Consider the following 124,816-nt stretch of genomic DNA (forward strand, 5'->3'; position numbering starts at 1 on the left):
CTTAATGTAAAAGGAGAAGAACTGGGAGCATGCAATGGATTTCTGTGTATATTTGAGTTTTCCCAGCCCTGTGGAGAGAGGCCTCTCACTGATCATAATTGGAATGAACTCATGAACAGCGTATGTGAGCAGAAAGCAAATCTGAAGCTGCAAGCAGTTAGCTCACCCTGCTGCATGGTTAGTAAGGAGATGTGTTGCATACTCAAGATATAGGACAGGGAAGGACAAGTTCATCCAACTGAACAGGCAGTGCATTCACTGGAAAATTCTTAAGGTTTTGGAGACCTCCATTTGCCCCAGATGGGTCTGTCTTTGAGGCAGGTGGAGGTATGTAGATGTCTATTGTTGGTCAGCAGGCAAATATTTACCATGAGAAACTGGTGGCAATCTAGGACAGGTGCCTGCATGTCAGTGATACGTGCACAGGGACAGCAGGGGAAAGCCATTGGTTCCCTCACTGGCTGTTTCTATCCTGCAACCTGAACCAAGAAGTATTTATTTCTCTTTTACTGGGAGAGGACCCCTTTTAGAAAAGCAGAGCCATGCACTGAGACAGATCATACATCCCATTTAGTCAGACCTCTGTAGCAAGCACCAAGAAGAAGTGCTGGGAGATGTCAAGCGAGGCTTGGGGTTTGTTACAAGGCATTCTGTGTTCAGAGACAGGCACTCAACAACAGCTTTCTTCCTGCTTAAAGAAAGAACTTAGAAACTAACAGGTGTGGAGAAAGGCCCCTTTCAAACACAGCACTGAAGAGAGAGGGGGATGGAGCCTTGGGGACACAGATCTCTGCCTGCACTCCTGCTTCCAGGAAGAAGTGTCAAAGACTTGTTACCTTGTCAGATCATTACTGCGAGTTACAGAAATGTTTTCCAATTGCAAAAAAGACTGCTAGATTATCTTGCTAGTATTGCTGTGATATTACTCTATATAATATTTTGAAATTAAATGCAGGGAGATTTTTTTAAGAGGACAAAGGTTTCACAAGATCTTAAGAAAGCATAACACTGTTAGCCAGTGACTGTTAGCTTCAGTTTCTTCTTTAAATCACAATCCACATCAGCACATCCCTCTCACACTCAAGCTCCTGGATCCCCTACACATGCATTTTATATTCTTCTCCTCACACTTGTCTTCATGAGTTTCTGGGTTCCAACCACTTACCTCTTAAAACTCCAAATCCCACCTTTGGGCACCGAAGTGCACATACAGACAAACATTCACAGGAAAAAAACTTCAGCTGAAATCACTGCAGCAACTTGCCTACAGCCTTCCATCCTTGCTCCTCATCCTGGAAGACTGAGCCAAGACTCATGGAGGAGTACCATCATATCTGCCTAATTCCCAGTTCATCCTTGGGGCTGTGTCCATGCCTGATGCCCCTGTGCTCTCAGCAGCTCATCATCTGCCTCTGAGCTCCTCACCCCCAGCTTCTGGGGAAGTTTGGCACAGCCAAAGTGGGCAATTGGCTGGGAAGGAAGGGAGCTAAGGCAGCAACACAAATTTTGCCCAGGATCTGAGCATGCGTTTCTCTCTGTGAAACATATGCTGGACATTGCAGACAATGGAGATCCCTTCCAGGATTTTGAACACTGCTGAACTTTGATGCACAGTCAGAAGTCAAACCAAAGACACCTGGGACCATCTGTCAAAATTTGTCAAGTCAAGTCAAAATTTGTCATGTCAAGTCAAAATTTGTGACATGTCAGCACAACGCACAAAAATACTCTGGGCAGGAAAAGTAAAGGAGGTGCAGTTTGGGTTTGTTTGTTTTATTTTCTTGTTTATCTTTTTTGCTTCAAGAGTGATTTTATATTCTGACAAGGGATCACTTCGTTTTTAGTGGGCTTAAAATAACTTCCTAGTAATAAAACCAAGTTGCTCTCTCAGCCTTCCATAACAAGAAGAATCCAAGTGAGTGTTTCCATGTTCAGAAGAGGCTCAGGAGTTTCTGCTGAATTCCTCGACCATGGTTCAAACCAGAGTGCAGCACAGCCACTGAGGGAGAAAAAGAAGAAGGAGTCAAACCATCTGGAAGGTTCACAGGATGCCACTGGGGCACTCTGCCACAGCTCAGGGAGAACAAGCTGGAAAAGGTTGGAGCTGACTTTTAATCTATTGTATGTGTAGGTTACATCTGCTCTGGAACTTCAGGGAAATTTATTGCCAGGTCCTGCCTCAGATATTGCAAGTGGGGTCTCTTCCAAAGGAAGACCAGTTATCCAGGGTAACCTGCGTGACTTTGAAAAATCCTAGGGTTGGAGTACACAATGTACAATTTCAGCTAGATTTAACTAACTGTGACTGAGGGTCACTGGGCTTCCCAGCCATCCTCCTCTCTTTAAGCCAGTCATCAGCTGAAAGGACTAATTGGATGGACCTCTTGGGGCCCCTTCCAGCTGTTTCCTGAGATATATTTGTATTCTGCAAAGGGAAGACTCAAGCTGATTTCTTTATTACAGCTTCAACAGGAAAAATTTGCATTAAAAACAATGTGGGTAAAAAAAAAAAAACATGGCATCTTAAAAGGTTTCTTCTAATTCTGGCAGGTTGATCAGTACATTCTCTGCCAGACAAGAACAATTCCCTGCTGCGTGTTTTCTAGTGAATTGACCACTGCTCTCTGAAAGCAGACAGTGTAACACACCATGTAAGCATCTTCTTGAGCAACCTTAGGAGTTTTGAACATACCTTTACATTTTTGCTTATATAAGGTAAACGTTTATTCTACTAATTCAGACAAGCCTTCCAAGCTGAAGAGCCTTTTCACATAAACAAACTTGCCCTTTGAATCACTATTGAGTTTACCACATATAATAACGATTTTAAATAAATGTATTTCAGTGCAGTCCATTGCTGTAGATTAACCAGTTGTTATTTCAGTGTGACCAGCCTCACCTCAGCCAGAGAGAGCTGGATTACTCCACTCTTGTCTTTGTTCAGGAGATTAAACACTTCTGAAAAGTAGAAGACATGGAAAAATATTGGATGTAAACCACAGAGTTTGACATGTAGAGAATTAGTCTGACAAAATGTAGAAGTCTGGCTTTTTGCCATGATCTGCTGGAAATCTGGATGGGTTCTGTAAGAGAATATTACAGCTGTTCTTCCCTTTTACAAGTCATTTCTAAGCCACTTGATGGGGCAGAATAGTCAGATCTACAGCAGCAAACTGAGATTTGGCAGCAGGACAACTATAAAATCTGATGCAGTAGCATCTGGTATGATCCAGGGACAAACCTGAAAATCAGGTCTGAGTAAGGACTGTAAATGATAACTGATATCATTTATAGGAGATGGGACAACTTGGGGACCAGAGCACTGACCATACAGTGTAGATGACTGTAAAGCAGTAGAGCATGGTAGGTTATGAAAACATGTCCCCCACACTCCATGGTCATGCAGTCAGAAAGGCTTTTGCTATTTCTCTGCTGCTTTCTCCAGGAGGCAGAATTTTGCTGGCACCCTCACATTTCCATGCAATTTGCTACATTCACAGTTAAAAGACACCAAATACTTAACAAAAACACAAAGTTTTCAGGAAGTCATCTTGGCTGATGAACAGAGGCACTTACTGAACAGGGTCTCCAGGCGGATCATACAGGCCACAAAGCCATCGAAATCAATGGTCAGCTTGCTGCAGGCATAGCGGAGGACAATGCTCTGCTGCACCTGGTCGTTGAGCGTGAAACCTGAAGGCATGGGAAGCACACAAACCACTGACACAGCAGGTTAATATGCTGTCTTTGACATGGCTTATCCATGTACTGCTGCAGCTGCAGGCAGACCTGGATGAAGGATTGAGAACTATTCCTCCAAGAAGGTCTGTTCTACCTCTGCTGTGTGTCCTTTCCAAAGTCCATTGTGCTGGGTGAAGAGAGGCATAAAGTTCTCCCACAGCATTTTGTCAGACTGCATATTTCACATTGTTTCACAGCATAACCAGTCCTATGTTCCCCAGATAAACCCCTAATTAGTGAGTCTTGGTGCTGCAGCTGAATAGCAGTGATTGTAGTTGAGCCAATCGCTCACATAACACATTGGGCTCTATTCAGGCCCATATGAGTGCTATTTCTGTCTCTGGATCATTCACATAAACTCCACCGAGCACAAGAGAGATGAAGAAAAAAAGTGCTTCCCTAGATGGCCCTGAGCTGGCAAGCACTGCTCCAAAAAGTGAATAGCACACATCAGAGAGGATATCGTTGGGGCATGCCTTGATCAGGCTTTTTCACCTTCTCTAGTGTAGAGAAAGGTGGGGTGAGGAAACAAAGGAAAAAGCAGATTTGGACATAGCTCTGAAAGAGGACAGTTAGATTAGGAAATAATGAGGTCAAAAATAGAGCAAGTGATAATCAGATGGATAAGCAATGGTCACAGCATGGACAAAAATATCAGTGGTTCAGAATGCAGAACAGAGGATGATTTTTGATGTCTGTAACAGCAAAAGGACGTAGCGGTATGTGACTGTCAGTGACGGAGAATGACACCAGCAGTGCTGTGATCTGGGAGACAGGAGGGAAGCGAAAACATTAAAGGCTCCACTCTTCTTCTGATGTTCGGTGGGGGGACTGCAGTGAACTGATGGTGTCCCTGAGCAGTGTACTCACCTGCCTCTTTGAGGGCATTTCGCATCTCATGGGAGTCAATGGTACCAGAGTAGTCGCTGTCCACTTTCTTATAGATAGCCTATGAATGTGAATGTGAAAATGGTTTTTCAACGCGTGCCCATGCAGCAATGTGATGGTGCAAGGACAGGCAGGCTTTGGCTTTCATGGCTGGATAACAACAGTAGTGAAGACATGGTAACACAAGGCTCGCCCAAATGAAACAGCCACAGATCCTCTCAGATTTAACCTGGGTTTTCTAGCCTACTCTGCAGCCCATGCCCTACCATCCTACCTGCTCCTGCAGCTAGATCAAAGCCAGGACATTCGTGCCCACCTCTGCTGCAGCCACACCATCGCTTTGCTGTGCAGACACAGCCTGGGGTTTCTGATGGCTGAGGCAGGGGCTGCCCCTACAAGCCTAAGCTCCTGCTCTTTGAAATGTCCATGAGCAAGGGAAATGTTTCAAGTAGCTACTGGCAAGCAAGGCAGATTGGGTAACACATTCCCATGGGCTGGCAGCCTGCCTGCCTTCATGTTATACAGCAGCCGACAGGCCATTGAGGAACATATCCTATCATTTGGCAAACACTGCAAGAGACTAAGTCCATTTTGCTTAATATGTGAGTTGAGACGACAGATGCTTCCTACTGCAAACAGGTTTATTTTCCAGAATTAGAAGCCACCCAGACCTGTGGCTCAGACTGGAACTGGCTCTCAGGGCTTGCTCTGCCAACACCAGCCTCAGGACAGAGCTGGTGCCTCTGGCTGAAGCAGAGCTGAACATCTTATGAACCTCCAGGACAGATGCTCCATGCTGACCAGCATCAAGCACGGTAGCAGCAGAATTTCTTGAAAGGGATATTGTCAAAAAAAGCAGGCCCAAGTTTGACCTTCCTTTAGACTGCTAGATTCTGAGTACACATCTTGGGATACTAAATCCTTTGTCAGAAAAATAATTCAGCACTTCCACAAGATTTAAAAAATACAAAGCTGGGGTTTTGTAGGTCCTAAAGCTATGTGCTTCTTGTGATTGCTGGTGCTCAGCTAGCAATGTAACATATCACAACAGCAGAGATATGTTCATATGAGCATTAATACAGCACGCAGCAGAGAGCTGTCTTTGCCAGCAATGAAAGAGGGTTAATCTGGCTTTCCATAAGGTATTGCAAATTATGGAGAGTGGTGGGACCAAGGTAAAAGAGGATCTGCTTGTGTCCTTTTAAATCCGTAAATAGTGTTTCTGAGCCTTGGAACAACCTCCAGCCGTGAGAAGGAAGGCTTCCAAGTATATCTGCCTGTGGTGACTTAACCCTATCTCAGTCCTGGATCTGTACTTCAGAGCTGAGAGGCAGGACAGTCAGAAATATTATGTTACCAAATAATTTTGAATCTTCATCCAAAGTGTCTTGAATTCTATCAGTCCCAAGGTGCTGGTCCCATTGGTCTGGGCATGTTAAGGCATGGTTCAAAAATCAAGATTTCTCTATCCTTAGCAAAGCTGGAGAGCTACCAGTTCTGATAAAAACAAATCACTCATCACAGTGTCATCTCAATGCCATATTCATTCTCATTGGTAACGCATCTCCACTTCACACAGACATGCACACAGCTTTACATTTGCTTAGCTAAAGGCACGCCAAGAATTTCTAGGCTATCTGTGCTCTCAGGGAATGATAGATGGGATTGCTAAATGTATATGCACAATTAGATCCACTCCCATTTTGTACAATTAACAGTATATTAACGCCCTTAGGGAAACAATGGACTGGCCTCCCAGTGGACAAGAGTTCAAAAGCAGAGACAGGAACTGCGAGTGAATGGAGAGAATCAATAGTAGGCTACACAGTCTTCCCCCACATCCTTCAGGGCCTTGAACGTCTCTTCCTACGGAAAACTATGCAGAAACAGGGAGCTGGCCCCCATTATGCTGTACTTATGGAGTTCCCCTGTTGGGCTTGATAGGCTGTGGACTGTAGGGCAAAGACATCACTTTTCCTAACAGCCAGTGGCCACAGGATCCACGGCTAATCCCCGCTGAGCTCAACATGACCATATCATGAGACCACCAGGAGTGTAATACTAGCAGCATGGCTCTTGACCGTCCCACTGCACTGGTTACCTTCCCAGCATGTCGAAGGGGTACTGGGCAGATGTGCTGACCTCTCCTACTGCCTTGGCCCCATGTGTCCTACAAGCTATGCATAAGGGAGGGAAGCACAGCATGCACTTGTAGCTTTCCCACTCTGAAGAGCCTGTCTCTGCTGTCTCTCTGTAAGCAGTACCTGACTTAAAATGGAAGTTGAGGTTGTGCTTAAAACCCGTCTCCTGCCAAGCATGCTGTGTATGCATCCAAAACTGCACAGGTGCATAAGGGCAGAAGGTCCCTGCTTCTCCTCCCTACTATTTTTAGGGACAAATTTAAGCAATGAGAGATGCAGAGCAGGTGAGAGAAGCAGCTGATGATTAAATGGTTCAGTTTTCTGCCACCCTGAGCTGATAGGGCTGCTTGGCTGAATTTTCTGCCTTAAGCCATGTGCCTGGACAACTGAAGAGTAAACTTCACCTTATTTTGTCAGGAAGCTTTGCAAAAGAGATCCAGAAATTTTAAAGGTGATGAAATGACACTCAAAGGATACATCTAAAAGGCTGATCATCTCCCTGCAGGTGTTAATGTTGAATCCATCACTTTTAATATCCTTTCCTGCACAAAAAAGAAAAAAAAAAAAAAAAAAAAGAAAAGAAAAAAAATCCAAGTCAGAAATACTTCTAGGCAAATAATTTTTTTCTGCAGACAACCTTGGAGGTATCAGCCACCTTAAAAACTTGTTAGCAAAGTAAATGCTCTGCCATTTCTTCCACTGTTCCCCTTCCCTTCAGCTGATAAACACAGCTCTTTTCGCACAGGGGCAGGGGATGCCCCTGTTTGGGGGCTGGTAAGCCTCTCTGTGTCTACAGAAGTTATGCAGCAGCATAATAATATCTTCCCATGGTGGTCCTCCCAAGAAGGTGCAGGGAATATAGTGCCTCTGCAGGGCATTGTCTGGCAGCACTTGGGAGGGGAGCACCAGGTGGTATTTCCCACTCCCCTCCTCATATTAGAGGGTCAACAAGCCAGGAGAAACTCATCTGGGGACAGACAAGCCTTGACTTTTCATCACCCTCAGCTGAAAGAGCTCTGTTTTGCTAGTACAGACCCCATCTGTGTGCTGGTGGCACAGATGCTCACTCTGCCCAGAGAGCAACTTGCTGTCTCTGCATCTCAGCATGTGCCTTTTGGCTTCATTCAATGGGAACAACAGAACATTACTTACTCTTCGCTAAAACCCGATTTAGAATAGTTTGAAGTTCAGTTGCAGTCACTTCACAGTCCTGGACAGAAAATATACTTCAGATGTTAACACAAAACTCATTTGAAACAAACTATATTCATTTGCTGTCAGACATCCAGACACTATTTTCCTTCCATATCTAAGGCATGTAAACTTTTATCTTTTTTCTAAAACTTTGCATTTACCATCAGACATCACACAGAGGAGATCCTCAGAAACCATGAATATTTCCTGGCCTTTCAAATGGGAAATAAGTGGTTTGTTAGGTGCCATAGTGACACAACGCAATAAACATCAGCTTTTTAACAGATTTGACCAAATTGGGTGACTGCTTTCTTTCTCAGCTAAAGAGGTTCAGGAGAGCATTTGAGATTTTCCAAGCTTATAGAAACTATAACCAAACAATACTAAAATTGCCCTCTCAAAACTCAAAAAGGTCTTTCTAACTAACAAAATGTTTTCCCTCTTCAGTGCCAGTGGCCACCTGTCCATTAAGAGAAAATCTGATGTGACAGCCACAGGCTAGCACAGCAGGGCTTTCTAGGTACTGAGGTTTGTCAAATACAATAAATAGAGAGAAAGTTCAGTCAACAGTTTTCCGATTCCTGGGGCTTCTAAACAAAAAGGAAGGAATTGGCCAACTAGGCAATTGTCAGAATTATACACTAACTCCACAGGTAATTTATTTCACTGTGGGATAATATTTTCACAGTTTTCGCTCCCGTTACCCCTATTTTCAAAGTTATTCCATGCCCTGTATTACCAAGGGAACAAATTGCATTTTGCACCAATAAGTGGAACAATGTAGTAAAACTGCTCTGTTGTAAAATAAATTGAACTGAAGCTGTGAGTTAATAAAATGTGAGAACTTCTTGGTTTTTTGAAGACAGTAAAAAGAATCGGCAAGTCAAATATTTGCATAATCATAACAGAGAGGTCCTCCCAGTCTCTTTCTTTCACTTTAATCCACTTACCTCTCCAGAGAGCTTTTGAAATAGAGTCTTAAACTCATCATCTATATCTTTGTTATCGACACGAGGCTAGAGGAAAGAGATGACCGAGAGTGTGGTTTACAAGGTGGTTCAAAAAAGGCAAGCTGTGGATATGATAAAGCAGCTTTACAGGGGACTATTTACAGCAATGGAAAATGAGCACTTGATCTGCGGCAACGGCAAAACAGAGGCACCACTTAAATCACGACCAGCCAGGGGCTGGCGTCATTTGGGAGTAAATATTTTCTAAGATTGATGAAAAATTTTTCTTCTGCTACCAAGGCAGTTTCGTGAAATAGCTGCAGAGAAAATGTTGTTGCACCTGGCCAGAGCAATTCAGCAGTTCCTTGGAAGTCAGCTTTTGCAATTGCTCTCAAGCTGCAGGAAGACAATCTGCCCACAACTAAAAAACATTTCTCCTAAGCACAAACTTACACTGTGACCCCACCTCAGGGGAGAAATTAAAATCCTACCCCAGTTTTGCCCCCACATTTTGAAGGAAAAGTCTGCTAGGACTAGACATTTACCTCATATGGTTTTGCAGACACCACATCACCAATCATCCTAAGGAAAAACAAACAAACAAAACCAAAACAAAAAAACAAAATACCAACAACACAGAAATTATGAGTTTACCATTTGCCTTTAAAATATTTAGCAAAACAAGTTGTTTTAGTATAAGGTGTTAGCAAATGCATAGAACAAGCCCTCAGGTTTCCTGTTTCCCATGCTCCCTATCCCATCTCCATCTGTTGCATCTATTTGAACATATTTTCCTTAGGAAACCCAGCTTTGTTGTTCTTGCCTTATATCCAGACTCCTGTTTTTTCATTCAATGACTGCCACTGATACAACCCTTTTTAAAACTGTCTCATCATCATCATACTCCCAAATCCTATGTTCTCTAATTATGGGAACTTTTACTTCACAGACCTGAAGAATACAGTTACCTCTTCAGTGCGTGGTGGAGGCCATCTGAAGAGCCATGACTCTCTACCATGGTGTGTGTGTCACATATAGTAGACTACATAAGAAAACAGGTCCTAGAAATGGGCCTATTTTGCTAGTTAAGGGAAAAGACAAAGCACAGGATGTGGGTGCAACACCTGACCTTTGCCTTTATGTGCCTCACCAGCAGAAGAGGAGACTTTATAGAGAAGATACACACTGTGTTTTAGCCTGTTTCTCAGAAAAGACTCGCAGGCAGAACTCTCCGTTTTTGTAAGGCTCAAAAGTGGACGGCACAATGAGATACTCTCCCCGGGGCAACTTCATGCGGCTGGAGACTTCACGCAGGTTGACGTAAGGATCGGTCCGGGCTGCTGGTTGGTTCCTTGCGAAGAAAGCACGGTTTGCATGAATATCTGTGTTATTTTCCAGCTGTGGGAAATATGTTTTTGTCAGCCACCATTGGACAATTCACTGGTAAGCCAGACACCCTATTTCAATTGCAGTGCTTTAAAACCATCTCAAGATTTTCTTAACATAAAGAACAGATCCAAAAGTGGTGGCATAAAAGGTAGCCACCAGGGTTCTGGCATGGGAAACTGTCAGGCAGATAATTATAAGGGGCAAGGATCTTTATAAAGATTATCTTTTCACACGCCTCTTCACAATCTGTGATATAAAAGAAATAAAAATGCCTTAACGTGTACTCATATCTGGCCAATCTAGTACAACTCAAGTTGTTCTTAAGTTGTCTATCTATTGAGCAATATTTGCTTTCACATGGTGCTTGAGGACAAGTTTCAATTTCAGAATATTTCTGAGCAATTTATGGTATGGGATAAATCTCCTAATTGCATAGGAACTGTACTCCCTTATTTCTTTAAACAGACAGAAGAGAACAGTAAACAGGACAGAGCAGTAGTCACAACATTAAGATTTTTGGAGGCACGTTAGATGATTTACCTAACTTATATTAGTAATACTAAGGGTATTCCTCTGGATTATGTGGAAAATAATACTTGACTTTTCCTTAATACCAATATACTCTTAAGTAAGTGAAACATTGCATAGCTCATAAACCAACACACTGATGTAAGAAGAAACAGTAGTGCAAGAATAACATCTCTGCTATAAACCATCTATTCATGACTTTTGCTCCACAGGGATGTCTTTCAAAAAGTGTGATTCAATGATCCACAAAAAGTGTTGTGTGGTTGACACAGGGCAGGGAACATTGCATACAGATAAGGTTTCTGGCTAAGGTCAGAGCATACAAAGATGTTACCAAACATTTTATAATAATTCCGTTTTTCTGTTGTAAACTCTAGAAGAATATGGTTTTTTTTCCCCTTTTGTTGTTAAGATAAGATTGGATTTGGTATTTATTCAACAGCCCCAACCCTCTTTCTCACGCAGTCTTAAACTAAGTGAGACTGCAAAGATTAAGAAGCCAGATCCATATCTTTTTAAATATCTAAAGTTCATTTTCCCTTTGCATCTGCAAGGCTGTTAAAAGAACACAGTTAATTGCTACATGACCACACATTCATTTACTGAGAGAGAATAAAAGGGCTGAAAAGCTGAGACAAAATTGGCAATGCAGGCTGCTAGGCCTCAGTAATGAGTATAGGCTGTTCCTACTGCCAGAGGTCCCTGAGGTCTCTTTCTTCAGGAATGAAAAGTCTCTTTACCTCAGTATTGACATCTGGGAGGATTAGTGAAGGTTGAACAGGGTTTGTTCATTAACAGGAGCCCCAGCTCAGAGCTATAAAATGAATGGATCCATAGTGTTTGGTATTACTTCTAAACAATGTTAGCTACATTTTCTCTATTTGAGACTGCAGACACTCTGTTCTGCTTTCACTTCTACTAAATAGAGTAATTCTGACCTCTGTTATGCAAACTTAGTGGAAGCCAAATTTCAACAAATATAAATGAAGTTGAGATTGGGACTCAGATGTTTGTAATAAAGTCTTGTGCCTCAGTCACTTGCAACTGGTTATTCAGAACTTCAGATTTTGGTCTGGTGATCCAAGAACAAAGCTCTCCAGAAGACCTGTCATTAGTAAGGAATAAGTCTTCCTGGTAGCTAAATTCTCCTGTGCAACAGGAGGTGCTCATCTGGAGGCCAGAAATCTTCAGCAAAGATTACATACCTCCGGAGGAATCTGAAAGGAAGAGAATAAACCGATGTTAAAGGGCTGCTACATAACGACATCCATCATCAGAAAAAAAAAAAAGAACAATCAAGTAAAGCCTCCTTCAGACGCTATTTTCATTTTCATTTACAACCATATATTGTAGTATCAGTTATACATGAAATTCTAGCTTGTGCGAGAGCTGTTGCGAAGGAAAAACAGTATCTTCATCCAGAGGAATCTATACAACATTTAATTGCTTTTCTCCTGATATGGTGTCGTGAACGATACTATTGGTTGTAAATATTTGGGTAAGCCTTTAAAGGTTCAGTACAGAAAGACAATAAGTAAGCTCCACTTTGCTAACCAAACCAAACTGAAAATTTATTACAGCAGACCTAAAATCTAGTGGTCTACTGCAACTGGAATTTGATGCAAACATAAGGTTATCATCACTAGCAATCAGTCTGAGGGTCATGAGATGATTGTTGTAAGGCAATTATAACAAGAAACAAATTTCAAGATTTGGGCCTTCCTAAATTAACTGAATTGCTATATTAATTTCTATCTCCAAATACAAGGTAGCTTTTCCAAAAGCACTTAGTTGTCTCGAGAGCACAGATTCCAGTGAGAGTCACAGAGAGTGTCCTCTCAAGTCCCAAAAGAGCTTTTGAAAATATTGTCCATACAATGATTCTAGGGCCTGAGATGTCCCCTTGAGACCTCAGGTCTTGTTCCTTATAACCAGCATACTAGAAGGGCCAGGAGCTTGGTGATGGGCACACTTAGAGCTATTATCAGTAGGCAGTTTGAGCTGCATGACTTAAAAAAGCTCTGCAGGACAGGTAGACTTGAGCATACACCTTTTTGCCTTCTCCTGCAGAGAGATCTGCTCTAGGTCACCATCCATGCTGTCCTAACTGGACCTCCTCAGCCACAGCATCAGCTGCAATGATGTAAATCTGCAACAGCACACGACCCAAGTAACTTGGATCGTACCTGGATGTCTACCTAAGATGATAACTTAGCAACCACATCTTTCAAAAGAAAGTCTTTATCTTGTTAAGAGTCACCCAGTCTACCCTACTGTGGAAAAGATCATGGAGGAGGACAGACAGGCTGAAATAGATGTAAAGCACAAAAGCTCTGCTAACTTCTCCAGGGTTGTACTCAGTGCTATGAGCAGACAAACATCCTTAATGTGTGAATTCAGGACGCCAATAAGCCAGGGTGCTTGGCACCACACAGATGGCAACTCAGAAATGTGCTCAGTGAGAACCATTTGTGTATGCAGACACTTAGGCACAAGGGAAAACCTTTCTAGTTTTGAACCATCCTGCACAAGATATATTAACAAAAGTCAGCCATTCCCATCTGCTCCAGCCTGTGGTGGTTAATGATCTTCATCCAGTGGAATTCATACAACATTTAATTGCTTTTCTCCAGGTAAGATATTGGGACTTATAATACTGGTTGGAAATTTTTGTATTTGTTTTTTTCCCCTCACATCACAGAAATTAGAGATGACACTGTAGGTTTTTTCCTACATTACATTTTTAGAGACAGAAACAACACTGGAAGAATCAGGAAAAAACAAAAACAATAAAATTTTAAAAAATTGTTGAACCAGAACAATAGCATGGTAGATAATGAATCAAAACAATTTTCACATGCAATGGAAAAATAGTAAAAAAAAAAGAAAGTGAGTACTGAGCACCCATGATAGGCTGTAATCAGAAACACTTATCTGGAATTGCCAGGCACCCTGAGCCTGCCCCCATTCACAATTTGTAAGAGAAGGCTCTCAATGAGACTGCTGCTAAATTATTGCCTCTAGTTTTACACTGCTTTCCTGTTAAAATGGGACAAAAACCGGGCCTAAATTTATCTGAATCTTCCCATATTATGTGGGTCAGGAAGAAATAAGAGAAGTATTCGAATCATCTTGCAAAATCCAAACCTTACTGAAGTGTAGTGACAAATGTCAAGATGTAGCCTATCACTAATTTTTTTCAGCATTGAAGAACAGGGAATAAAGCCTTTAATCAGGAACAAACTGTACCTGGTAGAGTGAATAACCAATACTAAGCAGAGCTTCCCCCATTTTCTTCTGTCTCCTGCGGTTCTTCTGCATCAAGCCCACCACTATAGTACAGCACGGCTCATTCAAACTGCCTTCATGGTCATCATCAGGTTCGTCCAAACGGATTTTAAACTGGGGATTGGTCCAGTATGTCGCTAAGAATTCCCAAAGTGAGACAAAAAAGGAGGAGATTTTACTGTCATTGTAGCCGAGATGGCTGTCACTAGAATTACAGAGAGCACCTCTTTGGAACGATGTTTTCACAGCTATGCTGAATATCAGTTGGAGCCATGGCAAATCAAAGCACCAAGGTGGGTCCTGGGGAGTAATGACCAACAGGGAGGAGCTGATACTGTTAATTCCAGTCAGTCATTAATCTTCAGGAAATGTCCTTGGCTGAGGCTGCAATCATTGCAAGAGGACCAAATGCCAGACAGCCTCTCCAGAGGTCTGACCTGAAAATGAATGGGAAACAACACTGCCACCGAACTGTGACACTTTCCTGGCCTACCCAACCCTTTGGAGGATTACTCCAGTTAGTAGCAAAAGCTGTGTAGGCTAGGAAAGCAGACAGAGAAAAGAGAAAAAAAACAACTAAGAATACAGCCATGAATTAACTGCTTAGTGGGTTGGTAATCCCTGACAAGGAAATAACTGTGAATTAGATCTTTGTTTAGACTGCCAAGCTTTTGCTTACTGTTTAAACCTTGCAGAAAGAGCTGCACCTCCAAGCCCTTCCCACCAAAGCCTCCTCCAGTTCACAAGCATTTTTTTTTAATTGTTTTGTTTGATATTTCACAAAATGCCCACTTGGCTGAGTCTTCACCTTGGTAGTTCTGGCAGCCCCCAGCAGTTGAACCCCGTCTCCACTGTCCATTAAATAGGGTCAGATTCCATTTATTGACCTCGTTGCTTGTCAGTGTGTCGGGAGTCAAGTTGCAGATCTCAAGGCGGGTGAACTGCCTTTGAAAATCTGAAAATGCCATCCTGGCATACAAAAAGACCAGGGTTAGTCCATCAGCCTGCAACAGTTGAGGCAACTGCAAATGGATGTCTCTTCCAACAGGGCAGCAAACGACAGTTCTAAAGAGGTGCCCAAAGCCCCATTTTATTGAACTCTAAAACTTGGAACTGAGTTTTGGGAAAGAAAATTTCAAACTCCCTGAACAAGCTGTATCTCCTGGCAATGGTTATTCTCAATGGCTGTTACACATTATGGGCTCAGACATACCATTTTCTGTCATCCCCAGCTGTGGGCAATCCCTCATGGATTATGATCTACAAGTAAATTCGCTAAAACTGGTGGAACAAAATGTGCAAGGAGATACCATTCAATAGGAGGAAAAGCTGGCCCTTATGAAAGCATCACTCTGTAGTAAAACAGTCTCTGCTTGGTGTTTTGCTTTAATTCTGTCCTTGATGTTTGTTTTTACCATTCCTAGTAGGTTTGCATGACTGATAGGCCTTGATCGCTTCATGCTGCAAGCAGAGGTCTGTTCTCATTTCTCAGTGCCTTATGGCCCTCATAGCTGATTGCACTGGAAGATGGTGGTCGTTTATCTTTCCAGTCCAGGACAGAGTGACGTGGGTTCAGTACTGATCCATATAATCAGCTAACTGGGATGGGCTTTCCATTAGGTCTGGGTAAACAGTCACTTCCCAAGCTGTATGTAGTATTTAGCTAGTATGTAGCATTTAGGCAAAAAAACAAACCTCAAAATGTAGAGCAGCTGAGGTTCATTCTTGCTACCTCATTAATTTTATTACCATCTGGTCTCTATATTTTGGATAAGCACTGAGTCATGCAAGCTCTAATAAAAGGTAATATTTGAATGGGAGATAAGCAAGAGGCTAACAATGCATGCATGTCATTATTAACCCTCTTGTTGCTGGCAGTTTCTCTCCATCCAGCTGAAAGGACTGCTTAAAGACAAAACATGCACAGAAAATCTCCAAAAGGTTAAGCTAAATGAACAATTCTCACCAAAACTCTCCATCATCTACTTGCTTATCCAGAGCCTGTTTTTGTTTGGGATCCACATAATTCCATTCAGGAGCACTGCAGACAAAGCACAAAAGCAAGCTGTACAGTTGTTGTATTTTATTCTACAATGAGATTAGAGAGTTGGGCTCTCTCTTCAGTTACAGCAGATAAAGGAGTTATGTATTTCTCCAACAACTAGACCTCCCAATGGCAGTACAGCTGACTATACGAGGCTGGAATTAGACAGTAACCATATTTGCAACAATAAGCCCTAAACTGGATCATCGCTGCAAGGTGCCAGAATGTCCAAATACTGCAGACTGGCTGGATTAGGCAACATGTAGCCTGAAAGTGAGGCAGAGCTTCTCCATTTTAAGATCTATTGGGATGCCTGATAGTGTCCCTAGGGAAATGATATAAGCTCCACTGTTAGGGTCAGGGAAGAACAAGAAAGCAAAAAGGTGCAAATAGAAAATGTACTGCAGAAAACAGCATTTCTCCTTTCCCATTCTATGTTAATGTGCAGCAAGCTGGATTGTGCTCTGGTCTGCTCTCATATGATGGTGCAGCTCTGTATCTGTCCCATGGTAAAACAGGTGCAAGAAAATCAGATGGCATGTGTGTGTGCCTGAGGCACCTTATCTCAGAGCTGAGCAAAGCAGCTCTGATAAAGGTAATAATAATTCTAATGTTTATTTTCTGTCATTAAGTCTTATACAACATCAGCATTGGTATTCCAGTCAATGAGGACAGGAAACTGAAGTCTCAAAGTATTGTGTGAAAAAACATCATGGTCCAAATGTGAAACTAAAATTTATGCCATTCTAAATATAAAAATAAAAGAGGTGTTGTCACTGCCATTCTCATGAGATTCCAAGACAGTTGAAGCCCAGATGATTTCTGATAGATATTCAAACTTCTGAGCCCCTAGCTTAGTCAATATCCCCATTTTTTTCAAGATTCTGCAGTAGAAACCAAATACTGTTCTGACTTAAAGCACAGCAACCTTATAATTGAAGCAGCGGCAAAACGTTTTAGCCCTGCTGTATTTCCCAGGAATGGGATTGGTATGCGTAACCTACTAAGGTCCTGGCACCATCAGGAGGATCAATCTGAGAAAAGTTGCCTGGCAAAATAATGTGGATATGACTTGTTTTGGGCTGCTCACAATTAAAACGTGTGCTGTTCTCTCTCATTAGAAAGCTCTGCCTGAGGCTGGGAAGAATGTCCGCTGGGCAGAGTGGATCAATATCTAGCCTTGCTAATAAATTAATAGTGTTTTATTCCAACTGATTTAGTATCTCTCCTAAATGTGCTTTGTGATTGGATTAACTTGCACAGTCCCCATTTGATTTTTAAAAGACACCCAAATGCACTGAAGAGAGAGAAGAAGCAGCATATAAAAACCTACTTATCACTCCAAGCGCCAGTCCATTCCACTTCACCCCAGGGATTTCTAAGCCTCACTAGTTTCTCTGGCCGTCCTCGGTAATATACCTAAAAGATCCACAACAAACAGAGCCTGAGCACTTCCATTATCCAAATCATCATGGGGCAATTGCTTTTCATACAGGATAAAACATGATTTGTACTTGAGAGATGCAGTCCACTACAATTTGCGATAGTTAAAAGACACCTAGATGCCTTCCACCCTTATTTTACATTTTCTTCTGCCACCAAGCGAGCCATTAGTGCAGCACTTACCATTTCATGTAATGACAGCAACCTGCAAGGTAAAACATCAGCTACAAAATAGCAGAATATCTACATCCTCAAAAGCAGGAGACGTTGCACAACACAGCAAGGTTGGAAAGAGATTATTCAGCACAGACACCTCTGTAATGACTCCCGTTTCAGAGAAGCAGGAGTATCTAGGGCTCACTGTGAAAGTAAAACTAATGCAGGAGTTCATGAAAGAGCCTTTTACTCCTTTCCCATTAGTTCTGATGGCAAAGCAAATGTTCCCACCTCATGCAGTACGAATACATGGGGCTGCCCCCTCTCCTGTTTCTCCTTTCCGTATCCTCCATTTCAGTAACAGTTTGGTCCACCTTCACATTTTGTATTCCAGTCTGTTGGTACAACACCAGTTGCAGACTGCACAGTATGCTCTATTGTAGCTACCAGCACAGAGTTTCTGACCTGGCTAAGTACTACAGACACTTTTTTTTTTTCTGTAAAAGGGTACATAAGGCAGCCACATTTTTACCTGGTCAACCACAGAGAGATATCAAAAAATTAAAGGCACTGCAGTATTGCAGTCCCGAGCTGTTTTGTGTGATGGGCTTGGAGAGGCTAGCTTACCTCTTCTGCTCCAGTGATAGAGTAAGCGTGTCCCTTCACCAGCTTCAGACTTGTGATTGCTTCTATGTCAGCTGCACTAGTTGTCTGAGGCAACAAAAGTATACACATTTAGGACTATATATTGTGTATGAACACAGCTTTGATGAGCTAATCAATATGGGGGAAGATATCCAAAGTGGTATGCACAATGAATATCAATACTCCTGATGCAAAGTATATTAAATAGAGATGACAAGCATGGCAAAAGTCCATCTCCATAGTTTCATGCCCCCAAATATGCAGTCCTAGCACAGCAGAGATTTAAGAATGCACAATGAGATCTAAATCAAAACCCAATTCCCAGCTCAGGTAGCAGATCTGGCCACCTGCAAAGTTGTGTCCATGTGAACTCGACTCTACCCTGCCGTGGTTGAGATCCAGCATATCAAAATTTCAACTCTGGTAATCCTACATGCCATGAACCAGGATTTCAAACAAGATAACGCATGGAGTTTCCAAAACATGTACAAATATAATCTGTAACTTGAAATAATTTGTACTACTGGTGTATATAATCTTTAGGATTGAAAACCAAAAGCCAGAAGCAGACAAAGTATCATGTCAAAGAGTTTGCCTCTGGCAGTTGCATCTCTGGACCTGAAATGACACAGAATTTGAATGAGAAAAATACTCAGAAAATGAAAATGGAGTTCAGGAAGACCAGTCTCCAGCTCATGGCTTGAAGTATTATCACAGGCTGTCTTGTAAAAATGGATGCATGACAGGAGCTGGTTATTTAGAACCTCATCCAGGGGTTTTTATAACTGAAATCAATAAAAGTCTCGCGTTAATTGTACTATGCTTTTAATTCAGACCTTCCTACCTATGTCTAACACTGGTCCGAACTTTTGTTACAATATGGCCTGGAGCCCTGAGAGCAGGAATGAGGAGTATAAAGCAGCAACAGCCTCTTACATCAATGGAACAGCCAAGAAGTGATCCAGCTCTCAGAGCCTTCTGGATGGTTTGGTACAGGTTTGAAGGAGCCCTCCGCAGCTCATAAGATTCAGAGATGCCTCCAGTAAAATCCTCAAAGCCCTCCATAGTGGAGCCTCCTGTGAGAGCTTCATAAGAGCCATTCAGCCTGTGGGAGACATGAGGGTTATATAAGGGGCCATCTTCACCTGTAAGCAATGGCACTGCAGAAAGAAGGGTTTATAATTTAGTATCTCTCAGTCCATGTGATCATCAAGTGTGATCTGGGACACCAGAAGTAAAGCCCCTTGAAACAGACAGTTGGCAACACCCTTCATGGACCTATGGGAAACCAAATAATGGGTGGAATAGAGGCTGCATTGGAGTGATGTGCATTGTGTCTAACCACATCTGCTCGGGCAGGCAGCTTCTGCACACCCAGGAGCACTTCGTCCTGCTTAGCCACCGTACTTGGCATAGGCCTTTTCCAGCAGCGCGCTCCAGAATTCATCGCCTTCCTCCGAGTGCACGAAGAGCAGCTTCCCGTTCTTGGTGGGCAGCCTGTCATCCACCACGACGTCTACCCACTCCCCGTACTGCCAGAACTGAAGAAGAAAGAAAAGAAGAGAGCTGGTGTGCACATAATAGCTCTACACTACCATCTTCCTACCCCTTTGCCTGTCATCAGTTCTCCCTGGATAAGTCACTGTAAGATTCCACTCCCATGTTGGACTCCTCATCTCTGTGAAGTACTGACTGGGCTTCTTAATGCCATAATAAAGTTTGGCTAAGAAGTAATATTAAAAGCAACTTCTTGCAGATGACCTGTGGAATGCTGTCTGTTCTCCATGAAGAGTTTACATGGCGGAGAGTCCAGAAAGATAGTGAGTAGGCAGAACACACTTAAATTTTTTCTTGTCTACTCTTTTAAGGCCAAATCCTTTGGGGGAAAAAAAAATAAATAAATTAAATGAATCTTTAAAAAGACCCTATAAAAATGCTGCAAGGAGAGGTCATCCAAAGGGGAAGCACTCAATAGTGTTAATCCCTTCTGAAAACACTACAAAATGTGTGAAATGTTACTAATACTATTTTTTGCCTGAGCACTTGAAACATTTCATCTAGAATTTGATGCAGTCCTGAAAGGAAAGAAGATAATTTACGCAATACACCCTCTGCTGAGATGAGCTGGTGCAAGGGATAAGTATGTGCTCTATAACATCTCTCCTCACCAAAACACCTCCTTTAGCTTTGCAGGATCAATTCACCTTGCTCAAACCTGAGTCAAAGCTCTAGTAAAAGCAGTCCCAGCACGCTGGGCCTGCAGGCATGGAAATCCAGGCAAAGACACGGAGAGGGAAGGGAAGGAGGAAGAACCGCATCAGCCTGAATTCACTTTTCACATTCAGCAGCAACAGAGCTTCTCTTGACTCATGCAGTGTGATGGTCTGGCTCAGTTTACAAAGCCTGTATAATTCTCCAGAGCCCTACCAGCTGTAAGACAGCAGAACCTAGCCAGTGAACAGGTGTCATTTAATATTATTTAACTCTGTTCTTCTTTTCTTCCTCTCTTTTCCTCCACCAATTTCACTTACACACTGTAATTCTTGAATATTTACCCTGTGCCAAAGATACACACAAAAAAGCTGTTTTTAGCTAAACACTACAATTTTCCTCTTTCATTCTCAACATCCTAATCATATAGGTACCTGGAAATGAAAGATCCCAGCATAGTCCTTCTGGAAACTCTGAGCCTCAGGAACAACACGGTGCAGAATATCTGGATTCAAAGTGAGAGATGCAATCGCAGCCAGGAGCCAGCAATCACCTAAAAAAAAATGTGTTACAAGGCAGAAAAGTACATTAACAAATAGTGTTTTGCCCAGCTAATCCTTACAACACTATGTCATGCTCTCACCTATAATAAATACAAGCATTAAGTGCTTTGCAAGGTCCTGCTAGCCTCAGTATTGGTTCAGCAATTCATTCTTGTTTTGTTATTTATCTCTGTGCTCATTTTCCACCCAGCCAGACCACACAGCTATCTTGGAACCTCTGAGGCTGATCATGGTGGTGATTTCAATGGTCTAGTTTGGACTTTGCCATTTTGATTTTTGAATGCTGTGAAACCAGGCTGCTTTATCCAAGCTTGTTAATACCCTCAGGAGACCAAGAACATAGCCAGAGAGAGAAGGCATTTGGGCCATGTGGGTTGCAAAGCCTGGTTGGGCAGTGCAGAGTTAATGACCTGTGGTACTTTAACTAGACCAAATCCACCACTCCCAGGAGAGGCAAAGGCTTAGAAGATGCCCAGAAGAGAGAAAAACCTCTGAGTTGATAGAAGGGCATTGGGACTTCCATCCCTGTCTTTTGGAGAAGATTTGATTGATGGCAGGAACATCTGAGTGGCTATTCCTTCTTAGACCTTTCTTTGGAGGTCTGAATTTGAAGCAGCACTTAGGGCTATTCCTAAAGATTTGCCCATGAGTCTAATGGAAGCTGAAGCCCCCTGGGAACTCTTCAAGCAGGTGAGTCCTTTCTCTGGCACGCTCCTTATCCTGGAAAGGACAAGCATGCCCCGTCCTTGCTGGAGGCTGGGTGTCTCACAGCTCAAGCTGTCTGCTGGGTCAGTTACCTGCTTGTTGTGGTTTGGAGGCTGGATAAGTAAAAGCCTCTGCTACACTAAAGATGCTGCCCCTGAGAAACACAGTGACTCATGGGTTTCTTACAGTACTTGCATACTACAAACAGTAAGAAGAACTTTTGTGGTTATGTGTTATTTCTGAGGTGTGCAGAAACTCAAGGAAGACAAAGCTGCTCTGAAGGTGGTAACATTTCCCTGGTTTCCTGTGGTTTACCTGTGCCAAGATGTGTTTCTTTGTGCAGGTGCATATTCTGCAGAAGAAACTGGCATAACAGCTCTTGGTTCAGTGGAAATAAGCTAACTGAGAAACTGAGGAAAAAGTTTAATCTGTAGAATAATTCAATATCTTAGAGTAGCATTTAACCCTTTATATTGATTTGGGCTTTCTGTTTTAACACCACAATGAATATAATTATAAAGATGAGATATTGGAACTTGCTTGGTGCTATGTGTTCTCTTCTGCCTGTAGCCCACTCGGAGATATCCAGGTGCCTCCTATGAGCAGAGCAAGAAACAGCTGTTCCCAGTTTGTCAAACAGTAATTTGAGAAACATCTATAAAGAAGTGGCCCTGGTGTGATGATCTGTAATTACCTGAGCTGGCTGATCTGATATGGCTGCAAAAGTGTGATCCACCCAGTGTGCCAACTCAGATGTTTCTAATGAGGAGGGAAAACCTCATATTATAATAGTATGTGACGTGCTGATTAAGCCTTCCTTCAGGATTGTGTTATGTCACTCTGACTGCTGTGTTCAGGAAAAAGCATTCAAGCTGGAAGGGAGTCGAAAACAGCTGGATTATCTGCTTCTCCCCATCTGGTTAGTATTCAAGAACTGCTTCTTCCAAGATCAGAGCATCCCAACACATAGGAAGTCAAGGAAGGGAGCCAGGAGACCTGTGTGGTTAAACAGGGAGCTGCTGGGTAAGCTCAAGTGGAAGAGGAGAGTTTACAGATCATGGAAGGAGGGGCTGGTCACTTGGGAAGAATATAAGGCTGTTGTCAGAGGGTGTAGGGAGGCAACTAGGAAAGCTTAGGCCTCCTTAGAATTAAACCTGGCAAAAGGGGTCAAGGACAACAGAAAGAGCTTCTTCAAATACATGGCAGATAAAACTAACACCGGAGGTAATGTAGGCCCACTGATGAATGAGGTGGGTGCTCTGGTGACAGAAGATACAGAAAAGGCAGAGTTATTGACCTCATTAATGTTTATAAATATATAAAGGGGGAGTGTCAGAAAAATGTAACCAGGTTCTTATCGTTGACAAGCAATTATAGGACAAGGGGCAATGGGTACAAAATGGAACACAGGAGGTTCCACTTAAATATGACAAGAAACTTATTCTCAGTGGGGGTGCCGGAGCACTGGAACAGGCTGCCCAGGGAGGTTGTGGAGTCTCCTATTCTGGAGACATTCAAAACCAGCCTGGACACCTTCCTGTTGTAACCTCATCTGGGTGTTCCTGCTCCAGCAGGGGTATTGGACTGGATGATCTTTCGATGTCACTTCAAATCGCTGATGTTCTGTGATTTACCTGCATTTCTTATGAGAAGATGTTTAAAAAAGCTTGTGGTGCTCATCCTACACAAGTGAAATTTGAAGAGGAAGTGTAAGGCAGGTTAAATGCTACTTTGCAGAAAAGCTGTTTGAGCCAAGAGTCCTTACTTGAAAAGTAAGATTTCCCTCACAGAAGAGAAGGTAAATTAAAATAAAAGGGTTGTGAGATGCTCGAACTGGAAATAGGAAAATGTTGCTGTTGTGCATATAGAAAGTAGAGTCCAAAAGCCTTAGTCTCTAGAACAACTGTGAGCAAAAACCTTCTCAAGCTTGTGTTCAACTTAGCTCTCTTACAAATTATTTTGCATTCTATGGGAGATGGTGCAACTCACTAGCCTAGAAAGTTCCGCCCAGCCCTAGGTACCTATGTATAAAATAAGCAAAATTAGGAGTGCACAAGGCAGGGGAAAAAAGGCTTTAAGAACACTGTGTTCCAAGAAAACGTAGACGCAGGGAAAAACAAGATCACTCAGACCTGCTTTGTATCTATTTTTTGAGGCTTTCTTTGGTACAGGTGTATGCCTTATGATGTTATAACTTCTGCTTTTGCTTGGAGAGAGAAATCACAGTATGTTTGGGATTGGAAGGGACCTCAAAACATCATCCAGTCCAATCCCCCTGCTGGAGCAGGAACGCCTAGATGAGGTTACACAGGAAGGTGTCCAGGTGGGTTTTCAGTGTCTCCAGAGAAGGAGACTCCACAACCTCCCTGGGCAGCCTGTTCCAGTGCTCTGACACCCTCACTGTGAAGAAGTTTCTTCTCAAATTTAAGTGGAACCTCTTGTATTCCAGCTTGATCCCATTACCCCTTGTTCTATCATTGTTTGCCACCGAGAAGAGCCTGGCTCCATCCTCATGGCACTCACCCTTTATATATTTATAAACATTAATAAGGTCACCCCTCAGTCTCCTCTTCTCCAAACTAAAGAGACCCAGCTCCCTCAGCCTTGCTTCATAAGGGAGATGCTCCACTCCCTTCATCATCTTTGTTCATCATCATGGTGATATGCTCTTCAGAGGAGGAAGGTGAAAAGCCTTGTGAAGTTGGAACTGAAGCCCTTATTTTTTTTTTTTGACTACCCCAGATTTTCTTGCTTCCCTGGCTGTTCCTGGCATGCCGTGAAGCACAGAAGACTATTTCTGAAAAGGTGGGGGTCCTGGTGTTCCTGGTGTATCCCTCTGCCCCTGGTGAAACCAAGGAAGGTCTGGAGCAGTGTGGAGTTGGTGCTCTCCCAATGTGCAACATTTGGAACGATCCACCCTTCTGGGTCCAGGCCAGATTTTACAGCCAGTGGAAGGGAAGCTACTCTGGGCTTTGCTGAGGATGGTGTATGTCTGATGCACAATTAGGCAGAAGAATCAGTGAAATAAAAGGGGTTGCCTTAAATATGTTATTTACTTCTCTGACTCAGAACTAAACAGTTTCAGAATCTCATCCCCTTGAGACGCCAAATGCAGTGTGAAATCCTTTACAGTTATCTTATAGTATGAATTAACTTCTTAGCATCTGGGAGAGTGAGTGGCACGTCTGCCTCTCGCAAACATACTGTGCAATCTAACCTCTCGGGGAAGCATCAGGGGCAACTCTGCGTAAAGCATGTCTGGAAAGAATTGTATTGGAGAATCACAGTGGTGAACTTGGCCTTAAAAAGTAGCTGTGCCTGCCTTAGGCAATGCAGAGTCCTGTCTCTAGACCTTACTTGGGAGCCTAATATCTTTGTCTAAGCTTGTTGCTGAACAAATATTAAATGTGCCCTCCAAAAGGAAGCAGCTGAGAATTGGCTGCTGTGCAGTAACTTGATAAAAAGGAAGGCTCATGTGAGGTGCCTAGATGCAGATGGTTTGGGGTCATCTTTGTATAAAAGGGACAAGCTACATTCCGGCTCCTGTGATAATGGTTTTAAGACCTCTCAGCAGAAGGCCACGAAGTTGGTGAGGGTTTTGTAGGGGAAGCCGTATGAGGAGCAGTTTAGCCTGGAGGAGACTGAGGGGGGACCTCATGGCAGCTACAGCTTCCTCACAAGGGGAGGAGGAGGGGCAGGCACTGAGCTCTTCTCTCTGGGTCTGATGGGATCTGAGGGTATGGCAGGAGGTTTAGGTTGGACATTAGGAAAAGGCTCTTCACCCAGAGGGTGCTGGAGCACTGGAACAGGCTCCCCAGGGAGGTGTCACAGCCCCAAGCCTGACAGTGTTCAAGAAGAGACTGGACAACACCCTCAGACACATGGTGTGAACTGTGGGGTTGTCATATGCAGGGAAAGGAGTGGGACATGATGATCCTTGTGGGTCACTTCCAACTCAGGGCATTCTGTGATTCTAAGACAAGTTATAGAGGATGTAGGAATCTGTCCATACCAAGGAGCTTCCAGGATAGAGCACAGGTTGCCCCTTATCTTCTTGTACACCACAATGGGATCCTGGCCTATTAATAAGGTTTCTCAGCCCTACTGAATAATATATTACTAATTCTAAAAAAGTAGAAGTTGATAGTACATGTTCCTTTTTTCATAGTCCAACATCATTTTCCCGGTATCAAATTTCAGAGTTTTGTTAGTGGTTGTGCCTACAATGCAGTGTGACAGCACAAGCTCCTTAGAAATGTATCTTGTATAGGACCACTAAAACTTGTCCTCATTCAGCTGCAGGTTATATGTAATCTTTCAAACTGTGAGGAAATTGTTCGATTCTCTTCCTAAAAATGAATTCGTAGAGAAAATGAGGCTGATTGGCCAATTAATTAAATATTTAATAAGAATGCATTCCCAACACAATAATAGTCAGAAAAATGACAAAAAACAAAAACAAAAACAAGTTTTCTGCTCACTATGTGTATTTCAAGTTGCAGCCTTTTGACTTATAAAAATAAATAAATAGTCTTCTCAGCATTGGCCCTGCAAGGCTAAATCACCTATGGGCACATAGACTGCTTTCTGCTCAGCTTCATATTTCATGAACAAAAGTTTCAGACAAGTGCCAAATACAGTGTTTACTGCTGCTGCTGAATGTGCTAAAAAGAAGCCAGCATGATTCCTGGATCTGAAGTAATTTGTAATGTTGGTAAAGTCCAATTACTTTTCAGTCATGGTCTTGGGGTTTGTTTGGTTTGAGTGGTTTTTGTGTGTTTGTTTTTTAATTTGAAATAAACAATTCTGACCCTGAGTTTGTGGTAGAAATGGTAAACATGAAACCTAGCTGTGCCTAGCTCTGTGTGTGTCTGTTTGTATGTATTTATCTATACATGATCTTGGAGAATTACTTTGACTGTTACTGTGCTTGAAATAAAATCACTCGCTGCTCACAGATGTACTGAGATGGCTCATGCTCTTAGTGCCATGCAGGTGCCTCCTGGTTTATGGAGATAATCGAACTGTGGCAGAGAATACTGAGTCTTTGGTGACCTGGGAGCTGAGTGACTCCTCTGTATTGATGATGTTTACCCAAGCGTGCTGCACTCGCCGAGGCCATAAAATAAATGAGAAATTTGATTAGTTTCAGTTGTTACAGAGCAGTGCTCAGTTTCTGTTTAGCTACCATCAAAGTGTCTAGACACAAAGCACCCAAACTCTTCATTGACCTGCTGATGGTGACTTCAAGCCAAAAATCCACGTGTCCGGTTCCAAGATCTGTCTGGACAGTTCAGAGGCATTTCTGTGCTGACTGTACTTTGGCTTGTTGCTGTTCCAGCAATGCCTGGTGTTCAGAAGGGATCTCAAGACAATGCTCTGGCTCTTGTCTCCTGGTTTGTCAAGCAGATTTGACTTTCAGCTTTAGTCTCTGCTGGAAGCCTTTTTCAGAGCTCATAGGACCTGGGGCATTTTACTAGACATCAAGGAAGCATTGACCTGCTAGCTTCATAATTTCTGGCAGTGCAGACTTCCTGCTTTGAGATTTCTAAAGAAGGCTTCCTAAAGTTTTCTGTGGAAATGAATTAAGCTCTGCAGCTCTGTACAGAAACTCAGAGGAGCACTCAGCAAAGGAACAAGCTTTCTTCTCTTTGGAATCTCAGACTTGTCAGCTAATGTATTTTTTGAGATCTAAGAGATCTATCTTTTAGAACAAGGATCTCAAACACCCCGTGGGACTGAACATCAGAAAAACCATGTATTAATATCTATAGCAAAATAAGTTAATAGTATTCTCTCCTGCCTACAGGAGCTCCAAAGGTTCCTTCAACAGGTATCAGATCCATCTCAGAGCTGTCAGGCTTTGGTTTGTTCTCCAACCTGCCCATAACTTCCTCAAAGCTGCCCAGAAGACAAGACACGTACAAAGTCCACATGGGGTGGACTCTTCAGCTGGTGTGAACTGGTGCATCTGCACTGGCTTCAGGGAACTTCTCCAGCTGACAGCCTAGGCCAAGGGAGCTGCAGTGCCTGGAGCTCCCTCTGAGCCTTCATAACAAAAAGTGCCCCATGAATATAGATGGTGTGGCTCTGGAAAGCTAATATTAAACTGAGAGGGTTTGAGTGTGTTTCATATTATTTAAATTAAATTTATGCCACTTGCTGCTTAAGAGCTTCTGCAAACAATTCTGCGGTTAACATTCAGATAGCTGCAAGAAAACTTCATTAAAGTCACCTTTAATAGCTAAGGCTCTCTGACTGCATTTCAAGTTGTTACTAGGCTATCAAAAAGATATGGTTCAAAGAACATTTAAAATATTTCAAGTCTTTCAAGTTCCCATCAAACTTCCCAAGCTGATATTCATCTAGCTTATGCTGTTGTCAAAGAAATAAGTTAAATGGAGTGAGACTAACTCTGGGTTTTCTTGTTCCTTTTGTTCATATAAACCCAGACCTGCAGTGTTATTTTTAAAAGAAAAGAAACATGTCAGAGCAGATTATTAAAAATAGGCTCTATTTCCCTAAAGGACTTGTTAACAGGTCACATACATGGCTTATGTAAATATGTACTCAGGATCTGTTTCAGTAGAAGTGTTTTACATGAGGGCTTTAGTAACAAGGACTTTGATATTCAAGGTATTGGATCAAACACCGAAAAAGTATAGTATGCCTCAGAGATGTAAAGCAAATACCTGAATGACAGAAGGGAAGTCCCCTGTCTATATTCTCATTTGTTTTCATGAAGGGTCAGTGTGTATAGAAGCGATTGTAAGCAGCCTTGCAGGAACAAATTTGATTCTCTTTGATTATTTTTTCTCTTCCTTTTTTTTTTTCCTTTTTTTTTTTTTTTTTAATTGATTTTTATTTTAGACAGAGAGAAAATGAAGCTTCTAGCAAAAGCAGAGTCAGATTTTGGGGCTTTTTTTCTAGGTTGAGGGGTAGCTTTCAGGACTAGCACTTGGGGTACTGCCCACCAAAGGCTGGCTTGGGAAAGCCCAGAGCCAGGCACCATCCTCAGATACACAGGAGGTTTTTGGGTCCAGTTCATTTGCTACCACTATTTGATGGATTTTGGCAACCCTCCCTAGTGAAAGCCCATTTAGGACAAAAGACTGGGAGTCCCCAGAGACACTCAGGAGGTGACAGAAATAAAGAAGGGCTCAGGGTATTTGCATTCAGTTTCTAGACTTAACACAAATAATGCATTGGCCTCTTCTAGTTTAAGAGCAGGTAATAATCTTCAGTTCTTTAGCTTGTAAACTGTCAAGGAAAATGAGGTTTCACTTCAGGCATACAATCTTTATTTTTTTTTTATGCTGCTATAGAAACTTCCCAAATTGGAGGTGACAAGAAATGTTGCTTTTATTGCTTATCTGAAACATTCTCCTAAAATACAGTAAGTGATTTCCCCATACTCTGTTCCAGCATCCACTGGATAAATATCCTGGAGCAAGTATATGATTGGCCATCTTATTTTTAGCATTTGGAGCACAGGCCCACACACCAGGGAATTTTTTAGCAATTGCTTTAATGGTGCTGTGTTTACAGGACCAGCATTGGTATTATTTATTGCCAATGACTTTCAGAAATTGTTTGAATCTCATTTGCACAATGGATGGGCTAGAAGACCAGGAAGGTCAGGAGTACTGTGGTAAGCAGTGCAGGAGGGAGAAAGGCTGATTTCTCTGTGTCTAATCTATCAAATTCTCATTACTAGAGTTTCAACCTTCTCACGGCTATGTGTAGTCAGGAGAGGTTTCTGCTGCTGTCTTCTGGAGCTGGATCTTATCCACAAGGCAGGCAGGGAACACGTCTCCTGCAGCAGCTATTCGAAGGGGGAATAAAGGCCCCTTGCAGCTCCCTTCTGTCCACTCACATAGGAGCTCGGCTTAGACAGCAGCAAATATTGGAGAAAAAAGGGCAAGAAAGTTTTTCTATTATGGATGTCCTGGAGAGGATGAGTGCTGTCTGAGATACATCTCATCAGCATCAGGCCCCAGTTCGAGAGGCTGAGCAGCTCTGCATTTTTTGGCTGTGTTTGCAGCACGTTGCTGGTGCCTGGGCGCTCCTGTCCCTGCTCACAGCTCTACACCAAACACTGTGCAAGCAGGAGGAGCATGAAGGGCTCAGGACTATTTGCTTGTTGTGGGTGGTATTATGAAGTTTATGTGCTTTGTTAGTTTTTTACGATGTCTTTATTTCTGACTCATGCCTGCATGGGACATCCTGATTGGCATGATATGGCATTTCACAGCCCCAGCCCCTGTACTGAACCAGTTCCTCCTCTGCTCTTTGGTTGTCGTGTATTTGTTTGGTGTGAAACTGAGGCTGGAACTTGCTCTACCTCCCAAATAAAAATCCTTAATGACCAGGCTACCAGACGAAACCTCCCTGCTGTCCCCTGTCCCCTGAGTCTTTGGAGCCGCTCTTGCTGGGATGGTTGTGAAGCCTTGCATCAGAGCAAGTGCTTGCATTATTAGGTTGGTGTCCAACTCTCGTTTCAAGCAGTGAAAAGCAAGTCAGCCTTCTGCTCCACAAAGGGATAATTAGCTTCCTACCTCTAGGAGGCAGTTTGATTTGACATAGCTGTTACAAGCCCTTGTATACCCTGTCTCAGGCAGCAATGCTGGTCCACGAGTCCCCTTCTTGGGTGTCACCTGCCTCTCTCCTACTATGTCTGGGAGACAGCCAAAAAATCGTCTGTGTATGAGGAATTTTTAAATGAAGCTTCATTTTTTTCTTCTAAAACAAAATTCAGAAGCACTGTACATACCCAGCTCTCCTTGGCAGACATCTGTTCGAGTAGCTCCTCCAATTATAAACTGAGGGTTGGCACATAACTCCTGAAAAGACACATTTTCAAAGTATGCGTTACCCTTTCTGTTCTGAAAAGTTCCCATTTCTTGTTTCAATGCTCAAAAAATATTAAACACTTTCAACATTTAAAAAAAATTATATTCTTTGCCTTCTCTCTGATTAACATGGTGTTAGAAAAATGTTGCCTTATTCAATTGATGAGGCTGTAGGGGTTTTTGAGGCAAATCCTAAAGCCCTTAGTCAGAATTTTTTCTACTGTGGGGAGAGAGGTGAAAATTCAACCTCAGCATTTACATTTTATGTTATCTTGCTGTGGTTTAGGCTCAGGCAGTGCAGATGAGTTTGTGACCATCACTGCTGGCTCTGGCACTGGAGCTGTACTGAGTTTCCACTGCCACCAGTGTGGAGGATGTTCCCCCACCTCGACTCCACTTCCTGGGAGGCCATTCATACAAATGCTTTTACTAGTGACTCTCAACTTTCTTCCTGAGCCTTTGGGGCCAGCCAAGTAGGTTATGGCAATGACTGTCCCTCCTATCCCAACTCCCAGCCTTCCAACAATTCATGCCCTATATTGGGAAATTAATAGTCTCTCTAGAGACAAAAGCCATCCTTTTCTCCCAAGCATTTTCCATGAGCTTCTGGGTGGCAGCAAGGGGCAGTTTATAGGAAGCCTGACTTGGCAAGCATGGTTGAGGAAGCCTTGAGCAGTTACCGGCTCTCCCAGAGAGCAGCAGTTGTCAGCTTTGAGCATCCCATGGAGACAGGAACAACCCAGGACTTCCTGTGTGTGTGATGATGAACCAGTTTGTGAACCTTCTCTCACAACAGGTGTGATCTCAGCTACATCCTTTTTGTTTCTGTGGTTATCCAGCTTCACAGCTGTCTCAGTGGGTAGGAGTCAGGAGTAGGTTACCTACCTAAACAGAAGAGGTTTTGTGTTGGTTTTTCTCTCCTCTCTCCAAAAGGGTGCACCTGGTGTCAGTCAGCTGCGTATGACTCATTACTCACCAAGACACCTGTCCTTTCTGAGCCACTGCCAAGTGCCACATACACCTTTCGCTCTTTCACATAACTGCATTTCCACCTTCTTTCTTTCTATAAACCCACTGTTCAAATTGGAAGATAATTCCGTGATGGCAGAATGTCTAACACCCACTGTCTGCAAACCAGCAGTCACGGCCTGGGGGGGATGACCTTAGCAGTGGATATTTATTTTGCAGGGGGTACTTCTCCAGCAGGTCTCCTCTAGGTTTCCCACTGGGTCCTGCTGCCTGTTTTGGCTGCAGGCAGAACAGTGAACAGTGACCCCATCAGCTTGCAATCATGGGCACAGTTTGCAGATGGAAACCTGCTGACCAACTCAAAAAGTCCAAGAAATGAGCAGGGCTGTAACCTCTGACAGGAGTCATTTGTGATGCAGAAAAATAGGTCAGATCCAGGTCCCTCCACAGGAGAGCAAAACAGAGGGTTTGTGTCACCTTGCAGCAGGGGTTGGGCTCTGCCCCATGCACAGGGACAAGCCAGTGGGTCCTGGTACCCTGTTGCTCTTGCACAAGGAGCCCAAGTCTAATTTAATGAGTTTTTAAAGGCTGATCTTCTCCCAGGGTAGGCAAAGCCGAGGGACGCATCCACAGTACTTCTTGCTGAAACATCCAGGTGACAGAGAGAGGTGCTGGTGGACAAATGGGTTTGCCAGGGTAGAAACTTGAAGCTATTAAACCTGCAAGTTTCTTCTCACTTTTCAAGTGAAAAAAAATAATCAAAATCAGAGCCTTGAAATTTTGTCTTGTTCCCCTTGCCCCCATCAGAGGAAGGTAAGTCGTTCAGAAGTTTTTCCTTCTTTCCATTTTTCAGTTTTTCTTGATGTTGCAAGGAGGGGCAAAATGACAAAGGAGGAGCAAAGCAGGGACAGAAACAAATGACTGAGAAATGAAAGTGCAGAAAAATCACTGAAGCCCTGATTTTGTGGCTTAAAAAAATAGGCACCTAATCTTTCCTGATGAAAATTACTTTTTTAAAATGAAAGGCCATTTATAGGATACATGCTTTCAGGTGATAATGGTCCCAGGTAGTTGCTCTTTAACTGCTATATGTAGCTTGAAGTGAGGCAGAGGATTTTATTTAGGTATTTGCCTGATTTCTTAGAGTGTACAGTGGCAAGACCCTGGTGTGGGCACCATTACGACTGGTGGTTGATCACTCCTGGGGTGCTCTACAGTCTGTCTGGATACATGCGTGGCTTTTGCATCCATCTCTGGATTGTACCCTGGACTTACAACTCCATGGAGGTGGGACAGAGAGGTAGGAAGCAGGTTCCCATGAAGCAGTTATAGGATTCCTTGCTTTGCAGGGGATTAGAAGGTTAGAAGGTGTTGATTTTTTTTTCCCCACCTCCTTTTCAACCTTGCTTCTGCTAACCATGGAGGTAAAGCAAGACTAAAGAAAAATACAAAACATACAGTAATAGTGGATATTCAGGCTCACCACTGCTTTAGCACGGATGTGCAGGTGGGCTTTGATTAGATCTGGACCCAGTAAAACAGGCAGTTAAAGGCACTCTTACCGTGGGGCGCTTCCAGACTACCCCCTGGGTTTTGAAGGAGTATGGTCCCAGGTCCTGGTAGCCCAGGGCAGAAGGACAGGCTGGGAACTCCTCATCCTTGAAGAGGGCACCAGCCCGCAGGCACTGCTGCTTCAGGGTTTCATAGTCCTGCTTCAAATACTTGATGGCATTCCTGTTGGATCCAAGCCCGTCCGCGGCCGCTCGCTCTTGGCACAGCCTCGCCGCAGCCCTGGACATGCCTGCCCACCCTCCCGGAGTGCCACAAGGCTCTGTCTGTGCCTCCTGGGCAAGCGGAGGTGAATACAGGCAGGTAGGAAGTTCAGGTGGAGCCAGGGCTGCCCTAAGGTCTCCAACAGCCCTGGAGGGAGGAGGCACCACAAGTGCAAATATGTACCCAAGATGCACCCAAGAGAGGGGGCAGGGAGCTGGTGGGGGCCACAGCCGGTGGGGCTGGGACTGTGGGCACTGCCTCTTCCTACTCCCACATTATTTGCTTTTTTGCTGCCTCTTTTTAAAATACACTTTTAATGAGGACCAAGGGGAGCCAGTGTTTTTGCAGACACGCCTGTTTACACATGGAAAGTAATTGTGTGTGTTCAGTGTGCTGAAAGTCAGGCTTGAGGACCATCGCTTAAAAAAACTCAGAAGATAGTTTAAAACTCCTTTCTTTTCTTCTGAGACAGGGCTTTATGCTGTTGGAGGGTTGCCCAGCCACAAAAACAGGAGCTGGGTATCTATTGCTACAGCTTACATGGCTATGGAGGTGTCATTGAGTTTTAAAGTCAGGAAAAGCTGAGAAGTTGAACCTGCTTCTGGCTTAAGTGATCTTTTTATAAACAAAACAAAACCAAACCTCTTTGGTACTCTCAAAGCAGTATGATTTATTTTATGAGTTAATTTATTAGCAATAAGAGGCATGAATCTGACAGATTGAGAGGTGGCTACTGGGCCACATGACCTGCAGAGGGCAAGGCTACAACCAAAGAGCATGACCTGGGCCAAAACTTGAAAATGATGACACCAGATAGGAGGCAAGCTGGTAACCCCTGCTTCCCATCTCCAGTGTGACCTTGGGCAAAAGTCACTGTACCTTCCCCATCTATAAAAACAGGATCTTACCTAGTGAGAAGCTAGCCATCATATTTACCATCTTTTGGTGGTGCTTCCTGCATATAAAATGTTTACAAGCGAAAAAAAAAGAGCAAGGCTTGGGTGCAGAAGGCTTTTTGGACCTTAAAAACAGTGGTTCCTGTTCTTGTAGTAGAAAAGTTCCAAGTTTCTACCCCAGCAACCCCCTTTTGTACTGACACAAGGGTATACAACTCCCTGGCAAGGTGGCTGCAAACTTCTGTAGGTTCAAGAACTGAAGCAGGAGTAATTTTCCATGGAGCACAGCTGCTCTCTGCTGTCTTCCTATTTAATGGCCAGGTTTTCCCAGGAAAGCCCACTGCGTGTCCAGCTAAGAGCTGGGTAAATAACAACTTTGTTTGCCAGAGAGTATGCTTGGTAGGTTTAGACAGAAGGTGTGGGGAAGAGAAAATTTTTAAGGACTGAAACCCGTTGAGATAAGGAGTCCAAACAGAGACTAGCCAGGTTGCTTGTCTGCAAATATTTGAAGAGCATGAATGCAAAAGAGGAAACAAATTGAGTTGTTCAGTTCCAGGTGAGCACAGGTAGAGAAGGCTGGGCTGTGGAAATTGCTATAACGGTTATCTAAAAATTAAATTGCTACTGTTAAAATTGAGCAAAGGACAAGGATGGCCAGAATTTTGTCTCTCTTACATTTCAGCACTTCTAGGTGCATCTGTGTACTTAAGCAGAACAGAGAGTGTAAAGGGTTGAGGGGAGAGTTTTTTCTTTCCGGGATGGATTTATTTTTCCCGACAAATAGACTCATTCAGAGATACCCACTTTCTCTGCTCGTGAGACAGAATACTGGTTTCTTTTGCTCTCTGCACCAGCCTCTTACACTGAAATTTGCTCTGTCCCTATGGCCCAGAGGCACACCCATTTTGCTTGCTTGCTGTAAGCTTTGGCAAACTTGTTTATGGAAAGTCACGGTGCTCCAACATTTTGGAAATACCATTTTCATCAGGAGTCTTTTGTTTCACATGTACTTTTTTTGAACATATACTTGATATGCTCTGCGCTCCGTAACTCCATTTACCACTGGCCATGAGTGTGCACAGAAGGGGTGAACCCTTGTGCGGTACCAGCATGTGATTATTATATTATTATTCCAGTAAAACATGCTATATGATTTTTTTCTGTCCTGTATCTCACATTTGGGAAGAGGCTGAGCACAACCATTTTCTCTAATGGAGGCTTAGACCAGGTAACTACCCAGTGTGTCCACCACAAATCTCTGCTCCTAGTGACCTGTGGAACAGCACTTCAAATCCATTTCCAAGCTTGATTAGGGGCAGAATTATTTATTTTGTGTAGAAAGCACTACACAAGCACCATCTAGAGGATATATATAAAAGGAAAATATGATAACTGTATAGATGTCTACAGCAACAACAGTTATTTTTGTGTGGCTCTCCCTGCTTTCTCCCTGCTTTACTTCACCTCTTCCCCTTTCTTCTTGATAGCGAGAGGGTGAGAGAAGCCAGCAGAAAGAACAGGATAAAACAGGAAAAAGCATCATCTTGGTTTCAAAGAAGAATCTGCAAATTCCATAAAATCAAAACTGTTCTGTATCTGTGGAAATCTTAAGAAGAAAATAACTGCCAATTATCTAACAGTGCTAGACACATTTTTGCTGTAGTGCATTAGAGGGAAATGAAATGGCTCTCCTGTACTGCAGCGCTTTGCTAATGAGAATTAAAGCTGCTTAGTTGTATTGTAGACCCTACAGCGTGAAAAGGGATTAGCTTGATTTAGAGAGCTTGCCTTCTTCTGTTCAAGATGTATGAGCTCCTACCCACTCTGTTACTGTGAAAATGGAGCGACTATTAATAGGCAGACTAGTGCAGGCTATGAAAGGTCCTAAGTGTTTGTCTACAAGATTATTCTTTTAGAGGTTGTGATATTTTACCTGAGTATTTTCTACAAGCTGCAGCCTAGTGGGTTCCCTGTGGGGAAATGCATCTGAAATTAGCCATGATCCTGTTCATTTTTCTGTAAAAGCCAGAAAATTGTTGGCGCTTGAAGAGGAAGAAGATGATGTGCTGCAGCAGTAATGCCTGCAACCCCAGGTGTGAAGCCCCGCGACACATCCAGGCCGATCCGGGGTGACGTTTCAGCACCAGGAGGGGCTGGAATGGGTACATTTTGCAAGATGACCCAGGTCTTGCTGCCACCTCTCACCATGTTGGCTGGGGCTGCAGCCAGTCTTGCACTGATGGGGAAAGCTCAGTCCCTCTCCAAATCCCAGCTCCAGAGGGGAAAGCAATTCCCTTTGTTGTGAAACATCACTGCTGTTGCAACCCTCCTTCTCTGGGAAGCCATCTTCATACTGGTGGGGACAGGGCAGCTCCTGGGGATGAGAGCAGGAGCCCAGCAGGTGTGTTGACCCATCTCCTCCTTCCTGAGTGGCTGGCCATTTGCTCCCCACAGTTCCCCCATATCTGTGTATAGTGGAGGGCAGATGAGCAAGAGAGGGGAGGGATGCGATGAGACAGAGCATCACTGAGCCACTCACAGCTGCTGAGCGTGGGCATAGGGAAGAAGCCCATCCTGCCTGGGACTCCAGGCTGTGACTGGCAGCCGGATGCTCCTTATCAGCAACCAGCATGAGCTGCTGCAGCAACAGCTGAAACCACTTTACTCACAAAATGTGAGAGTTAGTGACTTTTTTGAAGACCTACAAGTGTGCAGAGAGCTTATGAAAACGTTGAATTTATTTCTAAAGTTGCCTAGTTTTAGGGGAAGACAAGTGGGTAACTGTTCTTGGGGCTGCTATTTTACCTAGGAGCATTACACTGGTCTCACAGTCAAATGGACGTCACCCCTTCCTTTAAAGAAAATGGGCGTATTGTGGGAGTATGTAGACGATCAAGGGATGTGCTCATGTAGTGGTCTAAATAAATTCCTTCCCTCTAACTCTTGACTCGTATCCACACCTGCTGCTGGGCTAGAAGTGGCTGACTTGTCAGTTTACCTGGCCGCAGAGGTCTTTGTGGGTAGGCTGTTTAGATGGCTGCTGGTACAGCAAACTTCCCATATATTAGGAGAAATTCTGTATTACACCAACATGTCCTTGTCTGTCGTCAAACCACCTGAGACAGTACAGGCCCTACATGTTTGGGACCAGTCTAACAAGCCGTGGTGGCAAATATACCTGTTCTCTGCATTGCCCAAGGTACCTCTTACGCCACCTACCTGAATCCTTGCTGGCTCAATTTCCTTTTGGCTTTGCTCCCTTCTTGCTCTTCTGCTTTGGCTCTATCTCAATCCCCATCCCACTGCAAAGACTCTAAGAAAACTCTGGTGAGACTGACTGCACAGCACAGCCGCATAATGTGCTTGTACACACTTGATCTTCTTGATCGTTTTCCAAGCAGAGGCTGTTGGTGCGCTGCCAGCAGACCCTGGAGTGGTCTGTGAATATCGTCTATGGGACGCAGGGGAGATGACTAAGAAAAGCAAAGTGATTATATGACAAGCTTCAACCCAGCTTAGAATTTCTGCACCTGCTGGAAAGTGGCTAGAGGAGTTCATGAAGCAAAACTGGCTTTGTGGGCCAATGAAAACCACTGCTTTAAACTAACACTGCTTTCCTTTTACCAGGACTATTGAAAAATCAGAGAAGTCTGATCTGTGGCAGCTGTACAGATTTGAACCACTGTGTGGAGCCAAACAAACGCCTTTTGAGCAGTTCTAGAGTTCCTGGATCTGTCATGTTAGGATACAACATGGTTAACTGAGAGTTGCGCTCTCAGGTGGTGAGGTGCCGCTGTCTCTTAGTCTCCTGTTTCAGCCTACGGCCGCCTTGCCTGTGAAATAATTCAGCAGTTCTTAATTAATTGAAACAGCCCAGAAAAATCATCCTCCGGTGTCACACTGTGTCCTGCTGGAGTTTCAGGACAGCCTTGCTGGAGACCTTTGCTAATGGCTTGCCAGTAATTGAGTGCACACAGCATGTACCGTTTCTGTTTAGAGAGCACTTATGGCACGGAACATTACTTGATCCGCTTCCAGTTCTCCATGTGCGACTGATTTCCCACGTGCCTGAATATTCAGCTAAAAATACCATTATTCTCTTCACTAAGAGAATAATGCCCTCTGACCTGCAAGGAAGAACCAACACCTTCAAAGCAGAGTGAGGTTGGTCTGTACCTGGTCAGGTTTGGACAACCTCACAGGCAGCATCAGGACTGCTCCCTTGCATGGCCATGATCTACGCAGATATGGCTGGCTGATGTGGCTCGTAACAACCTCATATCTAACTTCAAGAAGATTTTGGGGGCCTCCTTTTCTATACTGTGAATTGAATGGGCAGTGCTTACCTTGTTTCCCACATAGTTGTGTACGTAGGACCTGTGTTGAGTATAAGCAGAAGAATCATAAGTGATTTAAGTCCAAAATCACTAAACTAATGGACAGTGTTTCCTGGCACACTGAGGCACCATATAGCAGCAATGAAGAAAAACCTCTGATTTGTAATTTTCAAGGAAAACGTCCCACAACATCTCAGCAAACAGCACAGTTGTGTATTTTCTGGTTCTTCAGACATTTTTCAAACAGTAATGTTCATTGTAGTTGGATAGGATGGCTCCAAACAACTGTTTAGTGCATCCAGGGCTTGATTTATGACCCACAAAAGGAGGTGCCTCTCCTCCCGAGGCAGTGGGACAGCCAGCGCAGGCAGCGGGTGCAGCACTATGGGCTATCAGTCTCTGCACCACCGCCCCAGGAATGCTGCCTGGCGCCCAGCACGTTCTGAGTCAGACCTAAAATATGAAACAAATGGTTTGAATTCTCCCTTGGAGGGATGCCGTACTAGGCGGATGCCAGCAGCAGTGTTTCAGCCATCCTCAGCAGCAGCACACTGCCACAACAGAGACACTCCTTTCCTGCACTGCATGGTGGGGGTGCGTGTTTGGGGGGAAACTTCTTGTGTGCGGTTTGAGCTGCACAAGGTGGTTGCGGATGGATTCCCACCAGCGGTGACAGCAATATGTGCTTTGGTTACCACGAGCAAATCAAGATGTAAATTATTTCTGTTGCATGCAACATTCAAAATTGTAACGGGATGACAACACAGGGTACATATTCATCTTCGAGCCATAATAGTATTTTCCCTTGGACTTTTTTTTCTAAGTTTACAGATTTGGACATGGAGGTTCTTAGGCATGGGGTTTAGTGGTAGTTAGGTTATGGTTGGACTCGGTGATCTCGAGAGTCTCTTCCATCCAAAAGGATTCTATGATTCTATTCCATGAATTCTGGTGTTTAGGCAGGAAATACTGATTTTTTTATTTTTTTTTAATTGATGAATACATGTGGCAATATGGGAGCTAGGACTGGCACAGATGCAGAGCCCATGAGGTGCCCAGCTGCGAGCGAGACGTGCTTCCCTGTGGGTCCACGGCGAACAGAGGTGGACGCTTTGGGGGAGGGGGAATCTTCATCCGTGACGCGGAGAGGGTGCGGGTGACTCGCGGTGCAGAGGGACTGGAGCAAACCGTGGGCTGTCGCCGGGCTGAGCGCTGGCTGCATCCGTGACACCGTGGGGGGAGGATGTCGGGCGGGGCCGGGGCGGGGCGGCGGCAGCAGCGGGGCGATGGCGGGGATGGCGGCGGCGGTGGCGAAGGAGCGGGCGGCGGCGCTGGGCGCCGGTCGGCACGAACACGCCGTCCCGTACCTGGGCCAGGACTTCGGGGCACTGCGGCAGGAGTGCCTGCAGGAGGGGCGGCTCTTCCAGGACCCCTCGTTCCCCGCCGGCCCCACCGCCCTTGGCTACCGAGAGCTGGGGCCCAGCTCCTACAAGACGCAGGGCGTCGTCTGGCGCAGACCCACGGTAGGGCGACAGCGGCGGTGGGGTGCGGGTCCCGGTTCCATCGTTCCGCGGCACCACTGCGCTTTTTAACTCGGCTTTTCTTCCCCCCCGCCCCCGCCTCATAAATTGGGGTTGATTTAATTCTGCGGGGGTGTGCGTGTGATGTTTGCGCTCTCCCTTCTCGGCCCACCCGGAGGGGCGTTTCTCCGGCCGCCGCCCGGCACCGGGTCGGGGCGCAGGCGCCCCCGGGCTCAGACCCGCGGGCGCAGCCTCCCCGGGCAGCACCCCAGGCGGCTGCAAAATCCCGGTTCGCCCGTTTTGTGAGACTGCGGCCGCCCAGAGCTCTGGGGACGTCCTGTCGCCTGGGGTCCGGTGCTCCATCTGGACAACTAACAGCACAAAAGCTGTTCACATCTCCGGCCCGAGTTCTCCGTGGGGTCAAACTGCTTACTTTGAGTAGCACTCGGAGCTGTCGATTCGGATAACTCTTTCTCTTAGCAGAGAGATGAGCTGACCACAATGCAGAGGTTTTCTTCATGAGCCCTCGCACAGCCTGCACCCGTGGCTAACGAAGCAGCCCCATCTGGCCACAGGAGCCATCGGGTCAGATGTACTCTGGAGTGCCTGGGCATCTCTGAAAGACCCTGGTGTAGTCAGTGGTGGGGAGGTAATAGTGGAATGGTGTGTGCACGTGTTTAAAAATGCAGTGGACCTTGTGGCACATACTGTGAAGTGATATGGCTGCCCACAAACTTTGGTCACCAGCTCCCGTTCTCACCACGCTTAGCATGGTATCCTGTGCTCACCCCTGACCTGCTCCATCTCTGTGGGCTTGTCCTGCTGTTGTCAGTTGCTTAAGTTTGCTGCAGGTGGGGCCTTGTTCCCTCCCATCCCTGTGGATATATGTAATGCAAGGCTTGTTTCCTTCCCAGGAGCTGTGTTCCAGCCCACAGTTCATAGCCGGTGGAGCCACTCGCACAGACATCTGCCAAGGGGCCTTAGGTAAGGGGAAGGCAGAAAGCTGAATTTTCCATGCAGGTGCTGGCCCAGGACACCACAGTTTATACTAGGCTGCAACTCACTCTATAAATACATCCTTTTGCATCCTACCACCTCTCTTCATAATGAAATCAAATCTTTCTTGCCTTTCCTCGGCTGCAGGTAGGGACTGCAGCGATGAGGAACGATGCACGCTGGGACGCAGACAAAGATGCACACAGAGGCAGAGATCGTGCTCAGGAAGGTGCGCAGAGCCAGGCAGAGCAGAGAGCTGAGCCAGGCTGAGACCCTCTTTATTAGCCATTGACAATTCATAGGTTTTACATGTATGGGTCTGGACTCAGAGGTTAGACAGGATGTTTTTTCAATAACTGTTATTCCAAACACACCACCCTCGTGTCTGTTTTCAGTCATGTTGCCATGCATATTTTGTGGGCTGCTTTCTGACCCATTCATTCACACACCCGGGCCCAGCATTCACACATCATACATACAGGGGTGGTTTTCCAACCTGAGATATCATTCTCGCTGGTCTGGGTTATTGCTCCTTACATTCATAAAAAACATACTTCCATATAACCTGTCCAGGTCTATTTAGCTGGAACCGCACGTCCTGATGTTCCCATAAGGGACCATGTGTGTTTGCCCACCAAGCACAGCCTTGCTGTGTGCACTGAGCAGGGATGACACAGACTGGTTTCCTGGTGGCTTTTCTGATTGGCACCAGTCTCTTTCGTGTCTGCATCCGTATGCCTGACAGCAGCCTGACCAATTTCTGCCTTTAGCAGTCTGCTTAGAAGGGCAGTTGTGTGTATAGTGGGGTGTTTCTTTCCCCAGTGGGAGAGAGTGCCTCCGAGAAGGAGTCACCCCTTGAAACCTGGAAAGATGCAGTATAGAGAAAATAAGTTATATGGAGGGATTCCCAGCTGCTTGCCAGCTCTCAAGGAAAACAAAACTGGGGTATTTCAGGAGGGATGGGCCAGCCTCTGTGAGGCTCCAGGGGACAGTGGGAAGGGATTGGGTTAACTGGGCTGTACATGCATGACCATCCACGTCTCAAAGCCTCCTGCCTGTCAGATGGGGTTTTAGGCAAGTGCCTCCGTGCCTGTCCTCCCAGAAGGCAGCGTGGAGGCTGGTGAGATGGGCAGCTGCAGGGATGCAAGGGGAAATAAGATGAAGTTGAAGCAGTGAGACTCCCAGTTATTCCGCAGCTGTAGGGAGAGGGTTTTAGGTTAGACTGATAGAGTGATTGCAGGAAAGCTCTTGGTGTAGAGAGACATGACTCATATGTGCTGTGTGTTGTGCTTTTGGATTGGCAAAGGAATGAAGTTCTGTTTGCTTTTCATCAGCATAACATTAGCCACATAGTGGCTTCTTATTCTCTAATTCTGCTGCTGTTATTTGTGTTTTCATGTCCAAAAATATAACAGATAGGGAAGCTTATTTCACATGTTTTGTGTTTATGTTTTCTTTCAGAAGTTAGTCAGGTTGGTGCTTTAACAACTAGATACAATTTGTGTAAAAAGCCCTGACAGAAAAAAATACTTAGATTGTGAATTTAGTTCTCCTCATACCCAAATATCACCTGTGGCATGGATTAGGCTCTGTTGTGTCATTGGTGAAGTCCTTAGCCTGTCACCAGCTTCCTTCGTGTGTTCTCTGCCCAAGTCTGCCCCACCACGACTTTTTTGGCGTAAAGGATGTCCCAGTGCTTAACATATATGCTAGACATCTGTCTTCTTTTTTTTTTTTTTCTAAACTATGAAATTTCTCAGCTAAGGAGCAGCTCAGTGTGAAATGACAGTTTATCGTAATGCCATTTCAACAACTGGCATTTTGTTTAGATGCTAATTTCTGAAGGCACTTAGTTACTTTCTGCCTTGTGCGGGCTTCCAGCTTTTCTATCCAGATGTTGTGGCAGCAAGAGCACTGTAAAGAAAGATTTGTAACTTAGTTTTCAGGTTGTGGTGTTGCTGTTGGTAATGGCAAACCTTGTTTTAAATTGATGAAAGCATTTGTCTTAATGGTCTTTGGACCATCTACGTGTTCTCATGAGGCTATATGGTACTACCAAAGGATACGAACTGACTCATAGTTTATATTCTTTCATCTCCTGAAACAATATTTGAATAGGAGGTTGTTAATGTTCTTGTTTATATTACTGTTTTCACTATGACTAATTACTGCTATGACTCAACCCACTATCTTCTTATGAATATGGCCAGGATTTTGCTATTGCTTGACAGTTTAGTAGTTGATAAAAAATTACATGCTATTGATCTTTTTTCTATATAGCCATTGAGTTACTAAGAGCCTGTATTGAATCTCTGCTTTTTCACACAGTGAGGCTAGCAGATGTGCTGTCCAAATACATTTTTTTTGCCACTGCGTGATCTGACACCAGCATTTGTATCGATCCGTTTATTTAAGCTTCCATTTACTTGAACTTTGTGTGCCGATACTGATGTCCTCTCACATGTAGATGAGGTTCTTAGGAACATGGTTTAGTGCCGGTGCTAGGTTAATGGTTGGGCTCGATGATCTTGAGGATCTCTTCCAACCAAAATGATTCTATTCTATGATTTTGTGATTTTAGGATATCACAAAGATTGCACTAGAAAACATCAGGTGATCTTGGAAACTTATGCTTTTTATGTTGCTTTTTTCCATAGGAAGCTTTTGTAGTCTATTTATCACCCAAAAGGCTTATTCACAGAGCAACAGACCTGTGCCCACGTGGAATTTCATCACTATTGCTTAGCCTTTCAGAACATCTTGGAGTACCACAGGGACACACGAGGCATCCGAAGCACACGCGCCCATAGCTGCTGCAGCAGGCTGCTTGGCAGGGAATGCGTGACCGAGCAGCTCGGCTGATGAGCAGTGGTACAGGTGTTCCTTTTAGCCCAGGACTCTTCAGTTTGTGGGCCAGATGCAGTCTACAAATGTGTTTAATTATTTTTGGCCTGGACTATACAACTCCACAATGCATAAAAGGCATAGCTGGTTGTGAGCACAGAAAAGGTTGTCCCTGCTATAAGGTTGCAGTTTGTTAGGTTCGCCAGACACCAAAGTTCTGTCCCTTGGGCTTTAGATTATTCTGGTTTTATTACTTTTTAGGGGAAACTTCTACAGCAAAGTATTTGGAGTTAGTTTTAGAGTATCAGAGCTGAAGTCAGTGATGGTATTTGGCAAAGAATAGCAACACATGGGATGTGGTGACTCATTACAGCGGAGGGGAGGAACCAAAGCCACTGCCGAGAGGAAGTTTATTCACCCGTAACCACCTTCTCTGGAGGGGATGTCACCATGGTATCACAACACCGGGCCATACACAGCACAGTATCTCTCATCTGCTGTTTGGAATCAGGTGTCTCCTCCTTGCATAAAAATGTGTGGAAAAATAATGAATTGAATAGGATTAATTTAGAAAATCAGATGCATGGTTTTCCCATGCTGGCATCCACTCTACTGTACGTGGGTTGTCACAGCCTCATGTTTCTAACCAGAAAACCTCCTGGAGGCCCATGGTGTTAAAATAAATACATTTAGTAGCTGTTAATCTGTGCCTATGAGTGTTTTAAAATAATGACGTGTCTGAGATTGGCCAAACGTACATTTTTCCTTTGACTCCATACTCTTGCATGAGCTGTGCAGTGACCAGAGGAACGTAAGTGACCTTCCACTTACAGCCCTCCAGGCGCTCCATGGGGGTGGTTTGCTTGTCTCTGCTCTTCAGAATAGCCAGTTTTAAGCCCTTATGGCTGTTTATGCTTGCCTTCCAATTAAATTTTTTTGCAACATTCTTATTTATAGCTGGAGATGAGGTAAAGGCAGAGTTGGATGTATCGAAATAAGAAGTAAAACGATGATAGCAGCATAAAGGAAGCGTGACAGGAAAGATAGTACTTCTTGTAGATATAAATAAACTTGCATCTGTATAATATTCCCTTTTCTGGTAACCTTATTCTGCCTACTGTATTGTACATTTACAAAAATTCTCCGTGATTAACCCAGCCTGGATAACTCCTTTAAAATTCTTCATATAAGTAACCTGTCTGTTAGCCTCCTCTTGGACTTGCCTTCTCTGTCAAAGGAAAGTCACTGTAAAGAGCCTTACAAAAGTGCCGGTTCTTATAATTAAGGCTGTTAAAGACCATGCTCAGGCTTACTTAGCACAGGCTAAAACTCCAGGTATTATTACAAGATCTGTTCTCATCCAGGCTTTGAATTATCAGGTCCACTTTTAGTGATGACTGTTCAGAAAGGGAGAGATGATATCTTGACTGTGGAGTGCTTTAAAATGTGGAAACCAAAGGGTGGTGTGTCTCTGATATATGCTGCGTCTGCCTTTTAACCTCAAGAAGATCTTGCCCAGAGTTGTTGGCGTTAAGATCTATGTGTGTCTGTGTCCTGGTTTTGGCTGGAGTAGAGTTAATTTTCTTTCTAGTGTCTGTGTTTTGGATTTAGTTTGAGAATAATATTTATAGTACACTGATGTTTTGGTTGTTGCTGGGTAGTCAAGAAATTTTTCGGCTTCCCAAGCTCTACAAGGTGCACAAGAAGCTGGGAGGGAGCGCAGACTGGACGGCTGACCCAAGCTGGCCAAAGGGGTGTTCCTTACCACACTTCTTCCTTCTGCTCAGTGTATAAGCTGGAGTTGGTCCTAGGGCACAAATACCACTGCTTGGGAATGAACAGGTTATTGGGGCTGCGGGTGGTGAGCAATTGCATTGTGCATCACTTGTTTTGTACATTCTACTATCATTATGATTATTTTCTCTTCCTCTGCTATCCTATTAAACTATTCTTATCTCAAACCACAAGGGTTTTTTTCGCTTTCTGATTCTCTACCTGATCCCATTTCGGGGGGAGGGGATGAGCAAGTGGCTGCGTGGTCCTATTTGCCAGCTGGGGTTAAACCATGACAGTCTGGCTCCAAATTCTCCTTAGAAATCTGCATAAAGTTCAATAGAAAGATTTCTGCAGCAAAGTTGCTGTTTCTTTGTCTTCATGTCTGCCTTGATGGGACAGCTAGAAAGTAAAGGAAATTATTTATAAACTCTGCTTATGGGACTAGAGATCCTCTGGAGGGAGTTTCGCAGAATCACAGAATGTTAGGGATTGGAAGGGACCTCAGAAGATCATCTAGTCCAATCCCTCTGCCAGAGCAGGAACACCCAGATGAGGTTACACAGGAAGGTGTCCAGGTGGGTTTTGAATGTCTCCAAACAAGGAGACTCCACAATCTCCCTGGGCAGCCTGTTCCAGTGCTCTGGCACCCTCACTGAGAAGAAGTTTCTTCTCATGTTTAAGTGTAACCTCTTGTGTTCCGGTTTGTACCCGTTACCCCTTGTCTTACCATTGGTTGTCACCGAGAAGAGCCTGGCTCCATCCTCATGACACTCACCCTTTACATATTTATAAACATTACTGAGGTCACCCCTCAGTCTCTTCTTCTCCAAACTAGACTCAGCTCCCTCAGCCTTTCCTCATACGGGAGATGCTCCACTCCCTTAATCATCTTGGTGTCTGTGCGCTGGACTCTCTCAAGCAATTCCTTGTCCTTCTTGAACTGAGGCACCCAGAACTCTTCCTTGAACTTTGGTGCTTCTTATCTACAGGGGAAATCTCACTCAAAGATGTATTATAGCATTAAAGGGTGTATTCTCTTAATCCAGATCCCTAAGCAGCTTTGTGACCAAGACTTCCTCAGTTATTGCAGTTGTGTGGAGTTGTTCACTTATTCTTTCAGTGCTACTCTCTGCCTGCCCAGCCTCTGCCTTGTTTATGGAATAGAAATACTAATATTTCTTTGGAAGAGTGGTGGGACAGCTGCTCTCTGAGTCAGACTTGCTACTGATTGAAATCAGCACAGTTTTTCTGAGGGTAGTAACACCAATGTCAAATACTCTGGGAATTTCTTGGGGCGGTCAGGTTTGCCTGGTTGTGTAAGGCTGCGCAATGTGAACTCTGCTTTATTCTGCAGATTGAGCAATTGAGAGGAAAAACACCTCCACAGCTGACTGCAAACAAGGGGCATAGGACATGCGTCCAGCTGTTTCCACCCACCTGACGGAGCATGCACAAAGTGCCTTCAGCTTTGCCTGCAGCTTCGTTGTAGAGGCCAGGAGCTCTATGGCTTTATCCAGCTGTGCCTTAGGACCAGCAGAGCTGCGCTGACCAGGCTGGGTTGCTCTCTTTCTGGGTTTATCTAATCTAGTCTGAATGAGGGCATGGATCTGCCTAGCCATGGCAAGGCATCCTAGAAGTCTAGGTAAGCGTACCGGTACTGGTTTTAGCCTAGCTAGTGTAGGTCTGAGATGCCAGGGACTCACTTCACCTCTGAGTTGTGCATGTCAGTCTGTAAAAGCCTTGCAGAGCCTGGAGTGTGCATTGGGGTTGTTGTGCTGCTCTGACAGGCACCCATCTGCAGGTTATCAATTATGTGACCTATGTGCTGAGACCAGTTAACCTGATAATTTATATATCGGTGACTCGTCTCAAGCCTGTTCCCAGTATTCAAGATGCTTTCAGGTTGCTCTTTGTTACAAGTCTCACCAAGGCTTGCTAATTTTTCCCAGGTGTGAATTATTGTTCTGCTGGAGGGACAGCAGCACAGTGGGGAGAACAAAGATCCCCTCTCTTTTTCTTCTTTTAGGATTTTGTTGGTCTTGTAAGGAGCCTGTGGCTCCTGGATACTAGAAGAGGAATGACTGGAGGGAAAGCCAAGGGTATTGTCCACCCCTGTGCAGTGCTGGAGTGTGGATGGAGAGTGCTCAGGTCTCCTGCAGTGTGTGCTGGTCCAGTGCACACATACATTTACATCCATCTCCTTTTCCCACACTGCCTCTGACATATGATACTTCTACTGCCAAAATACAGAGCAACCCACCACTTTCTGGACCCAGAAGAGGCCTGTCACAAGCTGTGACCTCCTTTAACACACTAAGGCGACAGAAAGACTGTTTTGTCTGGGTTAATGAATTGACTTGCTGTGCGATGAGTGCCAGTGGGAGAAAAACAAGCTAAGGAGGAAGGAATGGATGCAATATAATATTAATTCAGAGGTGTAGATATATAATACCAGTATGGTATTAATTCAGCCCGACGCACAAAAGCCCCAGTCAAAGTGCCAGGGCTGTTTTCTAGCAGGTAGTTACATCTTGGACTTTAGGAAGCCAAACTCTTGTCCAGAAACTACCTGTTTGTGAGACTTAATAAAAACAGGATCCTCAGTACAGAAGGAGTCTCTGGGCAGTCTCTCCCAGGTGATTACCATGCTATTGGGTTTGTTTGAAGACTTCTTTGGTCACCAAACAAACAAAAAACAAAAAAACCCCAAACAAAAACCACTTTGTGCAGGCAAGCTGTGTATGGGAGAGCACAGATCTAAGCTGAAGCCCTGTTGTTGCCTTTTGACAGAAGGGTTTATTTGCAGAGCTCTTTAATGTCCTCCTCTGTAATGAGAACTTCTATGAAGGGTAACTGCTAAAGCCCTCACTTGGCTGGGGGCAGAGGATCACACTGTTAATTGTAGATTAGCCCATCTAAGAATGTCTCTTAGTATCTTCTGACCCCAATCTCTTTCCCAGCAAGCACAATTGCTGCGCTTGGCGGTACCTCTGAGTGCACCAGGGCCCCAGTGGGTGTGCGGCTCCCAGGGAGGATGGTCTCGATGCCACAAAGGAGGCTGTAAGAAGAATGTTTTGCAGGGTGAGGTGGATGTGCTGTCACAGAGGAGGGAGGTGAACATCCTCATTGCTTCGTAATCTCTCACAGGGGAATCGCAAGATGACTTTCCTGTTTGAAAAACTTCTCTGACATGACGATTTCTCCATTGCAGTACAAGCAGCCAGAGGCAGGGCTGAAGGGAAAGTTTTATGTTCGATTATTCCCCTCTAGGTCATGAAATAGTAAAAGCATCTCAGGTTTTGAAATTATTCTGCCATTTCATGTCTTCCACCTTTCATGAGATGCGAAAAGGGCCATGGGACAAATGTCATTCATATAGCTGCTGCTGGGTCTCAGCTATGAAAAGTGATGAGCAGGCTGGAGGGAGTTGCAGGTTCCTCGTGTTCCTCCTAGTGTTAGCTGAGCAGTGCTGGGTCTGAGCCTGAGAGTGATAAGGTGCTGCTTCTCCCTGAGATTTTCTCCCAGTTGCCCATTCAGACCCCAGATTCTCACCTGTGAGCTTTTGACCCTTTTCCTATAGGAGAGAGCTGGCTATATAGAGGCAGCTGCTTTGCTGGCTTCTGACTTGCTGTGGGTGGCTCATGCTTCTTGAACCTACAGCCCTGCATACGCTGCGGGATGACTGTGGGATTTAATGTGTAATACCAATTTTCCTATGTTCACAAAGCAAGGCAACAACAGATCTGGTAATGCTAACAAGAAGTAACATGTTGAGTAGTGGGAGTCAGGGGATCACCTAGGTCTTTAAATCCATAATCAACTTGTAGAAGGCTGCAGAAGACCCATGGCTGAGCAGAAAGGTAACCACTCTCTTAAAGTAACACTGGTTTCTGAAAATAATTACAGAAAATAGAAGTAATGTTTATATAGTTGTGGTCTCCTCCTCCCTCTGCTTCGTAGGAGAAGGTGTGGAAAAATACTGTCCAGACAGCCTGTGTCCTGGAGCTCTGGTGTGCAGTCTTGGTGTATGTTGGCTCCATCCCAGGAAGGGCGAAGAGGTGTGTGGGGCTGGGGAACAGTGCCTGCCTTCAGACCTCTCCTGGCTCTCTGATGACCAGCACCAGAGATGGGATGTGGGACTAAATAGAGAGGCCTCTAGCAGGAGCCTCCAGAGGTATATAAGGTGAAAGGAGTTCCTATTTGGTAGGAGTCTGGCAAGAGACCTTAAAAGAAGTTTGCCCATTGGGTAGTTCTCTGGATGGCAAATCAACAGGCATTTATTAAGCATGGAGGAGAGAAAAGAAAACAGGCTATGCTTGAGAAAACACTGATCTTCTGAGAAAAACCTGTACACCTGAATACCTATGTATGCCCATAGGCCTGGCTGTTTGCCTTTTCCCCATGCTGCTTCCTAACCTGTAAACGCTCAATTGAATATTAAGTTTTCTTCCACATAGTCCCAGCATGGGTGATAACTGTGCTGGTAGATCACAGAAAGCCTGCTTTTACTTTTTTTTGTTACTTTGGTCTCGAGGAAACACAAAACTTGCCTGAAAGTGGGATGTCTATGTGTGCATGCATTTGGCTTCCCTTGCAGGTAAAGTAATGGGAGGGACCATCTCATCGCAGCTCTATTAGTTATTGTTATTAGTTATAATGCACAATCCCTATGCAGTACAAACCCTAAAGAATAAAGTTTGAATAAGTAACTTTTTTTTTTTCCTTTACAGGGGACTGTTGGCTCTTGGCTGCTATTGCCTCTCTAACCCTGAATGAAGAAATTCTGGCCCGTGTCGTTCCCAAAGACCAGAGCTTCCAGGATGAATATGCAGGAATTTTCCACTTCCAGGTAGGTGAAAAACAGGCCCTTGTCTTTCCCCCAGTGCTGTTGGCCAGGAGCTGGTGTGGCTGGCCATGTCTATGTGTGGGGTGTTTCTTGGAACACTCAGAGTGGCATCAAAGAGCCAGGCAGAAAAATGGAGAAATCCAAGAAGGGTGATGGTGGTGAAGGAGGAGAACCACTAGCTAAAGAGCTGGGAGCAGGGGCTGTCTTTGTGGTCCTTCCTTCACTGGCAGATCCATCTGAGGACATGCATCCCTCAACAGGATGGGTGAAGCTGACTGTGAGGGGGATTGCTTTTCCTCCAGGAAATTGGTGTTAACAGATCAGTGTCCTGGTGGTGTGAGTGCACATCATGGGGTGGTGACGGGGAGTTTGTTCTCTCTTTCCAGTTCTGGCAGTACGGGGAGTGGGTGGACGTCGTGGTGGATGACAGGCTGCCCACCAAGAATGGGGAGCTGCTCTTCGTGCACTCGGCGGAGGGCAGCGAGTTTTGGAGTGCGCTGCTGGAGAAGGCCTATGCCAAGTGAGTTGAGGCCAGGGTGGCCCTGCTAGGGCAAGGGAGACTGCTTTCACCCCCCTCAAATCTCTTCATGCCTCTGCTTCCTTGCAGCATCCTTAGCTGTGCTGATACTGCACCTATAAAATGTCAGCCTAATTATTACCATTTGAAACTTCTAGGGTATTGCTGCTGCTTGACCGCTTCTATGGCTGCTTCAGTAAAGCTTTGCTGTCAGGTCCTTAAGACCAGTAGCCAAAAGTACTGGCTTTGCTGCTAGCCAGGAAAAATAGTTCTTGTATCTCAAGGCAAGGCTGTTCCTGGAGTACTGTCTTTTGTCACCTGGGCTTGGGAAGCTCCATTTCATGTGCCCTACGCACCGGTGAGGGCTTGCAGCAGCAGTGCTTCAGCATGCAAAGCATGCCAGTCCACGTGCCCAGGTCTCTGTTCAAGGTGAAGATGGTCAAATTTGAATTTCCAGTTTTGGTCAGGGAGGAATTCTGCCATCTAACATTACTGTTTTTGATTGTCTTAAGAAACTGAGCTGATTTGGATCAGCTGAAAATTAGACCCATAATTGTTAAAGGAGTTAAAAGACTGGGTGGAAATAGAGAGGCAAATTGTTGGGCCTTGATTTTTTTAATATTATTTTTTCTTCAAATAGTGTCCATGATTTTTGTCATTGATATGACAGAACCTGCAATCTGTATACTTGATCATATAATATTTTATGCTGGGACTTTGCCAGTACAGAGGTCTAAGAAGCAAAGCTGAATGGGAGATGGTGCATTCATAGCTGCTGTGGTGCTGTTGAAAGCATAAATGCTGTGGCAGTTGGGGAACTGAATCCTTCTCTCCAAGAGAAGGAGACAATAGGGAACCTGATGGTTGTGTGTGTGACAAGAGGAAAATACGGAGACTGATGGTTGTGTGTGTTTGTCCCCTTTCATGCAGGCTGAACGGCTCGTACGAGTCTCTCTCTGGTGGCACCACCACTGAAGGTTTCGAGGACTTCACTGGTGGTATTGCAGAATGGTATGAGCTGCAGAAGGCACCACCCAACCTCTTCAGAATAATTCAGAAGGCACTTCAGAAAGGCTCTCTCCTTGGCTGCTCCATTGACGTGAGTTAGTGGGCCTGTTTCTGGACACTCGGCTCTTGCTGTGCACGCAGGCAGCTGGGGGATGTACCTGTGCTCCATGCACAGGAGGTGCACAAAGGATGCTGGTCCCCTCTGCCCCCACTTTTCTGCTCTCCTTTTGACCCCAGAGAGTGAGATAGGCATGTTCTCTTCTGGGGTATTATGTCTCAAAATAGGTTGAAATCAAAATAGGTTAACTTCATGCATAAAAGCTTGATGTCTCTCGTGTTTTTCTTCCTTGAGACTTAAAGATTTTGCTGTTCCATAGGTTCATGGCAACAAACCACACAGGGAACTCATTAAGGGTCCTGATATATACCTTTGTTCTTAAGAAAGCCTGTAGCTTAGCCGCAGGTTGGTAGAGGCTGAGCAGGTTTGGACAGGAAGTTGCTGCTAATGGCTTTGGTTTCAGATGCTCAGAGGTGGCAAACTCCATCCTTGACACAGCCTGTTTGTCACAACAATTGAGCCAAAATGTTCCCCAAAAATATGGGCTTTGTTCTTGAAGCAGGGAGGCTCGGACTGTTGCTAGACCCTTAAAAGGTTTTATGGGAAAACATGTTGCGAAAAGCTGAACCTCCACCAGAAGGAAAAGAGGAGCTTTGGCCCTCTTTTCTGCAAGGATTCAACATTGCTTTAGTTTTACTGAAATGAGTCTAAGTGCTGTTATTGTGATAATCACCCTACTCCCAAAGGAGATTACATCTTAGTTATGTCTAAAGGGGAGGTAAACTGTTTACAAGGACCGTGTCCATAATATAAACTGAAATGTTTCCTCTCATTTTTTAAGTTAAATCAGAGTCACAGGAGAGGAAAGCTTCGCAGCAGGAAAAGTACTTGGTTAACATCACTGTGCAACTTTGCAGCTCTTTCAAGGACTTTTTTACTAGTTTGCATTTAGATAAGAATCTGACATCTGGATTTTTGCCCCAGAATGGTACAAATCTCATTGAGGAGTGGGGAAAAGTAAATATATTCTTTTGTTGGTAAGTGCTGACACTTTCTATATTATAAGCTAATTATTAGTGAGTTTAGCCTTTGAAAAAATCCTGTAAAATCTTCTCTTCCATCAGAGAAATAGTAACGCAGAAGTTACGCATTACATGGAGAGTGTACTGTGGGCAGTAAGAGGGCATGAACTGACAGCAGGAATCCTGCTTGATCCCACCCTGCCGGTCTTTTAAGCTTCAGATATGCTTGTTTAAAGATCATGCACTTTCTGAAATGGTAGGAAGGCAACGGTAAACATATGTTTCATAAAGGCTTAAGTGTCTTTAGAGCAAGATGTCGAGCAGTCACTTTCTAGCAAGAACTGTTTTTTCTCTGCAGTATTGATAGGCCAGACTGCTCGAGTGGCCCTGAAACAGTGAGAGGGTGATAGGCCTTCAGGTCATAGAATCATAGAAGAGTTTGGGTTGGAAGGGACCTTCAAATCTCATCTAGTCCAACCCCCCTGCCATAAGCAGGGACATCTTCAACCAGATCAGATTGCTCAGAGCCCCGTCCAGCCTGGCCTGGAATGTCTTCAGGGATGGGGCATCTGCCACTTCTCTGGGCAACGTGGGCGAGTGTTTCACCACCCTCATTGCAAAACATTTCTTGCTCACGTCTAACCTGAGTCTCCCCCTCCTTTAGTTTAAAACCATTACCCCTTGTCCTGTTGCAACGGGCCCTGCTAAAAAATCTGTCCCTATCTTTTGTATAGGCTCATTTTGAGTACTGAAAGGCTGCAATAAAGTCTCCCTGAAGCCTTCCTTCTCCAGGCTCAACAACCCCAACTCTCTCAGCCTGTCCTCACAGCAGAGCTGTTCCAGCCCTCCGATCGTTTTTGTGTCCCTCCTCTGGCCCCACTCCAACAGGTCCATGTCTTTCCTGTAATGAGGGCTCCAGAGCTGGACGCAGGACTCCCGGTGGGAGCAGATATGAATGGCATTCAAAGTGCAGCCTTTTCCTTTGATCTCCTGCGTGGCAGGTCTGAGGGTGGTGGTGCTGGGGAAAGGTGACCTCTCCCACCCCACTGCAGAGCCAAAGGGGGTGTTTTGACCCAAAAGCAAAGCACTGGGGCTTATTGGATCTACGTATGATCCCCGGTGATACCTGGGCAGCCTCAGGCCAGTGATCCCTTGTGTTCCTCCTGGTACCTTGAGAACAAGGAGCTCATTGTATGTTCCCTTTGTATAGTGTTTGGAGATGCACAAGAGGGGATGTACCACGTGGAGTGTTTTGGAGCCAGGAGGGAGCTTTGCTGCAGTGCAGGGCTTCTGGCATGCATCCCACGCCACAAACGTGGGCCCTAGGGGGCTCTAGCACTGCTACACATGCTGCATCCCCTCTCTCTGCTCTGCCACACAGATCACTCTCATTTTCTCTGTGCAGCAGCTAAACCACCCCTGCAGCCTCCCAACAAGATTAAAGCTCCGTTGGAGGGGGAAGCTTTGCTCTGTTGGATCCCCTTCCACGGGGGTGGCCATGCTCATCGATTTTCTCTGCTCCTCCAGATCACCAGTGCAGCGGAGACGGAGGCAGTCACTTCCCAAAAGCTGGTGAAGGGACACGCGTATTCAGTCACCGGGGCAGAGGAGGTAGGTGAACTTTCCCAAAGGGGTGAAATGCAGCGAGATTTGCATGTAGCCCTTCCCAAGCTGCGGCAACCACAAAGGCAGCTTCAAATTGACAAATTCTTCGGTCTCATCCATTTTGTTAAATCAGGTTTTGAGTCACTTCTTTCTAAAGAAATACTGAATTGGTGTGTTTTGGGTAAACACAAACTTGACTTCTTGGGGGTTTGACCAAAAAAAACCCTGTTTTTTCCATGAGCAGGGCGGTGGGAAGCTCTATGCAGATGGCACACTACCCTCCTGGTGAACAGGTGCCTGAAAACATTTCTGTGTAGCAGGCAGCACTGTACCTGAAATGCACAGCAAGATGTGTGAGAGACGTGGGCCAAGCAAAACAAAAACAAGTTATTGTCCCTTAAATGCAGAACAGCAACTTTTAGCAGGGCACGGTGCTGCAATGTAAGGTGCCTGTCCAAGAGCAGGTGACTGGCGAAGGTAAGGCAAGTGAAAACAGAAGAAGCAGATCATGGTGTCCTTCCAGGTGTGTAATGGACTTTCAGTCACTTCACCAATAATTGTTTCTGAAACAATTTCTGAAACTTTAGAGTGAGGCATAGAGAGCTGCTGATGTGCTACGCTGAGGTGGAGGCTGCTATCAGGCAGATTTACGTGTGTGCATTTGGTTGTCCTCTTGCAGCAAAAAGCAGCAAAGGGGAAGTTTAACCATAATGCACAAACAGGCATGACTTAGCTAAGCTTTTCCTTTGGAAATCTCTGCAGCCTTTGTAAGGATAGTTTATTTCAGGCACTGGAGCATCACCTCTGGACTCTGTACTGCTGCTGCTCTGTGCAGCTTTCTTGCCTTTGGGCTCTAGCAGTGCACCAGCTCCTTCCTCAAATTAGTGCCATGTGTTCCCCATAAATACTGGGCGTTCCCACTGAAACTTGTACAATTTTGCTTGGCCTCTGTGTGCACAGAGATCAGCAGATAACAAGCCAGAGCCTCAGCACAGCACGAAGAGGGGCTGATGCTGCTGCACTGCGGGGCATTCACGTGGTCAAAGGGCTTGTGGCCAGACTGAGTGTCCCATCTCTTGTAACAGGCTCATCTTATTTGCAGGTGAAGTGAAAAAAGGCATTTGAACGTGAAAAGGCAGTTTATATATAGATGACAACTTTAGAGAAATATCCCTTTGTGTAATACCTGCTTTTTAGCAGGCCTGTAGCAGCTTTACATTCCATTTGCTTGAAATTCTGTCATAGGTATTTTTCTTAGCAGCACAAACTAGACATTTTGCTTATCATGAGGTTTGATTTGTGCATGCTATAAACCTTCTCTGGACAACCTTGGGTACATGGAACTCTTTCAAAATATTTTGGACCAGATGGGTACATGTTTGTGTATATACATTGTCCTGCATAGCACCAAGATACTTGCTCTTTCATATTCTTTAATTCCCGTAGGAAAGGTGGAAGGCAGAGCAGTGCTGAGTCGCTGGGTAACTCTTCATACATTTCTGATCCCATCAGGTGAACTTCCGAGGAACAGTGCAGAAGCTGATCAGAATCCGAAATCCCTGGGGGGAAGTGGAGTGGACTGGGAAATGGAATGACAAGTGAGTTGATGGCTTGTGTGTTGCATATAGGCTTTCACTGGAGGGGTTCAATCATATTTCCACTGTCATCTGTCTTCTGCCTACCTCAAATTCCTTTGTAAGTCACATCTGGATGTGATGTTTGCTCTCTTTCAAAGAAGCATCCCATTGCTGTCATCTCCCATGTGGGCATTGCTTCATGCAAACACATGCCTTTGTGTAAGATGTGTAAGATGTGTAAGATTTGGCTGGTGATTCCTAGAAGCCTCTCTGTAGTTTCTGCTTATTTAACAGCCTGGATTCAGTGGTGAGCGTCTGAAAACTTATTTTCTAATAAGGCTTTAAAAATCCATTTCTCTTGTTAGCAATGAAAACTGGATTTAACTCACTTCTGTGTCTGGCCAGTATTTATCCTGAGTCTTGCTTTTTCTAAAATAAAGCTCCATTTCAGTCAAGTCATTAGCACTTTTCTGCAAATGAAACCTCTGTTTCTGATCCTTACCTTGGATATTTAAGAAGTGAGATATTGGATATCCCAGGTCCATGAATTTTAATTCTGCTATGATTTGAGAGCCCTGGAGCTGCTATCACAGAATCATAGAATGTCGTGAGTTGGAAGGGACCCACAAGGGACCCACAAGGACCATCGAGTCCAACTCCTGTCCCTGCACAGGACAACCCCACAGTTCACACCATGTGTCTGAGGGTGTTGTCCAGTCTCTTCTTGAACACTGTCAGGCTTGGGGCCGTGACACCTCCAGCACCCTCTGGGTGAAGAACCTTTTCCTGATGTCCAACCTAAACTTCCCCTGGTACATCTTCCTGCCATTCCCTCGGGTATCAGCTAGATATTGTGGAGTTGCGTGGAACTGTAAGAAAGTGAAATCATTATGCCAGAACAGCTACATTAGGGTTTAACCTTTACTGTACCCTGTAGTTGATGTGGGATTGTTTTTCAGCTGTCCAAACTGGAGTGGTGTTGATCCTGAGGTGCGGGAGCAGCTGACTAGGAGACATGAAGATGGGGAATTTTGGTAAGTAGCGCTGGACTTCCATTCAGCCTGAAGGGAATGTATACTCTGCTTTTTTTCATACAAAGTAACCTCTCCCAGTACACACTCCATGATGAGTGAGCAAATTCACCCCAAATCCTAGTGCTAAATGGCAGTGGGAGAGAGTGAGGCTAGACGAGGTGATTGCATTGAAGGCCTGTCCATTCTCAGGAAACGTTGCCTGTGGCATTGCCTCCCACAGGATGGCGTACAATGACTTCTTGAGACATTACTCCCGCCTGGAGATCTGCAACCTGACGCCAGATACCCTGGCAAGCGACAGGTACAAGAAGTGGAGCCTGATGAAGCTGGATGGGAACTGGAGGCGTGGAGCCACTGCAGGGGGGTGCAGGAATTACCCAAGTAAGAGCACATGGTCACCACTGGGATGGAAAAACCCTTTATACATGTCTGCTTGGACTTTCTCTGGGAACTGGTTCGGGGTGACCTATGGAAGAAGATGTACCTGGGGTATCTGGGACTGACATCCAAAAACTGCAGGTTTTGGGAAATGTGGCTTCCGATGAGTGTCTAGTTGTGGGTGTAAAGGCAGGGAGGGGAGTATTAGGTTTCCTTCCTGCAGCTGATTTTGGAAATCAGAGCAGCATCTGTCCTAGCTGACATGTATATATCAACACGGCTGCTTTCAGCCTCTGAACAGTTTGCACAAATCTGCTTCCCAGACACTTTCTGGACAAATCCACAGTATTTAATCAAGCTGGAGGAAGAAGATGAGGATCCTGATGATCCTGAGAGAGGCTGCACTTTCATCATTGGCCTGATTCAGAAGCACCGGCGGAAGCAGAGGAAGATGGGAGAGGACATGCACACCATTGGCTTTGCGATTTATGAGGCAAGTAAGGCAGTACAGGTGCACAGGAGGAAAACTCACCCTGTAAATGGGGTAGTGCAGTTCTCAGACTGGGCTTTTTGTCAAAACTCAACCAGGTTGAGTCAGACAACAGCTACAGCCAGGAAATTCCCTTAGATATTTAGAAAATTACCCTTCACAAAAACAGTGGTCAAGTACAGAGACAGGTGCTTGGAGGGATGCATGGAATCTGCATTCCTGGAGATATCCAAACCTAGGCTGGACAAAGTCTTGAGCAATGTCATTAATTTTGATATTGGCCTTGTTCTGAGTAGGGCGTTGGACCAAATGACCTACAGAGGTCCCTTCCTACCTATAATATTCTGTGCGTCTAATTGATGAGCAGAAAAAGTATTTAAAAATAAACGTGCAGAACTCCAGTCTGACCTTTGCTTGTCAGGCTGAGGTGAAAAGCAGCAGAATGAGAGCAGCCATGGTAGGGAGCTAACCTGGGGAGCAGAACCATCCAAAACGCCTGTAAAACTTGTTCTACTGAATAAAGGGTCAAAGACGTGTCTATGGTAACTCCTTAAGCAGGACATTTTGTTCTGAGCTGCAAAGCAGCGATTCTTAACTGGCAGTGAAAATAAGAATAATGGTCTTGGCTGCTGATTGCTCTGTATCCATAAGCAAGATGTGCAACTGCTTGCCTTCTCAATATCCCAGCTTTGGAAAAGCTCATCCAAGAGCCTGGTCCCTGTAGTCAAATAAGATTTAAAGCAAAGTTAGGTCCCCAGAACCCATAAGGAAACGGAGAACTGCATTATTGTCTTGCTCAGCCCTTGCCTCCTCTCCTGATGGTGGAGAGGTCAGAGGTTCAGGATGGTGAAAGAGAAGATGGGAAGAAATAGTGGAGAAACTGAGTCTAGAAAAAACATGATAGGGCACAGGGTAGAGTCAGCAGGAAACCACAACCAGCCTGGCTGTGTCTGTGCTGGCCCAGGTGAGCCCCACCGGCCTCTGGGATGGAGCTGGGAGCAGAGCCAGTGGTTGGGTGACATGGGCTCAGCGTTCACCTTCCCCCTTGAGCTGGGTGTTTATTTTTCAAGAGTATGGATGTGCCTACTAACCAACAGTGAAAAGTAGCCATGGAGCTGCCAGTCAGCAAGCCAATAACTCTCTCCTTTTCTCCTTGCAGGTGCCCCCAGAGGTATGTACCATGCATTGGTGCTCAACGTGCAGAGTTGGGCCTGAATGGCTTGTGGGAAGAAATGGTTCAGAGGATCCTCCTTTGCTGCAGGACACTATTGACTGTGCAGAGTCCAAAGTTAGAGGTCATTTGTTCTGGAAGAGGCTTTGAGCCCATGTCACGTTTTCAGGGCGTCTTGCATTGGGATGAGAGCTCCTTGTACTGCAGAAACCCATCAGAGCTGCTCTTACACGGGTCTTCTCCCAGCCCAGCCCCACACCTGCTTCCCCAGAGCACAGCTGCTTTTCTGAGGTTTGCACAGAGTTCATGTTTGACACACAACTGATACTCCAAGGACGTGCTAATTTTCATTTCCCTAAGCACAGTCTTTATCAGTTTCTCTCCATTTCTGCCTGCAGGTAGCTAACAGGATGCCCTGGGGACCAGAGAGGGCTGTGCAATGCAGCGATGCTTGTGCGATACGAGACGGCTGCAGACACCTCTGAGCTGTTGCTGCTCATTATGGTTGGACTCAATGATCCTGAGGGTCTCTTCCAACCAAAATGATTCTATGATTTCTCAGAGGAACAAGTGAGATTGAGCAAAATTCTGGGGTAACCCCATTACAGGGCGTACAGTACCTGTGGGGGTGCCTGCAGAGCAGCTGGGGCCCCTCACAGCTCCCCAGGCCACGCTCAAACCAGCTGCTGCCACACAAAATGGGGTTTCATCAGGAGAGGCAATGGTGCTACTTGTTAATTGCATTTTTTATGTACCTTTTGAGTGCCTTACCAGTACTCTGTCAGCCACTTAGCTCTCACCCTAGCAGTCCAAAATCCTGATTTTCAAAAAAGAGACTCTAACTACAGTCCTTCTTTTCCCCAAAAGATGGAATTTTATCCCCCCCCATGGAAGCAGGTCTGACAGGTTTTGCATTCTTAAAAATCCGGGAGGATGGGAAGGGAGAGATTTTTGAACTGTGCATCTTCCTGATGTTTGCTTCTAGACCCAAGCTAGCCCACCTGCAAAACCTGCACAGAAGAGTTTGTTGTGAAAGATGTTACACTCCAAATAGGCTTTTGTAAGTTGTAACGTTTATTTCCTTCTTGGAGCCCTCCATAAGAGGCCTCTCTGCCTTACAGCAGCTTGACTTCAGAAGCAGAGCAGGGCTGCGGTCCCCTGGTGGCACCAGCTCTGGGGACCAGAGGGACATCTGTCCTTAGCCATCTTGCTTAGAAGAAAAATAGTTGGTGGAAGAATTTGCCAGATGTCTTCACAAACTGTCCATCGTCTGCAACATATAAGCATGACCCAAATGATTTATTGAGGTGATCTGTAAAATACGTTTGCACCCACAGCTCAGGAATACTGTGGTGGGATGCACCCACCTCCCTCCTCTTTTCTCTTTTGCTTCTGTTGAATGGACTTCTTTTCCATACAGAGCTAGTTGTCATCTCTATTATATTTTTAATTTGTGAATGCCATTGCGTGCAAACTGTGGGGTTTTTTCCTTCTTTCTTTGTTTCTCGTAAGTTTTCTGGCCAGACGAATATTCATCTGAGCAAAAACTTTTTCCTGACCAACAAAGCGAGAGAAAGATCGAACACCTTCATCAACCTCCGAGAAGTGCTGAACCGATTCAAGCTCCCTGCAGGAGAATATATCATTGTACCCTCAACCTTCGAACCCAACAAGAATGGGGATTTCTGTCTGAGAGTCTTCTCTGAAAAAAATGCAAACTCCACGTATGTAGTTTTTTCGTAACTCTGTAAGAGCGCTATGGGCACGTGGGCACCCTCTGGTCCTTCTCGTGGGTGTGGAAGGATGGAGCAGCACAGGGTGGGGTACCGGCGGATCTTGTTTGTCCCTGGGTTCCCCATTTGCAACTGAGGAAAGTTTGAGTGAACTTAGCAGGAAGGAATGGTAGAATAATGGTAACAATGACAATGACAATGACAATAATAATAATAATAATAATAATAATAATAATAATATAATAGCATTACATATTAATGCTCTTTATTGATATAATAATTTTATGTTAACATAATGAAATTATTTGTATAGTTGATATTAATATAATATGCTATATTAATATATATTACTATAATACTAATGTAGTGAACTGTTATTGTTATTATTGCCAGCCCTACCTGGGCAGACATGTTCTGTTATTGGGCTGTAGGCAGCTGGGTTGGTCTGTGGAGAGAAGCAAGCCCCAGCAAGCAGCAGGCTGGGCTCCCTGTGTGGGACACAGAACTGCATGTGCTTTTGGCTGCCTGGGAACACACTGATCGCAAGGATTGATCCTCACACCTTTTAAATTAGGCTGGAAAAAAATTCTAGATACTTGCTCAACCAAACAATACCTTTGATGAAATTAAAGTGGGTTTTAATGGAACTGGCTCAAACCACACTTTTAACTGCGAAAAAATTTAGACATGTCGCATCTTAAAGGGCAGCTGGGCTAAGGCCTTGCGAAGTGGTGTGGGATCTTCTATACTGAGCTCCCTCATTCAGAGCAAGCAAAAACCTTTCTACTGGTCTGTGATCGTTTGTTGCATGTTTCTGTAGCAACAAGCAAACTGGGACGTCAGTTGTGTGACAGCACAGTCAGCTTTTGATGGGCCCTTTGTGCTTATACACCCTCCGTAGGTGTGATGCTCCCACAGCAGCTGGGGGACAGTGTGAAACACTTCATGCACTCTGGCACATCCAAATGACTTCAAGGCTCCCACTTTTTGCAGTTTTAAAAGAAAAAAAGAGAATTAAAGTTACTAGATAAAGCTTGATTTGCACCTGAGAGCCTGGTCTTGGGCTGGGGTCTGTAGGCAGTAGCACCAAGTGACTCAAAGGGTCATATCTGACCCAGAATCCTATCTGTGGCTCTGCAGAACATTGCACAGTTTATAATGTGTTTTGAAACTCTTGTTGCTGTAGCTGGCAAAATACTGTTCTCGCTGGTGGGTACGCAGTGTGTGGTTCATTAATCCCATAACTGTTGAACACATCGTTATTCTCATCATTTAAAGCATCTCTCTTTAACTGAGACTTGAAGCAAGGGCATCAGAAAAGTGACTTGTTTTGGTTTTAATTTCAATTTCTTTATCTTTCTAGGGTTATAGATGATGAAATTGAGGCCGATTTTGAAGAGGTATATCTTAAATATTTTAAATTGAGATCATTTAGTCATCAGTAAGTGGAGTTGGAGTGCCTGTTCCCTGTGCAGGGCAGCATTTTTCTATAGGCGTTAGCAAGAACTGTCACCGCACTTTGGAAACAGATCTTTCAATGTCTATAGTTGAACGTCCAGCAAACACAAACATCATAAATAATCACGGAAACACATGTTATCCTTTATCCAGAGTGGTGAGCTTGGGCTTCTCAGGTAGAGGAGATCATGTGCTCTCTGCAGAGGTGACAATGGAAAATTCCCTTTGTTTTCCAGGAATCTGGGAGTGCAGCCCTTTAGCTACAGGGGTGTTTTTGCACGTGATATTGTTTCTATAAGTAGTGGCTCAACATATGTTTAGTCTTGCTGCAGATGTTTTGCCTACTAATGCAACTATCACCCTATTATGTTTTCTTTTTTGCCAAGATGAGAACTTTTTGATTTATTTTAATGAAGACAGCTAGTCTAATGGTAGAGAGAAAGTAGAAAGAAGTTCTGAATTTGGTTGTGATCTTTTTTTAATACAATAATTAAAAAAAAAAAAAAGCCATTGCAGAAATGTTCAGTTCCTGCAGTATTTGCAACACCAGCATTTTGAGGCACCCTGAAAATAAAACTCATTAAAATCAAAGTGAAAGCACTCTGTGCCTTTAACTTTGCCACTTAAATTGTGTTTCACTATGGGCAAGGAAATGTATTAACTCCTTCTCGGGCAGAAAAGTTCCTCCTTTCCATGTTCTCTGTTTCTCTCTTCTAGACTGACATCAGTGAAGACGACATTGAACCCAACTTTAAAAAGCTTTTTGCACAGCTAGCAGGAAGTGTAAGTTTTTGGGCTTTTGTTTGTTTGGTTTCTTTAAGGACTTACTGGTAGTGTGTGTGAGTGGGCAAGAGAGATGCTTTTTCCCCCAGCAAGGAGTTTAATTCCTGTGCTGAGTCAAATCTCGAGCATGTGCCTAATTGTGTGTGCAAAAATCTGCGTAGTTACCCATCTGCTCACACAACAGATTTCTAAGTGTTCCTGTTCTCTTCGATTGACTTTTATCTCTGCAGGTCCCTAATTCTGTCCTTCAGGTGGAGGATTTGGTGTCTGTGCACATGGGTCTCTCTGGTAGACAGTTAGGGCTGGGCTGGGCCTTCTCCCCAGGCTGCTCTCGCCTGCCCCAGGGTTCAGACAGACCCACAGCCCGGCCTGCCAATGCACAGCAGGGCTGCGCTACTGGGAACCGCTGGTGCTACTGGGAATGGCTGTGGGGAGAGCTTGCCACTCGTGTTTCTATCCAAGAGAAACTAGAGCTCCAGGGGATGCTTGAGTTGGGCCAAATGACACAAAGGAGTCAGAGGCTGTTTTTGAGATGGTGTCTGAGGCTCCCAGAGAGAGGGATAGAAAGGAATAGAATAGTGATGGATAGGATAGGATAGGATAGGATAGGATAGGATAGGATAGGATAGGAATAGAAATGGAACAGAATGGAATGGAATAGAATAGAATAGGAATAGACTAGATTAGGGGTGGAATGGAGTAGAATGGAATGGAGTGGAACAGAATAGAATAGAGTAGAGTAGAATAGAATAGAATAGAATAGAATAGAATAGAATAGAATAGAATAGAATAGAATAGAATAGAATAGAATAGAATAGAATAGAATAGAATAGAATAGAATATGTCATGGAATGGGAATGGAATAGAATAGAATGCAAATGCAATGGGAATATGAAGAATAGAATATTTCAGTTGTTTTCCTCTTTTCCACAGGATGCAGAGATCTCTGCCTTCGAACTGCGCAACATCTTGAATAAAGTCATGGCTAAACGTAAGTACCTTCCTCCAGCTGTGCCTTTCCGTGGCCACGAGCAGGTTTCCAGCACAGCCATGAGAGCACAGACTGCAGCGCTGACCTGGGCAGAGTCAAACCTCTGGGCTCTGCCCCAGACCTCGGCTTGGCTCTCCACACTGCCAAGGCCAGATGCTGTCTCTGCTCTTTTGGGAGGCTGTGCCTGTGCTGAAGGTGTGTTTCACAGGACATGTGCTTTGGCAGGGTGCACATGGGTGCCTTTTATCCCAGCGGCTGCTACTGGGAATTGGCTGCCAGGAAGAGGGATGGATTTGATTAATGCTTGATAATAATCAAGAGAAGGTATTGCTGTTACTTTAATATTGAACCACTCAGGATTCAAACAGCAGCCCAGCTAATGGTCTGGAGTGTCCAGTTAGCAGTGGTGTATTGCTGGTTACCAAGCTTGATTTGATGTTCTTCCCTTGCATGAAGCTACCTACCACTGAAGTCCATGTTGTCCACAAAAGTCCACCCTTGTCTTTGCAGACAGACAAGGGCAGGAAAGCTTTACCTCTGTTTCTTGCTTCTGTAGCACACCTACAAACTAGACCAGCTGGGCTGTTTGCTTGAGGAAACATCACAGCTAACTTTTACCCCAAGTCTCTTTATCAGGAAATCAAAGAGGGATGTTTATTAGTATCCATTTGCCTGCTTCACTGCTGTGTCCCCCTCATGCAAAACAAGGACCATCCTCTGAACATTTCCCAAGAGCTCTGTCATTCTTGCCTGTGTGTCCTCCCACCTGAAGCTCTTCCCCACTGCCCACACCTCTAAGTGAACATTGCCTCCCACTCTGCTGGATGCAAAGGAGATGGCTGAAGCCATAGTTTACATCAGGGTGGGGGGTACCTTAGCAACATCAGGCAACCATTTCCCATCCAGCATTTGAGGGAATTGTAGAAATATCTTCACGCAGTTATCTTGACCACAGCTCCACAGGCACCACATCCTCCACAGTCTGCCTTGCACCAGGTACTTGCTGGATCCCAAAGGCTTTGGATGACATGAATAAACCCCAGAGCAGGAGGCAGCATCCCCTGCTACTCGCTGCACTCACCTGACCCAGGCTGTGGCAGCAATGCAGCTGGACTCCCCTTCCCAGGGCAGGATTTAAGCAGGCAGTGAATTGCCATTGAGTAACCAGCAGGTGTAGGTCACAAACAAGGTACAACACTAAAGTACACGTCACATAGAAGCAAAAAAAAAAAGAACCCACACCAAAATGAAAAAGCCATATTGCCAGTTGCAAAAGAAGCCACCAATGACACAGAAGCAAATAGAGGCTAAGGTGTACACACTGGTAACAGAGCTCACGAGCAATTTAGGAAGGTGCCGTGGTACAGCATGCAATGATAATCCTGTCTTTTGCTCTTGCTTTGCAGGCCAAGATATTAAATCTGATGGCTTTAGTATTGAGACATGCAAAATAATGGTTGACCTGTTAGATGTATCCTTTAAGGCTGTTCCCTTGACTATATTCTTCTGCCAGTGCTGGTGTAGGTGATCTGCTGCCTTTGCAGTGGCAGGTCCATACTGAGGTACAAGTGACTCCTGAGGGGGAAAAGCTGTTTTATACCGTGGGTACCCTGAATAAAAATGGTAGTTCTTGCTGTTGCTGCTGACTGTGGCTTATGCATTCTCCCAGGCAGCAGGGAAAACCCATTTTCAGACAGGAAGACCTGCTTTGAAGTCTCCACAGCTCTTGCATGGTCTGATGCAGCTGGGGACAAAGTGGAGTTTGTGCTGGGAAAAGGCACCTGGCTCTCAGCATGGATTCTCCTTAGCCTTGAATCCTTCATCTGCACTTTTGCCCTGCTAAGAATAAGGGCAAAGGTTTAGGATGAAGGATTCAAGGCTAAGAATAGTTGTGTTCAGTTCCTCTGCTGTGGGAGTTGAATTACATAGGCAGAAAAAGGGAAAATTACCAAAATGGAGTGAAGCTCTGCTATAATTTGGTGTAAAATATGACATTCTCTAGGGACTTCTTACTGGTTTTTTTTGGGAGTGATGCAATGACCAGGTTCTTTTGTTAGCTGTATGTGCAAATACTTAAGTTCTCCAAATAACAGGCTTGATTGTGGCTTTTCCTATTTATACTCCAGACTTAGGACTCATGCTGCTATAACTGTAGGTGTTGAACAAACGATGCAGCACAAAATGACATAATCTTGGCCATTTTGTACACCTGTTGAAAAGCCAGAAGGTGCAGAAAGAGCTGGTGAAATGATCACGGTTTAGATGAATAAATCACCTTATTGATTTAGAAAGACAATAATTCTTGGACAACAGCTGTGTATTCAACAGGTTGAGTCCTTCGGAGAGGAGTTAATGTTTTTTTAAGTATTAAGTCACAACTGCTCATGTAAGTAAACCCAGCACAGGGAGGGGAAACGTTTTTTCTTCCTTCCCAAGAGCTTGCCTTAACTAAAGAAGAATGATGGGAGTGGTAAACTGGGACTGAAGGAATTCCACACCCTCTGGACAAAGATTCAGAAATACCAGGTAAGACTCAACCTTTTGTCAGAACATGCAATCGAATGTAGAGGTGATGGAGTGATGGTAGACACATTTGTTTCGGCCAGCTTATACAATCACACTTCCAAAAGCAGGCACTCTTGCTTCAGCTCATGATGTATTTGTGGCCTTAGTCCCTCAGATTTTGTCCCTTGGAGTCCAGGGGTGTGACTGCTGGTTCTTCAGGCACTCAGACAAAGGGATGAAGAAGAGGTTGCCACCCTCCTGCCTTTCTCTCAGAGGGGTTTTTGCTTTAACTCGCATCCAAATATGTTTAGCCTTCCCAGTTAACAGTGCAAGTTTAATGTCAGTCTTGCTGCTTGCTTTGAGAGCGATAGTGCCATTTTGCACGGGTGTTCTCTGGAATCTGTATCTGCTCCGGATACTGCATTCAAAAGACTTTACAAAGCTGCTTTTAGACAAACTTGGAGAGAAGTACCTGGTCCTTCAGATTAACGCGTGCAAACGCTCCTAAGCAACCTGCAGGCTGCATTGCAAAATGCAAAACTTCCAATGAAAGCCAAAGCATGTTCTGAAATATTGGCACATTTTGACTTTGAGCTTTGTGTCCTGCAGAAAGTTTACAGGGAAATTGATGTGGATCGATCTGGTACCATGAATTCGTATGAGATGAGGAGAGCGCTGGAAGCAGCAGGTATTTATTTCCGTCTCTCTTTAGGATTATAGCAGTTTCAGACTAGGTTGACAGATGCTTACTAGTTGCCTGTGTATCACTTACAAGCTGAAAAAATCCTGTATTCTCAGACCTGAAAGGCCTTGGTTTAATTTAGATGCCTAGCCTGGGCTCTTGTCTTTGTGTAGCAGTGCCTCGCCACGAAGGCACTAGAAGCAGCTCAAATGAATACCAGGTTTGCAGTTATTTTCTTTAGTGACCAGCTTCTGGAGAAGCACAAATAACTGCAACAACCTGGTAGCATACCAGCATATTGTTGTCTTTCAGTGAGTCTCTCTGGTGTATATGGGATTGGCGTAAGCTGGTGAAACTGGGATACTGTGATCCGGGGAATGGAAGTGGCTTAAGCAAGGGGTGATGCTCACAAGAGCATTAGAAGTAGAATCAGTTGCTCCTGCAACCACTGAAAAGCAAATCTGAGTTTTGATGTTAAGTGAGGGGGATATCTCAAAGCTGTATGATCCCAAATTAGCTTACCTTCCGGAGCAAATTTAATGTCCACATTTGGGCTCTCTAGAGCTTCCCCCTCCTGTCACCAATGCTTCATCTCAGGTCTCAGTGGGCCCAGTCTGGCCACCTGGGGAAGGACCACAAACTGAAGCAGGTGGCCATGTCCCCTAGGAAACAGGAGTACAGGTGTGGGAGCACACATGTGACCTAGTCACAGCTCTTCATCTCTCCATGTACAGAAGGGGTTGTTGGGAGTTTCCAAAATGGATAAATAATCTTAAAATTTGAGAATTTAAGTAGCTAATTGGATTTCTGGCAGTGCAGAAGGTTGGGGGTTTTTTGTTGGAGATTTTTGCTTTTTTTTTTCTTTCTTTTCTTTTTTTAAAGGCTTGATGTTGTACTTTTAGGGTTCAAGTTGAACTGCAAGTTACATCAAGTCATTGTGGCTCGCTTTGCTGATGAAGACCTCATAATTGACTTTGATAACTTTGTCCGGTGTTTGATTCGGCTGGAAACCCTGTTCAGTGAGTACACGCTTGATAACTAGACAGACTCTCTTGCTTTCTGATTTCAAGTCCAGAACAAGTTATTCAGAAAAATTTGTACTAGAACTGAGGTGTCTACAAAACTGAGCTATGGAATAAATCTGGCAACCCAGTCTGTACACTCCTCCTTGATCTAGGAACCAGCCTTTTAGGCCAAACTGCTGAACCAGGACCAGTCTTCCATGCAAATAACTAAATGCTCATTAAAAACAAACAAACAAACAAACACCTCTAGATTGACAAATACTGTTAATGTTACAGATTGAGCCATTAAAAATGTCCAGTCTTAGTCTTGCACACAAGCAGGCAGTAACTTCAGAGTGGCCCTATCTGGTTTGTCGTGTAGACTGTTGCCAAATTTTAGACTCTGGGGCTGAATTCCTTTTTGATCCCGGAGCATAAGGAAGGGGAAAGCTTTCCAATTAGTTCCTATATTCATCCTTGTCTGTCATCTCTCTCCTACCACAGAAATGTTTAGAAAACTGGATACTGAAAAAACTGGAACAATAGAATTGAACCTCGTTAATGTAAGTTCATTTAGCAATATAATGCTTGTTGTTGGGTTTGTTTGGTTGGTTTTTGTTCTTTGCTTTTTTTCTGAGCAGAGAAAGGGTTTAACAGTAAAGACTATCTTGCTCTATTCTGTCTATGTACTCACATATATGCTTGATTCATAAAGCTTATGTATTTATAAGCAGTCTTAAGACAGGTTACCCTTTTTAAGATCTAGCTACGTCACAGTATATTCTCTTAGCAGACAGACAAGATTACTTTAACCTGATGTGACTTATCACTTACTGGCAGTAACTGCGGCTGATACATGTGCAGGCTTCTTTCCTGCCTTTTTTGTTGCCAACAGGATGAAATGTAGGTGCAGTAGTGACTCATGGTGTTGACCATGTCTGCTTCCTTCTGTACCATTCGTGCCCTGTAGAAAGCACTAAGTTAGGAGAAAACTACCCTCCTACACACATTCAACTTATTACCCGAACATAACATTTCCAGACCTAAATGAGCAATGTGCAAAATCATCCCAAAACTCTTCTGACTTAAATGAGTTATATATTTAAATTGTTCAGGAAAGACCCTAAAATTACTTCTGTAACAACAAACTTTCTTCCTTATGCTAGAAAAAACTTCCTACAGGTATTTCTAGTAAAGTTAACCTTGGGCCATTTTCCTCTCTCATTACAGTGGCTGTGCTTTACTGTCATTTGAGCCACTGCCATCGGCTCAAGAGACCACAGAAAGACCAAGATCAGGTGACAACGAAGCGAACATACAAGTAATATCCCAACATTAATGTGCCTTAACTTACACATAGCAAATTTTGCACACGGTTTTACAAAGGAAAAGTGTTCTACTTTGACAACAGAAGAATCTGTTATGGGTCTGACAGTCTTTTATATGCTACTATATATCCTCTCTACAAAAGCTTTAATTGAGTATAAATCCTCAGGTCAAATTTTGAAAATACTGCTTTGCTGATATCTTTGTATTTAAGGTGTTTTCCATGACTTCTGGAATAAAGCACATTATAGCCTGACAATCTGGTTCAGTTAAGTGCTTTTTGAGTAACAGCTCCGCTCCATCTGTGTATCTGAAACTAGCAAAGGGCTGGTGTTTAGGTAAGATGCAGGGCCCTTGTACACTTTCTGTCAAGCTGCAGAATTATTCTGGTTAAAAATCCACTGAAGAATTTGAGTAGCAAGTATGTTTGACCAAGCCAACGACAATTCTTTGTCTCTTGACCATTGAAGAGCCTGGAGCAGGATGCTGTTGGCACCAGAATCTTCCAAGAGAAAGGCCCTGTTCTCAGGTGCAATCTTGATTTCTTGTATCTTATTTATCTTCCTTTTGAAAGACAAGAAAGTATTTAAATAAAAAGATAATAGTGGAACTTAAGTTTGCAAGACTGTTATTCCTTTTACAACTAAGCACGTTTTTCTTGTCAGGAACAGAACACGTTGTCTTTTAAAGGGGAAAACCAGCATTCTGGAGCTGACCAGGCATTGACAGATGCTCTGGCTGTATGTGAGTTGATGAAATGCTAAATAGCCTGATACTTTCTCTGATACTGTAGAAGATTAATGCTTAAAACAGTAAAGGTTTCCAAGGCAGGTAGTTGATACTATATACCCCAGAGCCAACCTATTAAAATCATGAGGCTACGAACATGAGCAGATTGCTGCTTCCAAGAGTTTTCACTACTTAAGTTTACTTACCTAAGGAATTGTGTCCTCCTTCCTACCAACAATTTCTTGTGTATTTATAGGCACCTTTTCAAAAAGCAGGAAAACATGAGGCTGAAGGGTGAGGCAGTGAGATACTTCACTACATAAAGATATCTAAGGAAAGATTTGATCCTCTCCATTAAATATTGTACATTATCAAATGATTATTCCCAAACAGACAGATATAAAGGATAGTTCCATGGGAAAGACTTTATTAGGAATATACTTGTACCCAGTTTTTTATCTTAAGTATGTTCCTTAGCTTTTCAGGTTTACAAAGGCTATATGCAACTAAGATTTGGCTCAATTTTAAATGCAGATGGTCTTGAACAAACAGGGGAGAAAGGGTTCAATTTAATACAAAAAGTAGGTGAATGTCAACATGATGTAGGAAAGCAGCATGTCTTACTGTTGAGATTTTCAGATGGTTTAATAAAAAATTGACACTAAAATACTCAGACTTAAAGCTTAAGAGGAGACAAAAGTTTAATGGTATCACAGTTGAGTAGAAACAAGTAAGTTGTCAAGGACTACAGAAAGTTTCTACATTTAGTTTTCAAAGTACAAAATACAATAAATACATGAGACCCTTTGTAAAAGAGGAATCTAAAACTACATTGTCTGTTACAGCACATAATATTTTGAATATATGGGATTCCTAAGATGCTACAGCATTTTTTTAAAGTTATTGCTTAATGGATTGGTCACATGGCCGTCACTGTTCAGATGATTCTTCAACAAACATTCTGCTTCCAGCAATAAGCATTTGGGTGCTGTGCACATACTTTAATTTCTCCCATCTGGAAAAAACCTCAGGATAAATTTGGACAAAGCCAAGTTGTCTGTTTCACGATGATTCCTTCCATGGTAAACTGAAAAAGTCCTTGTTTTAATGCAGAAAAATGTGAAATTCTTTTCTGCTGCTTTTGAAGAAATCACAGTGGGTACTTGAACATAATGGCTTGCTTAGACCAACGGCAGCAGAATTTCATTTGCTCCTAAGCATTATTTCATCTTGTACAATGCCCTCATCCATTTGCTAATGCATCAATCCTTCATTTGTTTTCAAAGCACATTCTTCATAGCTTTCAAATTACATTGTCATTGAAATCAGTCTCATGATACTGGAACCAACACAAAATGATTTTTTTTTGTAAGTCTTCCATGATTAGTACTTCAAGAATCTGGCTTCTGTACTAGTTCAAGCCAAGCTTCTTTGTCTAGGTTTAATCCTTGGATACAGCTGAGGGTAAAAGAGAAATGAGATCTTAAATTTTAGTGCTTTAAAAGGTTACTTTTTAAAAAAGAAAGCCCACTCTTTGGCAATACAATTCTAATGTAATCTCTAGCACCAAAATATGGCTATAAAAAACACCCAGAGCACTAACAAATATAAATTTAGCATTCTTAGGCAAGCTTAAAAAATACTAACCATGCCAGTACAAAAGGCTGGCACTGAAAAGCATGTAATTCACTACCTTCAGCTCTACTCAGCTGGGTGGGCTAGGGAAAGCATGGGGCTTTGTAAGTCAAGAGACTTTTGTGAGCAATGAACTAGGGGATTTTTTCCCTGATTTATAAAGGAAATAGAGAGGTAATACTCTGGTTTGCTTTTTCTTAATGCCTATCAGCCTTGACAGATCTAGAGCGCTGGGCAAGCTGGAAACATCTGAGTGCATAAGGACCCTGGAACTGTAGGAGCTGTGGATAGTGGGCAGCCAGATAAATTCATCTGAATGCCCAGCAGTAAATCAGTAGCTGCCACTTTCTGGCCCCCAAGCTCTGTGCTGCTCACACATTCTGTCTGCACACAGAGAGGTCCAGAGATGGCCTCAGCTGCAGGGTGACAATGGATGGGACACAGTTCAACACAGCCATGCTGGGATGCTTGGCTCCTTGGCTCCCACTTGCAAAGGGCTTTGGAACAACCATGGTCCTGCACAGCATGGCGACTGGCATATAACAATAGAAAGATCCACTTCGTACAATTAGGAAAGACGAATCCTCCATGCTCTAAATGGTGTCTGCATTACATTGTGGGTTGTTTCAGCTAAAGTTCTCTTTAAAGATGCTCTCTTGTCTCTTCAGCAAGACTCTGGCTTTTTTTTTTTCGTGGTCCGCTAATGATTAAGGGAAGACCAACAACTTCACCCACAAGGTTTGTCTCAGCCTGTTATGACTAGCAGAGATGAAGTTAAAACAGCCAGTTAAAATAGCACACCACCTGATAGTGTTCAAATTATTTCATTTGGTATTAAAAGTCAGTATTTTGACAGTATCATCTTCTTTGCATTCAGTATTAGAGTGCTCACACAACTTAGGGAGCTAGTGAGTCACTAAGAAGGGCAGAGTACGGATGCAGATAATGTCATCCTGGTTTTTATTCAGCACGCCTAACTGCAAAAAGATAAAGCTGCTGTGATAAAAATATGACTTAAGAATATACCAAACTACCAAATACCTTCCTCTGCGCTGAATATCTTAGCCTAGATTTGAGCTGCTATATTAGGAGTCCAGTAATTGCTTCTGAGAATAACCACAAAATACTTTGGTAGCCCGAAGTAGCACAACAGAACAGATACAAGAGAGTAACAGTTAATATTGGGCTTGGGTAGTTTTCCTCAAAGCTTGTTTGGATTATGCTGTGCTTAGAAGGATGAGTCAGGACCCCCATTCTAAGCTGTGTTGCCTTATGATTTTTGTTACAGAAGCACAGATGCTCCTTGTGTTCTTACACACCTGTGCTCAGGCTGAGTGCACAAGCAAATGAAGCATTAGCATGTGCACAATTCACCCTGGGGCAGGAAAAAAGCAAAACCTAAACAACCCACAAGCTGCCATTTCTGACTGTGTAGTGCAGGGCTGAAGGCTGCTCTCAATTTAGAAATGTTTATGATTGGAAAGGAAAAAACTGAGCAGAAATACTATGTTAGGGAGAATTTGACAGTACATTGTGGGCAGGCCTGACCTAATAGTCATACAGAAATTAAAACTGATTTTGCATTAGATAGAGTCACTCTGCAACATCTAACCAGTTTAAGTGTAAGAATTATCTGCATGAGGAAGGAGGTTCAGCCTCTTTCAAGCATCATACATCAATCAGCTAAAATTCACAGCAGTTAATCTTTAGCATTGAGAGAACCTCTTATCTCCAGCAGCAGGGCAACTGGATATGTACGAAAAAGCTTAATGGAATTTTTTATACATGTCCATCTGCTATAGTTTTCTAGCAACTCAGCCATGAGGAGAAGCGTGGGGACATAATCAAAAATATATATTATTTGTACACAGTTGATTTTAATAAAAGAGGTAGTACAGAACATGATAAGGAAAGGACCAGTCATCAATTAAAGGCCTTTTACATATTGTTAAATATTACTTAAAGAGCATAGGAGAAAAAGATCTGCCTTTATTTGCCAACATGATCTCTTTTTCAATACTAGGAAAAAAGATAACCATAGAATTTTGCAGTGTTTGTCTTTAAACTCTGTGAAATCATCTCAGATCACAAGGTGCACTGTGTACACCAGGAAAGGGAAGGACTCATGACTCATTCTTCATACAGGTTTAGTTTAAGGCCCTTTGTGCCAGTGTATCATATTCTTAAAGAAGGGAAACCTTGTTCTGTTCACATGCTCAACAAAGCCTTACGCACACATCACGTTCAGATAAAAGTTTTGGGTGGGTTTGTTTTTGTTTTGTTTTTTTTCCTAAGACAGTGAAATAAGGTTCTATTAGAACCTGTTATGTATAGCAGGGTAGTGATACATGTTGCTCTTTTATGCACCCATCGATATAATCTATGTTAGGTATCCAGACAGAGAGCATTAACCCACTCTGCCAAGGTGTTCAACTGCCCAAATGAATAAATGGAGAACATCAACTCCTTCCTCTCAACTATTGAAATTGCACCCAGCCAAGATGCATGAGAATAATGCTGCATATACTCCACATATCAGGATGGGTTTTTTGACTCTGGAAATATTAAAGACTCACCCCTAGGAGGTTGCGGGGAACGTAGCCTTCCTTGTCATTCAGCCGTGCCCACCACCACTCAACTTCATCTTCATCTTCCCGGCGCAGGATTGTCATGCAGTCTCCCTCTTTCATTGAAAGCTCATCGTCATTTTGAGCCTCATAATCCCAGAGTCCATAAATCACTCCTTTGTTCATGATCCCCATTTTCTCCTGGACTCCTGCAATGTTAAAAGCACAGAGCAGCTCAATACGACGACGGAAAGACGACGGAAAGACGACGGAAAGACGACGGAAAGACGACGGAAAGACGACGGAAAGACGACGGAAAGACGACGGAAAGACGACGGAAAGACGACGGAAAGACGACGGAAAGACGACGGAAAGACGACGGAAAGACGACGGAAAGACGACGGAAAGACGACGGAAAGACGACGGAAAGACGACGGAAAGACGACGGGGCAAGGAACAGCCAGGAGAGAAAACAGGGTGAAAAGTTAGAAAGACTGCTGTACTCTAATTTTTAAACACTGACTTCAGAAACACAGTTCTGTTAAACTGCATCTGGATCAAGGTGTTTTGGAGTACATGCCTACACCTTGCAGATGTTTAGAACATTTTACAGCTGTAGCCAAATATGAAATACTATTCTTTCTATACACATTCCTCAGTTTCTAAGCAGCAAACTAAGCAAATCTAAGCAAATTAATCAACTGTAACACAAACTTTCTCCTAGTGAATTATTCCATTTTAAAATACCGAATCCTACTGGATAGAAAACTAAATGCAATTTTGCTTAGTCCACAGATTTTGATGCTAGTTAAACAGGCTTCCTCCCTTCATAGAGAAAACTATACACTTGGCACCAAGAGATGCAGTTTTCAGGCTCAGTGAGGACAGATTATTTTGAAATATGCTGGCTGAGCAGCTGTTAGAAACTCAGATCTTGCATGTTCTACAAAAACAGAAAAGCAGTATTATAGCTTTTTACACTGCTATTACTCTAGCCTCCTGCGGATAGATGACACTCCAGCTAGTAGGTGCCTAAGGGACAAGACCTATGTACAAAACATGCAGTCAAGTAATTTAAAACCTCATAGACTAATAGTCATTGCACCCCAGGGGGAATTCATTCTTTCCATTAAAAGACAGCTTCCCTGTAGCCTTAGTATTTGAATCAAATCTAAATTTAATATGGGTTTTCTTTTTAAACGCAAGAGGAAAAAAATGCCAGAAAGATAAAGTCAAATTCAGTGCTTACTAAGCTCCATTAAGACAGAAACTTGGCAATACCTTTCTTGGTTCTGAAGTGCACATTAGAAAATATTCTTCATTTAAAGACACCAGGTAATAAATATGAACTGTCTACTGAGATACCCATACGACTTTTGGTTTCATGTAAAAACCTGTAGTAAGATTCACCTAATCCTCACCTCACACTAATGTATTTTTCAATGCACAAACCTAACTCATTTAAAGGTTTTTAATGTAGGGAAACCTTTTGTTCCTCAGATCTTCTCTATAGGTTGAATATTATGAAGTGATTCTTGCTGGACCTCATTCTGTGACAAGAAGCTGGATAAAACCTCTCTCTTTCCAAGAGGCACCCGAGGCACGGGCATACAACTTAAGCATGCAACTCACCACCACTCATACAAAAAGTGCCCACTGAGTCCCTAGCACGCTCCAGAACTCAGCTGTCATCACCTACCGTATAAGAACTGGGAGCACTGGGTGTAGCCTTCTTCCATTTCCTCACACTTGTCTGCAGCTGTCTGCATGTCACTGTAGGTCATGGCAAACACAGCTGCACCTGACTCCACCAGGAACTTGCACACCTGCACGTTATTGCATGATGCTGCACAGTGTAACGGGGTCCTGCAAGCCAAGAAGAAAAAGATGACACGTTACTTATACTGCTTGTAGCAGCGCTTACTGACTCCTGGGAGCAAACCACTTTTGTGTGTGACCTTCAGCAACCTGCACTGCATCACAAAGGGTTCCCACCAGAAGCACTTAACTCAGGATGTCAGTAACAATTGCTTTACTCAGTAACAGGCATTACCAAGAGCTGCTTGAACCCTAAGTCTAGGTTTCCACGTGGATCTCTAGTTATGCTACCTCTTTATAATCCATTAACATTTTAAGAACATTAAGACAATAAAAATTTAAAAATAAATCAATATTAAAAACACACTCAGAAATCCTCCTCACATCATGTCTCTTAACATCCAATCACTTCAAGACCTGACTTGGTGACAAGTGCAGGTAATTGGGATAACTACTGAGCTTAGGGACCACAAGCATCTTTATTCAGGCTGAGGCCTTAGACACTTCTGTTACAGGCAGAAATAATAGTAAAATCGCTGACCCCTATGCCAGCCTTTTCCAAATAAGTTCCGCAGCTATCTGTAAGAAGGATTTGTAACGCATTATCAGTTGCAAGACTAGTTTGTAGGTTGTGTTTTTCTGCTTTATTTTGGTTTTGGTGGGTTTGTTTTGTTTTGGTGGGGGCTTTTGTTGTTGTTTTTGGGGGGGTTGTTGTTGTTTTTTTCCTTAAGTTGTCTGACCATTGGACAAAGAACTGAGGAGAATTTTGCAGGGCTACACACTGCCCAGAGCACATGTAAACTATTGGCTGTCTCACAGAGAGGAATTTCAGCAAATGGCCCATTATGCATAAACTGTCTTCAATATCTCAAAGAAACAGAGCAATTTCCTGACAACTGCACCCACACTCACACACACTTTTTTCATACACGGAACATTAGTATAATTTGCTTATTTTCTCCTCTGCATGTTCCTATATGATCCCCCACAGAGAGCTGTTGCTCTGCTGCGGAAAAGTCACTGCCAGCTCTATAGGAGCAAAGTGACGGACCTTCTGAGGGACCTGTAGCAGCCATCAATCATAGGTCTCTTGTGAAGAACACCTGTAAGGTACCATTTAATGAAAGCCTTACCATCCATCACTATCTGCAGCATTCACATTCACGCCAAATTGCACCAGGAACTTCACGATTTCCGTGTGCCCAGCACACACAGCGTTGTGCAGCGCAGTGATCCCTTCATCGTTGGGCATGCTAGGGTCTTCAACCTGTTCAGCCAGAAAAGAAGCCATGCACATTGTGCTGCAACTCCTGACAATAAATATCTCTTTGCACATAAAAATTAGTTTTTTTATTCTGGAATATGATTTTCAGCCGTATTTCTAAGGACACGAGCAATAGGCAGAAAACTACAGCAGTAACGACTCTTGCGAGAAAACTCACAACAAGCTTGCAGCCTCCTTTTAATAGTTAGAACCTAAAATGGTTCAGAGAAATAGTATCTTGATAACTTAAAGGCATGTATAACAAAACCTATTTAAAAGCAAAACTGACATGGATTTTACTTATCAAATTACCTGATAATATGCCAGATAGGGGATGAAACACTACATAAGAAATTAGGAAAAAGTCCTGCAAATTTGTAGCCTTGATGCTAAATACCTAGCATGGATTTAACACACTTAAAATCAGCATCCAAGTGGCCATGTCCAGTTAGGACTTCTCCTCAAGCACAGATATAGCTGTGCACTGTTATTTTTAGTTTCCTCAGCCCAGAAAAGCTTCAACTTCCCAGTTTGAACCAGGATGGCTATTCCTTCTCTTACAAGTTTGCATTCATACCTCATAAATTATTCTCTGCACGAGGTCAAACTCCCCTTCCAAAGATGAATCCAGAAGCAACGCAAGGGGATTGAATTTCACTCTCATTCCATGCCCAATTCTCTCAGAGCCAGTTTTACGCAAGTTTGTCCTCTTCCCCTGTGAAAAGGTAACACAAGTTACAGCCATTTTTTTCCTAGGAAGAACAAGAATATAAAATTGCGTATTTGGGAATGACAGCAGAAATGACCAATTAAGGCAGTGCTTAATATGAAATTTAGACTATTTTCTACCAATGCCCTGTCACATTACGAATATAGTAGGTTACACACATTATGAAAGATCTCTGCCTTTATATCTAAACAAGGTCACTAATCAACTGAAATACAAAAGTCACCTTGATCAAACACATCAGCAAAACAAACTCCATAATCCCTCAAGATCAGGAAGAAAAAAAAAATGCCTTTTTTTATTCAGACCACTTCAGCATTAACTCTCAAAGCTGTTACACAAACCAAGTAGTACACTCCATGAAATAGGAAATTCAGCAGAATTTAGCAGGAACATAAACAGTTATGGAAAACAGTTTTGGAAAGAATGTAGAACCAAGTGCAGAAATGCTTTAGATGCTCCCAGAGATACTGGAAACCAAGTATTTCTATAGCTGAGTTTGTACTCTTTCCTGTAGAGAACACGCATGTATTAGCTCAGCGCTCTCCCCAGCTGGCTGCACAGCACCAACAAACACTATTCACAAGGGGATGGAGATTTCTGACAGATGTCCAAGCAAAGATGAATAGAAATGACTCATGTTTTGAAAGAGCAAACGTGAAGATATAAGAGGAGATTCCCAAAAAATACTCTTTTGCCTGTTGATTTATCTATAATAGCAAAAGTACAGGCTTTCTAAAGAGCCTATCAGCACAACGCAAGTATTTAAATAGGAAATAATGAAATCGGGCTGGTTTCTTCTCTTCAATCACAGAATTATTACAAAACCAACAAGAAATGGGTTCTTACAATATAGGAAGTCCTACTGCTCAAGTTTCCTTGTAAGAGGAAGCAAGGACAAAGCATGAAGTCATGCAATGACTACTTCATGTAAAAATTACAACGTTAAAAAGCACATTTAAAGCTTTTAATTCCTATGCACCGAAGTGACGGAAGAAAATACACTTTCATGTATCAAGTTACTAAAATTCATGATAGGTTTTAAAATAAACTCTTTGAGGAACTGAAAGCAGTCAGCATTTGTGTTCTGCAACAGTGAGATACCACCGTACCCTGCACACAAACTAAGTTTCAAAACAAACAAGATGGTAAAACGCTGCCTGCCCTTAGCCCAAAGATTTTGATGCAACTTGAAAACTGACTGATGTCAAATCAGGTTCCAAAGAGAAATTCAGTAAACATCCTAGTAAAAGAAGTACATGCGGTTGATGTCTATAAATGAGTTTTTAAAGCAGAAAATAAAGAAGTCTGTTTCTCCATATTTTTCAAGCAAGGCACTTTTGGATAAACAAACGCAATCTGGGATTAAGATAATTTATTTCCAACTCATATCAGCAACAGTGGGAAATGCTTGTGAAATCTGAATCTGTGCCTCAAAAATCTTTTTATTTCTTTTAAGAAGGAAGTATAGTTTGGGTATAGTAGGCAGACTTCTATAAGGAATGTTCTTTACAGCCCAAAAGAGTTTTACCATTGATGTATCCAATCCCATTTAAAATTTATCACGTCATTCATTCTAGAGACAGAGACTTTTCATTACTGTCATTCATTCTGAGTGACAAGAGTCACTTGGGACTCTGTCCCAAGATAAGAGCATCACACAAATAAACAGATACCCACAGAGAGACTTCCGGCCTATTTGTGTGACTGTTCTCCCGCATCTGCTAAAGCTCTACAATACAACACACAGTATTTATGGCAGAGCTTCAGATGTCTTATTAACAGGGCACCCAAGTTGTAGGCTAACTCATACTTACAGGAGGCAAGGAAAACTGTCCAGTAACTTCAGGAGGCCTCATATTGAATGAGTCCTCTCCCAAACTCTCTGGTTCCCCTGATGGATAGGGGGGTGGAGGGTACGGAGGATATTCTTCCATGTACACCTCCAGTGGCAGTGAAGCTTCTAGGTTTGGTTCTTCCATTTTCAGCTGTGTGAGTTCATCACCATCTGATACTCCCTCAGGTACAGTGTCCAACGCTACGGAGGGAAGAACAGCTTCGCTCTGATCTGCTGGTGTGTTCTCTGGTTCCTCAGCGATAGCCGGTTCTGGCATAGAAGCAGCTGTTTCTTTTTCTGATTCTGCACTTAGATAAGGATTTGGGATCTCCACCGGGCTTTCAGGACTGGCAGCTGATGCCGTCTGTTTGGAGGGATGTGATGGAGCTGAGATAGTCTCCATTGCAGCCAGAGTGGTCCTCTGATACAACAGCTTCTGAATATTAGGCCCGTTAGGTCCTTCTGGCTCAGTAATGGAGCTACGTTTCTTCAGTGGTCTGGGCGCATTGGACAGCTTTTTCCGTAGTGCTTCCAGATCAGCATCGCTCTGGTTGCGGTACGGGTTGGACAAGAACGGCAGCAATTTGGTTGGGCTAAGAGGACGGGGTATTCGCTCTGTTTCGTGATTCTCATGAGCAGAAGCTGTTGTTTCCATCTCAGGCTCTGGACTGCCTGGCTTGCCTTGGAGGTTTGAGTAGATGTTCTCTGTCTGTGGCAGCTGATTCTGTACACCGGCTCCTGCCATCACAGGCTTGCCATACACTGCAGAGAGGGGTGGGGAAAAAGCAAGTGTGAATATTTGATCAACAAACCTAAAAAGAACATACAACCCAATTCACCTACATAGGGCAAAGGAGCATAATAATATGACAACCGAAGAGAACTAATCTGGTAACCAAGTTTACTGTTAGTTATCTTGGAAAAGCAAGACAAATATTTGCACTTTTTGTTAACACTAATATACAGCATGTAACATCCACCTAAGATTCTTACTGCTGCACTAACCTGCTTAATTCCCTTGAGGAGCAGCTTTATACCCACAGATAAGGTGGAAAGTAGATCTGTGATGTATCTGAGGTTTATAAAGACAGAAGAGAGGTAGAGAGCCACATGCTTACCGCTTGGGAAGTGCGGTGCTCTGGTCTGCGCCCTTGTCAAAGCGCTCTGCACTGCCTGCTGGAAGTTCTTCCCAGGAGTCTGCTGTTGTGTGTACATGCTGTAAATTGAACTTGCAGCCACAGTTTGAGGCTTCCGAAATGGTGGAAGCGAGGCCTCTTTGGACGGCTGAGGGGTAAAAGGTCTCACAGCAGCTGCTGGGGGACTCTCCTGTTTGGAGGAGGGAAGAATTTGATCCTGGCCAGAGGAAGGACCTGCAGGAGGTACAGAAATTCTTTGCTGGATCTGCTGAGGAGGATGGGAAGGCTGCTGTGCCACTGGTTTTTGTTTGTTCCCCATAGTTACAACAGCCAAAGGCAGCTTCTGCAGGTTTCCATCCAGCTTTGTATCAGAAGGTTGCAGATGACTGGCTTGACCAAAGTAAGGCAAGTTTATCTGTTTTGGTTTAGTGGGGACAGGTGGTGGTACCTTTGTTACATTTTTATTGGCTGCCTGAAAGACACAAAAAAAAGAGTTAGTTAATATTCAATAGCAAAACATGTTCTAGGAGTTCTGCTGTGAAGGATCCCAGATCCTCAAAGAAAGGTACAGTATCTTGCATTTCTAGTGCTGCTGCAATACTGTTTACATCATCATTGGAAACATGAAGAGACTTCTTGAAACATTTTATTACCACAGTTGTTTATACTTTGAACCCATTCTCTTCAATTCTTTCTATAGCAGTTCTGTTTAAAATATCAAGCAATGGCAGTGCACAGTAATTTCTCTAGAGATGGCAGAGGCACTTAGCAGCATCTGGAAGCAAGAAGCTTCTTTTCCAACAGAGCACTTACCCCCAGTTCTTCTGTGTTACTTCACCCCTACCTGCTTAACCATGCCCTCATGCCAAGGTTTAGGTGGGCAGCTTGCTGCAGCCAAATGTCTGAAGGATGTTGTTGCATTGAACAGTGAAATGAGCATGTAAATTATTTTTAAAAACCCATGCACATGCCTCTGTGCATATAATTGATGGGGGGCATGCGGGGGGAAATGTATGCATACACACTAGCACAAATAACACAGCTATTTCTTTGTATTCAGTCAAAATGTAGATTTTCACCACAGTGACTGTAGGGAATAACTGAGTTACCAACCACCATTAAAAGCCTAGAATACATTTTTCCCTTATAAGTAGTCTTTTAAAAGAAGGCCTAGGTACTTCTCAGAGTTTCCTGACAGCAACATTTGAAGAGCTGTGTAGTAATCCCTGTCAAATGGAGCACAGTAACTCGAGTTTCCTGCATACCTGTGCTTCTCGCAGGAGATCTTCGCTGCTCTGGTTCTTTCTCAGCGTGCCGAGCCCAGCAGACTGGTCCACAGAATCAAACATTGAGAATGGACGCACTTTCTTCTCTTTGTCTCGTAAAAAATTTTCTCCTTCAGCTGCTGTTGCAGAGAGAGAGAGAGGGGAAGACTTTAAAAAGGAACAACACAACTGTAGGAATAAGAGTCCTGTTCTGTGCAATACTCAAGACTTGGGATGTTTTTTATATCCATCCTTCCCCTGTGCTAAGGGCTCAAGGGCCTGCCAAATGTCGTCTCTTGCAAATTGAACAGGAGCATGTATTAAGGCGTTAATATCTACTTCACCACCCGAAATGAAAAAAAATCTCTGCAACACCATACTAAAGCTTATATGGCAATACTTTGATTTTTGTGTGTGCTTTCAAATGAATTCTACATATTTACTGAAGCGTTTAGAGGCAGATACCATTAACTAGATTCTCCATATTTTAAGATTAGCCAAGCACATAAGAACATACCTTGTCCTTCACTAGTCACAATTCCTTTTCCTGAAGTCAAGGCTGAACCCTGACCAATATGATTGTCGGCATTTGAACTACTCCAGTCAGTGGCAGATGGGGGAGGTTTTGCACTGGGAACTACAGAACCTAGAAAAGAACAAGTGGAACAGATTAAGCTAAAATAATGTTTCTGTGGTCTTATTACAGGTAGGTTTTTCGGTAAGAGTCAGGTCTAAACAGTGCACAAGTATCATATCCAGGTTAACTGCTACAAATTTTATCACTTTAGGTTTTTGTTCATTTATTTGTTCATACTGTTTTATAAAGAGAATGCAAACCAACCTCAGAAACAACTATCAAAGGAGCAGCAAAACTATTTGTCCTTGCATATTTGCACTTACCACCATTCAGACAAAAAAGCTTCTAGACTGGCTTCTTTCCAGTTAGTGAGAAACTTCCCTTGGATATTTACAGTAAATTAAAAGTGACAGGATGGTAAGAAGGGATGCATTAAAGCAGAAATAGATCTTGCTGTGATATCCAAAATATTAGAAAAATTATTTATATGTTCGGTGTGCATACAGGCAGTGCATTAAAGCAGATCTTTACATTTTCTGGAGTAGACATCCAGCCTGATTCAAAAATAGCTACAACAACACTTGAAACTTGCTGTTAGTTTCAATATTCACTAAATTCTATTAAATTCTAAGTCATCTATTAAAATAAGTAATATTACATTCAAATAGTAGTGATAAGCAGCAGGCAAAAAATTTCAGTCTGGTAAAGTATGAGATACTATCTCTCTAGGAAAGCAGTTGTTTTGCCCAAATGCTAAAAATAAGTGAAGTTTTAATCCAAATGGCACATCACCACACATCTCTGTAGCAAACATTAAAATTTTGTATGGACAAGAGCTAAAACTCCACTTCAGTAGTTTTAGGATCTGCAAAGCTGACAAAATGAAACAGCTCCCCATTCTCCAGTAAAGCAAGAGACACTTGGACTGGTTTTGTGCCATGGCTACTTATTAATATCTGCCAGAACTGGAGATGGAGAAAGAGAAATTAAAAAACTCACACACAGACAACAAAACAAAAAAAACCCCACAACAGAATTTCTACAAGCTCAGCCTCCATTATTTTTTTTTTCCGTTTGGAAGGATCAGAGTTTCTCTTCCAGCTAAAAAGTGAGTCTTCTTTCCTCAAGATAGCACAGAAGACATATTTGCAACTCTCTAGTTTCTCTAGACTTCTGTCATGGAGCTGAACTCGATCTCATAGGAGAAAGCCAGAGAGAAGCCAGGCAAATCTTCATTAACAGTCCAAGCTTTGTGTCAGGTGTTGGACTTCCTCTCCATATTCTAACACCATCAACAGGCCAGCAGTTTTGTTGCTATTTCTGTGCTCCAGTCAACCGCCTCTTTTATAATATTTCTTGTAACGCTGGTTAACCCTTTACATGTGTCATTTCCAAAATGCATGATAAGAAAATTTGGCTTTGCTAGTTTTTAAGTCCAGGCACCAGGTTGTTACCATGTATGCCCTAAAAATGCCTCTAGAAATTCAAACACACGCTGTTGTATAGAAGCGTTTCAATTAAATATATTGCTAGTTCACAGAAAAATCCTCCTACGTTCTAGGCTGTAAAACAACTCAAATTGCTCACTAAAGAGCCTAACGAAAGATTCCTAACACACAGAATCATATAACTTCAGTGCTTATAATATATATTCACTAGGGCAGGAAAATTGCAAGCAGTAAGACTGACATCTCAAATAATACTTTTCTTTAAAAAAAAAAAAAAGACAGAGATAGTAGATAAGAAAACATGTTTCTGGATAAGAAATATTAATTGTAAGCTATTACCTGCAGGAACCTTAGCTTGTGAACTGCTCCCACCTCTCATGTTGGGTAGAGTTTGTGTTTTCAGTGGACCATCAGGTACCTGCAAAGCTTGTGTCCCATCTGAAAATGCTGGTTTCACCAGAAGTTCAGGTCTGGAAGCAATACGTGGCATAGTAGAGGACTGGATATAAGGACCTACTGCTGCCACTCGACTTGGAGCAGAAGCCACTGGCTGGGATAAATTCCCATCTGAAGAAACCTTCGGAGTGGGGGGAAAAAAGAAAGAAAGACAATTTAAATAAGGTTATGGTGCAGTATCCATCTATCAGAGTTTGAAATAGAAATCAAGAAAGATAAAACAAGCAGAAAAAGATACACTGGTATTAAAAATGCTTAAAATATATATATACACACACACACATAAACACACTTTAAGAGCTATTAACAAGAGGTAACAATAGCAAAAGAAACCAACACACCACAAACTTAAAAAAAAAAATCCATGACAGCATACAAGACAGCAAGAAGAGTTCTTGTCCATAAAGAGTAAGTAGGTTAACATCAGCATACCATGAAAAATACTTGAATAATACAAGACTATCACCATGTATGGATAAATACAAGTCTAGCATCCAAGCAGCCCACCCTACAAGCGCGTTTTTACTTCAGACTGTGCAAGCCACAAATGAAATTAATTGTTATTAAATATTCCGCACTTACTGGTAAGTTCTCTTTCTGTTGCAGAGCTGCCTTTTTCTTCCACAGGCGTTCTCGCAGCTCATTAACACGCTTGTCCATGACTGCCACCTCCGAGTTGCGCTTGTTCAAACACTCCCTCTGTTGCTGCAGCTTGGCATTCTGCTCCTGGTTCAGTTTGTTCCTCAACTGAATAAATTCACAAAGCGGGGGGGTGGGGAGAAAGAGAAAACAACAAAAATCAAAACAAATTAGCTTTCAGGATGGGGGACAGGAAACAGTTATAAAGAAAAAAGCCTTCTAAAAAGTCAAGTCATCCTGGCAAACTCAGATTATTTTCTCGGGAGAATATGTTGGTTAGTCTCCAAATTTTGCAGAAAGGAAAGGTATAAACACTGCGTGCTCCTTCGCCTGTTTACCTAGAACCCCATATAGCTGACCCCCTCCCCTCAGCATGCAGGCAGCCACACAGCTCTGTCGGGAACAGGAGCAATGGGATTTCATTCCAACAAGGCAAGAAATGACCCAACTAACTTTTAGCCCTGGCTCACAAGCCGGATTTGCATCGTTACCTGCAGCTCCTTGTACAGGCGGTCGAGCTCAGCTACAGCGGACTGGTTGTCGTGGTAACCGTCAATCCGGCCGTTCTTCAGCATCTCCAGTTGCCTGGTGAGTTCCTCTACCTTTGACACCGCCAGCACCAGCTCGCGCTGCTTCTGCTGGAACAGGCTGTTCATCTGTTCAATCTCCTCCACTGCAGAGGACGAGAGAGCACAATAGCTGCCCTGAGAAACAGCCCGGCGTGGGCTGCAGCCCAGGAGGCGGCGAAGGGGCCGAGGAGCAGCGCCGGCTGCACAGAGGCGGCCGCAAACTCACCCTCCCTGTCAAACCAGCTCTTCCTTCAAGCATTTGTAAAAGCAAACGCGCAGGCGAGATTATGTAAATGGGGTCTACTTAGAGCACTAATGAGGAATAAAAAAAGAACATGCTTTACTTTCTGAAGTATGGAAAGAAAGCAAGCCACGTTACAGGGCTGAATTTCATCTGTAGGAACCTAAACTCACTTCATGCTGAATTCCACAAGAAGACACTCACTCAACCACAAGGCATATTTATGATACTTAAAACTCTGAATTTAGGTCACAGGAACTCCATGACAAAACACTTGAGCTGTTATATTAAACAAAGACTCAGAGGGCTTTTTAGGGTCTTAGAAACAGCTGTCATCAGCTGCTCCCGCTGCCAAAACTGCTGCATTATAGAACAAAGTTTAAGGAATCAGTAAGAGTTTAAGCAAGTACTGAGACCAGACCTGCTGGGGAGGGTCCAGGGAAGCAGGCACACATGCTTCAAGATCTCGTATTACTCTACCATCCTTGTATTGCTTCAAAACAATGTTTATTTTGAGCAACAGAACCTAAACAGAAAACACATTCTCCCCACAGAATAACACTTTTGCTTTATCTGTAAAGCACCATGCTTCCTAATAAAACAATACATTTTGCTTTAATAAACCAACACGTTTTCATTTGAGTCCAGCTGGAAGTGACAAGTTCTGTGCAATATGTATAGAGGAAGAAAAGGTAGGCAGGAGAATGTGTGTTGATATGAGATCTGAAATAAATTATGTTACAGCAACATGCTGAACTGTGAGCACCCAACTAGTACTGCAGCAAGCAGGCAGTAGTCTGATTTCCGTAATTAAAAAGAAAATACTCGGTCAGTTTGGCCATTAAGTTACCTCTTGCATAAGAGGCAACATGGGTATCACACCAAGCTTTGTTACAGGTCAAGAAGAAACTAACACTCTAAATGTGAGGTATTAACATCAACGATGGAAAAAGTTACTATGGTACACAAACGTATTCAAGTAAGAAAAAAAAAAATCTACACTGTAATTAAAGAGCAGATATAGCAGGCTCAAACACAAGTTGCCCTTACAGGATATTTTAAAATATAGTAAGAAAAATAGATTTTGTTCTAGGTCATTCGGGAATTTTCTTGGTAAATACAAGATGTGAAATTGTCAAGATTAACATTTCCTGGAACACTGTAACTACCTCTTCTGAATCACTGAAATCATCAGAAATTTTAGAGTTCCAAGAACCACCTTTCATGAATTAAAAAAAAAAAAAGAAAAAAGAAAAAAAATCAAAGGCTGCTTTCCTCAAATCACCAACTTACCTAATTTCCCATTACTGAGTCTTTTTTGCTCCACATGGCCTTTCAGTGCTCTCACTTTCTTGAGCTTGGCTTCCTGATTCTCAGCAATTTCTTTTAATCGCTTAAGTTTCTCCTGTTCGGCAGCTTGCTGTTGCTGTCGCTGGTCTTGCTGTTTCAGGAACTTCAGACGCTGCTCCTGCAGTCAACACAAGGGTAGATTTTTTTTTAATCAACTTATAAGCTACTGACAGAAACAGTCTCAAAACTGAAAAACAATCAACACAGCAGCTCCAATCGGCTTTAGCCCAGTATCCTGACATCCCTGAGTGTGAAGGGAAGCCTGAGAGAACAAAGCAAGCACGTAATGATACTGTCCCAATACAATCCTCCAGGTATAACCATTCTGTAGTACAAGAAGCGACTGAAACAGAGGTGGTACCCATGTCTTAGAGCCCTCAGTAAATTCTTCATCCATGAAATTGCTCAAATCCCTTTGAAGGCTATGAAAAATTTTAGCATTCATGTTCCATGACATTTGTCAATCTCATTTAACCACTATTTGGCTAATTATCATTTCCTTTCTACCTTCTCCATGCTGCTTGTACTGTACAGATCTCTGCCATGCATCACACTTCAAACAGCTATAAGTCATGCTGGACAATAATAAATACTCTTATACAGAAGGTATTCCATGAACTATTGATCATTTTCACTATTTGTACTTTCACTAGCTCTGCTAGAGCCTCAAGATGGGAATCACTGTACACCAAAGCTCTGGAAATTTACCATTTCCTGGAAAAATCACCCTTATCACAAGACAGGAGAATTCAAGACATGAGAAAACTTTCCCAGTGACCTGGCCCCCATTTATGCAACAGACATCTCAGTGGAGTGGATCCTTTTGCCTCTCCAAGAGTATAAGGGTAAAATAACATGCTATCAGTTTCTGTATACAGATTTCTATAGGTTAGAGCTAAAAGAAACCACTAGATCATCCACAGAGACTTCCTTTAAGTCACTGGCTTCCAGTTCTGAAGATGGTAGGTTATTCTAGTGGCAGGAGAACTACTGAGACTTTCCCAAGCACCCACTAACAGCCAAGACTATCATTGCTTTACTAACATTAGAACTCGACACTTCTTAAAAACAAAAAAAAAACAAGCCACAAGTCATTTTTAGAAACAGGGACTCTCATGTACTTTGAATCAAAAAAAGAGGAGCAAAAGTCTGAGCTTGCCTCCTGGAGAAAGCCAGGCCAGCACCTGCAGTGTATGCACTAGTTTAAGAGTCAATCCCACATAGGAAAAAGTCAAAAAATAGATATTACAGCTCATGTCTAAAAAGAAAGTGTGTATTTCCCCCTCAGAGTCTATTTTTAATATTGCATCTGATTTCAGAAGGCAGGAAAGAGGCGATGGAAAGCCTCTCTTTGGAATGAACCTGCTTTCCTGGATGTCCTTTCAGACAGGCAATATTAAATCAAAAATTCTCTCCGGCTGACACCCACATGACTATTCTTCTGCAAACCACAGGCAGACAACACCTACCTGATGGGTAGTATCCAGACTTAAGAAATTTCTTTTTTTAAACTTGTATGATTCCTTTTATAGAGAATATATATATAATGTTTCTGTTTTCATATCTATAGTGACTATAGCATTATTTCTGTTTAGGAGACCAAGATCTATTACTGTGATCTGTGAGTGAAACGGCCAAAGGTTATGAAAGTTAAGGCTACTCTCTTCTGTATGAAACACTGATCTCTGTTGGAACCAAGAAGAGGGCTACATTCTACCACAGCAAATTAATCTGGGCAGAATAGGTATTGATTCTGCTGCTCAAGTTCAAGTGAGAACTCTGCTCACTTGCCTGATTTCCTACGTTTATATTTGCATATTCTTCATACCACTTCTTACTATAAAACAGAAATGAAGTTTTATTGACTATTTTGACAGGCCACTTTGCAGATGCTTCAGAACCATCAGAAAGCCAAAGTTTGAAACAGTCCCAAGACACACATACTGAAAGCCAAGGGAACCAAACAAGATGCTAAACATGGGGGGCACAGAGCTCAGCTATCTTGAAAGGAGAGCGAGATGGCTTCTGATAGAAGAAGAGGAGCAGGACAAGAGCCCCAGAGCAGCCTTCTTCCTCTGTAGTGTGCATCTGAAAAGCATGGAAACTCATCCACCCAGACATCCACACGTTCTTCAGGACGGGCTCACATTTAACAATTCTGTGTCAAAAGCAGCATTTTCTGTTATATTTTCAGATCCAGTGTGTACCAACAACACCTAAGTTAAATATGAAATCCATACCACCATTCTGCAGATGCATTCAGAGTACTTTTCCCCTAAACTACTCAGGAGCACCTTTTGTACTTTCATTAGCTTTTCAATTATCATTCAGCAAGCATTTCATAAATCACTCTCCTAGTTACTTTTATACATGTTATCTTCTCCAGACAGCTGCCCCAGCAAACCACACACATTGAACTCTATCATGAGAATGCAAGATATCAACACAGGACAGCATTACATCCAGAAACAAAAGTGTTTTTCAGTGATCAGACCTCTGAATGGCTGGTCACCGCATGGAACACAAATAGGACTGGCAGAGCCACCAGGATAAATGATAACATATTCATTTTATATGCTCTATCCTTTTAATTATAGCTATACATTCACTTCCATCACTGGCATTATTTTAATATTTTACTACTGGATATTTGTATAGGTTGACTTTCAATGTTAAAAAGAGAGAGCCAAAGAAAGGGTGCTCTCTGTTTATAAGAGACGAAAAACCTCCAAATCCCCAGCCCTCCCTCCACCTCATGTGACTCTTACTACCTTTGATCCTGGTTGTAAACACCCTCATTCCAAACTCACCTTATTAGCCAGCATTTGCTGTTGAGCCTCAATTTGTTGCTGCTGGCGTGATGCCATCTCCTGAAGTTCAGCCAGTGTCATATCCATCCTTGGAGCAGTGACCTGTTTAAGAAAATCCAGAGCATGCTAAATCCAGAATTTTTAATTTGGCTAGCATGCAACTCAATAGAGCTGCTGCAGAAAAGTATTATAAAGTTACTTAAAAATATAACAACACAACTGAGTATCCAATAAATTAGAAAGAAATAGCATATTTCAATGGTAAAAGTATAAACAGTTGTAAGGTCACACACACGTGTAGCTCAATCCAGCAACACGCATAAGCTGACATCTCTTGAAAAATTAATATTTCTAGCAAAATCCCAGAAGCATTTTAAAAGAGGTGTTCCTGAGCCCTTTATAATTAAGCTCAGCATGAATCAGCTTTGACTGACTGAGCCTAGAAGGTTCAGCACATGGCAGGATGGATCTGCGGTTGTAGGTGTATTGCTGCAATTCAAAGCACTTCAACGTAAGTTGAAGAAAATGGAAAGTTTAAATATAGTGGTGGAAAAAATCCCCAGCACCTTCAAAGATAGGACTACTATTACGTTAGTTATCTATTCACACTTCTCTTGAATCTAGATTCAATCTTATATCTGTAATTATATCTTCTGGAGCACGACTAAATGACAGACAATGGATTCAATGCCAAAATGCTAACTGGTCTCAACTTGAAATCTGGAACTAAAGGATCTCTGACACAAAACTGAATGTGAAAATAATCAGTGAACTGAAGGAAGAAAAATGAGCATCACTTTTCAGTGGGAGTAGAGAAAGTATACTGAATTTACCGCTCTGAGATCACCAATACAAACACAGATATGGCAGCCAATGTATCTCAGAGATCTTAAAAACTAAAAGTAAGGGTGATAACTGTTAGAGGCCCTGTGTCTATTTTAAAGCAGTCATTAGCAATCTCTCCAAAACAGTCTCTCTGTTTACAGGACAGGATTTGCACCAGTATCTCAAAGGAAGGGCAGCCTCCATTTTCATTATACTGGCCATCACATCAAGCACTTACTCCATTCTCTATTCTTCGATCACCAGGCACTTTCACACCATTTCTTTTTAAGGCTGGATCTTGAGACCTTTGTCCAGTCCCTAGATAGAAATACAGGAATAATCAAAGATGGTAAGGTATTTCAGGATTCTTCTTCTCCCTTCAGACACAGCATTCAATACAAAAGGAGAAAGAGTACAATCATTTGGGTTTAGAATTTGCACACCTGTTCTTCCCACGTGCTTACCGCTAAGATAAACTTAGCTGATGACACAAGACATTTTATTAAGAGGTCGCTGTTGAATGTCAACATTTATTTTTTAAAAAATAGGACTGTTTAAAACCAGACTAACCAAAAAAGCTTAACCAATAGTATGCTATTCCAATATTTCTCCCATGGTCCACAAAGCGATTGGGCCCTAGTAAGTTGGCATTACAGATACATAGTCACAAAAATGCGTTGTCATATGCAAATGAGACAAATAACTCTTTAATTCACAAAAAGTCATTTGGACTGATGTCTTTAAACCAGCATTTAGATGTTCTGGTGTGCCTTGTCAACTGCCTCTCATGGAACAATAGTTAAAGGTTAGGTTAGTCACACAGCATGAAAGAAGCACTATTTAATCTACAGCTGATTATTTGCACATAAGAGTTTAAAAACAGATTTTTTTCTTCTTCCTGGCAGTCATTGTGATGATAAAGATGCTACTTAAGTAGAATCCTACTTTGAGGTTTCCATCAAATTACATACAAACAGTGTTCAGACGCCAAATACCAAGCATACCAAGGACATAAATGTACTACAGGGTGAAGCTATGTCTTATCTTCTCACCCATTCAATACGTATTTCAAGAGCATATTCCTGCAAGACTAACTGCACAGCTCCTAACCATCCATTTGCTCTTCCTTAAACATATTGATTAGCAATGCTGTGGCCAAAAAAAACAACAATAATCCTTATACTACAAGCACCCCAGATTTGAAAAATTACATCCTGACAATTAAACTACTCTGAAAGATCCTTAGTAGATACAGTTGACACAGCTTTAACTGTTCATGTACCTGTTCTATCATTGTTACACATTTAAAACATCGATGTGTATTTAGCCATTTTAAAATATACTGGATACAATGCCACTTAACACAAACGCAGCAACTACTAAGGAAGATTACCAAACACAAAAACGGAAAAGAGGGAGGAAGAAGAATCCAGTAAATGATTTAAAAGCAGAAGTCTAGAGGATTCTAAAGAGATTAAAATGGGATGTACAAAAAACAAAAGACCTTGAAAAGCAAAAATGTAGTTTTCTTCATAGGTTTCACATTTAGATGTAGAATGCACAGATACCACGTTCTCAGAGAACTTGACCAGGCAGTTCATTTAATGCTATCACTGAAACTAATACATATGTGTAAACTGTGGAGAATCATCGAAGAACTCTATCTTTTACCACATATGCCAAGTTTACCACCCTGGTAAAGTATTATCCAGGTGAAACATCCTAAGCCCAAATAATACATTACAATACTGAAAAACAGTTCAGTTACTAGATTTAAAAGAAGATATTATCGTAGATCTCTAGATATTTAGCTGTGGCTAATATATTTAACCCAGGATGCACTTGGATGCTTTGGTGATGACCAGCTCTAGAAAACCTGCAAAAGTTTTAATTTGGTTTTAACATCCCCAGCTCTGAAAAGGGAAGATGAAGTACTTACTAAAATGAACAAGTTTTCTGTTACTAGCATTCTCTGTTCATAAGAGAAGAACAGTCAGACCAAAACGGGCTGCAACACCATACTGACTACCAACATTAATAAATAACATACGGAAGCTGTTAACCTGGAGGAAGGAAATGAAACTTAGACAAATGAACCAGCTGAGATCAACACCTACCTGCTTCCCGGCAGGGAGAGCGTTCATGCCGAAGAAAGAAACGAACCTCGCTTCTCTGCATCCCAAAGCGCTGCAAAATATCCAGCATCCGTTCATTATCAGCTATGGGACGTTCTGAAAAGATAAAAAGCCAGTTGTCCATTACATCTCTAAGTAGCTTGGGCACATACCAAAACAAAACAAAAATATCTGTCCAACATCTTTGAACATGTGTTCTAACTCAGGTGCAGCATGTGCACCTAACCCTTGCCCTCACTCAAGGCATTTCTACTTTTCCCTTTGGAAAGCACTGCACCACTCCTTGCCTCCGAAATTAAACCAACACCTCTGAAAACCAGATACAGCTCTTTCAAAATCTGTCCCCAAAGGGAGAAGCTGAGGCACCATCACAGCCCAAGGGGAAACAAACAGCCAATTTAGAGCTTTTGGCTCTAGTGCCTTTGCTTTGTGTTTGCAAATGATCTTAACCAACTCACCACCACAGGAAACGTGCTGCTGCACCTTCTGCTCCACTCCTGTGGTACCTCAAACTTCTCTCAGTCATTCCCACCCCTTCCTCAAGGGTTCCTCTGCCCCAATTCCTACAGGTACTCATTTGCTCCCTATTCTAATGAGAATTAAGATGCAAAGATAAGCTCACAAAGAGGAATTCTTCTCATAACGCTTCCCTAGGAGTGGGACTGCAGCCCCTGTGTTCAAGGTCAGGCAGAAGCTCTCAATACCCCAAAGAGGCTCCCAGGCAGCACCCAACAGGTCTGACCCTCAGTGAGCCACCACAGCTCCTGGCACTTCAAGTGTTCTCCTACAGCTCCTGTCAGCCATACATCCAGCTCACTCATTTGACAAAGTGCAGATGACAAGCGTTTCAAAAGCCACACTTCTGATAAACCTGGAAAAGCCAAACTATTTTGGATTCATGGCTCAAAGGAAAGGAAGATGAGACAGTGAAAGGTGATTTCAATCAGAACTCACTATTCTTTTCAGACACTTAGGACGAAGTTTCTTAAGTCACATGCACAATGTCCACTTAGGTTCTTTTCCTGCTCTTGTTCCTAAGTTCAGAATTCAGTCACATCTCTAATTTTTAAGCCTCACTCGTTGCATTTTGATATTGTAAAAATCCACTAGGAGGCTATATTTACTGCCTTCATTTACCAGTACTCCTCCCTTTCTCTATTACTGTTCTTCCAAATTTTACACACTTCATAGCTGAGCATTCACAGAGAAGATAGTTAGATTTACTCATTGGCCTTTAAATCTTACATAAAAGCAATTGCTTTTGTTATTCTAGACATTTTACCATACATTTTTATGTCTATTTTAAAAGGGATGTCAAAGATGTGGTCAACATATTATAGCAGTCAACTTTGTGTAGTCAGGATATTGTCATAGTATCTTATGACAACATCCAGGACCCATGATGAGGTTAGATCCATTTCTGCTGGGTGACAGACAAACAGAATATATTGTTCCTGGCCTGAGAAATAAGAGAAGCAGAAAGACTGAAATTAAATACCTCCAGTTTTGCACCACTGCTGTTTTTCCTGACACTACTTTTGTTGAATGTTTCCTTTCATTAACTAAGCAAGGGGAGAGGGAAGAGAAAAAAAAAAAACATAGAGCAGTTCATTCAAAGTCAAAGTTGGTGCTAAGTATAAATGTCTTCAGCTTCATAAGTAGAGGAGATTCTAACATATGTTTTCAGCATGTGAAAAGCTCTTTTCAACATAAGTGTTTCTTTAAATGAAAAAGCTGCAGCTGCGCTCAAGCAATCTAGGAAGGAAAATTTCTGGAGTCACTGTCAAAAGAGATTAGCTTTACAGAATAAGCAAGTAGGTCACTGTTACAGAAAAAGCAGTCTCTTGGCGGTTACTTGTCTAGACAGCTAAAAAAGCTCTTCATCTGCTAAACCTTAATTCAACAGCAACAAAAAAAAGGCAAAAACAAATAAAAAACGCCAACACTGCCCCTGTCAGATTTCCATCTTAAAGAATATACAGCAGGCTTACGAGACAGATTTCTAGCAGCTCGGCAATACTTCAACTGAAACTCTAATCAAGGGAGATGCCCTTTACACAAGGATTCTGTCAATATCACTCAGTGACTTCAAAGGAAGGTCGAAAAGATTTTCAAATACCAAACAAAACTACATTTGTAAAGCTCCAGATGAAAGAAAGAAGAAAGAACAATCAGACTTTTTAAAATTCCATGCCTCACGCAGAAGAAAAAAAAAATAATATATATATATATATATATATACACACACATGCACACACCTTTTGTCTGCTTTCCACAGTGGCCAAGGTAGTCACCTCACTGAATTCTGGTAATAGGAAGATCAAGAAAGTTTGCCCTGGTACTCATCACATTTCAAGGAAAACTGGGAGGACAGGGAGAACAGTAAACTTGCCCCCTTCAGGGAGCAGAGCGCCTCAAGCACATTTGCAGCAATCCTTCAAAGTACACTTAAAAAGGTCTGACAATAGAAGCTAAAATGCCTGAGCAAGCGTCAGAAAGAGACAAGGGATCTAAGAAGGATCTCACTAATTGAAGTCTGAGAAGTCATTCTCCAACATAAATCTTGTTTCTACCGCAGAAGGTTAGCTGCCCTGCGCCATGTTTGTGTTAAAATTAAACTTCATTTGTTCGGTGTAAAATGCAAACAAAATAGAAGCCGTGGCACATCTCAGCAAAACAAGATAGTGAACTTTACTGACATCTAAAATAAGGCTATATAAAAGCTACAAGTATTTCCCTCTCCTGCTGCTGCCTGCCCTGCACAAAAAATATCAAAGATACCCATGAAAAACATATCTTGCAAATGTTTGCTACTGGATGTTATACAGATGCTTGAGAAAGGATATGTTTTACCTGAAACAACACATACTTCATCCAGCACTCAAGTCTTTTAATGCTATGTGATTTGAGACTACTGCATTTTTTTTTTGCTACCAAGTACAATTTAAAACTCTGCACAGTTTCACACACACACAACCAGTGTTTGCATACAGAAGTAAATAATTAGTAAATACAACTGGATCACTGAAGGGAACGAGAATAATTTGGTTTCTAAAACAATTGTCGAGGTTTTCACTGTATAAATGATGATACTCTTTTCGGCTTTATGACAATAGTTGTGCAAGAAAAATTTAGATCTCTTCTCATGGTATCAACATGACATGTTTGCAAAGACTAATCTCCCAAAAGATTATCTGCTTCACTTTGTTTCTGTATGCAGATTATTTTCTCACATCTCCTTGAGCACCAGAGAGGATGACAAGTTGATTCTACAAATAAACCCCCATGTATTATGCAGTCTCGCTCACCCAGAAGTTCGCTTTTCATTTTTTTAAACTTAAAAATATCAGAAACACTGCATCTCTGTCAGAAGAGGCTAAAAATCAAGAGACAACTCAGACATTGTTTGCTATTAAACAAATATCCAGCCAACCAAAGACTTCTTAGAACAGGTCTGAGCCTGAACCAACAGCAGAGGACGACAGGAACATAAGCCCTTGTTATCTGATTATTTTATAATTTTGTTGAAGCATCTCAAAAAAAGTTGGATCAAATATCATTCTTTTTCATGACTTAAAATCCTATCCATGATTTACCTGTTTTATACCCCTGGATGGCTACCAGTATCTAATGAGTACCATGGAGGCAGGAGATAGCCAAGAGTCCTTTTCCACTGAAGCCATGAAAAGCTACCCATACTTTAGCTTTTGATTTGTTTGTTGACTTGTTCTCCAATTCTAGTAGAGCATTGCAAGCCAGGGAGATTTGAGCTTCCAAGACAAAAACAAATTCAGCAAGAAGGTAAAAGAAGAGGAAAAAAGCCACAAGCAACAACATACATAAAACCCCCTTCCATGGGTTTAAAAGGACAGGGGAGAGTCAAAAGTCTCTACGTCCTCCTTCACACCCACCACACACGTTTAGAGCACATCACACTGGGTAATTCCTACTACTTTTAGTAACACTCCTTCCCTTCCAAACTCAGTTAACACAACTGAGAACAATGAGGGTGTCATCAGAAAAAAAGGAAGTTCTCCTTTGCCACTGCACATGAAAACAGCAATGAGGGTTTAAAAAAAAAATCTGACTGGGCCACAGAACTACTGATATTTACTACTTCAAAACCTCCCACAGGCCACTGGGATCCCACCGTGGGGAGAAGGAGGAAGAGAAATACTGCCCCCCACCCGTCAGAGACCCATTTGAGCCAGAAAAGAGCTGCATACGCAACAAGAACAATGTGCTCGATTCCCCTTCTTCTGCTTTTAACTCTTTTTTGCAAGTGTGAGCCTTTCTGTAGATGCATTACCACACAGCAGGTCTGATGAAGAGGTTAACAGAATGGTAAGGCAGAAACCTTCTGGGACAGGACCATGGTTGTCAGGTCTCAGTGTGCCACTTTATTAGAAGCGGTGAATGCCAAAGTAATTCACCAAGTGCAGAGCTACCTAACCCACCTGAGCCACACCACACTTCAGCCAGGTGGCACTCTGTCTCGCCCGGCTCCTTGCACAGCTCCACCACATCTCTGCAGGTTGTTTCGGGGGTCACTGGCACCTCCGTGAAGTGCTGCTCGTTGTTACTGAGGTACACTGTCAGAAACATCTGGAAAAGACAAAGGCAACAGCATGCAGTTACTTCCTTACACAAAGCCAGACTGCACGTAGGAGTCACAACAAACTCATTAAATGCATTATTTTCAACATAACAGTATCATTCATTAACTACTGTGCATACCAAATCTCAAAACAAACCCAAATACTTTTTACAACACAATTGACACTTCTAGAGACACTACAGAAGTAACTACGTGCCCAGCTACATTTCATTGCTGGAGGATTGTTTCGTTTAAAATCTGGACCTCCTTCCTTCTCTCAAGGTGACATGTCTGGGCTCCTCCCAGCTTACTATACATACATGCTGCACCCATTTGATGCAGCAGGAGAAACAGTCATCTACAGTTCACAAACACTTTTAATAGTGAAAAACAATTGCAATTACTTCTGAAAAAAACAAGACACCCCCCTCAAAACAAACAAACAAACAAAACCCGAACACCCACAAACAAAACACACCACCACCAGAGCTTACTCAAAGCTTACTACATAGGCAGTCAAGTGGAAACCCAATTGCATTCCCACAACGCATTTCATCAGAAGGTTTCTTAGAAACGCAAGTCGACTTACAATGTCCTTAATCTCAGTTGGAATACAGGGTCCCCCCCAAACACCATTCACAGGAAAGTAAGGATATTTTACTTGGCTTCCTCTTCACAGCTCTAGAGGGATCTTTCATCTTTGGCTATTACTCTGTACTAACACACCACACAGCTAGATGTTATTCTTGCTCATGCCTTTCCTGCCACAACTAGAAAATGAGCATTTTAAAAATTAGTTGCCTTATTTGACGTTTCATAAAAAAAAAATATATTGATGACTACTGCCTCTGAATATCACCCCTCTGTATGCTATTAATATTAAACGGCTATCAAAGTTTAGCTGCTAGCCAAAAATTAATGTCAATTCTCTCCTAAGACCTATTCTCAACTTCTGTATCAACTGGCTGCTAGTCGCATGACTTCCAGCAACATGAAAAATCAGTCAAATGTCTCCAGAAAGTAATTACTCCACTAAGCATTTCAAGCAGTAGAAATCTTATCAACAGGCTGCACAATTCAGTCTTTTTCGTACCACTGGAAAAGCTGTTTTGTAGGAAAAGACACAAAACCTTGCCTGTCCTCATTTTTAGAGGGTAAAAGGGGTACACATCCTTAAGAACAACACTTCAAAGGTCCAAAGCCGAGAGAGGTATAAATATCCTTCTAAATTTAAAGAAAGGAGGAAAAAAAACCCAAACCACACACCAACACGTTACCGCAAACATTACTTCTGTAGGTCTGTGTGAATACTCCGGAATGAGTGTTTTTGATGCCACTGCAGTAAAATTTACCTCCATCTTCTTCATAGTTTTAGGAACCGCTACTTGGGGATCCTCCCGGAAAACAACCACACACAGGCACATCCCTTTGCAGGGTTTTTTGGAGTGCTGAGGTCCCCTCTACCCACTATAAGAGAAGTTGCCTTTATTCTTTAAAAAACTTCTATTAAAACACTCCACACTCAGCATGTCTTATTATACAGAGTATAAGTATTCATCCCACTTGTGGCAGTATAAATACTTGCAAATAGTATTTTGGGCCCTGGAACTGCACTAGATTCAGCACCAAGAGCATGTAGAGTTTCTGATCTCTGGTTTTACTCAGCTCCTCAAGATGACAGTTTCTGATACGTTCCTAGAGACCTTCTACAAACATTCTTAGAGTGGGAAAAAGTCTGCTGAAAGAGAGCTCAAGGCTGCCTGTAATCCTTAGGAAAACGTTCAGATCCCCCCACCATTTCTTGTCACAGTTTACAGCACAGCACACTGAAGTACTGACCTAAATTAAGAGACAAAGCTTTCCAAGCAGGAACTCTGATACTCAGCTTTAATCTTTTGCCATTGAATGTGCTGTCTTTTAGATGTGGTGCTTTCTAGAGGAGGTCAACAGTAAGGGATGCCATGTGCAACCAGGTGAGAATACCACTTAATCACAAGAATTGGGACAGAAAAGTATAAAATAAGAAGATCCCAAATAGCTTTACAGCAGGTTTATACGGGTACATAAAACATATCAACACTTCACATTTAATGCTGTACAACCTCATACTCAGAACACCACCAAATCACACAGGCTGTGTATCTGCAGTAACATTTGTTAGTTTTAAAATGAGCTCACAGATGGGAATTAAGATAAAATTATAAAAAACACAGCATTATACACAAAGCAGACCTAATTTGACCCTAGCAGGGCCGTTCACTCTTCAGCATGCCTGTTTATATCCAGTTGTTAATCCTTAGGATTTACCAATACAGACAACTACACAGACGGGATCACGACTTGCCATTTCCATCCACAATGCTCAGGATAATTACTAATACATTAAGCCAAGAGCACTCAAACCTGATGTGTGGGGGTCATTTCTGAGACTTTGTAGTGTCTGCATTACCTCTATCCCATGTATTCTAGGAACTGGGGAAGAATAAAAAAAGGCAACCACACTCTGCCAATTCCCCCAAGGCATACCACAAAAAGTCTAAAGCAACTAGAAGGCTATGAAGTTGACATGACCTTCACAGATACCTCATCCCACTTCCCTTTAGCTCCAGGGATGATTCAGAAGTCCTCTAAGCATTTGTGTCCCTCCTCTCCCACTCAAACTGCAGTCACTTTTATCACCTTGCAGGGCAGAGGGAAGGAGCCAGCCCTGCCTGCACAGCTGCCTGCACATCTGTGAGGTCTCCTGGGGAAGCCCAGGGCAAGCACTAGCCAGAGGGCTTCCATCACAGAAATGTCTCTCTCCCAGGAAAGGGCTGCAAAAGGTAAAGCTGGTGTGAACCAAAAGCCTGCTATGGCTTCTTGGCGCTGCTCATAACGCTTGGTGGCTGCCGTGGCTTCCACCACCTCACACTGGGATGCCAAGAAATCATCCTTCCCCTGGCAGCGTTTCAAATGCAACATTTATTAACCACCTTACCAGCCAGTTTATATTGCTGTTTGATCGCTATGCAGCAGCAAGAAACAAAGGAAACCAGAATACTCTTGTGGCATCTTGTTCAGAAGTTTGAATCCTGTAGATTGCATCAAGCCTGAGCACAAAGTGGTCTTTTGCTCCTCCCTGAAGCTGAAGTTAAGAGAGGTATACAGGGTGTTTCAAAAAGATGTACCTAATTTCAAAGCAGTATATTTCACAATGGCAACATATTACAATTACACAAAAATTTACAAATGGTTTAATGAGTTGTCAAGTTTTAGTCATCTTTTAGTAACCCCAATGCCCCATCATTTAAAGTGATGAGTTTTGTTAGTGGTTGCAGAGATACGGCGATTTCAAATTGAGTCCATCTTCTTGAAACACCCTGTATATTCGCATCCATGAATTGAGATAGAAGGAAAAAAGAAAAAACAACATGCAAAAAATTCAGCTTCAAGTATAATAATGAAAGACTTGATAAAAAAAAGAAGACGACAAATCTCAGTCAGATGTAACGCTTCTTTTAAATACAGCATCCAGGCAAATACTGAAATATCCGACAATTCCACATAGCCTTTGACCAGGGTTTTTTTTCCTCTCCTAGAGATTTAAAGATTGAGTTTTAGGAATGCCCAGCATACAGGCTGAGCACTTTTAAACAGGAGTTCAGTGCCTAAGTTCTAAACTAAAGATATCCCCCACATTCCCCACCTCACCCCCAAGATGTACTCACTGCTTATAAGTACCAGAGGCTTTAAAATATAAAAGTGTTCCAGTACTGTGGCACACTTGCAAGAAACCAGGGATGCACGACGTACCTTCTGAAACAGTTGCTTTTAAAAAAATCACCTCACAGATTTCAGCTGACTCTGCTACATCTTCAAAAAGAAAAGTTTGCAGTTACGGAGCCACCACAAATGAGGCAGTTCGATCGGATGCACCAAGGACACAAAGGGATGACCAAGGACACATGAGCTAAAGCAAGAGATAGTTTTTGCAAAGAACGACTGCGATCTATGACTTACAAACAACTCAATGGCAGAGTATAGAACCTAAAGAAAGACTTCATGTCTCAAAAAATAGGTGCCACTTAAGACACAAATCTAAGAAAATCCAACTTGGCAGGAATTCCAGCTTTGAGTCCTCTCAGCATGAAATATAGCATTTTGTTCTAACCCATATTACTTATGCATCACCTCCAATTCCAGCCACTAAGCCTGGATGGTAACACGCCCAGGAACAGAACGTAGCAAGAAAAGCAACCAAACAGGACAGAATAAGGCATCAATTATAGAGTGGCGTGTGACTTGCTTTAATCCTCCATCTCTCTTCTGCACATCAATCCCAAATAGCCTTACATTTTCCTGCAAATCTGACCCACTTGTTGCTAAGCTCATCAACAGGGTCACTTCATATAATTACATCAATATTAAATACAACATATTATAATAATGGTCTCATAATAACACGTCTCAACAGCTGCAAAGACGTTTTTGACTGAAAGTAAAACATTTAAGAATGGCTAGCTCTACAAAAGGGCTGGGCTATGACCACACTATGTTTTGGGTCCTGCTTTGTCGTTTTTTTTTTTAAAACAAAATGAACAAACAACTACAAAAAACCAAACAAATAAAACCTCCAAACCACACAACACACACAAATAGCTCTCAAATCTGTTCAGAATACAAACCCAAGTAAACACATGCCTTACAATTCACATACTTCCAATGAGGTATAGTTTCATATCAAAGACCTCATATCAATCTTCTCCTTAGACTAGATGATGTCAATTATTGAATAAAAGGGGAAAAAATGGAAATGCAATTGAATTTTTAGTTTTGATGATGTTTCCGTAGGGCTCAGACTTCTCTTACTCCTTACTTATTATAGAACTGGTATCACACATCTCAGGTATTAAAAGGCTGTTAAATTTGACATTTTCAAATTAAAATATAATAATATTCAATTATTCAGGATGCGAGTATTCAAGGAAAAACTATTATGGTGCATGATGCAAATTAAAATACAAGGACTTCATTAATTACTGAAACTATCCGAGTTTAACGGATGAATATACTTTTTCCCTCCCTTACAGTTTCTAGTGAAGTAACTAATCTAGATAATAAAACTTCCACAACAGACAACAATCTTCTGGGGTAAAACTCAGCCCCTTATAAGATGATTATAACCAAGTACCTATTTAAAATCAATAAATAAATACACACACAAAAAAACCCACACAAATACACAACAACAAATACACCTTAACCCTGGTTTGCACCAGTTGCTGAATTCTTTATGTAGTCTTCCTGCACAGCATGTAACATACAACACAAACTGTGGCACTGATTCAATTAGTATTTTTCATCTTCAAAGCATCATGTGACCAGGAATTCATGACACAAGCAAGCAGTTTCATACTTTACAAGCAGGGAAACTGAGGCACACAAGAAAGCAACGACATAGACAAGAACATTATTCGGTAGCCAAATAAGAACACTGCCTCTGGAAACTCTGATTCATTCCATTAGAGCTAATAATATCATTCTGTACCACATTCCATATTCTCTGCATTTTAGATCGAAACCTAATACCCTTGAACCACACAATACAACTGTTGGGGGTTTTTACATTTCCATAAGACAGCTAAGTAATGGTCTTAGCTTGCATTACAAATTTTCTTAGCCCTCATTTTTAAGGAGGCATTAAAAGTCACTCTTAAGGTGGTCAAGGCAATGCTGTGCAGTATCTCTATTGTTATCTGAGTTATACCTATAATATTACTCTGCAAATTGTTCAATATAGGCAATGTATCTTCCTACAACATGGAGAGCATCTACACCTGATGTGCTCCAAAAAGGGGCTCATAACATGCCCTACAATGACTTTTCTACACAGTGTGGTTACACAGCAGCAATACACATCAATACAGATTTCACAAATATGCCAAATAGCTTTTTTTAAACACTGTGTGGGATGGAAAATAACTACAACAATATAATTTACATCCTGAACTATAATATCTTTTTAGAAGTTAATTTTAGTTAGCTGAAAAACTAGCAAGTAGAATTTTTAGAACAGAGTAACTATCAGATTTCAAGTAGAGGTGACAGAAATGAGAAATAACTGCTTCCACCCACAGACCCAATACCCACAGTTTTAACCACAAATGAGTCTTCCCTGATAAATCTAAAACCTCTCCAAACAATGAGTTTTTAATGGACATTTTGCATCTTACCTAGTGGGAACACTGATGCTGCACCTTCCCAGATAGTCATGAAGAAATCAGCTGCTAAAATAGATATTTTTGCTGACTTGATGCAACTTTCTAAATAACAGAAGACAGCCTGCACAACAGCACATTTTCCTGTTCTGTTAAGCAGCATTCTGAACTGGTGCCCAGTTACAGCTCTTCATTTAATGCAGAGTATACCACAATAATGAAGTAATTCAGTGATTCTTTAACATCAGGTTTCTCAGAACCTGAAAATAGTCCTTCAGTAGGCAATATCTTTGCTTACTGTAGCTGACTGAGGATTAAGGTAAGCAAAAGATTAAGGTAAGCAAAATATTATAACAGACTTACTAGAAGATATGCCCACAGGATGATTGCTATCCCCGATCCTTTTTATATCCAGCTGTTCAATGAAGCCACGCTCAACAGAAACGCAGAGTAAAGTTTAGTATTTGCCTATAGCCACACCCAAATGCACGAAGTTCAGTTCTGGCTGTCTCACCCGCCACACACACACTGCTCAGTTTCTATTGTACTGGCTTTTGGCCATAAATATGAGAAAGGAAGTTATGATGCAAGGTAGGTGGAGTACAGTAGGAAGCACCGTGGGATTGTTCAGATTATTCCCAGTCTATATAAAGTACAGCCCTTTTCCCTTTCAATTGTATCACAGGAGAAAACAAGACCGAGTCTTTACTCTCAAAGGCATGTTAGTTTCTGTTTGTATAGATTATTTTAAAGACAAATTTATTATACATCCGTGTTTTACCTTTGGTAAAAAGGTCAGTTTTTTCTAGGACTTAAAATACAACATACATCTATGTGCACTTCTGGATAGACGGGGAAAAAAAGCTGGAAACAGCAATGAGGAAACTTTCCCCTTCCCTTCCTTTTTTCCCTCCCTCTAATCCTTAATGTAGAGAGAACAGAATGAAAGCCATCTGCTTTTGGTATATACTAGTTAAACTGGGCAAACACTACAGCCCCAAACGCCACATTATGTCTCATTATCAGGCATGCATCTGAATCATCCCATCATTAGTGGAATCCCAAGAGCTGAGAGGAAAACAGTCCAAGTTCTGGCCAAAGCATTGTTACCATCCAAAATTCACGGATGCAGGTTTGCAACCCTCCTGCTTCAGAGACTGCAGCCTCAAAGACAGAACTCAGTGCTTCACTTCAGACTTCAAAATGTGGAAGATGCGATTACAGTCCTCCTGCCAAACCTTATAGAAAATCATCACCTTAGTTTAGCCACCTTGATTTTGTGAGATCTGTCAGGCATAGCTCAGAACTGGCAAATACAGGATTCCTAACCTACATCCCCCCTGCTTTCAGTAGAGTATTACACACAAAGACATTGAGAAGAGAGCTTTCCAAACAAAAGACTTTTACTTTGAACCCAAGTTACATTTTCCGACTTGATGTTTTTCTTCAGTCATTCTCATACACAGGAAGAGAGCAAAAGTTCTCCCATAAGTCAGACGTCAGACAGGTCCATGCAAATGAAGCTCACTATTTTGGATGAACACTAAGCACTGGAGCAAAACACTCCACGCTCCTTGGTTGAGCTCCCACATACCACTTAAGGCAAGAACGTCTCAAATCAAATGTGGCTTTTGAAGCCACTTGTACTTTTGCACTGTGGGTACCTATTGTAACATCAGCATTAAGTAGAATCACGGAATAGTTTGGCTTGGAAGAGACCTTCAAAGGTCACCTAGTTCATCCCCCAATGTTCTAAAAATATACAGGCCGGTTTGTTTGGGTTTTAAGATATATAAACTAAATCTGTTTCAGTAACGTATATGGGAAACCACAGCCTTTTACTGAGCACCCACATTTGCCAACACATGTACAGCTCATTCTGCTCAGACCTGAAATCCACACTTGCACCAATGTAGTTAAACAACTGCAAGAATTAAGGGTAAACAAACCCTGACTACCACATAGCAGCATGTTCATAGATCGCCTCCCACTGCCATCTGTGAAGTTCCTCTCCTTCACACGTTACCGCCCCCCACCCCCCCAAGTACTCTCCCCCCTTCTCCCCAAATCCTTCCTTGTGGATCCTTAGAGCCACTGCTTCTCCACTGTTGAACGCTTCCACCAAAACCTGCTGCAAGTTGACTGGCAGAAAAGCAAGCCTACACATGGTGTTTGGTCTTGTACTGTTGGTGTCCTACTTGAAGCTTGCTCCTCCTCCTGGAGTCAGCGAAGGAGAACGGGGTCTTGGGAGGCTTGCCCCTTTAGGCAGACACCCCCTCACCTTCTGCCTTCAGCACAGGGTTATAAACACTTCGTACACAAGAAGAAAGCATTTAGTATTACTTCCAGGCAGATAAAAATTTCTTACAATAGGTAACACATCCACAGGGGTTTACAGTTGCTCCTCCTCCCATTCTTCAGTATCACAACACACACTGCACCTAACCAGAGCCTAAAGTCAAGGCAACATCCAAGCAGAATGAGTGAGGTTACGAATTCAACCTTAAACCAGAATCATCTCAATTTTCTGTATTTGCATCAAACCCAGAGGTAGTGTCTGTACTAAAAAAAAAAAAAACAAAACAAAACAAAAACTAAAGGAAAATAAAAAATAAACTAAACTGCTCTTGCTGCTCTGGAGCTTTGCATCCCCCCACTGGGAGTAAGTGTTACTGTTCTCTTAACTTCCTAGACAGCTAGAGGCCAATAAAAAGCCACACCAAGTGCTGCCTGTCAGGACACTCAAGAATTACACCTCTCAAAATAGTCCCTTAAGATGCATGTATATTCTTACAATGAAAAGGCAGGCCAGTATTTTTCCTGGTAATCAAAAAAGATTTTGTACAAGCCAGGTCCCTTCACGGAGAAAAGCAACATTACACCTGCACCAGGGATGAAAGCGTATTTAACACAACCCACGCCTAAACAAAACAGGCTATCACAGTAAATTGGCACCTACACCACCCACATCACACCACCCACTGCCTAAGATACCAACTCTTTACTGGGTTTAAAAATACTCATTTTCTGCTTTTCCAGCCAACATATAATAATCTCGCCAATAAAAAGACCATCGACATTCACACCAGAAAACACTTGACCTCAGCACACCAGAACGTGAAAGTTAAATCCACATTTACCATGCAACAAGTGCCTGACTCATGCATCAAGCAAATGTGTTACCTTCTACTTAGTGGCAACAGGGGGCTGTGCCCCTGGGAGCTCCCATGCGGGAGGCAGAGTATTGAAGTAGAAAAGAGGATTTTTTTTTCCTGAGTCAATGTCTAGTCAAGAATAAGAAGAGAGCAGCAGCTTTGTGATTTAATAGCAACATAAAACAATCATGTAGCAAGTCAGAAATAAAGAAGAATAGAACACTGGTTTCCTCCAATTCCAGCAACTTCATAGAGCTCAGTGCCAAACACTTTTGAAAACAGTTCTCCTTCCATCACATTAGTCACTCCTGCAGGAAAACAGCTGCCAAAATCTGTGTTCTACTGCCATGAAGCAGATCTATGACAAACCAAAATGCTCATGACATGCACAGGTAGGTCAGAGGACACACCATTTCTGGCTCCTGAAACAACGACACGTTTAACCACATGGGTAATTCCAGTGTGGGCAAAGTCACAGGTTACACTGTGATACAGCACGATCAGTCTGGTATCCTAAAGCACGTACAACAATGTAAAATTCAGGGGCAATTTAGCACACCACAGGCTGACATCTCCTTTACACTGCACACTCAGAACATGCTGTTCAGCCATGTACCTTCAGGACAACCAAAGAAGAAAAAAACACCAAACAGGAATTTCAGACTACACAGCACAACAGTCTGCATGCTTCACTGCTTTCAAGGTCAGCTCGGGCTTCCTATATACTTGCCTCCAAGAAGCAAAGGCTTCCTGCTACATGACCTTCTCAGTCTCACCAGGATAAATGTGTGTTTCTGTTAGTTCAACTTAATCCTCGCAATGAATGAGAATACCCAAATACAGTGCAGAAATTCCCCTCCATTACCACCTCTCAAGACAACATGAAGGTTAAGGAGAGCGTAAGGTAGGATCTGACTGCTACAGCTTAGCTGACCTAAATGGTGAGCTGACACAGACAAGTCATGCTCTTCTCAAATCCCACCCCCCCTTATGTCTGATTATGCAGCCACATGGCATATCCCTTTAACCACATAAGCCTTTTAGTTGTTTTTTGCCTTTAGTGTAGGTAGCATTTCCTCCCAACCATCAAACTCCTTACTAAATGCATGGGGAAGCTACAAAACACACGTGGCTTTGGGTGGGGATGGAAACCAAAGGAACAAAACCATCCATTTGAGTAGCATCCTACTATTAAATTAATTAGGTATCATGTCACACCATACCTTTGCAGTAGGGTAGCCCTTCCCCATTCACCTCTGGTTCTGGGTGTGAACGCACTCCTGCTGCAAGGGAAGTGTACCCTGAAGAACAACCCTCATTATAGATACATGGAACAGTGTGGGTTGGAAAGGTCATCTGGTCCAAAGTCCCTGCAATGAGCAGAGACATCTTCACCCAGATCAGGTTGCTCAGAGCCCCGTCCAGCCTGGCCTGGAATGTCTCCAGGGATGGGGCATCTACCACCTCTCTGGGCAACCTGGGCCAGAGTTTCACCACCCTCATTGCAAAGAATTTCTGTCTTATATCTAGCCCGAATCTCTCATCTTTTAGTGTAAAACCATCACCCCTTGTCCTATCACAGACCCTGCTAAAAAGTCTGTCCCCATCTTTCTTACAGGTCCCTTTCAAGTACTAAAAGGTGGCAATAAGGTCTCTCCAGAGCCTTCTCTCCTCCAGGCTGAACAACCCCAACTCTCTCAGCCTGTCCTCACAGCAGAGCTGTTCCAGCCCTCTGATCATTTCTGTGGCCTCCTCTGGCCCCTCTCCAACAGGTCCATGTCTTTCATGTACCAAGGGCTCTAGACCTGGATACAGAACTCCAGGTGGAGAGTCACATTAGCAGAGAGGCAGAATCACCTCCCTCGACCTGCCAGCCACACTGGTTTTGACGCAGCCCAAAATATGACTGGCCTTCTGGGCTGTCAGTAGACCCAGATGACTGCCACCAGGTGCTTGTCAGACCCAGATGACTGCCAGTACACCAAGAACAAGCAGACTGTGCACAGCAGCGCAGGCAAGCAACACATCTACCAGCAATGCCAAAGACAACCGGCACAAAATTCCTATGCTTGGTGATCACATCTATTTGACAACAGCTGAAGATATTAGGCAAAGGCATAAAGGGTTTTTGTCCTACCACTCTGGGCTGCAAACACTCAGGAAGTCATTAGTAACTGTGCAGATACCCAAGAATATTATACTACCTCCAACTGGCACAGAGCACACATTGAGCTTCCGCACCAAAGCGGATGGATCTTTTTTGTTATTTTGCAAGTTAAAAGTGACCAGCAACGCTATTCCAACACTGGAAGCAATGGATGGTCAGATGGTCCAAGTCAACCACGTTATAATGGGATGGTACAACTTACCCAGTACAGCAGAACTGGGCAGAAATCTAGCCCTGCCAGTCATCCCGCTAGCCCACCAAGCACCCTGCCTGATTGAACCTTTGCTCCTGTAACATTGAGCTCTACGTGCTTTAACTTTCACCAGCAAACATTCAGCTACTAGAACAGAAGCTGCAGAAGGGTGGCAGATTGTACAGTTATTGCTGTCTGACAGGTTTTATTTAAGCACCGCTCACTCCCCAGAGCTCTCTCTAGACAATACCAGGCTTTGTGAAGACACACCAGTCGAGAAGGCAAGGAAGGAAGAGCTGTTCACAAGAGCAAGGCAGCAGGTGTGCTGGGTGGTTCTCCACACTGTCACCAAAGTCACAACAGTGATCTTCACAGATGGCCTCATGTGAAATGGTGGTCACTGAGGCAATGTCACAGCTATTTTAAATGAACTAAACAGAGTTAAATCAAATGAACATTTATGTTATGCTGGGCTCCTCAACAGATTTCTTTCACCCCAAGAACTCCAGAAATTTTTCCTCTCAGCCTATTACTATTTCATCACTCATTCTGCTACCCTGGAGGTAGAAAACTTTTTCTCTAACCCAACCCCACTAACTGCTATTCACAAGAGAAGCACCCTAAATAACAATGTTTTTGTGCAACACTGGGAAACCACACTGCAGAAAGGCCTCCTGGGCAAGAACTGTGTACGACAGCACAGGAATAACGATGCAGAGAAAAGCAGCATCCAGTGTTGTTTCCATAGCTTTCCCACACAAACCCTTCCCTGTAGTAAAACTTGTTCTCAAAAGGCTGGAAGGCACAGCATGGCTTTGGGGCAGCACGATAAGTATGCAATGCTCTTCAGAAACATGGCTCATACATGACCCACAGCAGAGTCACTTTGTCATTTTTGGTATTTCACCAGAGCGCTTCATGGCGTTCTCCATGGAGGTCTGGAGTATTTTGCATGGCCCCCACACACCCTGCCTTTCACGACCCCGTGACACCTTCCTCCCTCTTTCACAGGCAGAAATCAGTCACATTCCCCACCATGTCAGCTTTTCGTGAGCACTTCATTATGTTCAAACACACAGAGTCTTACCGCAGTTGAGATCAGAGAACCTAGAAGAAATTCTGGGAATCTCATACTTTAAAAGGTCTTGCCAGCCCTGGGATTCCCAAAGATGGCAGGAATGGGTTTCGCTTTCCTGGAGAAACCAGGGCAGGAGCCATCAATCACTGCTCTGCATGGCTGAGATATTGATCTGGGTGAGGTTCTGCATTCAGGGCAGCATATCACTTGTGTAGGACGAAAAAAGGTGCTTGCACACACTTTAAAAATAAAGTACACCAGACAAGCCACTGCTCCCAAGCAGCAAGGAAATTGCCACGAAGTTATAACTGTGCACAGGTATGACAGAAACAGCTGAATAAGAACCCTGGCTACAGGGAATAAGAGCCTTCCTGCACATTTATGTGTGATTTGCTAGCCCATCCAATTTGCACAGCTTCAACATTGTCCGGCAAAACTAAGGGTTAGGGAGGTGAGATCCCTGTGTGGCTTGCTGAAGAGGCTCGTGGCTACTGAAACCCAAGAAGGGGACAGTCATCCTGCAAAAGGCCGAGCCTGCACACCTTGAGACTGCAAGGGGATGCTCCACAGCAGCACTTGCATGTGGTCTTCCAGCTCCTTACTGGCACACTGCAAGGCCGCAGCGTGTTCACAGACCCGCAGGCTTCTGCTCCACTGGACACCAGAGCACACGGGTGGTTTGGTGCAGCGTAGAGCTCAAACAGGGTAACAATATCAGTATTAAAAAAGAAGCCACTGAAGAAGATCTAAGAAAATACGGATTTTTCTCTTCTAAATAACAGAAGGAAACTGTCAGTAAGAAAAGCACACAATTCCAGAGATTCTTCCTTAGCTTTCAATCTAAGGAAACAAAAGTATTTAACACCATTGCAACAGAGAAAACTAATAAGCTAAGCTTAGCTCTAAATTGCTCCTTAAGCACTTAAGCCCCACAAAATAAAGGTATCATAAGACAAGGAAGATCTCTTATTTGAGAGGAAAAAAAACCAACCCATAACAAAAACCACAAAAACCACCATGTGCTGCTTCTTATATCCAAGATATGCCTTAAACAGTGAAACAGGAACATTGACTTTACACACATGTAAAGGATTTATGAACAAGTACTTCTTTTGGGGACTGTTCTCAAGCACAAAACAGAATGAACTACCATCAAGGTTCTCTCCCATTCATTATTAACCCTACAGAAGTAGGGGTGCAGGCAATCTAAGTGCTTTAAGCAAGATCATTTGATACTTGTGTTTGGATATGGCAGGCTTGTTCCAGCTGCACTACAATGTACCCGTCAGTTTGACTCTACAGGTCTCCCAAATCCCAGGCTCAACTCGCTGCATGACCTTCAACAAGTGGCTTAACCTCCCTGCAGCTTCCACTCCCTTCATTAAATGCTCTGACCCATAGCAGTTAGTATTTTATAGAAGAGAGATGTTTGACATCAAACAATTCAAAATAATAACATCAGAAGCTTTCAAGCCAGCAATGTGAAAGTGTCCATGTTTTTACTTCAGAGTTTGGGTACCACAACTATAAGCCAGGTACATTGCATATAAAGGTTTTCCTGAATCAAGAGAACCATACAGAACATGTTTGGTTTTAAAACGTATATGCTTTACTTCACAAAAGGATGAAATAAGGATGCAAGAATAGGATTTTTAAGAATTCGAAAAGGCAAGAAGTGTTCCCCTAATAAAATAGGTGCCAATAAAAACTAGGGCACTACACACAGCCATCTATCAAAGGAACATATCAATTAAGACCTGGAATCATCACTGAAGCATAGAACAAGTTGGTACAGAAACAGCGTTACCATTTCAGTAATAAAATTATTGGTATTAACACAACAGCAACAAAACCCAAAGGGCTCATCCTTTATACACAACCAGGTTCAACATCCATGTAATGCCATTGCTATGGCGAAACAACTGGCGAGGACACACGCACAACTAACTCAAAACACCAACAGAAAGATCCAGAATATTAATGATTAACAAAATGCAAATAGCAAAAGCAAGCATAAGACTGGTTTCTGCCTTTTAACATGTCCAGCATCATAAGTATCACGATTGTGGTTCTTTTCCCAATTCACTTGCAGTTCCCTCTCCATGAACATTCATCCCAAAGAGCAGCAATAGTTGTCTAACACTATATTAAACACTGTTTCAAGTCTTTCATGTTCCACAGAAAAGCCTGAAACCTCTACAACAGTTAAGCAATAGTGACTAAGATAATTAAGTATACTTCACATGATGTCCAGGATTTCTAGTGACCTTTATACAGAATTACCATCCAAGCGTTTGAGAACTGAAGATCAAAAAGACTTTGTTTGACTCACAAGTGACTAAGCTGAGAGAAACCAGGCCTAAAGATACTAAAACTGAGAGCAATGAGAAGAGTTTTATCTGCTTGTTACCTTTTGAATAGGAGCACCTTCCAGTTTCCAGAGCATTAAGTAAGTATTTACACTTCATGGGAAGTCAAAAGGCCAGTGACTAACAGGATCCGGGGGTTCCTTTGTTATCAGTGGGCCCCCACGGAAGGAATGGAGAAGTCCTCCTCCAGCTGTGCCACCAAGCCATGGGAAGCAGCTGAAGTCAGTCTCCTCGGGGTTATCCAGCTCCCTCTCCAGAGAAACTGTTTGGCAGCAAGACACAACTCTGCCCGGAATTAAACAAGCTCAATAACACGCACAGTGGGAGCGAAAGGAGAGTCCCCGAGGCAGACTGCTAACAAGGACAGCGGCTAGACAAACCGAGCATTTTTAAGACGGTTTCTTAATCAATAATTTGAAAGGAACACTAGGCACATTGCCATCCTGCTAGTTGATTCTGCTGAAATAACCTTTATACCTGCCTCTTTTCAAGTCCAACTGACTTGCATGTAAATTAATCTCACAAAGCAGACCCCACTCATTAATAAAGCGGAGATCCCATCTGGCAACACTAGGAAGAAAAACTAAAGAAATCCTGTGAATTATCCACTCATCCTAAATTTCATCACTGCATACTAGCCCTTGAAACAGTAAACGCAAGGGCCCCACAAGGCAAACACTGAACTGTTGAATAGATCTGAAGCAGCATAATTAGCTATTCCCATGGCCTCTACAGCTTGATCTGGTATGAATTTGTAATATTGCCCTTCCCCCACGTCTGATAAAAGCCACACAAAGAAACAAAGTTATTTAACATACTGCAGCGTAATAGAACACAAATTGCAGATGGGGGGCTAAGGTATTAAAAAAGGTCATCTGAGAAAGTAAATGCATCTAAAACTAACCCTGGAACAATTATTCATGGGACAGCAAAAAAGACCTTGTTGTAACGAATTGAAAGAGGGGGAAATAAAGGTACTCTGGGAACCTCAAGGTAGTATTTCCTATTGAATATAATGACTGGTCACAGTCTAGAAGAGAAGTGTAAGAGCTAGAAGTCTAGAGGTAAGAAAGCTCAGCAAAATAATCACCTAAGCTGTATTCAGCGGTCTAGACAAACTGAATTCCACATTAAAACGTTTGAATACAATCACAATATTCAAACTTTCAGGTAACATTAGATGGAAATTTAGTTAAAAGAACACACAGCAGATACTAAATATTTCAAACAGATGAAGACATGAAGCATGTGCTCGGAAGAGCTCACAGTCTGAAGTCCCATTCATGCACTGAAATCCATGGAGGCAGACGAGAATAACAGTGTCAATGACTTGATAAACCAGATCAGAGCGTAAATAATTAAAAAACTACAGGGAACAGGGGTTGATATCCTACAGATCACCTATTGGCATCATAAGTTGTTCAACCATAGGGGGGAAGGGTGCCTGTTTATAAACTTATAGCTGGTCTTACAAAGCACAAGTGATTCATTTCTGTTACAATTTCTTTAATTAAGCAGCAAAAGTGTTCCACAAGAAAACTGCCTAAGATAGGCTACGACAACATTATTTCAGAATCCACGTGGCAATTCCAATTAACTGTCTAAAGGAGCAAGCAAAACAACTTCAATTGTAGAGGGGTTTTCTTAAACATTAAAAAACACATCTTAAAAAAAAACACACATCCACAAAGTAGCGAGTATTCTGCAATGAAATAATGTACTTCAAGCCCAGTGCTCACTAGACTTAAGAGCTCAGAGAAGACCACTTGGAAGAAGGCACTCAGACTTTAGAAGGAAAGCACTACTCCATATACTATCAAAGTTGCAGCACTATACTTAGAGTTAGAAAAGAACACACAGTTATCAGGAAACTTCAGTTTCAGAAATTTAAGCCATTTCTGATGATAGAAGGCAAAACTAATTCAGAAATTTAAGCACTCACTAGTTTTCCAAGTTAGTCCCTAAGCCCAACAGCATAACTGCCTATCTGGATCAACCTTGATTTCAAGGAGGCTCCCAGTAACTATTGTACATAAGACAAAATGGACCCTAGACCATCAAGGCATTTTGATCCAAAAACTTCACTGGGCATTACAGGGTAGCTGAATCTGTGTTACCACCTACTAGGTTCATAAAGCCATTTATCTGGTATGCATAATGATGCAAATTATTTCTCAATACATGCTGATCTTTAGGGTAATGATGTAAAATAAGGGAGAGAGCCCAATTATGCTGCAGAAAGATATGCTATTTTTGTAAGTGTTTCCAACTCCTTTTCACTACTTAACAGTACCAGTCACACTCCCACAAGCCTCCACAGATGAAAGGTGAGACAACTTCACACAGCTCACCAGCATTAACCCTGTTATTACCTTCATCAACACAGCTACACACAAATTACTTTGTATCACACTGTCCTGACATATGGTTACAGCAGCAGTTTAGCTCCTATCTGTCATCACCGCAAGGAAAACATTCCCATTTCAGGGTAGTCTCTCAAGAGCAGGAATAGTTTTGCTGCTACAGCGGTTTCCAGGCTTTTCACTGGCAGGTCCTCAGGGGTGAATTCCTGGCTGGGCTCACACTGTCCGTGCTCCCCACTCGGGGTCCCAAGACATCCTCCAGTGTTCTTTAATCCCATGTCCATGCTACCTTCTGGAGCAGAGATGGACCTCAAGCAGAGACCTAGAAGTCTTATACAGTCAATTCTATTTGGAGGGTGGGGAAGAAACACTGTAAGAAACAAATTTTGCAGGTACTTTATGGCCAGCCTACTTCTTCTCCTTCAAACAATGCAGATCAAGATACTCAAGTCCATGAACACCTCATTAGTGCGTAATAAATAAAAGATACTTGGATGACCTGCTCTCTCCTGACTTTCTTCAAGCCTTCATTCTCTTCCCCACCCCAAACTCTTTCAACCTCTTTTTATAAAGAGAAATGAGAATTTGGGGCGGGGGCGGAGCAGGGGCAAGTAGGAGAAAGGAAGAAATAAATGAGGAAATCTGTAGAAATACTTATAGAAAGAGAAACAGTAAGAATTACTTTTGGCACTGCATTTTCCGTGCTTTTATATTCACATCCACATTAGTGTATTTACTATAAAATGTTTTCAAAGTGGCTGTTTATTTGCCCTACAGCAAATGGACCACAGCACTTTTTTTAACACCCTTTTCCACTGTTTAATATAACTGTTGGACATCTCCCTCTGAAGATTATATTAAAACTCAGAATCCTGTTTTTGTTGGGGTTTTCTTAAGGTGAATTAAAATTCTAATACTCACAGTATTTTTAATTCCTTTAGCCACATTCAACCCTCACGAATAATTCATTATTCACAGTAAACACAAAGTGAAAAGGCTGTGTCCATCCCTTTATTTATGGGTTAAAAACCAGAATCACTAATGAGTTGAATCATCAGCCAAAGAAAAGTCTGAGCCACCAGGGCAATGCATACTCCAGAACTTGTCACCTGCAAACGCTGATGGGATAAGACTGCTCCTGCTTGTTTTCTCCTCTATTTGAACTCAGTGACAAGGAACTGCCCAGCAATAACATCCACTGGAGATTTTGCTGTTATATGAGGGTGCTTACCTAGCTTGGCTTTGACATGGGTTGAACACCTCATTATATTTACTGCTTGTTTTTCTAAGTTTTCATAGGCAGACAACACCACAGTTTCACAACACATTGGCTATTTAATCTGTAGTTCGATTCATATTCTGTCCCTGTTCCTCCCTCATTAGTTACAGCAATAGTCACCCAGCCCTCTCTAGTGCTCTGCAAGATCAAATTATCACTCTTCGTTCCCTCCTAATTGCAGAGGAAGAACCTCGCACAGAAAGCAAAACAAGCATCCCTGAAACACCTATATACTTCCAGAACGGATTCAGTTTCACCTCCCAGTACAGCTCCTTCCTCACTTGCTCCAGCCAGCTCCTGGAAGAGTTAAAGTGCAAATAATCTTTAATAGAAGAGCGCTGTTGAAAGGGCTACCTATTCGTGTAAAGCTCCTCAGTATGAAGCACGGCAAGGCAGGCCGTATAGCCCGGGGGAGGATGGGGGAGAGAACATTTTAAAGCACCCTCAGCTCGGAGTAAGCAGGTATTAAGCTTGCTGGGATTTTCTGTACGTATTCGAGTATCTCAGAACAACAGATTATGCATTTCCTGAGGCATCTCTGCTGGTAAAACCAGGTATTCAGAGTCAGTCATACTTTTTAAGTAAACCAGAGTTATTTTACGTCATCACCTTTATATTTTGTGCTGAAAACCAAGCAAAGCTGCTGTGAAATGAAAGCATATTTCATTCAACTTCAGCTAACAGAAAAAGTGTAGTTTTAAAATTAATGGTAAAACTCCAGTAGGAGGTGGTCCTCCCTGTCCCTTTTGAAACCACTTCCCTGTTCCTTCTGAAGTGTTAAAACAGAAACACCTCCCAGAGCAGGGCAGGTTTAACACACACAGAGCCCCGAACAACTGAAATTCTCTGAGGCCAGGATGGGAACACCTACCCCCGAGAGCTCCTCATCACTTTGAACCGCAAACAACATGGACACCATCTTGCTCCTGGAGTCCAGGCAATCGAAAACACAACCATCACCACCCCCCAGAAGCAGCCGAGGCGGCTCGTTTCAAGGCAACTTTAAGAACTTCATAACATTAAAAAAAATAAAAACGCAGGATTGAGAGGAGGTGCGTGTTTACCCCGCGGGCAGTGGACCGAGCAACCCCAGCGGGGCAGCCTTAGATCCCCCCAGGAGCGGGGCGAAGCGGGAAGGTCCCGGGCGCTGTGGGCCCCTCTCCAGCGCCTCCCCCCGGCCCCACCGCGGTGCCCCGCGGGCCTCCTTCCCCCTGCGCTGGCTCTGTTCCAGCGGGCCCGTCTAACAAGTTGATCCCGGCGTAGAAGAGAAAGAAAAGAAAAAGCTAAGGGGAAAAAAAAAAAAAAAAAAGGAGGGGGAGGGGAAGCCCCGGCGCGGCCGCGGAGCCCGCACAGGGCTGATAGGGGGAGGAGGGTCGCCCTCTCGGCCCCCTCCACGTCCGCAGGATCCATTTTCCCTCCCACTGCCCCGCTCCAACTTTCCGCGCCCCGGGGGCGGCCCCCGAGCGCCGCCCCCCGCGCTGCTCCGCTCTGAGCCGAGACCCAAGGTCCTGCCCGCCCCAGGACTCACCGGCATCATCTTGGAGCCGAACCGCATGGGGGCGGCCGGTTCCGGCCCTGCCGCCCGGAGCGGGAGAACCGGCGACCCGGGAGGCGGAGGCCCTGCGCTGCCCCTGGGACGCGCGGGCAGACCTGTTGCGGGAGTCGCCCGGCTCAGCCCGACCTGACCGCCCGCTCTACGCTTTGTTCCCGCCGGGCACCGCTCTCCCGCCGCTGCCGTCACCCCCGGCTCCGCTCCGAAACTAACCCCGGCCCGGCGAGGAGGAGCCGCCGGGCCCCGCCTGCCGCCCACCCCCGGGAGGGGCCGGCCCGCCTCCTACCCCCGGCCGGGGGAGTCGCTACTTGGCGCCGGGTCCCGGCTGACCAGAGGCTCAACTTCCACGGCCAGAGTGACGAGAGTCAGCTCTCCCGCCGCGGGGCCCGGGCCAGGTCCGGAATTCAGCGGGGAGCTGTGGTAATACGAGACACCTGTGAGTCCCCACGGGGCATCTCCCCACGCACATCCCTCCGAAACATAGAGGGCCCAGAGAGGGCAGTGGCACACGCAGCCCCGGTCCCTCCCTCCGGGAGCTTCCCTGGATCGGCAGCGGGGAATCGCGGGCGGGAGGCGACCGGCCAAGGTCAGGCTTCAACACTGGAGTCGCCCCTGGCCTGATCTGCCCTCTGCCTTCCCCGCCGCCTCAACCCGATGGTCCTAACGATAACCTCCTTTTAGCTCGCCGTGTACGCGGCTGATTTTACATCCCTGCTCGGGATACGTTTTACTTTTTTTTTTTTGCTATTTCTAGTTGGACCTGGCAGTCGAGCTACAGTGACCAAGTCAAACCTCGCAGAACAATGCTGAGATACCAGAACAAATCTTAGAGACCCATATTAAAGTTTGTCTCTCCGAAAAACTACCCCACAAATCTTTTAGACCCACTGAAGAGGAGGGAAAAAAAAGTTTTCCTTTCCCTGAACCAGAGTGCAGGATACACATTTCAAACCCAGGTACTTTGCCAGCAGCACTTGAAAAGCTCAAGGAAGGTTTAGAAGGGAAGTATGATAAATCAGCACTGTTACAGGGCTCTCCCTGCAGGAAAACCATCTCCATCTGTTTTCTCTATTCGTCTTAAAATCTTCCCAGCAATTAAAAAGGATAAAGGGGAAGAGGATTAGAAGTTCCCAGATGAAGGCAGAGCAAAACACAGATCTAATTTGTATATATACATCTCGCTATAGCAGTAAAAAAAAAAAAAAAAAAAAACAAAAAACAAAAAACAAACAGCATTGATAAAAACTCCAGGAACTCCTATGCCATAATCACGTATTGTTTAATACAACAGTCTTGCAGCTGTGGGGGAAGCTAAGAAAAGAGCCAAAAGATATTTCTGTAGTTGTCTGATTACAGCAATGAAGAACAAAAGACACTTTTTTTTTCCTACAGTGCTTTGAAATGCAGCAATATTTAAAACGTGTCCCAGAAGTGCCACGCATCTGTCTTAAACCTGCTGTACAAAGTCTCCCCGCCCCCGGCTCACACCTCCGGGAGCGCTTCGCTTTCGGAAGAACCACCTGCAGAGGCGGTGCAGACCGAGCCGGCGGGGCAGCCCAGCCACGTCCCCGCGGCCGTGACCGGCTTTAGCTCCGCTCGGTACGTTTTTCTTCCAAGCAAGGGGGCGGCTTAGGCGGCTCCGGCGGCGTGATCCCCGGCGCAGTCCGCAGCCGCTCTCCCGCGCTGCGGGGCCCCACGCCACGGGGCGCCGCTCCCGTGGACCTCGCCCCGCCCGTCGGTACCCGCCCTGCCGCCAGGGCCGGCCAATGAGAAGGCGCCGGCGGCGGCATGACATCACCTTCCTCGACACCTATTGGGTACCTCACGAAAACAGCGCGCCGTCTCCCGGCAACACCGTGGCGTCACGGCCCCGCCCCGTGACCCTTCGCGCCGGCTGAGCCGCCGCTGCCCCCGGCCGCCTCCCGGCACTGTGGTCCCGGGGGCAGCGGCTCTCCTGGGCCAAACCCGCACCTCCGTGCAGCGGCAGCCGCCGCCGGTTTGCCTCTGCGCGGGTGTGTGGCTTGAGGACTGGAAACACCCACCCTCAACCGTGAGCAAAGCCCAGCGTCGCTGCTCCCGCCGGCGTGCTCCTGAACACCGCCTGTACGTCACTAGTGGAATATACACTAAATAACAACTCCTTCTCATGGCCCCGATTCACATGTGGCTCCCTTCTCCACTGCTCGGTCATATTGCTCAACCTCCCCACAGAAGGTTTATAACCCCAGTTTTCATTTGGTATTTTTTCAACTCAAACTTTCCATTTATTTTACAAAATAAAAATGTTACAGGTCAAAGCACATGCCAATGGAGAACCAAAGTTCCTCTATAAAACTCAATTTTCAGGAGCATCTAGCTAGTAAGGGATAAAATAAGGCGTATGATCATTTGATGTATGTCCCAAATACAGACACAAATTATTTCAAAGTCTGTAAAACAAAACTGAATCTAAGCCTGTAAAATAAAAGTTTAATTTAAAAAAAAAAAAAAAAAAGCAAAGAACTAGAAAAGAGGTTTTGGATATGCTTATGTGCATGGTATCTATATATTGCTAGTGAATGCTTCTCACGGGTCAACCCACAGAAGTCTCTGTTGGCACAACTTTTACTCTTCAGCACAATTTTTACATCTTCTGCACAAAACTACAACCCCATCCCTGCTAAGGAAATGAAGGTTCAAGGGGGGCATCTATTTTTTTCCAGTTTTTGTCTGGGCTCTGTGACTCATGCTCTGTGGTGGGGGCTTTCGGTGCCATCTGGCCACGCACCTTAGATGACAGCAGAGGGGACGACACTTGCCAGGTTGGCAGGTGAAGCATGGTCAAACCCACTCACACCTGTGCATATCTCAGCAGCATTTCTTACATTCCCCACAACATGCCACATTTCTGCCTCTTACCACAATTCAGACATGATTTCACTAGATAAGCATGACAGGAGTTTCCTACGACAGGTTATAAATTACAGGAAAGATATTTGGTTTGATGAGCAGGGAGGAGATGGCTCCCCCCCACAGCAGGAAGAAACACATGGGGGGTTTCTGACCAAAAGTTCGATCTCCAGAGTGTCAACAGTTGGAGATAACAGGAGGTTATGCACAGAACTGGCAAGGGGCAACAGTTCTCAGTCCTGCATGTACAGAGCTATCTCAGCAAGGCAAGATGAGATCTGCGGGATCTGGAGCCAATGGCACAGGCAGCTGAAGCTCTGCACCTCTTCCCTCGTTCCCTCTACTCTTGGCAGCTTGGCCAGAGCACGTGGCGGTTGACCAAGACCACATGCAGTTCCCTAGAAGCAGTCACAGCAAGGGTCCAGAGGAAGTTAATACTCATGGAATTGCTTGAAAAGTGTCCAAGAAAAGGGTAAAGAAAAAACTCCACACCAAACAAATGTAGCAGAGCAATTCTTCTCTCCATGAGAGGTCTACCTGATCTTAACCGCAGAAACTAGCAGCAGCAGGAAGACATTACAGACAGTAGTGGAAATGATAATCAGTAGAAATCAATAATATCATCTTTTCTTGCCATTAGTCTTGTCATATGATGGCATGGGGGAAGGGGAGCTGGGAAGACACTGCTGTTATTTCATGCCTTCAGCACACTACTTAGGACTTCAAAACTTCAGTTAATTCCTTCAGTGCCATATCTTAACAATTTTAACAGTAAATTCTCATCCTCTTCCCTACCCTCCTGCCTAGAACTGCCTCCAGACCAGTCAAGTCTTCTTTTTACAGTCCTAACACAGGATTACCAGGCAACATATCAGGCAACATCGCTTTCGCAACACCTTGTAATAAGTTTTTTAAAAGCTGTACCTGCCAGTCATTTTATATTTTAATAACCCCTTTAATACTTCCGCAAAAAGATGATGAACCTGATTCTTAGACTGTTTCTAAGACAGTCATTTCAGATAAAGTTTGCCAGAAATCAACACAACAGCATCAGTTTAGGATGAGCAGGCCAGCTGGGTTACATTTGCTGTCCACTGCCACCTACTGTAAAACTCCACCAAGTCAAACTTCTGAGCTCTAGTTTCTGAGGGGATATGGCTTAAGAGCGCAGAAAGAAGGGAAAGCTTTGGAATTGACATTGCTGGATAGTAATAAAAAAAAATAAAAAAAAATAAAAAAGGGAAAGTGACAAGAAAATTGTTCACCTAAACAGGCTGGGGCACAGCATAGCAGCTCCACAAGTTTGGATTCTTTCAAGCGATGTTGAACTTATGGTAGCTAATTCATACAGCTAGTCTCCAGCTCAAGGCTTTTCCTGACAGTGATTCAAAGCAAAGGCTTCAACTAGTCAGGGGTGCCAAATTACCTCAAAAAGAAAAAAAGTAGCTATAGAAAAAAATAATAGCTATAGAAAATTGATGGTTTTACACCTCCAGCACCTTCATACATTTCTGCTAATCCACCAGCTGTCTTCTGACAGTTGTTAAATTAATTGGCACTATTTAATGTTGCATTTTTACTATTTAATTTGTTTTAAAAATATCAGATTACAGACCTCACAGTGGAAATGGTTTTGGGGAAAATATACAACAACAACAGAGTCTACTGCCCAAATGAAAAGAAAAAAAGTTTATTAGTACCCAAGTCTGCAACTGACGTTCATGAAATCCTAAAAGGAATCTGCTAACCACACCAGCTAGAACATCCTGTATTATCCCGGGGGCTGCTTCCAAAGCAACAGCCTTTTCTCTGCCACATTCAAAAGACTACATCAAGAAGCATTTAGCAGGTGTAAATTTTAAATTAAAACATGGTAGCTTGCTACAGCTTCTATCAAGCCCAATTTTTTAAGTGTAAAGGTTTTCTTAGGCATTGAGGAGCGATATAGTAGACATACCTTTCTCCTGGTGATAAGCTACTTCTCTCAGAAACGCCTGAGTCTGGCAACTGAAATGACTCTCCTCAGCTGTAATCCCCTTCAGGGAGTTTTATCACATCACTGCATGCTTAATGAACAACATCATCAGGTCCCTGCTTGAATGGTTTGTGTTTTGTTGTCAGATCAAGTCCATTTTGGTTGTGACATACACATCCTTATTCACACAAAGGTGATGCTGATTTAAAATCTGAACATGAAAATGTATCCTGTGACATTCCTGTGCAATAGCTCAAACAAAAAACTCAATTTGCCCGGCACGAGGAGCAGCTGAGTTACATTTACCTTACTCAGAGGTGTGAGAGCCAGCCTCTTGCCTTGTAAAAGCACTGACTTCTGCACTAAGTGAACACAAACTTCATTAGTCATTGTACATATGAACTGGTAATGCATGTAAGCAACTACATGACACAACAGAGGTTCAGGTCTAGGCTCTGTAACCTTAAAAAAAAAGCTAATTAGAAATATTCCTTGCTTAACTTGGATCCTCTCTGGAAACTAACCCCTTTATCTAAGTTGTGAGAGCCACACGTGCATCCACTGCACAAAGTACATAATCATGTTACTCAGTAAGCTAATAATTATACAGAGCCAGCAACACCCAGGAACCAGCAATGCTCAGAAACTACTTTAGAAATGTGCATCAATTTTGCTGCAACCTGTTCAGCTCTTAAGCTGATAATTCAACACTAGTTTGAAACGGTGATTCTATAAAAGTAGAAAGTGACATTAATACCGCTGTGTGCAAGCATCACTCACAGTAAACAAAAGTCTTCTGTTTCTTCCAGATCAACCAAGAATGCTTTATCTTCAGTAAACTAAACTTTTCCAACTTCTCAAGTTATTTGCTAGAATAAAATTCTAATTTCCTCACTCAAAATTATTTTCCTGTAGTTTAAATTCAGGTTTTTTCCCA

At 43.2% G+C, this 124,816-nt stretch overlaps 3 protein-coding genes across 7 annotated transcripts; 1 reads left to right on the forward strand and 2 right to left on the reverse strand.

Annotated features, from left to right (window-relative positions):
• Window positions 1-1,637: 1,637 nt before the first annotated feature.
• CAPN8 (calpain 8) lies at window positions 1,638-33,670 on the reverse strand. Its single transcript, XM_065058562.1, has 21 exons — window positions 33,270-33,670; window positions 30,660-30,729; window positions 21,053-21,171; window positions 19,815-19,948; window positions 19,344-19,512; window positions 18,390-18,473; window positions 17,497-17,582; window positions 16,086-16,160; window positions 14,928-15,088; window positions 14,081-14,256; window positions 12,037-12,048; window positions 10,101-10,312; window positions 9,460-9,496; window positions 8,915-8,980; window positions 7,923-7,980; window positions 7,248-7,312; window positions 5,987-6,055; window positions 4,612-4,690; window positions 3,577-3,693; window positions 2,900-2,958; window positions 1,638-1,999 (listed from the first exon to the last, which is right to left on the reverse strand). Exons 1-21 carry the CDS (start codon window positions 33,504-33,506, stop codon window positions 1,976-1,978), a joined length of 2,109 nt encoding a protein of 702 aa, XP_064914634.1. The 5' UTR covers window positions 33,507-33,670; the 3' UTR covers window positions 1,638-1,975.
• Window positions 33,671-39,957: 6,287 nt separating this feature from the next.
• Window positions 39,958-70,652, forward strand: CAPN2 (calpain 2). Its single transcript, XM_005511486.3, has 21 exons — window positions 39,958-40,236; window positions 41,148-41,217; window positions 50,580-50,698; window positions 51,082-51,215; window positions 52,143-52,311; window positions 54,828-54,911; window positions 56,418-56,503; window positions 57,442-57,516; window positions 57,737-57,897; window positions 58,218-58,387; window positions 59,544-59,555; window positions 61,068-61,279; window positions 62,652-62,688; window positions 63,464-63,529; window positions 64,463-64,520; window positions 65,927-65,991; window positions 66,978-67,046; window positions 67,635-67,713; window positions 68,610-68,726; window positions 69,216-69,274; window positions 69,942-70,652. Exons 1-21 carry the CDS (start codon window positions 40,000-40,002, stop codon window positions 69,963-69,965), a joined length of 2,103 nt encoding a protein of 700 aa, XP_005511543.2. The 5' UTR covers window positions 39,958-39,999; the 3' UTR covers window positions 69,966-70,652.
• Window positions 70,653-71,442: 790 nt separating this feature from the next.
• On the reverse strand, window positions 71,443-119,270 carry TP53BP2 (tumor protein p53 binding protein 2). 5 transcript variants are annotated; one of them, XM_021299905.2, is made up of 18 exons: window positions 118,992-119,270; window positions 98,523-98,670; window positions 94,048-94,161; window positions 92,169-92,248; window positions 91,106-91,207; window positions 88,239-88,413; window positions 86,627-86,808; window positions 86,079-86,243; window positions 85,380-85,617; window positions 83,533-83,661; window positions 83,016-83,155; window positions 81,733-82,222; window positions 80,595-81,376; window positions 78,628-78,765; window positions 77,920-78,053; window positions 76,668-76,834; window positions 74,978-75,177; window positions 71,443-72,224 (listed from the first exon to the last, which is right to left on the reverse strand). In XM_021299905.2, exons 1-18 carry the CDS (start codon window positions 119,016-119,018, stop codon window positions 72,183-72,185), a joined length of 3,453 nt encoding a protein of 1,150 aa, XP_021155580.1. In that variant the 5' UTR covers window positions 119,019-119,270; the 3' UTR covers window positions 71,443-72,182. The 5 variants fall into 5 exon arrangements, with proteins under 5 accessions (XP_021155580.1, XP_064914635.1, XP_021155578.1 ...); XM_065058563.1 differs by having other exon boundaries at window positions 83,016-83,152; window positions 118,992-119,236; XM_021299903.2 differs by lacking the exon at window positions 118,992-119,270 and adding an exon at window positions 118,335-118,645.
• Between the last annotated feature and the right edge of the window lie 5,546 nt (window positions 119,271-124,816).

This window comes from Columba livia, chromosome 3 (genome assembly GCF_036013475.1).
Source record: "Columba livia isolate bColLiv1 breed racing homer chromosome 3, bColLiv1.pat.W.v2, whole genome shotgun sequence".
NCBI classification, from domain to species: Eukaryota; Metazoa; Chordata; class Aves; order Columbiformes; family Columbidae; genus Columba; species Columba livia.

Excerpts from the sequence above, each read along its gene's own strand:
- CAPN8 (XM_065058562.1), bottom strand. The coding sequence starts at position 33,506 with ATGTCCAGGGCTGCGGCGAGGCTGTGCCAAGAGCGAGCGGCCGCGGAC. Across the intron at positions 7,313-7,922 it reads AAATCGGGTTTTAGCGAAGA|GAAAGGATATTAAAAGTGAT; the intron begins GTAAGTAATGTT and ends TTTTTTGTGCAG. Across the intron at positions 4,691-5,986 it reads TGAAGATTCAAAATTATTTG|GCTATCTATAAGAAAGTGGA; the intron begins GTAACATAATAT and ends TCACATTCATAG.
- CAPN2 (XM_005511486.3), top strand. The coding sequence starts at position 40,000 with ATGGCGGGGATGGCGGCGGCGGTGGCGAAGGAGCGGGCGGCGGCGCTG. Across the intron at positions 64,521-65,926 it reads GAATAAAGTCATGGCTAAAC|GCCAAGATATTAAATCTGAT; the intron begins GTAAGTACCTTC and ends CTTGCTTTGCAG. Across the intron at positions 69,275-69,941 it reads TAGAATTGAACCTCGTTAAT|TGGCTGTGCTTTACTGTCAT; the intron begins GTAAGTTCATTT and ends CTCTCATTACAG.
- TP53BP2 (XM_021299903.2), bottom strand. The coding sequence starts at position 118,382 with ATGGTGTCCATGTTGTTTGCGGTTCAAAGTGATGAGGAGCTCTCGGGG. Across the intron at positions 83,156-83,532 it reads TGTGACTAGTGAAGGACAAG|CAGCTGAAGGAGAAAATTTT; the intron begins GTATGTTCTTAT and ends TCTCTGCAACAG. Across the intron at positions 81,377-81,732 it reads AGCACCGCACTTCCCAAGCG|TGTATGGCAAGCCTGTGATG; the intron begins GTAAGCATGTGG and ends CCCTCTCTGCAG.